The 123814-nt window shown below is 42.4% G+C and overlaps 2 protein-coding genes across 4 annotated transcripts; both read left to right on the top strand.

The window, feature by feature from the left end:
• The first annotated feature begins 23550 nt into the window (after positions 1-23550).
• On the top strand, positions 23551-95209 carry GFOD1 (Gfo/Idh/MocA-like oxidoreductase domain containing 1). 2 transcript variants are annotated; one of them, XM_054650613.2, is made up of 2 exons: positions 23551-24169; positions 87763-95209. In XM_054650613.2, the coding sequence occupies exons 1-2, from the start codon at positions 23917-23919 to the stop codon at positions 88680-88682; spliced, it is 1173 nt and encodes a 390-aa protein (XP_054506588.1). In that variant the 5' UTR covers positions 23551-23916; the 3' UTR covers positions 88683-95209. The 2 variants fall into 2 exon arrangements, with proteins under 2 accessions (XP_054506588.1, XP_054506662.1); XM_054650687.2 differs by lacking the exon at positions 23551-24169 and adding an exon at positions 34782-34798.
• A 10396-nt stretch (positions 95210-105605) lies between these two features.
• Positions 105606-123370, top strand: TBC1D7 (TBC1 domain family member 7). Of its 2 annotated transcripts, none has more exons than XM_054634385.2 (9): positions 105606-105789; positions 107091-107297; positions 107759-107882; positions 108552-108632; positions 111427-111614; positions 113229-113366; positions 114983-115128; positions 122187-122316; positions 123112-123370. In XM_054634385.2, exons 3-9 carry the CDS (start codon positions 107771-107773, stop codon positions 123196-123198), a joined length of 882 nt encoding a protein of 293 aa, XP_054490360.1. In that variant the 5' UTR covers positions 105606-105789; positions 107091-107297; positions 107759-107770; the 3' UTR covers positions 123199-123370. The 2 variants fall into 2 exon arrangements, with proteins under 2 accessions (XP_054490360.1, XP_077036884.1); XM_077180769.1 differs by having other exon boundaries at positions 107762-107882.
• Positions 123371-123814: the final 444 nt, after the last annotated feature.

The raw sequence follows: 123814 nt of genomic DNA on the forward strand, positions 1-123814 counted from the left end.
TTCAGTCCTGATTTTCTCCACCTCCTCCCTGCAGTGGCCCAGGTTGATTTGGAGTGGGGTTTGAGGTTAGTTCATCACACACTGACTCTGCTGCTCCCTCCTCCTCAGGAAGAGGACTCCTCACACTCATTCCCTGATCCAGTGTGGGTTCTCTCCCATGGGAGATGGACCTCCATGAATTTCTGCTAAGTGAGTCCTTCCCATGGGCTGTAGCTCTTCATGAACTCCTCCAGTAGGGGTTCCTTCCACAGGGTGCAGTCCTTTAGGAACAGACTGCTCCAGTGTGGGTCCCCCATGGGGTCACAGGTCCTGCCAGCAAACCTGCCCGAGGGTGTCTCTCTCCACAGGTCCCTAGGTCTTGACAGGAGCTGGCTCCAGCACAGACTTCCCAAAGGGTCACAGGCTTCTTCAGGCACATCCACCTGGTCTTTCATGGGCCGGAGGTGGATCTCTGCTCCACGGTGGACCTCTATGGACTGCTGGGGAACAACTGCTTTACCATGCTCTGCAGGGAAATCTGGTCTCCAGCACCTGGAGCACGTCCCTCATCTCCTTCTTCACTGACCTGGCTGTCTGCAGGGCTGTTTCTCTCACATGTTCTCACTCCTCTCTCCAGCTGCAGCTGCTCCTGTGCAGTAGTAACTTATTTCCCCTTCTTATATGCATTATCTAGAGGTGCTACTGCTGTCTCTGATGGGCTCGACCTGACAGTTGAGCAAACAGGGCATTGTTTGAGTTCTTTTACCCCATTCCAGGCAGATCATCCTGCTATGCATTCTACCCAATCTTTTGTTTGTTTCCTTAACTGTTTCCCTCCTCATTCACGTCCTTGCAATGCATGTGAGCAGAAGATATATTTAAGATGAAATTTTCCTTTATACTTCTGAAAGACAATATCTAGTGATTGTATCAATAAGTAAAATAATTGCTTCCTGTCTGGAGTGAATCTTTATAAATTATTAAATGCTCTAGAAAATATGACTTCAGATAGAAATCCCGACCCTTCATTATTCCTCACCTCAAATGACTTTCTCTTATAAGCCTTCAACAAAGTGCACAAATGCCAGCAATCTGTCTCTGGTAATAAAAGAAATTCAGGTGAAAAATCAAATATAATTTATTTCTTCAGAATCATAAAATGATATGGTTGGTGCAGCATGGTAGAGCCATGGTAATACACTATAAGCTTAAAACAACAGATGATATGGTAAGAGCAGTAAAGATGACTTTTTGGGGGTTATGGACTCAATGACACCCAAATACCAATAACCTTGGTTTTGCCAGCTGTATTGGTTTTGTATGGCCTGGATTTGGAAGCAGGGGTGTCTACAGGGGTGGCTTCTGTGACAAACTGCTAGAAGCTTCCATCATATCCAGCAGAGCCAATCCCTGGTGGCTCCACAGATGGATGTGCTGCTGGCCAAGGCTGGGCCAATTAGGATGGGTGATAATGCCTCTGTGATAACACATTTAAGAAGAAATCAAAACAAATGTGGTGCAGTTGTAATTTCAACCAGAGAAGAGCAGAGTGAGACCATGTGAGAAGAACAACTCTGCAGACACCAAGGTCCATATAAAGGAGGGCAGGAGGTGCTCCAGGTGCCAGAGCTGAGATTCCTCTGCAGGCTGTGGTGAGACCATGGTGAAGCAGCTGTGCCCCTGCAGCCCATGGGGATCCACAGGGCATGCAGAGATCCACCCACAGCCCATGGGGGAGCTGCCCATGCCAGAGCAGGTGGATGCTTGAGAGGAAGTTGTGACCCCATGGAACATCTGTGGAGAGAGGGACCCTGCTCCCAGGCTGGAGCAGCCTGTCCTTGGAGGACTGCAGTCCATGGAAGAATGACCCAGGCTGCAGCAGTTTGAGGGGACTGTTGCCCATGGGATTGACTCACATTGCAGCAGTTCACAGGGAACTGTGAGGTCGACTCATTGAAGAAGCTCATGGAGAACTGTCTCCTGCAGGAGAGACCACACAGTGCATAAGGGGAACAACTCCCTGAGCACTGGGAGAAGCCATGGGTGATGAAGTGACCATAACCCCTATTCCCTGTCTCCCTGCACCACTGGGGTAGGAGGTAGAGCTGGAAGGAGAGAAGGGTGGGGGGAAGGTGTTTTTAAGGGCTTGTTTTACTTCTTATTATCCTGATCTGATTTTGTTAATAATAAATTCACTTAATATCTCTAAGCTGAGCCTGTTTTGCCTACGATGGTAATTGATGAGAGCTCTCTCCTGTAGTGGGATAGAATATAAGAAAATAAAGATAGTGTAGAAAGTAATCTTACCCCTAAGGAGTTGCAGCTGGGCCAGCTATCAAAGAATAGGAGCAGGCCTGACTTTAACAGGCCACAACTGTAACCCATGAGAAGAAGAGTGCTATACAAGAGTGGGGTGGCTGGCTGAGAACTGGAGTCAGTTGGCAGCTTTGTGAAGAAGAAAGAGTCAGTGCTCTGAGGAGTTGCCCATGAGAAACACCAAGAAGGTGTGAAACTCTTGTGATAAGGAGACAACAGTATGGAATCCCTGCAATAAGATGTCAACACTCTCCCAGTCCTTATCTCAACTCATGAACCCTTTGTTAAATTTTCTCTTTACTGCAAAGGGGAGTGAGTGAGGACCTTTGGTGGATGCCTGGCATCTGGCCAGCATCAATCCCCAATGCCAGATTTGATCACATTTTAGATTTCGAGCTGAGTTGCTCTATATACATTACCAAGACTGTGCCTGACTCCAAATGTTAACCCAGTACAGCTAAAGTGGAATCTGGCTGGTGGGCAGAACGGGCTGGATTAGGAAATGAAGAGGGCAACTAATTTTTTCCCATTCCTGCTACCCTCCCTTAAGTTATTGCTGCCATTGTTTAGGTGGACAGGCCTCTATCCCAAAGAAGCAGCAATGTGATAGCTTGCAGAGAACTCTCATGCTCTCCAAACAGTTGTGTTTCCCTTATGTAGTCTCTCATATCTGTAGTTTGGTGTCTTTGGCTGCCCAGACACATAACCAGGACTGCCCATGTGTGTAAGATTGTGCCCAGCTGGAGCCCTGCCAAGTAAAAAGCCAGGTAAAGGCCCCCCTCTCATGGAAACGTGGGAGGGGCCGTGTGAGCTTGCACTCAAATGCCTGAGCAGGGCACTGAGTGATGGAGAGGAGGAGCTGCAGAGGCAAAGCTCAGTCCCCAAATGTAAGTCTCGTGGAGCACCCATTGATTCCTGCACACTGTGACTGAAAACCCACAATGGTGGGCAGTTGCTGCTCCAGAGGAAACATCAGCCCTAAAAGCATCCCAGGGCAGCAATAGATGGGGGCTTGCTGGGTGAGTACCCCTGGACACCTTCATCGTGCTGCTTGCTGGGGGGTGCCACCAACCCTGGTGTCACCCTGGCCGCTTCAGTCACCCCTGCTCAAGACAATGGATATCTTTGGTCCCTCTTCAGAGCAAACATTGTGGATTTAACCCCTCACAGGGAGGAGGTAGAGCTGACAGCAGCCTGTTCTCTCCAGAGTAATTGACCAAAATGAATTAAATGAATACACATCAATTAGCATTGCCATCTTCCTGAAACCAGCTGTTGTGTGACCTACCCATGGCTGGGATGTTCTCCATTTCCCTTGGGAAAATAGTGCATTTCTCCTCCAGAGTGACCTGATGTGTTTATTAGGTGAGAGGAAGGGGATTATTTGAAGGAGGCCAGTGCTTAGGTTAAATCGCTCTGGTAGGCCACATTAAGAACTCTAAAGCACCCAGTCCTGAAGCAAAGTGAATTTCCTGCCGTGCTTCTGGCAGCAAACAGGTTGTTAAATGCTCCCGGGTGTCACCCCTCATTATTTTTGTCATCAGTGTGAATGTGCTTTGCTTGTGCAGTGTCGGAACCCAGGAAATTCCTCTGGCTGCCCTGGAGGACTCAAGCCCCTGCCCTCAGAGCCCAAGACCCCTGCGCCTTTGATTTAGCCCTTGGAAAAAACAATTACCAACCTTTATATGAAGAATTACAAGCCACGGCAGTTTAAGTAGAATGATACTGAATTTGTCACAGAGTCAAAAATAGATTTTTGGGGTTTTTAGAATGGGGGTTCAGGGGGCAAGATGGAGTAATCTGGGCGTGTCCAGCCTTTCTCCTTCTTCTTCTTGGCTTCCATCTTCTGCTGTGACGGTAGCACTTTTAGATTGGTTTAGAGTAGAAGCTCACTGTTGTTATAAATTATCAGATCGAGAGCCAAATTTATAAGAAAATTTAGCAATGATTTATTAAATTGTCAGCGAAATAGAATTTCGATTGGCAAAAGCACCCACCACAGCCAAGGGCAGCGTCAAACCCGGGATCGGTGCTGGGTGAACACACGGGTCTGACACCCGAATGTCGGAGTCTCCCCCTGTTCACCCCGGCTGCTTTGTGCAGCGAGTTCTTATACAATTTATTCCGCCTGAGGCAGAGATGACCGAAAGTTCTTTTGTGTCCCTTCACATGCAGAACCGGGGCCATACATGTGCAGGGATAGACAAAAGTCCAGTCCAGGTGTCTAGATGTTGTCAGAGCACTCCGGAGAAGTCGGCATTCACATGTAACAGGGTGGCGCCGGTGATCACCCTAGTAGATGCAATCTTCGAGGTGCGAAATCATTCTTGAGTGGTCCTGGCATTCCAGGGAAGTCAGTGCTCAGGAAGGTTCCATTCTTACGTTAAAAGACCTGATATTATCTTAACGTAGTCTGGGAACTGGTTGAATAAGAATAAGACTCTGCTCCCGGCTGGGGTAGTCAAAAGACATAGCTTGGATCTTACAATATTTTATACATTAATAGCATGAATTATCTCTACCATATACTGCACTGTCTAACATAGGTGATAGGTATTGGAAAGTAATTGTAAATATTGTACACCTCGTGTTTAGTATAAAAGGGTAACACTGCCCTGGGGGCAGGCAGAGTGCCTCTGTCTGTCCTGCTGAGTGGATCTCGGCAGGATAGGAGAAAGAATTTTATAGATAAGATACAATAAACAACCTTGAGACCGAGAAATGAAGAGCTCTGACTCCTCCTTCGACCACCAGGCTGAGAAAAGAGACTTTCTAACGCATTTTGGGGTCACTCTGACCAGCGAGAGACCCTGAGAGTGCAGGGCAAGGATTTGTCCATCACCTGTGCAGTTGAAGGCAGCACAGGGGTGAGGCAGGGGAGAGCTGTGCACAGCCAGGAGGGGCTGATGGTTGGCTCCAGGCTGGGGCTGGCTGTGTCACACCCTCCAGGCTGGTGAGGGTGGCTGCCATGGGACACCTGACCCATGAGGGAGCAGCAGGTGGACCTCAGTGACTGCAGAGTGTGGCACCTGCTTGTGGTGCAGGTGGCTTCCTGCCCTGCCAGTGGGCTGGTCACTGCCAGCTCCACTTGTGGCCTTGAAGTGTTTTGCCACTGTTCCTCGCAGGCAGCAAACCCACAATTTCATAAAAATGGCAGGAAGGGAGATAAGGGACAAAACCCACCCTGGCTGGTTCTCGGTAGAGACCTGCCCTGAAAAAGGAACCAGCTAAACCCAGCCAATCAAAATTGTGAAATTCTAAGTCCAGGCTAAGTTGCTTTTCAGTGTTTGCTGGGATGCTAGAGGGGAGGGGAACAAAGAGAGATCCTGGAGCTACCGCTGTCTGGCTCTCAGAGGAAAATACTGATCTAAGCTTATTCAATGTAGTTTGTATTTTCCCTAATGTGACTGTATTATATACACTATATTTTAAGAAAACATATCTCTGAGGAGAATTTAAAAAGCATTTACTTAACAAATCATGTTTGTTTCTCAAGTAAGTCTCTGATCTAAGGCAAGGAACCATACATATTTAAACTTGGAAGCTGTTTTTCTATGTATGATTAACACTGATTTCTAATGTATGTGGTGTCACTTCTCCAGCTTGCTGCAATCTGCTTCATAACTTACAAGGGAAATTTCAGTGCTCTCTACTGGGCTGTGACAGAGACAAAGGAAATTTTAGAGGACAAATGAAGGATGCTCTTGAAAACCAGGGCTGTTAATTGGTACTCTGCTCTGTATTGATCTCTTTCCTCTGCTCCTGAATTTGACTGAGATTCTGTAACCCCAGCTCAGGCAGATTGCCATTAAAGAGTTTTTTCCAGCAATATTAAACCCTCAGAGGTTCTCATATCCACCTTCTGAAACACCAGAGATGTCCATCCAACAGACTTGCTTTCATTCCATTCCCAGCCATAAAAACTTAGGAATTTGCCCATCCAGCTGATCTATTAAAAATTAGCCAGCATTCCCTGAAAAAACCCACCCATATGGCTTGCAAAGCATCACTTAGTCTTTTTGCACTGTTGTGCTTCATTCTGCAGAATTGCTGATGGTGTTGTAGCTTCAAGTTTCTCCACATTAATTGCAATGATATTTTTCAGTCTTTTCCTGCCAACCAAGCTGCTGGCTTTTTATCACACGTGTTCCAGAAAGAAGCAGAGGATTGCTGTCAGCTGGCTCCCATCTGTTTTGCCATGGAGGGAAGGGTGAGGTGCACAACACAGGACTTCTGCAACTGAAGAGAGAAAAAGTATGAGATACATGGGTTACATAAAAGTAAGGGGTATGTAGGAGCTTAAAACCCCACTAACCAAACCCAGGAGCCTCTTTTTGTACAATATTGAATGGAGTAGAAATTGTTTCTATCCCTGGATTCACAGCTGGGCTGAGACTGACTCTAGACTTCCACCTTCCTGTGCCTCAAAGGTGAATCAGAGATAAAAATGCCAGACTCCTATATAAAGTGCTTTGGAACCTGCTGATGAAAAACATCCTTTGTGGATGTGCCCTATGGGTACACAAAAATTATTTCCGTGGAGTGAAAAGGCACTAATATATACGTAACAAATAGGTGAAGTTGCAGTCAGAGATAAGCAAAGGTCCACAGAGCTCCCACTATCTTGGCTAAAAAGAGGTACCACAGGCAGCCTGTTGGAGCCCAGCCTGTACACAGATGAGTTATGGATGCAGGGGTGTCTTTTGACAGGGACACAGAAGCCTCTTGATATCCGCAGATAAAGGAAGATCCACGTTGACATCTGCAGATAAACATCTGCATGTCACGTTTCTCCCTAGGAGATTCTGGGTATGCAAATGCCCACATGTGTGACAAAATGCCTCCTTGGGAGCCCCCCAGTTTCTGGAAGGCCGTGGCTGTGTGCTGTACATGGTTTCGTGTGCAGGGCACGTGCAGGGCACCTGCAAATTCTGAACCTGTGGTGATGCTGTGCCCACACGTGAAAGGCTGTGTTTACTGGGCATCCAGTGGATGCCTGGTCTGCCAGACAACCAAGAAGATTATCCTGGATAAAAGTAAAAGCCTAAAAATCAGATGTTGACTTGGCATAGTGTCCATGCAAGGGCAACAGAAGATACCTAGGCACCTTATCTGTGGTTCCTCTTCTCCTGCACTTGGCTCTTGGTGCCTTCTGGGCTCACTTCTCCCCAAAGAAAGTTTTGTTATGTGTGTATGAGTTGCCCACCTGAAAAAAAAACCACACTATTTTGTACTTCACAGTCAAGGGAAGAGCTGCATGGCTAAACCTCTGCTGGGGGTTTGGAAGACTTCTGGGCTTCATGAGCTGCTCCTCAGATGGGTGGGCAGAAAGCATGGGCCATGGCTGTGTGGGCTCACAGCTGCCCCCAGGCAGGTGACCCAGCTCTCTCACAGCCCTTTGGCACCACTGCCAGGCCATCACCACTGGCACTCAACCTGCTCATGAAGGGCATGAACCCTGGTCCCCCCTTTGCCTCTCAGGAGCCTCTGTCATGGCAGAGTTGGGTTTTGATTTTGGGGGTAAGGGAGGAGAGCAATTATGAAGTGTGAGGTTATCTCCATCTCCTTTGCATGGAAGTGCTGTGGGGAGCTCCTTGCAGATCAAAGGAAGAGGGGGGCTCACCAAAATACTCTGCAGTCCAGCTCACTGGCAGCAAACATTGTACAAGCCTCTTTCCAGGAGAGTTGCAGGGAGTCCAGCTTTGTTTGGAAGGAAGGTTTGACAAGACTGGTGTGATGGATAGTGTGGAAAGTTCCCAGGGAGCAATTAAAAAGGGGTAAGGGCAGGCAGAGTCTTCTAGCATTTTTCCATTGCTATTTGGGTAACTGGAAGATCTACTTTTGAAACTCTGAAGCAACCATAAATTCCTGGAGAGAGACAAGATGCTCCAAACATTTTGTTCCTGACAAAAACTGTTCTAAGTTTTGCTCCCTGCAAACAAAAACTGAGCAAATGCCAAACCAGTCATCCAAGTAACTGTACAGTTCAGTGCTTGTTTTGTGCTGTCTCTTTTGGGCACCTCTTCTAAACAGAGGGGTTTTTTTTCAAATCCTGTTCTTTCCCTGTCTAGCTTGACATTTCTTTATAATATCTTCATATTCGCTTTGTAAGGCAACAAATTCTGCCTCTCTGTTCTATTTTGTCTCTCTCCTTCCCTTGTGTCTTCTGTGAAGAGCACAGAGAAATTTCTTCCACACATTAAGCAGATATTCCTGCACCAGTAATTTCTGTTTTGTCTCAGGCAATCCATCAATCTTGTGTGATTAAAAGGTAATGTCTGTATAAGGCTTGTATCTTTTTCTACTAAGATTTTTCTATACCAATATATTGAGCAAGGAAAAGTTCTTTCAGCCATTAATAGGAAATGAAGGTAAAAAATGTATCCATTTAAACCAGACTCCCAGAAGTCAGTTGAAGGAGCACTAAACGGTTACAGGCAGGACACTGCCAGGATCACTGTTTTGCAATGCAAGCTGAAATTTGATTAATTTGGCAGCTTTTTGACTAGAAATCAGAAGAGAGTTTTGAGAGTCATGAGAGGAAATCAGGGAATTTTTTGTTTTTAAAGCTCTTTAAAACTCAGTGGTGCTTCTCCTCCCCTGGAGGTTTATGAGCATGCAGCAACTTCTGTATTTAATAAAGAAAGCAAGCACAGCAGAAAGACTGAAAATCTTTTCCAGGGGCAGTGGGGCCCAATCTTCATGTGATAACAGACCAGAAAATGTGGTTTCTGGAAATAAAGGCTTCAGCATCTTGGTTTGGATAGTCCAAATCCACCATCATGTATCTTGCTTTATCCAGTGCTGAGGTCTAATTTAGAAGCACTCCACAATGTCAAGCATTGAACGTGGCCTGACTGACACCTCTGGAGATCTCCTTGACCTCCCATGAGAGGGATCTCTCTGGAGGTTGGACAGCCTGCCCAGAATGAGTTTAAGTTCCCTCCAGTGGTAGGAAGGTAGCCAATGCATATGAACAATGTGGAAGAGAAGGTTGCATGGTATGAATAATCTACTTCCCCTGGTGGAAACAGGGTGGTTCTAATCAACATGTTACAAAAAACCAGAGAAATGTCTTTCTTGAAAATGATCAACGTATGCCATCTGTGTGACAAGTCTAACTCAAGAGCAGTAAATTGGGAGTCAGTCAGAAGTGTTACGGATGCCTTGGAAGCTTCTTTGTGTTAATGAAGGTTTCACTGGGAATTAAGGTTTTAAAACTGTGCTTTTCTACCAGGTGTGGAAATGCAAAATTAATGCAGATGCAGTAACCATGGCTCAGCGGAGAGGCTGTGGGCTGAAACTCAGAAGATCTGGTTTCTGTTTTGGGATGTGTTGATTGTGACATGGAAAAATACTTTATGCTAGATTTAGGAAAGTTTAATATTTTTGGCAGTCACAAATCCAGTTTTATCCTTCTGTGCTCCCAACCTTTCAGTGCAGTTAGTTTTCCAATTGTTGAATCTCCAGGGTCAAAGCTTTTTACCCTCCAGTCTGGAAGCTACTAACAGTCTGCAAGATATCAGAAGGCAATTTGTGGGAAGTGCCATAGTTTAAAAACAAAATTAAAATATTGCCAAAGGCATCTTGAACAGTCAGAATGGGGAAAATACAAATACTGAACATCCTGGGTTGTATTTGGCTGTAAAAGAGAAGCTGTTGTGATAGTGTCTGCACAGAACAGCCTCTTGATTTGTTTCCTAAAAGATGTAAGTTGCTCTGGGTTTGAGGAGCATCATTTTCAGAGCATGCCTTTGTCACCATCATGCCCAAACTTGTATTTCTCAACCTGTTCTGCATTCGGAGGCAAAGTTCATCTCATCTCCTCTGACAGCAAATCTGAAGGTGACAGTGTGTTCCCTTTTATGCATGAACTCTGTAGTTAAGGCTTTAGTTACAGTTGTAGAAGAACCAAATTCAAACCCCCCATCTGCCCTGAGGGAATGTGAAATCCCATCTCTGACCTTTTGAAAAGTTGTCCTTGCATTCAGGCTCCCAGCAGCTCTCAGCCTCTCCCTCCCCCTTCCTAGGGAGTATTTCCATCCCTCCTAAGCCAGGTATGACCTTGCAGCTCACAAGAGAAGGACCTTGCTTGTGAGGAGGTGGCCACACCCGAGGCTCAGTGTTTGCTCAAATTAAAAGCTCAGCATTTCAGTACTGTTTGCTAACAAGGCTCTAAAGAAAGGCTGAGCATGGAAATGGGGAGCCAAGGCATGAAGTGAACTGGGACAACCACTTATGGAAGTGATAAAGAAACATTCTTCACTTGGAGCCTTTATTGCAAGTGGAGAAAGCATATTTCCTCTATTTCAGTTTCTTCATTTCAGCTTGGTCAACAACTTGTTTATTAGAACTGAGGAATTAATTATAGTTTAAAAGATCTGTGAATTTATTTTTCCTACCCACCAGTCTCAACTGAGACATCAGGACTACTAGAGACCTACTCATTCCAGGCTGTTTAAGCACTAGTCAGCAGTTATTTCATAAGCATCAGTTTTCCTTGTATGATAATACAGTCAATTTTAAATACAAAACATGTTTTGACATTTTCTTCTTTCATATTCAAATCATTTGATATGGCTTTATTTGATAATGGAAAGCAATGCTGCCTTTTGGTATGTTATTACAGCCTAATTTCTATCCAAAGGCAATTCAGCATAACTATTAAGAAAAAAAACTTGAATTGCCTAGTAAGTACAAAATATAATTTACCCTATTCTAATACAATAAAAGGTAAACATGAAACATTTTAAATGTAAAAACATAAGCATTTGAATAAAAATGTCATTGGTTTCAGTATTTGAACATATATATATATATATATATATATATATATATCACATTTTGAGTTAGCAAAAAGTATGAAATACAAGAAACAAGAAACAAAGTACAAATAACAAAGAAACAAGTACAAATAACAAGAAAGTATGAAATACAGCAAAAGTCTTCAGGTGCTATGGAAGAAATCTCAGAGGATCACCAACTACTAAGCATCAACTGCTCTTTGGAAAAATGATGAAATACAAATTCAAAACAGGAACAAAACCTGATAACATTAGCTGAGTTCACTTGCTTTCTCCTTTAAGTGACAGTTAAAATAGATTGTTTAAGTCCCACACGCATGAATCACTCCACCCAAGCTCATTTTTCACAACAGGAGGCAGTGAGTTTTCGTGCCTCTGCGGTCGGGGAGGAGGAGGAGGAGGAAGGTAGCAGGCTGCTAACCGTGTCACTGCTGGCTGCTGCTTTGCTTCCCCTCCTCTCCCTCCCAGCCCTCCCTCACAAACAGCTTCCAGAAAATGCACTTGTCTCACCTTGCTCTCTATTGCCTTTCCCAGGAGCAAGGCACTTGTGTTTTCCGCCTGGCCTTTCACCTCTCCAAACACACATCTCCCTGCCCTTGTCCTGTTTATGCTTCCCGCAGATCTCTGGTGATGGAGAGGTACCTCTGGAACCAGCAGACCTGGTTCTGACCACAAATGCTTGAAGGAACCTGAGATTTCCAGGGAGAGGCAAGTTGCAACAGGTCAGACTTGGACATGCAGGAAATTGGGACCTACTGCATCTGAAAGGAGAAAACCAGAGAGATGGGGTTTGGCATCCTGGGAAGTGAGGAGATGAAAAGTAAAGCAGCCTTGATACATTGGTTCACCCCAGGACAAGAGGCTGTTTACTATGCTGCTATTTACCTGGGATTTATCCACTTCTTTCTTCCCTCCCTTCTGTCTGACTCTCAGAGTCACTCCATCATTGCACATCCTGCCCACATTTTGTACTAAACCAGCCCAGCCCAAATGCAGCACAACTCCCCTGGATGCCTGTGGGAGAGTTTCAAAATGCCACCAAACCACTCACTGCAATTATACCTCCTTCCAGGAATAGGAAGTGACCTCTGGGGCATTTCCAAGGGCAGCCACGTCCTTCTGCTGCTATGTTGCTGTGCATGCAGGTTACCAAATTCCCTGTGTCAGCTGCTGCCTCTGAATTATTCCAAGGCTGTTTGCCATTCCTTTTGGGTTGTGTTGTTTTGTTTTGGTTTTGTGTTGTTTTTGTTTGTTTTTGAAAAATAAACATTCTGAGTGTAGCGTGCTGGCAGCCATCAATATTCAGATCAAATACCACTGTGTGATGTGCTGCCTGGGGGATAAAGAGAAACAGGAGATGACATTGGGTGCTGCTAAAACTTGTTATCTACTGCTCAGCTCCACTGCAAGTCTGATGGCAGAGAACTAACTCAAGGCAGGTCTGTCTGCCTTGCCTTGACTGAAAGGCATAACTGCAGGATTCTAAAGCCTTGTGACCATGCATATTTTGGGAGTTTAATGCAGAGAAGAGCAGGATTTGCACCCACGTGAAACTGCTTTGAATCTAGGCTTAGGGCATTTTCTGTGAGAAAAGAGTTGATATTTCCTCCTCCTTAATTGTCATGAAAATGAGTCACAACTTAATTCTGGACCATTTTCTATGCCAGATGAACAGCACAGCGATTCTTTGTTCAGATATCTGAAATGATAAAAACAATGCAAGGATGAGAACATCAAATTTCAGTGCTTAAATCACAGAGATTCTCCTTCCCTCAGTTGGTATCTGAAATGTCTGCATTTTTTCAAGTGTGAAATTAATGAAAGAAAATGTGAGCATCTCTCCTTTTGAGATAAGCATGATTTCATTGCAAGTGCTTCATGCATATTTTTTACTTGCCTTTGAGCCTTGACCAATCACAAAGTTCACTACAATGGAAACTATTTCTCTGTGCAATCAAACCTGGTTAGGTCTAAAGTCTGAGGGAAAAGGCTCTAACCTGGATTTTTAAAATGATTTGCAAATGTGATTAAAACCAGCCTAGCTTTTCATGGTAAATTATAAAAATTATGCATCTGACAGAGATATTAACCTGAGCTCTGCCAGTGATTGCATTGCTGTATTCAGCACTCTCCTTTGTCTTTTGTCAGAACAATAGGAGCACAGTCACACATTTGACAGTGTCCCACATAGGGTTTATGTGGGACACAGCCCAGTGTGTACTGCACTGGATTTTGATTCCATACTGTCCTTAATAAAGCTGCCCTACTTTCCTTGTGTCTGTGATTTTCTAATATTAGAAGTGCTGAGTGCTATCATGTAGCCTTATTAATATTAAAAAAAAATATTCTCCTATTACTGAGAGATCTTCATTCATCCACTTTTGGTCATTTGTCCTGCACTGAAAGGTGTTGTGTCCTTAAGCATTAGAAGACATGTACACAGCTGGAACATTATCCTGTGCACTATAGGTGAGACATGGCACAACTGGAAGTTCCCTGCCATAGCCTTCACTTGGATGAGAAATGATGAAGTCCTTTCATGAGGGTTTATTTAATAAACCACAGTTGCTGCACCAGTTTCTAAAATGCTTAGTATCCATTTTATTCCTAATGATTAATGCTTGAAGCATGATGACGATATATATACTTATCTGAGGTATTAAAATACTTTTGAAGAAACATTCTTCTATTAAATAAAGTTCCTTTGAAGGATGTATTTTAATTGCAAGATGAAGATTAAGCCCTGCTTAAATATTAACAGGGAATTCTGGTGTGGAAATTTTATCTGTTTGTCTTGAATTGGGAGTCAGTCTTTAGCAGTTGTGATTTCAAAGACCATCTCAAAAGTATAACCTCATTAAAATAGGTGCCTGGTTGCCTGTCTCAGTTTGCAGATTTCATGAGAGTCACTCTCTCCTATTCATTTTGACGTTGGTGACTCAGGCCTGGATACCAGAAATCATTTAACCATTGTGATCATTTGGGCACACAAGGGCAGGACCTGTTCTGAACGAGGCAGACACAGGGCAAGGCAGAAAGAGGAAGAGGAAGCAATTAAGCCTGATTTCAAGAAGGAAGTCTCCAGCTTCGAAAAAGCTAAGAAATACCTTTGGCTCTTACAAGAGTGAGAATAGAAAAGCCATCTGATGGTTTCTTTGTTATCAGGAAACCAGTGCTTCAAGTTTCTGATCCCCTGAAACACTTGACAGCGTGCTGTCCTCACCCCATTGTGGATGGGGACCCGAGGGACCCCAGGAATGGATAGGCTTTCCTCCCCTGACCAGCAGACATTGCTGCTTTCCTGAGAATGACAACACTCAGCTTCTTCACTGCAGACATTGCAAAGGTTCAGTATTTGCCTGGATTGAAGAAAGAACCTCCAGAAATAACACAAAATAATGGATTTACTATTGCAGATAAAGGAGAAATAGCAGAGAGCCAGGAGCCTAGAAACTGGACTAAATTTACCCTTTGTGTAATTAAACAAGACATGATTGACCATTATTGATTTAATGAAGCAAGGTCACAGAGCAGGTAATGCAGCCCAGATTTCAACACAATAACATCAGTACATTTGGCAAATCTAAGGCCTGAAATTTAACAGTTTTACAGTCTTAAAGAGCATGATTTTAAGGGAGCAATAGCTGTGCAGAGGCACACCAATATCTGAAAATGTCTGAAAGCAAACTGCACTAATCTTGCTTGTGCTACAGTGCTAGCATGAACCTAGCTAATGGATTTTCTCTATTTTATTTTCTCAATGCATAAAAAAGAAAGTTAATGAACTTGCTTTTTTTTCAGATAAAAAATAATCCCAGTACCAATCCACAGATCTGATTCCTTGTGCCATAAATTGAAAATTGAAATGGAAACAAATGAGGAAGGCTGCCTAGGATCATACTTCAGGCTGGCAGGGAGCTCAGTAGACAATGCAGTAAATACCATTGCCTCAGTACATTTCCCTTGCTAGCAGGGAAAGAGAAGGCTGGCATTTCATTGTGTCCAGGAAGCCAACAAATCCAGACCTTTGGACAGATTATAGGAAAAATACAAGTTTCAGTACTGAATATCATTAAAATATATATATGTAAAGACCAGAAGCAGGACACAAGCTTTCATTAGATGAGACCACTCTCCAGAGGCAATTAGCTGAGTTAATCTGTTTCCAAGAAAGAAATTGGGATTCAATACCAGCACCTGGGATGCAGTATCTTTCTATTAAGCACAGGACATGGGTTTGTTTCAGCAGGTAGACAGACATTCCTTCCTACTCTGCCTGAATAGCAGAGCTTTTGTTAAACAGCAGCAGGTTTTCCATTGTGAAATGGAACTGATTTGCAGCACCCTGGAAGGCTGTACAAGTCTGCAGTATTTAGCATACCTGACAATTAAAAATTATTCATGCAACAGTTTAAAACCTGTTCCATTGCTCTTTCCATTAAGGTTTCTTGCAAGTCACAATGAAATCCCAACTACTTTCTGAGACAGGACAGTTGAAGAGGGAGGCAACAGATTCCAGCATGGAGGAGTCTTGAGTTACACTCCTTGGTCACTTAGAGCACAAGAGCTCTTTATCCCAGTGTGTAGGAAATTGAGCAAGGCAGGATGGAAAATGGCCTGGCTGAGCACAGATCTGCTTCTCACACTGAGGAGTAAGAAAGAAATGCACAGGCAGTGGAAGCATTGGCAGGTGACCTGGTGGAACAGTACAGGGATATGGTTTGGATGTGTAGGGATGGGGTCAGGAAAGCCAAGGCAAAGCTGGAACAGGATTTTGCAAGGGATGTGAAGGATAAGGAGAAGGGATTCAATAAGTACTTAGGTCAGAAAATAAAGGCTGAGAAGAGTGTGCCCCCCCTAGGAGCAAGGGGGGTGAGCTGGTGGCAAGTGATATGGAGAAGGCTGAGGTACTCAATGAATTCTTTACTTCAGTGGCAGTCAGGCTTCCTGATCCTCTGGGTGGGTGTGGAGGAAGTGGAGTCCCTTCCACTATAAGCAAAGAGCAGATTCAGGATCACTTGATGAAGCTGAATAATCACAAGTCTGTGGGATTGGATGAAATGCATTCCAGGGTCCTGAGGGAACTGATTGCTGTCACTCTCCATCACATCTGAAAGGTCACAGCAGTCAGATGAAGTTCCTGGTAACTGGATAAAGGGAAAGATCACTCCAATTTTTAAAAAGGTGAGAAAGGAGGATCTAGAAAACAACAGAGTGGTGACCCTCACCCCTGTGCATTGGAAGATCAAGGAGTGGATTCTACCAGAAGACGTGCTAAGGCGTATGGTGTGGGTCCAGAGTATATTATAAAGATAATGAGAGGGCTGGAGCACCTCTCCTTGTCTTCAGACAAGACTCAGACAGCTGGAGCACCTCTCCTTGTCTTCAGACAAGACTCAGAGAGCTGGAGTTGATCAGCCTGGAGAAGAGAAGCTCCAGTGAGACCTCTTTGTGGCCTTCTGTTGCATTAAGGGGGTTTATAAAAAAGAGGGAGAGGGACTTTTTGCATGGGTAGATGGTGACAGAAAAAGGAGCAATGGTTTTAAATTTAAAGAGGGCAGGTTTAGATTAGGTATCAGGAAGAAATTCTTTACTATTAGGCTGGTGAAGCATTGGAACAGGAGGTTACCCAGGGAAGCTGTGGCTGCCCCATCCCTGGAAGTGTTTGAGGTTAAGTTGGATGGGGCTTTGAGCAACCTGATCTAGTGGAAGGTGTCTCTGCCCATGGTAGGGGTGTTGGAACTAGATGCCCTTTAAGGTGCCTTCCAAGCCAAACCATTTTATGATTCCATGACTTAAGGATAAAAGAGGGCTTTCTGAGAAACTGAACTCTTTCAAATCCCACCCTGCATGGCCAGTCTTAGACATCTAGAAATCACAACACATGCTTGCTTTCATCCACTCCTGCATAAGTTATAAAGTGATGATTCTCTGCTATTTTCATCCCAAAGTAACATCTCAGATGTCCTGCAAGCAATGTGCAATACAGTATTGCTAAAGTAGTAACCATTTTGGCTGCATATTACAGCTATTTGCACAGCACTTAACAAGTGTGATATGACAAAAACGACTGCTTAGGCTCCAAAGCGCTTTTCAGAATTAAGAATTTCTATATGACTCATTCCCACTGTTGTTTTTTCCCCAGTTAAATACTAATATGACAATCCCCTTCTCTGTGGATCTACTTATATAGTTCAACAACCACAGATTTGCTAAGGTGGCTTAGGGAGCTTTAGCTGTTGCTGCCCAGTCCTTGGAATTTATCCAGGGTTTTTGGAGGCCTGCAAGAAGCCCAGGCAGGGCAGTAAACAGACCAGGCACATAAAGTTAAATTTCTTGTGTGCAGGAATCATGCCTCATCTGCAGGCCAGTACCTGATGCTGTGCTCTAGGTCTGTCTCAGGAGTGGCTGGTTTGCTGAAGGTGTGTCAGGGATTTCATATGCAGGTACAAAGCATGCAACACATCTGATGATGCAGTGCTTGCACCTTTGCTGGCTCCTGCATCTGCCCATGTTTCTGTCAAGAGGGAATGACTGATGTGAGCTTTAAGCACCAATTACACCATCATGGATCCTGGCTGCACCCATGTTCTCACAGTCATATTTTCTGAAAAATCCCTTTGCCCAGGATTTTCTCCTGGGAAGCTGAGAAGCCTCAGAGAAAAAGGAAACTAAATTCTTATTTCATTTGCTTCTCCTGTGTTGTGCTCACATGGTGAATGTGTTTGGAGATTGCTTACCAACAGGTGGTTGTTTCATTGGTCTCGTGAATTGTTTTGACTCACTGGCCAATCAGGGTCAAGCTGTGTTGAGACTCTGGAACGAGTCACGAGTTTTTATTATTATCTATTTAGCCTTCTGTAAGTATCCTTTTGTATAGCTTAGTTTAGTATTATTTAATATAATATAGTATCATAAAATAATAAATTGGCCTTCTGAGAACATGGCGTCAGATTCATCATTCCTTCCTGCCACGGGGCACCCCACAAATATAATACCATGTAGCTGTGTGTCTACTCCCTGCTTTCATCAGGTGATCCCATGTACATCTCTGCCTATAGGTTCTCCACCTGCTTCCCCATGTTATTGAACTGTGATAGAAAGGAGCTTAGGAAAGCCAGCCAGGCCAGAACTGTAAATGTGTACCAGCTAAGTGTCCCATTTTGGATGCTTAGCTGTCCTCAAGCACCCAAAAATACCCAAAAGAGCACAGCAGAGAACATTGCACTCATTTTCTCTGAGCCTTAATTTCTCCACAAGTGAAGTGAGAATACACTCTTGTCTTCATAGGATGTCACAGGTCATCAAAGAGTTCAAATTGTGCTTGTTTAGGTCCTGCTCTGTGCCTTAGTGAACAGAGCAGCAATGCATTCACAACTATCTTGTTATAATGATGTGGTTTCTTGAAGCTTTGGTGTCTTCCTCACAGCCCAACCACACCTGGCATACACATCTTCTAAAGAAAGGCTCTGGAAAGTGGGAAGGAATAAATGTAAAAATCATACTAAAAAGGCTCAGAGACCCCAGGCATGGTCACAATTCTCACTGATCAGAACAGAAGAGGGCTGAATGTATTATGAACCCTTTGCTAGCAATGTGGTCTACTCTAGTTTTTTCTGTTGCATGTTAGACCATTTAATACTACAAATGTTAAAGCAATTTCTGCCTTCAGAACTCAGAGTGGGAACTTTTGTGGATTCTCAGTGGAAATGCATTCAAAGAGACACTAAAACAAACTTGCTCTTCACAAGAACAAATTCCTGTCAGCTTGGGAAACTGCCAGTTGTGTTGCATTAGATGTAAAAGAAGACTTGAGCAACTCATCTCAGACATCCTTTCTCATGTTGCACATTAAAGCTGTGGATGAGTCAGTACAGCTGAGTAGGAGAACCAGACAGGTTTGAATCACCACTTTTCCCCATCTCTGAAGCAATACTGTTTCCATGCAAATAATTTCAACCTCAGAGTAATAAAAGGAGCCCAGTAGTGGTGATCACTAACCTCATCCCCCGAAGGAATTGACTGTTTAATGAAAATTCACAGCTGTTTCATGTTTAAAGACACTGATCTATGTAAAAGGAAATGAGCTAATTAATGTTAAAATCCTGGAAATTGACAAGTATATGAAGAGACAGCAAGCTCTGTTTCAGGGTTTCTCTGAAGCTATGTCTTATTCAGCTCTTTCCTTTCTTGTTCAGATGGATGTATGAGAGGTTTGGGAAACACAGCTGAGAAATCTGACTGGATAAATGTTTAAAAACTTGAAAAAGAACAGATTCTTAAGTATAGAGCAGTAAAAAAGAAGCAGTGTGGGTTCCTGGTACTCCATCAGGTGGATCTTATATTTGTCTTGAGTTGAGCAGACTCTGGAGTTGAAAGCTCTGCAATACTTGGGAAGATATGTTCACACATTTGGAAAGTAAATTGAGAATGTTTATTGACTGATATCTGTATGTGTGAGTCCACTAACTTTCTGCATTTCACTTATGCTAAAAGACAATGCTTATTTAATGCTTGATTGATTTTTATACCTTTTATTTATGCTCTTTCTGCTAGTAGTTTCAACCTTAAAGTACCTTAATAATAAAAAAACCCCTAAATACAAAAGCTAAATAAAATATTTGTTTAGGTAGTTAAGCAGAACAGTTTTGAATTTTTGCAAACAGCTGTAGGAGAATTCTCTAAAAGTGCAATTGAGCTGGGATTTCTCACGAAAAGTTGATAATATACCTATTACAGCCATTGTACAGTATAGTGACCTGGAGCCACAAAACTCAGCTGAAATAAGTAAAAGAAATAGAATTATGACTGCCACATTTTATTAGTTTCCTGCAGGATTCATTACAGAACTTAGAAACAGAAAAAGGATGCATGAGACTTTCATGGTTTTGTTTCTTTTTCTATGTGGAACTTTCTTCTAATAACTTACTTCTGTTTCCAGAAGAAAAATCAAGAATCGACAAATTCCCTGTCTCTGTGTGAGAAATCTCTGGGAGTGTGTTTTCATTGAAGGAAGCTTTAGCAAACTTTAAGAACAAAATGCTGGCACTCTTGCCAAGATTGACATGTTTAGAAGAGTGAAGGTATGATATATGGAATACGAGAGGCTTTGTAGTTCAGTACATTCAACCCAGGGAGCCTTGGTCCTGGTTGGACAGAACCTTCAACTGAGGCACTTAGTTGCGGTCTTAATCTTTTTTGTTTTGCACACAAAAAGTCTTGCCCAGATTTCTGATTTCAAGTCAGAAGTAAGTGGCAGCATCAGTGGTGTGGATTTGAGCAAAGATTCTGCTTTCACTCATGTTTGCAGTTGCCTACAGCATAGTGAGGACATGGTCTGTATTCTGAAAGGCCAATTGTCCTTCACTGCCTTCCCTCAGTCCTTCTGGGTGCTCATGAGGACAGGCAAGCGTGGCAATGGGTGGGCCTATTTCACACAATTAATTGAGAAAGATTTGACCCTGCTCAATACAATCAGTCTGCAATATGGCCCCAAATGTCCCTGCAAAAAATGAGGGGGAACACGGGGCTGCTGCAGGTGTGATAATTCAGGTTCTCACAGGTTGACTTGGCTGCTGGAGTGCTGAGGGCTAGGTGCCATCTGCATCTACCCAGTTTAACACTTCAAAGTTATGTTAACTTAAATGGAGAAAAGAAATTAAAAATTAAATCAAGGAAAAATTCTTTCTAGGGAAATAGTGTGTGGGTGAGGATCCATAGTGGTACAGAGTCCCCAGGCAGGTGCAAAGGAGAGCTGCTTTATTGCAAAAACCAGGCCTTTTTAAGCAGTCAGGCCTTTATCAGTTACATAGCTTTAAAGCATAACAAACATAATTCAACCAACCACCATATGATGTGAACACACAATGGTTATACAACTTGTTTTTCTACCCCTACTTCAGCTGAGTTTCTTTCCCATAGTCCTTTTCTACTTAGCCAAAGTAACTGGCCTGAGCCATGATCTTTCAAGGCCTTGCTTTTGTAAAGTCTTACTTATTGCTAACAACAGTGAACATAGCAGAATGTAATAATTTAATTGCCTAATGTAATAATTTCATTGCCTAGTCCTCAATTCCCAGTTTGAATGTGTTACTGAATATTTCCCAAAACAAGGACCTTACATAGAACTTCATAAAGTGCCTGGTGCCTGCCAAAATAAAAGATATATATTGACTAAATAGGCACATAGCATCTACTTCTCTTCAACCATCACATATTTGGCCTGTTCCTGTAGCCTAGCTACTTTTCCAGGTTTTTTTATTATGCACAGACAAGTAATTAAGACAGATATTCCAAATTCTCATCCTATCCTAGGGAACAATCCCTATCAGCAGGTTTGAATGTTGGATGGAGAGCCCAAAAGCAGTCTTTGTATTTTAAAGAAAGGTAATATCCCTGTCTTTCTCTGACAAATAGATCTGGATTGTATTTCAATTGTCAGAAGCCAAAGAGTATCCACCTCCTTCACTTCAGTGCTAATAGGGCATGGAAAGCAAAACATGTTTAACTTGCATCAAGCCTCTCAGTGTCTGCTTTTTGTAATAAAGAAGTGCTTGCTGTGAGATGGTGGCAGGAAAAAAAACCACCCCACCTCTTTACAGAGTATGAGAGTGTTGCCTTCCAAGCCTAGTTTTTTTGAACATGTGTGGATTATATTTCCAACATTGTCCCTGGCACATTTCTAGGAGTCTCATATAGGAAAGATTTTTAATTTCTTTCATCTTACTTTCCTTTTCCCTTTACTTTCTTCTCATTCCTTCCTCCCTTTTCTTCCTTCCCCTTCTCTTCCTTTCTCCTAGGAATGGGTAAAGAAGACAATATGTGGAAAAAAGTCTTTATTCTTATCCTCTAATTGGAAGCAGGATATTCTGTAGTTTTTCTGTTAAAACAGTCAGATAGGCAGCGAGGTAACTGTGTGGCACTCACGGGAGCTGCTCTGCTCTCACCTGGCTGATCTGTGCGCAGAGCAGGGCAGAGATTCACCTCTGAGGGAACGAGGTCTGCACAGACCTGCGTGAGGCCAATGGCCCCACAGTCCTCTCCTGCTCCCAGGCCCACCTGGCAGCCTCCAGGTTGGCAGGAGGGTGGCTCTGGAGGCCCAGCATTCAGCCCAGACAGGGATGAGCAGGAGCTGGCACGGGGCACCATGCCAGTGGTGCTGGAAGCTTTCCTCTTCTGGAAAGAGTGTTTTTACAAGGGCATGTTGTCATAGGACAAGGGACAATGGTTTTAAATTGAGAGAAGGTGGGTTTAGATTTGACATTAGGAAGAAATTCTGTACTATGAGAGAGATGAGGCACTGGAACAGGTTGCCCAGAGAAGTTGTGGCTGTCCCCTCTCTGGAGGTGTTCAAGGCCAGGTTGGACGGGGCTTTGAGCAACCTGAGGTAGTGGAAGCTATCCCTGCCCATGCCAGGGAGGCTGAACGAGATGCCCTTTAAGGTCTTTTCCAACTGAAGCCATTCTATGATTTTATGATTCTATGATTTGATGTGTTGCAAGCTTTGTACCTGCTTATGAAATCCCTGACACACCTTCAGCAAACCTGGCATTCCTGAGACAGACCTAGAGTACAGCACCAAGTATTGGGTCTGCAAAGGAGGCATGATTCCTGCCCACAAGAAATTTAACTTTATGTGCCTGGTCTGTTTACTGCCCTGCCTGGGCTTCTTGCAGGCCTCCAGAGACTCTGGACAAATGCTGTGGACTGTGCAACAGAAGCTAAAGCTTCCTAAGCCGCCTTAGCAAATTCATGGTTGTTGAGCTATGTAAGTAGACCCATGGAGAAGGGGATTGTCATATTGATGCTTTGCTAGGAAAAAAAAAAAAGAGAACCGATGCCCCAGTAAAGCTGAAGAGCCTTGATATTTCTAAGGGAAATTAATGAACAGCAGTCCAGTGTGGGATGGGTGGTGGAGATATTGGCTGGGCATCCCGGGCGAGTGGATGTGGTGGGATGCACAGGTGATGGAGCTGGAATCCGACCCCGTGCACGGCACTTTTAGGGGTTCAGGGCAGCTCCCCTCGTGCTCTGGGACATCTCCGTTCTGGAGGACCGTCCCAGGAGGAGACAGACCACAGGGCGATGGGCACGACCAGCTCACACCAGTCTGCCGCTGTTGCTCTCCCAGCTCTCCTGTACCTTCACAGGGCCGTGACTCGGACGACTCCCCATCGCCACGACCCCTCAGAGGCTCTCCCGTGGGGGAAGAGGTGGGGGAAGGAGGGAAGTCTCCGGAGATGCCCCGATACCGACCCGCCAGGCGGACGGCAAGCCCCGGTGGTGCCGCGGAGCGCACCTGTGGGCGATGTCTGCACCGCGTCCCCGCATCTCCGCATCCCGAGCCGCTCTGCTCCGCTCCCGCCGCTGCCAGGGCGCGCCCGCGGCGCCCGTGCCGGCAGCGGGGCGGTGCCGGGGCGGGCGGCCGCCAATGGTGCGGCGGGGGCGGTGCGGGCGGTGCAGGAACACCCGGGAGGTGACAGCGACGCACCGCCCTCCCGGCGGCGAGCGGGCGCCGGCGAACATGGCAGAGGAGCGGCGCTGAGCCCGCGCCGCCGCCCGGGGAAGGGTGGTCGCCCCAGCGCGCCCCGCATCCGCCGAAGGGAGCGCAGCGCCGGCGCCGCCGCGGGGCTCTGTGTGATGGTGGGGGCATGGCGGGGCAGCCGGCGGCCGCGGCGCTGCTGAGGCGGGGGGCGGCTGGTCCCGGCCCCGGCGGCGGCAGCAGCAGCAGCGGTATCGAGCGGGGGCTGCCTCCCTCTCCCCGCTGAGAGAAGGAGGGAGCGCCTCGCCTCGCCGTGCCAGCCGCCTCGCCGCCGCCATGCTGCCCGGGGTGGGGGTGTTCGGCACCGGGCTGACGGCGCGGGTGATCGTGCCGCTGCTGAAGGCGGAGGGCTTCGCCGTGAAAGCGCTGTGGGGCCGCACGCCCGAGGAGGCGGAGGAGCTGGCCAAGGAGATGAGCGTCCCCTTTTACACCAGCCGCATCGACGAGGTGTTGCTGCACCAGGACGTCGACCTGGTCTGCGTCAACCTGCCGCCGCCGCTCACCCGGCAGGTCGCCGTCAAGACTCTGGGTGAGTGCGGGCAGCCGGGGTGCGACCCCGCCTCGGGCTCGGGCTCGGGATTCGCGCTCGCCTCGGGCTGAATGGAATTGAACCTCCCCCCTCAGCGCGGAGTTTTGCCTTCGCTTTACTCTTCAGCCCTCCTCCCCATGCCCCGTGTCTCCGGAGAGGGGCTGGCCGAGCCGCGGGTGCAGGCCTAGGACCGGCGGGGCGCGGGGGATGCCGCTGCGGCAGCTCGGTGTGACATCCCGTATCCCGGTCCTCGCCGGCGAGGTCCCTGGGCACCGGGGACCCGCCCCTCCGCGATGCTCGGGCAAGCCTATGCAGGGCCGGGCCTGAAACCTGAGGGTGCGGGAGGAGGGAGCAGGTGTCACCCGTGTCGCGGTAAAAAAGAGAAAGTCGCGGTAAAAGGGAGGAAATAACCATCCCGCCCGCCGGTTCCCATCCGCGCCTGGCCCGGGAGCGGGGATCCGGGATCCGAGCATCCTGCCCGCGCTGCTCGGGGGGCGCGGGTGTCCGCGCTGTCCCCGGGACCCAGCTGCGAGCCAGAGGAGGCAGGAAGCGGTGACAGCAGAGGAAGCGCTAAGCGAAGCTCACGTACAAAGGGAAGGAGGGACTGAAAAAGTAGGCATGCACTGTGATGAGCTGCTCTGGTTTCAGGCGTGCGAAAGCGGGCCGCATCTCGCTTTCTCCTGTGTGAGCGCAAGTCTGGGCTTTACTCTGTCAGCTTCGGGATCTCTGATCCTCGGACACTGGCTTTCCCATGGATTTAAGTGGAAGCACCCTCTGCAGTAAAGGAATTTTACTTTGTCCCCTCAAATATAGGTGACAAAAGGTGAAAATGAGAGGAAAAAGCTCTGAGGTATCGTTGCAGAGAGCATGGAGGTTTATGAGCCAGGGTGATTGCTATCACTCTCAGCCTCATCAATGTGTGTGGTGTGTCGTAGTGTTAAATTGCTACTAGCATACTCATTAGAATTAGTCACCATTCAAATGCTGCTAATATTGCAGCCAGCTAGTGTTTTCAACATTTGAAATTACGCAATTAAGGAAATTAAGTCAGTACCTAAAGAAAAAATCCTGCCTCAAGTACAGCGTAGGCATTTGTCTGGAATCTTTGCTCCGTGTTACTTTCTGTACTTGGAAATGCTTGTTCTTTAAGTCAGAACATTTGCTTTTATTTTATAATACTCTTGACTTTTTCCTGAGGATGCTACACTTGCACCAGAAGCCTGACTTGCTTGCCAGAATGATATGTGATTGAATTTGCAATGGAGAAGTACATATCCCACAAAACACATATAAAGGACAGTATAAAGTAACAAAGTTCCACGTTTGACACACATTAATTTGGAGACAATTGTGTCAGTTTTCCTGTGACACACTCTTCCTGCAGGTGTTGCTCATGGAAGTGTCCAGGCTTGCCTTGTGCTCTTAGAGGTAGAGTCCCATGAGATTTCAGGCAGACACAAGGCACCTGTTAGAAAAACAACATTTCTGAAATAATAAAGAGGCACAATTGGTATGCTTTCTCTCAGAGGGCCAGTCACGTACCTAGCATAATAAAGGAATAATGCTTTGTCCTTCTCTGAATATTTGCAGATTGAAGAAGAAAAATAAGTATTTTCTCAAGCGTGAGTTGAATTTATGAATGAATTTAATGAATTGATGAATTGATCAATTTTATATATAAAATTGATGAATTTATCAATTTTATTTATATTCTATGAATTGATGTAGCTGAGATGTTAATGGTACCTTGCTGATGCAATCTGCTGGCAACAGACCAGGGCAGGAAAAAAGGTGTTTTCTCCCTGTTTATTAGAACATCACCATTCTTGGTTCCCGTTCACCTCTAGTTAAAGGGGTTCCTCCCTTTCCCCAACAGGCATTATTTGTATGTTGTAGGGGTAATAAAGTTTCTGTAAAAATGCATGGAATTGTCATTAAATAGGAACTAAACAGGTTACCAGATGATAATGTGCAACATCTGATATTTTTTTTAATAGTGTTTTACTTAAAAAGATTATTACAGAAATATGTCTTGGACTACAAGTAACTCCTCTCACAGTTTTCTCAGAGGTAAATTTTCTTAATTTTTTTTTTTATACAGACATTGGATCTATAACAATGAAAGTTCTTGTATATTCTTATAGGTGTGAACAGGGAGCCAGAGCAGCAGTTCCCAAGCTGCTGAGAGGAATATCTCTCTGCTGGCAGCTCTGTCTCCTGGTTCTGCTTGCCCTTCATGGCTTGGGAACTGCTGTTCCCTGGAGTGATTATTTTGCTTTAATCAATGGATTTTCTGGTTTGTGGGAGAGACTGCAATTAAATGGGAGGTTCAGAAATCTCTGGTAAACAGGGGCAGTGTTGTATAGACTGAGGAAAGCAAACGATGGAAAAACATTCCTTACTCTTGAAATTTCACACAAAAAATATTATGTAGCAGCTAGTGATAGGAATAGATGGGGATACCAGAGGCTTTGCAGATGGAGATTTCAGGAGGTCTAAACATGATGTCCTGCATTGCAGTAGAAGAGGTTGAGAAGTCATGAGTTGCTTTTTAATAACATGCATATCTGGCTTCTCTATTACAGAATGAATGTCTGGCCTGGGAAGAGACAAGGACCAACTTTTCTTTGCTACCCATGTTTTATTTTAAATGGTCTTATTTCCCAAAGCTGTGTTCTCATTCGGTGAAGTTTCATTATTAAAAAGTGAAAGCCCAAGTGAGCAGTTGGTTTCCATCACCCATCTAGAGCTGAGTTTACTCTGTGAATTTGCAGCACATTAAGTCCTAGCCTATTCCTGATGCAGACTCCAGAGGTGAAGGTGGGGTGAAACAGGTGTCCCCACAGCTGTGTTTAACTCTGGCCACTCGGCAGGAAGGACTCAGTTGTTTTGTTTTCACTGATGCACCTGACATGAAGATGTGTTGCTGCTTGAAATGTGTTTTTGGCACAGTGGCCCATCAACTTCTGTTCAAACAGAAACGTATGAATACATGCCCCAGCTGAGGAAGTCACTAAAAGGTGGCTTCCTGGCAGCTGTTGAGGGGAGAAAATGGGAGAAATAAAGCTTCAAACTAGCCCTGTTAGCTTTTCCTCTAAACCTCTGCTGCCCATCTGTATTGGAAACAGGCTCCTGAGCTGCATCTGACTCTTATGGTAGTTTTTTAGGAGTAGGATCAGTGTTGGGCAAGTCTTTGGAATCAACTGAGAAATAAAGAGAGAATTGGAAACCAGGCTGGTTTGAACGGTGACCAAAAGCACAAATAAAACCCATGGTGTTTTATGTGAAATACACTGATGACCTCTGTCAGTTCTGGACAAAAGGAATCAAATTCCTTGTTTGCTTCTACAAAATGGGCCTGATTGACCCTTTCCCTTTCTTGCCTCTCATCTGTCCTGCTCACTTAGGAGCTCTTTTTATTATTGCTTTATATTTGCTCCTTGGAGCATTATAAAAAACTGATGTCCTGACTGACTTGCTGCTTTGTGGTGAAGAAAGATCAGTGGGTGAATATTAAGGTAAGCATTGAGAATAATGCTGCTGTTGAATAGGGATGGTTTCCTTTCTCACTGAATTGAAACATTCAGTGTGTTTGCTAGAATTGTCCTCTTTTCCCCTCCCTTCAGTAGTACAGTTGTATCCCAAGCCTGATCAGGCAGGGGAGAGGTGTTTGCATAGAGGAATGAAATGTGTCACCTATTGAGTGCCTATTTGTGCCCAGCATCAGAAGAGCTGCTAGTACAGACAGTATGATATGAGCCTCCACCTAGTTCAAAACTGTCAGCACATGACTTTTCCCAGGGTAATCCCTCCTCAGTCAATTAGATATGACATTCTTCAGATCCTGACTGAAACACTTGCTTTGTGAGACTGAGTAGCTGCCACATCAGGTGATTTACTGTATGTGGTTCTGAGAAGACCTTGGTGACATTTCATCTTGAAGGCACAGATGTTTCTATGTGCCTGATCCTCTTGGTGTTTGCCTCAACTCAGCTTGGATAAAGAGAACTTATTCCTGAGCTCCACATGCAGTGTTTCTGGGGAGCAAATGTTTTGCTTTTGAGAAGACTCAAGTACCAGATGTTTAGCATATCTCTGGAGATGTTATCCTTGATTCTATTTACAGTTGTTTTGCTTACTCTTTCATCCCAAGTTAAGGACAGGAACACTGAGCCATGTGTTGAGTATTTACTGCATGTGTTTGCAGCCATGTCTATGTAGTATTAGTTTTTAAAATGTTTATGTTGTAGTAATGCATGGTAGGAGTCCATTCTGCCTGGGGACTACACAGAGTATGATTTTCCCAGCCCTCCAGAAGCTGCTCCTCTTAAGGAGCACTTAGAGTTTTTTGCTGATTGGTAGTTCTTCTATACTTGATCGTGGTCATGAGGGAGCATCTTTATTTAGAGAGGAACATAAATAGTACTGCTCAGATCCTTACCTTCCCAGCCCTTCACAGGAAGCACTGGCACCACACAGGCGTGGAGTATAGGCCTGCTGTCCAAAATGTGTGTGTGAGAACTCCTTGTTAAAGCACTGACAATATTATTGCTGCATCTGTCTCTGAGGTATCAAGCTGCAATGAAGTAGTTTACAGATCTGATGCAATCTCTAATGAATTTCTACACTCCTCTGCACCCATGCAAATCAGGCAGAAGTTAGGGTTGTAGCAGTGGATAAACTCAGTCCAGAGTTTATAAAGCATTAGGATTCTTGGGGAAGAGATGCCCTATTAAGGGAAAACATTATCATGACTGTTTATTATTAATAGCAATGTAATTTCTGTCCCGTAATATTGAGTTTAAATTTGACCTAACAGCAGTGACTTTCAGCAGAACAGCTCCTTTCAGCTCCTGTGCTTGGAAGGCAGATGACTTTGCGGCATATTAAATGTGAATTATGGTCATCTTAGTGCAAAAGAAGTCAGATGAAGTGCTGTCTATGTTTAATCAGCAGAGCCAGCAAAGGCCGTGATGCCTTTTTTTTACATTTATTGTAAAGGCAGTCCAAAGAGCCTGCTGGCAGTCGGCTGGATGTCATCTTTCTACTCAAGTGAGGAAGGTATACCACAGAAAATGGCATCTAACTCTTCCATTGACCTTTTCCTCTCAGTACAGCAGACCTTTAATGCCAGTATTATTCTTGTAAAATTCCTTCAGCGATATTCGGCATCTGAGACAGTTGAGGTAAAAAAAACCAGTGTTAAGGTTTAAAAACAAAACTAATAAAAATAATAATAAAAAAACAGAAAACCCCCCACCTCTTGTTTCCTTCATGACCTTCAAATCAAAGGTGTGTTTTAATTTTTTTCCCAATTGCTCTCTTCTGTGTGAAAGTAGCCATCAGTTCTATTATTACCCTGGTAAGTGGGTTGGGAGCCCAGAACAGACCAGACTTGGAATACTGGGGCACTGAGCTCATGCTGTGATGACACATTCAAATTTGCCTAGCCTAAAAACCAACCAGTTGTGATAGAAGAGGTTGTTTAAAACAGTGCTAGATGTGAAGATCCTACTGTGATCCTGTGTCCAGTCAGGTCAGTGTGTCTTGCTGCATTTTTTCCCTGTTTAAACAGAGTGCTTGGCCCTGGGGATCCCAGGATGCTGTTTCCAGACCAGTGTGGGCAACTGAAGTGGGTTGGGCTGAATCTCCTCAGGTTGCCTGCAGGTGTAGTCTTGGCCCATTCAGCTGGAGGAGGGCAGATGTGAAAAGCAGCATCTCTCAAATCTGTAGGTAGGTTACTGTCTGCTGTCAGATTTCACTGTGCACCGTAGGTGACTTGGTTGAAACAAATGGCAGCCAAGCCCTCAGCAGCCCCACTTCTCCCTGTGATTTAAATGGCAAAATGTGCCAGAGCACAGACACTCTTCTTCCATCTGCTTGACTGCTGGGGGCTTGGACCTTTGGCATGGTGAATGAAGAAACGAGAGCGATGCTGACCTCTGCCTGTGTTTGATTTGATCTGTCATGCTTTGTTAGGCAGAGCCCATAGTCAGGGGTGATACTTGGAAGAGAAATCTTCCTTTTAATGCATGTGTCCAGGCTGCTGCTGTCTGTTTTTCTTTTTTTTGGTAAATCTTTATGTAGGCAAGTCCTTATGACCTTTATCATTTCAGTGTGCTTTGAAGACTATTGTGCTACTCTGCTCTTACATTGTGTTAGCAATGGTGGTAAATGCAACTTTTTTTTTTTTCTTTACTGTCACTGGTGCTGGAAAAACTCATCTGTTCAAAGACTGGTACACATCAGGGCTATGTCCAGCACAGGTCCTCCCAGGGCACTCTTGGCAGTGCTAACAGTGACAAACCAGCATTAGCAGCACAATAATATCTTGATTTGGTGTTACAAACAGGTAAGAGGTAAGTATCTCTGTGGGGTGTGGCTTCTAGCATGGCTGAGGAAGACTTGACTAGTGTGAGTTAGGTAAAAAAGGGCTGGAAGTAGTAAAACATCTCCCATGAATGAAGCAGGTGTTGGTGCTGAAGGTGTAGACTGCGTGTCTAGCCCTTGTGGCTGTGCTTGTGAGGATCTCTCTGTTTTTCACTCGATGGCACAGTTTGTAGAGTGAATGTCATGTAGACAATATCTTGTGCAGCTGTTTTTTTAAATTTTTGTTAAGTGGCACATCTGTGCTGTTGCACAAACAGAAATGTGCTGCATAGCTTGATGCTATGAGAAGATGTGAGAAGGTATTGATAAAAGGTTTATTATACTGCTAGAGCTGCCCAGGCTAAATATTGTAATTATTTAAGTTGTAGAGTAAATTATTGCACTCAGCTAACATGGGAAACATCAGAAGACAGATTTTATTATTATTGTTGTTGTTGTTATTCTTTCTTGCATTGCTTTGTGCCTTCATTCTTGACAAGAGTGGCTGCTGTGGTAGCCTGCTGTGGTACTGAGCTGTCTGATCCCTCTATCACTTTGTCTTCTTGCTTGGTTTTAGGGACTTGAGTTGCTGAGTGGTCAGTGCTGCAGGCAGATAAAAGGAAGGACTTGCAAGCTACTTCTGTTCCAGATTTTGAAAGAATATTAAATAATAAATAAAGGAAGAATATGTAGGTAAATGCAGAGCAGGAAAAATATGTTGAACAAATAAAATGACTGGATTTTCAAGCTTCCCATAGTTGCCTCTTTTCTCTCTTTTGTTTGTTTTCTTTTTTTACTTAAAGCCCTCTCATGCCTGAGGTGACAGTTTTGCTGTATGCTCCAAACATGGATAGTTAAGCACAACCCCTGATGGAGGCAGAGTAAAAGCTCTTCAAGATACTAAACATGTTGTTCTATCTGCTTTTGTTTGAAAACTAGGTAAATTGTGTTAGAGCATATTGCAGATTACTGTCCTTTTCTTCATATGTGCAGTAGATTTTGCCCATTGTGCGGTAGTGGTGGCAGAGCACCAGGAGTGAAAATGGAGTTAAATTTCCAGGATGGCCAAGATGGGTGTTTTTCACAGGCCACTGCAGTGCAACAACCCCCTCCATTGTTAATATCTATTTGCCACAGCACTATTTCTAGTGGCTATGAATTGTTCTTGTTGCTTCAAACCACTGAAGCAGAAGCGCTTACCCTACTGCTTTTTGTTTATTTTCCATGTAACAAACTCTGAGCTCCTGAGATTGAGCTCAGTGACTTCATTTGCAAGGTCAGCATGCATGCAGGTAACAAAACCACACTCCTTAAAAAAAATTATTTCAGGTCTTAAGTCTTGATTTAAACAAATTTATTTAAGTGGCTATATAATTAAAGAGGGACAATCCCTTGTGTAGGTTTCCTAAACTGATTTAAGGCCTGGTCTGCACGTGGATTTTTGTACCAGTGTAATTTTGACTGCAAGGGGTATGATTTCTTTAATGCAGTAATTGCTGGGTGGTCATTAGAAGTCCAGCTGGTGTGACTTGGCATGAGCACTGTTCTGCCAGCACCGTGGCACCTGTCTGTGGTACAGGTTACTCCTGCTCCTGTGCAGTGGTCAGCTGCACACATCTTTTGAGTGTTCAGCTGGCACTGGTGTATCTGTGTTACAGGTATGGTCCAGCTCTAGGTGTGTGGGTATAACTGTGCTCCTCATAAAAAATGGGTCATGGACATGGTGAGGAATTCAGTTCAGCTTTTGGGTCACTGTGAGTTTGGAGAACAAAAGTCTCCAAAAGGTCTCCAAACTTCTGTGCTTGTTCAGGAGCTGGCTATGCTGAAAATGTGGTGAAGAGCAGAGGAGGATGAACCTTGCTGCCCTGCACAGCTGGCTGTGACCACCCGTGTCAGACAAGGCTCATCCACCTGGCAAGTGTAAGTGTAATTGTCCTTGGGTGCTGTGGGTGCCTGGAATAGCTGCACTTCCAGATGGTGGAACTGGCATCCAAGATATCATAAACACCAGATCTTATTTATACACAGGTTTGACTCACAGAGTAACAGGAGTTATAGGGAATTGTGGAGGCTGAGAGTTTACCCCCTTTCTCCTTTGGAAATAGACTGTAGCATGCTTTGTTTTAGCATAGCCAGGGCTAATGATAAAAGTTTGGTTTTTATCAGGCCTAACTCCTGGATATGAGCATGGTGAAGAGCACAGAAAATGAGAATATGGTGTGAGCAACTTGCTTGGTAGTAATGTAAGAGTAAACATAGTGATTTAACACTGGGAGTAAAATTGCTTCTGTCATTTGCTACTGTGCTAGAGTTTATCTCAGGGTGAAAACTGGTGCCTTCAATTCCATCACAGCAGCAGTCACAGCTTTAGTGAAGCAGATGGAAGTGAAAAAAAAGGCAGCACCTTTGTTTTGCATTCTGATGTTTCCATGGCTTTTATCAGCAATAAAGACCCTTGTTTTGGCACTTCCTTGCAGTGAATGTTTGGCTGTCTTCAGCTATTCCAACTGGCAATTTTTTGCCAGGAAATGCCCAGAAGGGAGGGCATGGTTGAATTAAATACTGTTTCTAGGGTACTGGGCTTCACATGGCTAATGAGAAGCTTTAATATAGAGAGCTTTTCAAAATCCAAATGGAGTCAAGCAAGGAGAGAGAACTATAAAACAGTAATTACCCTTGCTGTGCTGGAGTGATGTTGCTTAAAAATGTGAAACCAAGGGCTGGGCTCAGTACTCCAAATTCTTTCTCTTGGTGTCTGTACATATAGTTTCACATATGTAAAAAAATCTAAAAAAACCTGTTAAAGTGAAAAATATATATATTAAAAATTCCTGGAAGTCCCTCCCCTTCCTTCACTTCCTCAGCCCATAAAAGACAATGCAACTGTTAGTGTTTCATGTGGGGATAGGAAAGGGGAAAGAAAATAGCTGGGAGAACATCTGAAACAATTGCAGCTAAGCTTGTGTGCATCAAAATAAATTCCAGAAATGTGCCTGAAAGTTGTATGTAAAACCTTTGATTCTGATCGTGCTTGCTCCACTGTAAATGTAATTAAAGCTCTACTGGATCAAAGGAAATAGTTGAAATTTATGATGACATTATTGAGAGCACATTGTGGCCCAAAAGAAAAACCAAGTGTGCCTCAGGGAGAGGGGCTCGCCTTGCAGATCTGTGTCCTCTCAGCAAAGACATCTCTGTCAATTTAGGAAATGATTGGTGGGAGTCTTGGGACACAGTTCTGCAAACCTTTGATTACAAGTAGTCTTCTTGAAGATAAAAATCACTGATTCCTTCTAGAGAATATTTGTAAGGCACAGTAATTTATGTAGGTAGGAATTTGCTTGCAAACAGCTTTTGTACCAGTTTATCAAAAAAATCTGAAGATATAGCTACATCTCTGCAGTTCTATAACTCTATGTAGTTGTGTTTCTATAGCATATTATGGCAGCATGTCTGCAGAAATGAAAAATAAGATGGAAAATATTTGGAGCAGAGGTGCATAAATACCTTAGCCATAGCCTACAAAAATCTATCACTAGATTAGTGTGACAGAGCCTGCAGAACTCTTTTGTGACTTGCTGCTTGCCTTGAAGGAACTTGACAGTTTAGTGCTGGGAAGGATGCTTTGTGGTTAAACAGTATGAGATGCTTTGATAAAGACTTTCTTCTCAGGCAGAGTGCTGAGCAACACTCCCTGAGACTAGTTTGTGGATACAGTGTTATCCGAATGCATGAGAGGGTGTCCTGAATTTTAAATTCATGTTACTGAAGAATTCTGTTTAAAAATCTGTGTCATGAGATGCTTGTTTTGTAGGGGTGACATCTTTGCTAAACTAGCCAAAGTATGTGTGGACATGGCCTGTGACTATTGGTGTAGCTTGGGAGAACCATGGACCTGAAATGTAATTCTGAATATACTTTTTACTCTGCTACGTAGCCATTAGGAAAAAATACTTTGATGCACTGTGTGCCTGAAATGAGGAAATTCACAAGCCATCTTGCTTCTGTCTCATGAATGCTGTTCTGTTTGCTTGTGAGAGTTGATGCTGTCTAGCAGACTTATTTATGCCTTTGATTATAGTGCTGTCTCTCAGCTTGTCATACGAATTTAATTGTGATGGTACTGTGGTTGTTGTTGTTTGAAATTACAGACTTGTTCATGTAGGCGAAGGTGATCCTTCTCAAGGCCTGATGATGTACATGCTGAGACCACACCTGCTTCCACCTGTGTGCAGAGGGACCTGACCCTTTACATGTCAGGTGGGGATAAAACTGTTCCACGATACCCTTGTTGTGTGTTTGGTGAGGCTCCTGTTTGCTCTGAGCAAGAGTGGTCTGATGAGAATTAAGCCTCAGAATTGCTGTCCTGAGCTTCCATTCTCTGTAACACAGGTTTTGTGTTTGAATTAGATCACACTTACCTGCCTTCCTGAAGGTGGTTTCATCCTCCAGGATGCCCAAAACTACAGACCAGGGATGAGGGGGCATAGGGAAATGAAGAGACTGGCTGAAGGTTGTGTGGAAGCAGGTGGAAGGTGAGGCCTCTGAGGTCTGCTCTTCTCTTTCACTGTGGGACCTGCTGCAGCTGAATGCTGTTGAGAGGATGATCATCACAGGAAGCACATCTGAGCTCCTGGAGGAGGACCAGTCACTGTCACTCTGGCTGGGGCTGTTCCCTGGATGGTTGTGCAGGGACTTTAAAATCAGGGTGGGAAGAGAGGATTGGGGAGAGTGCAGAGTGACCTGGTTCACAGTGCAGATTAACCTCTACTGCTATTCTTGTTGGTGTCCATTTTTAATGTATACAGGGCAGCTTGTCAAGGAATTGCAAGGACTGTTTGAGGCACTGACTATTCTGTGGGTGTTAATGTCAGTAATCAGCTTTCTAGTGTTGGAGCTTTATGTAACAGGTGCTACAAAAAACCCAAATCTTAATAAGACAGCTTACTATGAGCAGTGATGGCTCAGCAGCTGGGAGACTTGTGTATTTATTTTTAATGAAGCATGGAATTTCTCTTTAGTATTAGTTATGTCTCTCTTCACACTGGGAAACTCCTTTCTTTAGCAAATAGGCAGGGCCTTTTTGGGTTGACTGGAACAACTGTTGTTTTGGAAGATAGAAGCATACCCATCTGTAATGTAGGTTGCAAATAGGTTCCAACCTGGAGCATCAGCTCAAGCTGATATGAGCAAGTTCAGATTTGCAGCTGCTGTTAGGAGTGCTTGAATGAAATATCAAAAAATATCTGTAATTTCATGTCTGGGGCATTTTTTCAACCTGCAGAGTGCTTGTGTATGGCCTCTTGCATTGTGCAGAATCATTTGATAGTGCTGGGTGAAAGTGAGTAGGGCTGGAGCTGCATGTACTATTGCCTATGGTTACAGGGCATTTGCACTAGATGGAATTGCACTGTACAGAATCATGAATGATGTCTTTCTAGTAGATATGAGTGTTAGTGCTTTTCAACAAGGTAGTAAATAAATAAATGAATAGGCATTAGAAAACATTTCCCTTCCTTGGTGCCTGACAGAAAACTGTGGGATGATGCTCTAACTGCTAAATCAGGTTTTGGCAAATAATTTAAGGCTTTCTTGAAGAGTCTTAAATGTAGTGCAACAAGTGAGTTATTAACTGGCCTTGTGTTCTCTTTGGGTTAATGACAAAGCACTGGATTTTGAGGCTTTTGCTTACTTTAGGGAGGAATTACTTTTACATTTCTTTATTGAAAAGGATGCATCAAAGAATTAACAGCAGAGAAGTACAGAAAACTGTTTTTTTACTCCTAGAGGATGCTAGTTTTACTTGCACTGCAGCTCTGGACCAGGATGATGGACACATCTAGGTTTTTATAATTGTCTTTCTGGTCTTAGTACATCAGCCTGCATTCCATGTGCGTTATGTGGTGCTTGCAGCTAGGAAGTCTGTAGGAAACAAGCAGATCATATGGACTATACTCTCATGATTGTAATGAGATATGTTCTTTGTCCCTGTATGAAAAATCTCTAGAACAAACTTCAGATGGGATTGTGCTGTAGCAATAGGCTTGTGAAATTGCTGCAGCTGTTGCTGCAGGAAAAAATGAGTGTGTCACATTCTTCCAGTCCTGCCAGCAAATAAAATATATTGATTTGTAAACTAGTATTGTTCCTGGAATACATATCTGTAGTAATAAGATCACCTTGGTGGCCTGTCTTTTTCTCAGTATCTGTTCTTTTATTCCCAGGCCGGTCTGGCACCATAAAGCCTGTCAGGGCCCGAAACTAGTTTTAGGGAAATTAGTGTGGGTAATTTTGCTGCTTCAGTTTTCTGGTAACAAACAGTGGGGGTAGTTTCTTAATTGGGAAAAAAAAATTTAAAATCTGGACAGAGAGGAAGAGAAGTCAGAAAATTAGTCTTGGACTGGGACAAACTCTCTAACTCTGGTAGGAGAATTGTGTAGCATGAGCCTCTGTTCTGTTTTAATGCAGCTGTACTGTCCCAGTCTCTAAACCTGTTATTTACAAGACTTTGAGAGATTAATTGATGTGGACAATAGTTAGGATATTAATTAAAATGCTGTGGAAGATGTGAGGAACATCTAGCCTTATGTGCTTTAATAGAGAAACTGGCAAATATATAATCCAAAATGCCTGTAATTTTCAGTCATTGATCTTGTTTCTTCTTCTTTTGGATGCTCAAGTAGCTGTAAATTGCTTCACAGGGCACAAGATAGTGAAAATTCAGGTATTTATGGTCAAATGTTCATTTTGGTAGGATTGAAGTGATTTCAACTGGCATGTTGCTTTTCAGACATGGTAACCAGAAAAAAAAGGCTGTGTGGAGCAATCTGAGATTTACCTCTACATTTCCGAGGGGAATTTCATCTTTTTTTCCATGCTCTTATCCCCCTGTGCTCATGTAACTCCAATTCTTCCCCACAAAAATATGGATGCGTTCTTTATTCCTCCTTGGGATTAGAGGTGGAGCAGGTGAAGAGCACTGGGCAGTTGGGGATGGGACTCCTGTGTGTCTCTGGTTTTCAGTTTTGCAAATCCTATAGCCTTTAACACATCTGTGGCATTCCTTTTTTCCTGTTCTTATTATCTCCCATGAGAAGTTTTACAATGATGGGAAAAGTCTCACCTCTGTTGGTAGCTGCAGGTGTTGGAGCCCATTCATCTGAAGCACACCAACAGCAGTGAGTGATCACAGGCAGAATAAGCTTGCAGAGCTCTTATTCCAGACTGCCTCACTACAGCAGTGGGTGTTTTGGGTTAAAGTGGGAGAAGGGGGTTATTCACCTGGGTTGGACCCCGGGCAGCTTGTCCCTCTCTCTGTTTTTGTAAAGCAGTGGAATAGATGCTGTTGTCCTCTAGGCAGCGGGTTTGTTAGGCATCAGTGCGGAGGTGGCTGTCACTCGTTGGGAGGCTAACTGTGAAAACTCAAGCAGGATTGCATTCAAGGTCAAATGCTAAAAGATTCATAGCCCTGAAGATCTCACTGTCTCTGAAATCTTTGGCAATTCAAAATCTTTCAGACTTTGCCCCCGGGAGCTTGATCAGGAGTGCATCAGGCGTGACCCTAATGGAACTTCCACATGCCTGAAGCCCAAAGACTTGAAAGCCTTCTGATCTGCTACTGGCAAAAAGTCATCTGTTTGAAGTCACTTTCTGTTTAGAAGTTGTTGTTTTGTCCAAAATTCCAAAGAAACTGGTCTTCTCCTGAAAGCAGCATTACAAGAGATGGAAAGCCAAACCCAGTTGCTTGCATTGTTTCAGCATTTCCGTGAGATTGAAAGTAGTGGCCAGACCAAGTTGTTTTTCTTTACAAACAAACACTTTTTTTTTCTGCTGCAGAGCTTGTTTTATGGCTGATGCTTTTTTGATGGATTTTATCTCAGAGAGTAAAAAGCTGTAAATACTGGGAGTGGGATAAAGAGAATGGAATTTGTGATGGAAATGTGCAGTGGGCCATAACTGGGCCATGCTGCCACTGCTATCTGCACAGCAGCAAATTTTAGTCAGATCAGAGAATATTGTATTTCTTTCTGCATGGCTGACTTTCTTACATTTGGTGGCCTGTGTTTGGCTGTTACCTTTGTTTGGAAACAGTGCCAAAAAAAGAAGAGACTTTCGAGAGGTGGGGAGTAGCATGGGGTGTTGAGGTTAAAGTCCTGTATTAGGAATAGAAACCACCCAAGTTTTCCTTCTGCCCCCTTTGCAGGAGACAGGCACTTGCTGCAGGTTCCCTGAATGTCACAGCAATGTGGCAAGCCGTGCCCACCCTTGTGAGAAGTGGTGAAAAGGCTTAGCAGTGTTCTTTGGCATTTCTTGTCTTTGAAAACGCACTGCTTGAAAACTTCAGATAACATTTGCCTGGGAGAGGAGGATGTGTTTCAGTCAAATGATAAGAGGGGAGGGGCTGCTCTCAGGGCAGAGTGTGAGACACCTCCCTTGTTAGAAACGGGAAAAATAGATGAAAACACAAAATGGAAAGGCACCCCGTCATGCTGACAAATTTGGCCTGAGGAAGCCAGCTGAATAAAGGCCAGCAGGGGAGGGGATGGGAGAGTCTTGGAGCAGGAGTGAACAAGTGTCAATGCAGCAAGCTGTGCTTCTGGGACTAGGCTTGCAAAAAATGGAAGGGGAAAGAGGGTGCAGCTCTTATTACTTTCAAATTCCCTTGTCTGCCCTCCCTCTTGGCTGGGAGCTGTTCCCTGTCTCCCTCCCTCCCACTACACTGTGGGCAGCTTGCCTGGGAAGGGCTATGCACCAGCTGCCCTTAGCATGTGCTGCAGGGGCTCAGGTGGTGGTGGTGCCCTGACAGTGAGATGCAGCTGGGAGGAGAGGGCTGGAGCAGGACCTGAAGTGAGGTCTGCATTCCTCTGGGAAAAGGTAAACTGAGAGGGAGGAAGACATCATTGACTTCAATGAGAACTGTCACACATCTCCAACACCAAGGTGCAATGAATTAATGAACCTTCCCTGGAAGTGGAAATGCTAGCCATATGCTTTGGTGGTGAAAGAGGTTAAACAAAGTGTGTTACCTTTAGTTTCTTTTCTTCAAATGTCTTGAACTTTCCAGGGAAAGACTCTGTAAAGGCTCTCTCCCTGTGGAGATGAACTTCAAAGATCAAGACTGCTGAGTGGAGGAATAAAGCAACCCATCTGGCACTGAAAACTCCCCACTGAGGTACCAAGAACTATTCTGGTCAGGCAGAAAATGCTTTGAGCACCAAGTGCAGCAGGTTACTGATAACATCATTGTGATGGTGAAGAATGGAAAGTTAGTCTTCCTTTAGAAGATTAGGAAGGCAAAGAGAAGTCAGGCACAGTTGGAAATTCTTGTTTATTAAACAGAGGTGATGAATAGGTATTTCAGCATCAATAAGCCATGAGACATTCGATAAGAACTTGTTGAGTAACTCCAGAAGTTTTTGCCAAACACTGTAAGGTCTGTTTGAAGTGACCTGGCATGTGTCTGTGTGTGCCACAGCCTCCCATACTTTCAGGTATACAAACTGTCCTCCCAAGATGATTGCTGAAATATGCTGTGGGCAGATGGCCAGTGTCACCTAGCCTGAATTCAGCCTGTGTGTAGAAAATGGGTTAAAAAGTCTGTAAAAATTTCAACTTTGATTTTTTTTTTTCTTTTTTTTTTTTTTGAGGAGGGCCTCCAGATCAATGCTTTTCTTCATGTTCTGGAAAGGGAGCAGCACTGGTCCAAGCTCCATCAGAGCTTGCTCTTGGTTGTTACTTTTAGCTCTGTGTCACAACCCTGCCATCTGCCTTGTTTTGTTGAAGCCACCCAGCTCCTCATATCGAGGGCCTATAAAGATCTGTGTGTTAGCCTGGCCTGTGCTATGATGCTGCTGATTTGGCAGTGGTTCCCATGCAGTGTATTTCAGGTGTGCAGCAAGCATTGCAGTTAGGTGGGCTCAAGCTTACTTGCTGTTGTTTGAATAGAGTTAAATGCCCAATGATGCTGTTACCCCTGCAGCCTTCTTCACTGAAACACTTTCCTAGTGCATGCAGTACTTGAGTATTCTCCAGGCAGCTCCAACCAGTGGCTTGTAGGCAAGAAATTGCTTGTGGGTGTCTGCAGACTGATCAGTGACTCAGTCACGCCCAGTGAAGAGGGAGAGCAAACAAAGTGTTGTCCCTTTCTCACTAGGTTCACAGCCTGTAGTGGCACATTTTTAAACACAGGGCTTGGAAGGGGAAGCTAAAGGAGCTGTTACTGTGACTTGGTTGATTTGGCCCTGTGAACAACTCAGCCTTTTCCTAACATGGTTATGTCTACAGTATGCATGACTTCGTATAGTTGAGCTATGTTTTTCTCCTCCTGGTCCTCTTTATGCAAGTTTTTCTCATGTGAAATATTTTGGATTAGATGAGGTTTACAAGGAGGAGTTGACATTACATTTCAAGGTTTGCCTCTGCTATTGCACTGGCATACTGACATCATATCCCCTGGGGTCAGACCTCTGGGATGAGAGCCAGTATTTAAAAAGATTTTTTTGCAGGGTGGAGGAATATCTTGTAGTTTCACCCCCTATGAGTTCAACCTCTCCCTCTTATGCTGCTTGTTCATTATTTCAGATTCCACCTCTACAACAAGTAAGAAAAGGGTTTGTTAGCCCTTTCTGTGATAATTCATGCTTAACCATCTGCTTAGGAGGCACTGATGATACTGCATGCAGCTTGATCTCCTCCTGACTCATGTCTGAATTGCTGGTACATCCCTGTATGCTGTTAAGCCATCTTTGAAGCTTGCTGTGTCACAGCAGCATACATGAGGGGTAAATCTACTGAAGTCAGCCAAGTGGTACCAGCGTGAAACTGGAGTGACTAGAAAATCACGTCTCCTTTCTTCTGGATTATGTATAGCAGAGAGGGGTGAAAGCTTCAAGTGAGCAGAGAAAATTTTGAAAGCAGCTTTTTGATTTCCCTACCAAAGAGTCTGGCCAAGTATGCTGAAAGTAATTCTGGAGACCACAGGCTGATTTGAAGTGGATCCCTGGAGCTGCATAAACAGACAGTGCATTATTCATGAGGTAACTGAGCCTTTGCCCTGCTCCAGCAGCCTGGGACAAGCAGAAATGTGCTTGCTTCCTTCACCTGGTTGACTGGCCCTCTGGGAAGGCTCTTTGCAGAGCGGAGTGGAGAGCAGAGAAGGCTGCTGATACAATTAGGCTGATTTGCACTGTGACTTAGGAGCAGTTATGGGAAACCCATATGAATTCACTTCCTACTTGTTAGTACTGTGTTTGTCAGACAGCAGTCAGTGGGGATCCGAAGTCTGGGGTGCACAAAATGATGCAAGAGGGAAAGATTGCCTAGGTACCAGTGTACCTGTGTGCTAGCCCCATGAGCTCAAGCACATCCCATCTTTTTTCCTCCTACACTCATTTGCAGAAAGCAAAAATAACAGTAATGTTCATTAGAATTAGAAGCTGTTGAACGCGGCCTCCTTCAGTGTATTTCGGAATCATAATCTTGTAGAAAGCATACCTCACCCAGCAGGAATTCAGCAAATCCAATAACAGGCTTATGATGCTGGATCTGGTATGAGAGGTTTTGGCTCAGCTGACCATAAACTGACTGGAGAACAGAAAGGGCTGCCCTTGTTTGTGCCCATAGCTATGATGTTCATATGGGATATGTTTGTGGGAGAACTGAGTGTTGTGTGTGGTTTCTCCTTGAAGCATCTTGTCTTAGGGAAGCTAAGCAGACATAGAAACATGGACTTGGAGCAGTTGAAGTGGCCACAGAAAAAGGAATCTGATCAGTGGCTATTGCCCTTTTCCTTCATGCTATGTTTGTCAGTCTTGCAAGTTCCACATCTGACTACTAAGGTAATAGCTTCTCTCCTGTCTGATTTTATTCTAGGAACAATGCTAAAATGACGTTTTGGTCCTCTCCCATCCTCCACTCCTTACTTTGCCATCTAAGCGCTGGTCTCCAAGAGTTGTAACGTTAATGTGCCATGAGCAAAACCTGCTAAAATACTGTGATCTGACAGGGAGCAGATGAATGTTGTCATTTGAATGTATTCTGCCAAGTTTTACTTAGTGTTATGTGTGTAGAGGTGGATATTTTAGCTGGTACAGATGTGCAATAATGTTCTTAGTCCCAGGACTGCACTGTTGTGTTATAGTCACAGGTCATTGGAAGAAACAGGTGTTCAGAGAGAGGGCTGGCATAATTGTGCCATTCCATAATCATACTGGAAGAACAGGTCTTATGTTTTTGGAATAAGCTGCTGTGGATTCATTATGAAAACAACCACTTAGGTTTGGGTTTGTCTCTGACAGACCAGCTCTCTTACTGTTCATATATAAACATATATACTGTTCATATATGTACATACTGTATGTTCATAGCCATTTGACACAGGAAAAACTGTTGAGGTCACCTAACTAATCTCCTGGACAGAGAAGAGTTTTCTCTACAGCATATTTTTGTGATATATCTGATCTTAAATATTTTTCTTTATGGAGATTCCATCACAGTGATCTCTCCGCTGAAGGAGGTACTTTGTAGTCAGGCTATACTGGCCTTTATTAATTCAATCACATTATTTCCATGTGACTCAGTTTTTAATACCTTAATGAGTTCTCTTCAATCCTTGTTGTTCCATTCTTTGAATTCACATGTACCTGTACTTCTACATTGATGTTGTATTGTGTGTTGGTGTGATTGAGGAAATTAACTCAGTTAACTAATGCCTCACATAATCTACAGAACTGCATTCAGATGCCATTAAAATGGGTTGGGGGTTAGACCACTGTGACAGAAAAGGTTGGAACTAAATAATCCCCCAGATCGGTTTCCAGATGAAACCATATCCCAGTGGTGTAGTAAAAAGCAAAAATAATGCTGTGGTCACAGTCCATCTTCTGGTGTGTGGTCAGATGACCCCTGAGAGCATCTAAACTATTTAAGGCCTGCAGAATCAATGCTGAATGTGTAAGCAGTCACTACTGCAGAGCTGTCTGGATCAGAGAAGCATGCGCAAGAAAAGCATGCACTTGTGTTTTCCCAGACCTTTTGCAATGGCTGTTACCATGGCTTGTGTTTTGCCTCTGTACCCCTACGAGTGGTGTGCAGGATGTGGTTGGTGTGCTTTCACTGCTCTGCTCTCTGTGAAGGCAGGCTGCACAAGGTGTTGGGTCTGATGTGCCTGTCGATCATGGCTGAGTCAGATAGGTGGGTAGACAGTGACTGTGATTTTTCTTTTTCAGCTCTTCAGTGAGCAGCTCAGGCTATTCATTGCAAGCCTGCCAGCAGCTCTTGCCATTCAAGTGGGTGATGTTCTAGCAGCATCTCAGAGCTGGCAGAAAAGAGTGATGATCAGATGCAGCCAGTTAAAAAAACTAAGCATATGCTTTACAGGAACATTTGTTCTGTATGTCTGAGCTGAAGATGGAATTTCACAGCGTCAAGGCAGAACAGTCTCACAGAGAAAATAGTGGCCTTTTGGGAAGCTTACTTAAATATTAGATGGACTGAGATGACATGTCAGCTCTGCATTAAGAAGGTCAAGGATTTTGCTGCATCAGGAAACCCAGAGGTGGACACAGCCTGCTGAGCACAGAGGTCTTGTTAGTGCTGTGGGTGTTACAGAAGAATAGCTAGAATGGATGGTATTACATTAAACATTAATATGGTAGTATTAGACCCTGGGGATTTGTAGGTTTACTCCCCAGATTGTATCAACACATTATAAAATATATGTAAAGTTGTAGCTGCGGTGATACCTCGTGATGGGAGAGGTTCCCTGAAACAAGTTCCTCCTTGCATGCTGAGTTTTGAGGGACAGTTTCTTCTGTCTCTTTCAGGTGCTATGGGAGACCAGTCTCATAACATCATGAAGTTAGGTTACCCACCCCAACTCAATGCCCTCAGTCATCTTCTCAGAAGAATGGCTGAGAGCTGCATGATGATGGAAGCTGAAACCCCCATTCTCTTGGGCATTTGACCCTTCTAGGTTGGATGCACTGGTATGAATGCTGTGGAAGAAATCATAGTTGCTCTTCTGTTCAGGAGCACATACAAGTCTCTGGAGATGTCAGTCTCATGCTTCCACCAGCTTTAAATTCACAGAATGATAAAATGCGGTTGTTGTATTAAGAGACCCAGCTGTAATACATGAAGAATGTGTGGCACATTAAACCTGTCTGGTTCATACAGAACTCATGTATAATTCACAGTTTTTGTAAATATGTCAGTTTAATGCTTCTCTGCACCTGTCAGCAAAGCTCTGTCTCCCATGGGTTAGTCAGACCTGACAGCTTTTGAAACTGGACCCTGAATTGTGTGACAAATGGTGCTGAACTCTGAATATTGCTGAATAACAACTAACTTCAAATTCAGAAAAAAAGAATCCTACAGTCAAACCCATTTATTGAAGTTCCTCATTGTCTCCTTAGGGCAATTTTAAGACTTCATCCTTCTTATGATGGAGGAACCCTTTACTCTCTTAGTAGAGCAAGATTGTACCAGCACTAATCAAGCTTTGATTATTCTTTCTTGGACACATTCCACCAGCATCAAGAAATGTAACATAATGCAGTTGTTGGTCATCTTAGAGTTCTTCCAGATACTTATTTGTAGTTTAATTCATACAATATTTTCTTGTAGACTGTAGCTCCTGAATAAGAGTCACTTCTGTCACACCTGTGACAGAAATGTGCCAAGTCACAAGGCTCTTGGTGACTGTTGTGGTGTGTGCCTACTTCTTATTAACTGAATTGCCTGTATTCCATGGATAGATTCAGTTGTGCTTTTGTAAAGTCTGTGAGAATGCATGATTTTTTGTGTTTGGTGCTTGCAAGCCTTCCTTGACAGCAGTGGTCTCTTAGGTAGTCCATAGTAGGTAACAGCTTGGTTTAGTCTCTGCTCCTCGGAAAACAATCCGAAATGCATTGTATGCACTATGAAAATAATGTTAAATAACGTGTTGTATTGTGGCTCAGTCAGAGATGCTGAGAATTATAAGAGCTGTTGCATGGTAAATTGTTAAAACACATTGCTCTGCAGGATGCTAATGTAGCCTGGGCTGAAGCCAAAGTCTGTACAAATCTAAATGAGTTAGTTGTCCAGGGAATTAGCCTGCTTTGGACTGGGTCCTTTGGATGGGATCTTCAGAAGCAGTCAGCAGTGCTCAACTCCATGACCTTAACTTCAGTGGGAGTGGAGAGCCCAATGCTGAGTTTTCCTGCTGTTAAATCCTACTGGATTTAACATCATCTTTGAGTGAGTCAAAGGCACTGAAGGGAGGAAAAATAATCTGCATTTTCAAGTCAGATACAGTATAAATTCTCTCAAGAGCTGGTTTTACAAGTGACTGTACAAGTTACAAAGTTCGCTTTACCACATGGTCAATATGAGTTATTTTCCTGCACACAGATGAGTCAAACCTGGGGCAGTGAAAGGTGTGAGTCTGCATTGCTAAACAGCTTTTTGGTGGGAACTGGGACCCCTCTTTGGGAAATTGAATGTGTATCCATGTGAAGGGAGCTAGAGCAAGAGGCTTTAACATCTGGAAACCCTCCCAGGGCACAAAGTTATGTTTTCCTGAGCTCTGGTTTCTTATCCAGTTTCATGCTGTCAGTTATCACATTCTAACAGCTAGTGGAAATTGTGTGGCTACCTTCCTACTCTGCTGAAGGGTGTCATGGTAATTCTTTATTCTTTCTTGAATTACTGTAATCCCTCTCTTTGGGAAACAAAACAAAACCTATCTATAATAAAAACAAGAGCAAGTCTTCCTGCAAATACAACAGCACAAAAGCTGGCTGCTCTTTCCCACTGAGGCTATCTGACCCAAGCAGCCTTTCCCCTATCACTTTCAAAGCCCTTCATTTAAGGGAAGGGAGTGATTACTGAGTCATTAAGGATAATGGCTATTTACTTTTAGAAACAATGGACTTGATGAACCACAAAAAATAGCCTGATTTTTAGAAGTGCGTTTGTCTTAGAGAAGACTAGTTGGGTTTTGGGGTGGAAGTACGTACATTTTAATGAGGAGGTGGTAAAAAGTGACCTTTTGTTCTGAGGTAAACCAGTTTTTTTTTTTGTTTTTTTTTTTTTTTTTTTTAAATCTTGAGGACTGACATTCTCAACCACGGACCTAAGCTCGGAAATGTCAGGCTGAAAAACAATGCTAACATTTAAAGTAAAGAGAACAGAATTTAGAACTTTACAGTGAGTATAAGTTGTCAGAGTTACCTGACACCTTGCTAGGAGTTCCTGGTTTTACCTTGTATGTTTTTACCTCTGCATGTTAACATACAAATTTGCTCTTTCTGCAGTAGGATTTTGCCATGTAATCATCAACATGTGGAAAACTGTTCCTATTTGGTAGAATCACAGAATGCTATGGGTTGGAATGGACATTTAAATCTCAGCTAGTCCAACCCTCCTGCCATGGCAGGGACACATTCCACTATATCAGTTCACTCAAAACACCTACCTGGCCTCAAACACTTCCACTGATGGCATACCCACATTTAGGTATTTAGTCACGTCTGCTTAGGTTACAGTGTAATGAAAATGTGCTGAGGCAAGGGTAATAGAGAGGGTATTACTGGGTTAATTAGCATATTACTGTAAAATAAGGGATACTGCTGGATTTGCTTTGTGAGCTGGGTTGAATTACAAACTGGAGGTAGTGGTGGTGGGATAGCAGAATTATTTTCCTTCCAATTTTTCTCATAGTCCTTCCAGTTCATGTGACTCTGGAGCTTGAAAGATGTGTGTGTGTTACCTACAGCCTGGGCTGAAACAGTGACTTCTGCTCTGTTGTAAGTAATTTTGGCATTTATATAGATTTATTTCTCAGGGTGTGTAGTCTTAGATTCACTCCTGACTTGAGAGTGGGAATAAATGCTGCTGCAGACACAGCTGAAGAAAGTCTTTGGCCTTTCAGAAGAGATCCTGACAGGGTACTTGACAGTGGTACAGATGTGCATGGTAGAGACTTTTAGTGCAGGATCCTGCTGCTGTTTATGATGATTGCTGTAAAATAATCACTAACATCTGCATGTTAACCTAATGTAACTAATAACAGACTGCCCACTGGTAAGGAGATAAATAACACAGGAAGATCAAAACTGGGAGAAAAAACCTAACAGAGTTTTTGAGCTTATGTAGATGGTTCTTCATAGACAAGTGAATTGGGAAAAGTCTTGGGTGAAGGTGCCCTGAAAGTGTAGGTAATCAGAGTAACCCAGGTCATATGTGCATTTGATAAATGGTATTGGCTGTATACCTTTGACTTTGGCAACTGAGGTTTGCAGGTCTAAACCCTTTGCATTCTATGAAACCCTAAGCAACCTTTTGATGCCCATGCTTGCTTTCTTCCTGTGGAGAGCTCCGGGAGCATTTCTTGTCAGGGACAGACAGATGTGCTATCATTGCCTTCTGCTGAGCCTCTACTGGAGTACACAAGCCCTAGAAAATGATAAAATGTGAAATTTGTGATCAGTATTGAAGACAAAGTCTCCACCAGTCCCAGTACTCTGTAGGGCAGCTTGTAATTTGATTTTTTTACTATTAGACTCCTTGCTTATTCAAAGTTTTTGCATAAAATAGCCAATGATTTCACTGGTAGAATATAAGGATATGAATCTTATTTATGCTACTGCATTTCCTCCTATGGTAAAAATACTTTGAAATCCTCCTGTAATAAGTATATAAATATTTTAAAGTGGTTTTAAACTTAAGGGAATGTAGTGAAGTGGCCTCTGTGCTCTTAAGAATCAGACTCTGTTATGTCTGACGGGGATTGTTCTACTGGCATCTGATAATATGCTCCAATTTATAGGGAATCTGTTTTTCAGTGAGCATTGCAGGCTTAACTCTGTCAGCTGGCTGAACTTTTGGTATAGGGACAAGGTCATCATTCAGTGCTTGTAGCCTGAACAAGTAAAGCTTCCTCACTTCTGCTGCTGTCTTTGCCCTCCAGGAGACACATGAAAGACTTTGGCAGAGCCTCTTTTTAATTTTTTTTTCAGTTCAATTTTAGATCATTTCAGCATTTATTGCCCTTTCTGCTATTGCTTAGATCAAGTGGCATTATGTGATCCAGCTTGTCTTTGTACAGTGGGTGAACTTCTGTCACATCTGTGGTGTCTCCCACATTCTAATGACCTTCAGCAAATAAATGCTTATTATTTCCTGGTTAAACACAAGAACTAGATGCTTAATAACATATATATTGGCAGTTTCATTTTGCACATAGGTTCCTAAGGGCTTCATGCTAAACCAAAGGAGTGATTCTAAAGTACATAATGGCTAATTTGGCTCACAAAAAAAGCATTTTTATAACGCAGTAGTAACTTCGTGATCTTTCTTTAAAAAGTACAGATAAGTATGTGTATATAAAAAGGAGGAGCATCACCCTTTAAGAATTGCTTGCAGCTTTTGGGTAAATTTTAAGCTGTTTTACTACAAATGCTTTGTTTTATTGGCAGTGTGCAGCCATGGTGCTTAAAGGTGATTTAAGGTATATAGAAAGGTACAATATCTTTTATCTGATGGACTGATGAAGTTTGGGAAAAACTCCAAGCTTTCAAAAAACATTTGCATTGTGGGTTGAGATTTTTGTTGTTGGTTTTGTGTTTTGTAGGGTTTTGAGTGTTACAGGAGCCTTAGTGAGTGAGACAGACATGCTAAACTTCAGCAGACTTTCTGTTCTTTAGTTTAATTTTGCGTTCTGGCAGTGAACCGTGCTAAAGCTCTTTCCACTTCACTGGTGCACACCACAAAAGTGTAACTAAGAGCTTATGTAGTTTTGAGCAGACACTGCAGTAAAATTCCCTTCTGACCCTTTTTGCCTTTCAGGCTTTTGCCAATCCTGCCAAGTCACCTAAAATGCTGGATTAAAAATATCCCGCGCAGTCAGAGCTGGTTAATCTGTGCTTGGTTTGTATGTCTGGGCAAGCAAAAGGTTCTCATTGGTGATTTGGATTTTTGCCATTGCCTCATTTTAGGGCCTTCTTGTACCATAGATTGAGCCCATATGAGTGTGGTTCCATCCCTTCAACACATACAGAAGACAAGATTTTTTTCAGGCAGGAGACATGGCTTTCCATCTCAAGCATTCCAGACCACAGCACCTGAGGGTGCAGGCTTTCAAGTAAGGAACATGGAAGCACAACAAGAACAAGAGCAAAACCAGGGTGAGAGTTGTATTTTCCTGCCCTGGCAACTGAAAACTGTCCCAGATACAAAGATGTCTAGTTGGTGCCCTGCATGCCCTGACCAAGCCAGGCTGATGATTGAAGCTGCAGTAGCACAGACATCAGCGCACCCTGTGCAAAGTCACCAGGCATCCTGTGGTCTGTGAAACTCCCTGCTGCTGTGGTTTCACTGCTTTAGCTGCTAGAGAAAAACTCACTCCAGTGTGTCAGCACGTGCAGCAGTCATACTGTGCTGGCAGTGTAGACATGAGCTCGGAGAGCAGTGTCTGATGCTGTCTCCACTGGTGGAAGGGAAACACCAAGCATGACTCCCATGACTTGGAGGGGGACTTTTTACATGGGCATGTAGTGACAGAACAAGGGGTAGTGCTTTAAACTGAAAGAGGATGTGTTATTATTAAAAGGAAATTCTTTACTCTGAGGGTGATGAGGTACTGGAACAGGTTACCCAGAGAAGTTGTGGATTCCCCATCCCTTGGAGTGTTCAAGGGCCAGACTGGATGGGGCTTTGAGCAACCTGATGTAGTGGAAGGTGTCCCTGCCCATGGCAGAGAGGTTGGAGCTAGATGGTCTTTAAGAACCTCTGCAACCCAAATTGTTCTATGGTTCTATGACTCCAGAATGTGTTACAACAGCAGACCTTCAAAATGGGGATATAACTTATAATAAGGTAGATTAAAGGTAGGAATATCCATGTAGGCTTTCTTGATTGTTCTCATTCAGGATGGTGATTCCATATGACGATATTGTATAGGAGTTTATGACTGACTGAATGGGCTAAACTCAGGCTTGGCTTTCACTTGTTAAGCTATGCTGAAATAGTTACAGGAACAGAAAGCTGTTTAGTTATAAGGGTGATACAGCAGTGTAGTTTCTTCCTTTAAGAAGAGTGGAATAAGCTATCCTAAAATAAAGCATGATGCAGATAATACTGTTTCTACAACAGACAACCTAGAGAATCTGTGAGTACTTGGGAAACATTTTAAGAATTAGTTAAGGATTTAGACCAATTGTTTCCCAATTCTGTGGGTGGCTGCTAAACTAAAATAGTACTTCTCCTCTAAAATATTTATCTTACTTTAAAATTCCAGATTTACATTTGAATAGCAAAAGTAGTGGTGTGTTTTGTTCACTCACTTCTATCACTTCACTGTTTTGGTACACAGAGTACTTGTATCCAGAACAAGTGAAGATGCATGTGGCCATATATTAGATTTGCACATGGAACATACATACAAGGTATTGTCATTTTACATGTTATAAAAGCATAGGCCATATTTGGCAGATGAGCAAGACTGTACTGTGCTAGGCATTGTATCAACACAGAGCAGAAAGCTCTGTCTGATGTGCTTTCCATCTTTACAGAAATCAATATAGATGGTACATAGGGGAGTGCAGAGAAGGCAAGGGCATGATATTTTTCTGAAGCCAGATTTTTTCTGTCAGTTCTGACACAGAAAAGTTAACACAGAAAATAAAATGCAGGAGAGAAGCAGTAGCAATGGGAAAGGCAGGATGAAGGAAAGCATGAAAAGATTTGTTGGAAAACCAGATATTTGGGTGATAGCAGAAGCCTTCAGAGAGTGATCGAAAGCAGGAATCAAAGGCTCAGCAGTGGGAATGAAAGAAAGGATGAGGGTAAGAGATGGGAAGGTTTGAAGCCAAACATAAATTTGATGCAAGAATGCATTCTGAGAGAGAGTTGATGATAATGACAGGTTTGGGCTGTTATATTTGCCAAAGCCATTTGGGTGGAAGAGAGCAAGCTTCTCCTTATCAGGACTGGAGGAGATGATGTTGGAGTTGCTGAGATGTTCGGTACCGGCTGCTGAGAAAGGAAGAACTGTACAAACACTGTGTAAAAAATACATTCAGGAGGTGCTGTCTACCCCTCTGTGTTAATACTGGCGAAAATAATATGGGAATTTAAAGTGAGTTTTCTGTTACTAACTACTCTGCTTGCAGGTAGCTCTGTTTGGGAGCAACAGATCCATTTTTCCATTTAGCTTAACCTTTTTCAAGTGAAACTGCAAAAGTTTCCTCCTGCAGAGAACTGAGGAAATCAGGAGAGGCTATTAGGATAAGCTCTGTCTCAGCAAGAGCTTCAGCATAATCCAGATCTGTAGACATAAATGCAGTGCATATCCGACCTGACAGCTAATGGTACAGGGATGAGCTGTGTTGTCCTTAGGCAAGAGGAGGCAAAATAAGCATTCCCTTTTACTATGTTGTACTTGAGCTGAAGGCTAGATATTGTGGATGTGCTGTCCAAAAGGCAGGCCAAGCATTTACTGAGTGCTTAAAGGGAGTAGCCTGGAAGTAGTCATACATTAGTGTGTCATCAGTTTGGATACAGTTGAAACTGTAGATAAAATTTTCCAGGGATAAGATGCAGAGATAGAAAAGAAAATCCAGTCAGAGCATTGTATGTAACAGAACCACAGAACGTGGGAGAGAGTGTTGAGGAGAGCATGAGTAAAGCAGGAGAAATAAGGTTTGGACAGAGTCATAAAATTATGGCTTTTACATGTTCTGAGAGACAACATGAGCAATTGTATTAGTACTGTTGCAGTATTGTAAGGTCACATTAATGATACCGAATGCTATATTGTTAATACTGCTGTAATGTTTGTGTGATAAGGAATATCAGCAATCAGTAGTTATATTAGCAGTCTAATCTTGGCAAACAATTGAATTAACATCGTGTGTGAGAGTAATGAGACAAGAACCTTAAGCAGTGATTGATTGCTCAGTGCCTGTAGTACTGCTCAGTTAGGGAAAAGTGCAGGGTTTTTTTTCTGATTCTGTGAAAGATTTCAGCTGTAATCAATGGGAATTTCTGCCCTCAAGAACCAAGCAATTTAGCACTCTTTTGTTATGCTGTGATTGCATTAAATATTAAACTTTCCAAGAAATGAACAATCTGTTAGTCAAATATAAACTATAAACATGGCATGAATTCACTATCCTGTTGGTCTGTTTCATTTGAAGCAGGTGTAAAGCTCCTGCCATTTTGGTGGGATAGCAGTTTGTGCTCTGCTTCACCTCTGTGTTGGTACACACAGCAGCTCAGTGTTTGGTGTAATCCAGGTTGTTACAGATATGGTTGAGTTGCAGAAGAAAAGGCTGGAGCAGAAACAGAGGATGACCAAGGAGATTATCATCTTAGATGAACCTGTGTTTTCTACTGGTTTTGCCTTGACTTTGCAAGAGTGATCAAGATCTGTAGAATACCCAGTGAGGAATGCTAGTGCCAGGTTGCCTTACTGCTGTTTCTAATGGGTTTGGTGTGATCCAGTGCAATCACTGGCACTTGGAAGGTATGACAATTTCATTCTTATTTTCCTTCCTATTTTAATAACTTTTGCCCTGTTCTTCCTCAGCCTGCTATGTCAGATTGGTTGTAGTCATAGGGCTTCTGGCTATGTTCTCCCACCAAGCTGTGTTCTAGTTCAGTTTTTAAAGGTAAAAAGAAAGACATTCAACCACTTCCCTTTCTCTTTAATGGAGAAGTGTTCTCATTTCTGAGCAGAAAGGTTTGTGGTGCTTTCTGGAAACATTCAGACTGAGTTTACAAGACTTGCTTCTGGGAGCTTCTTCAGCAGCTGGATCTCCTGTGCCTTTGTAAATCTTACAGAAAATATTTCTAATCAACTGCTTATCACAGAAATTTCTGAGCTGTCAAGAAGCAGAAGCAATTGGCTTTGGGAAAGCAGTTATTGATCCAGAAAAGCACAATAATTGCAACAAGCAGTAATTAGCAAAATCAGATTTCACTCTACATTAACTGTCCTTGCATATTTTTACACTGAAGTTGTTGGCTCTTTCCCACATATTTATGTCACTGATCTCCCATTAATAAAGAAGTTTTAAATCCATTGGTAACAAACTGGTCAAGTCCTTAAATTTCAGTATCCATTCCTCAGTCTTGCTTTGCAGAGCTGTGGTAACTCGCTGTTAGTTTGTTTTGCCAAAGCTTTTGCAAAACTTTGGCAGTGGTTCCCACAGACCATGGCAGTGGCACCGTGCTACATCCCAAGATTTTCTGAGTCATGTTAAGATTCAGGAAACAACCATATAAATAGAGCTCTCCAAATAGTACCTTTACATCATCATCATGTGTTTCCAGTCGGAGGATAAATACTTCCTCATTCCAGTGGTGATATCACTTTTCCAGACCCTCTCTAAAACTAAATATAGTCATAGAAAGTGTCTCTGCACTTACCAGCTTAAGTGGTTGAGTCATTTAGGACCCTGGAGAATCAGAGAGGATGTGCTGTGTCATCTATTACTGACAGTAATACAGGGTGGCTTCAGTGTCATTAGTGAAAAAGGGAGGTGTGGTCTTGATTCCAAAACCTAAGTCTGAAGGTCAGTAGTTCATTATGTAGAGACTGGCTTTGCACAGTGATTCTGTTTGTCCATCCACTTGATCTTAAACTTACTAAATGCTGCCCATCAATGGGACATCTGGGTACCTGACACCTGGAGAAAGTTGCAGATCCCCAGGCAGCTTCTTGGCACTTCTGGTAATCCAAAAAAAGATAAGGTTACATGCTAAGCTCCTCTGTCAGTAGCATTGCCTTTGAAGGGACTAGTGAGGAAGAAGAGGCATCCTTTGGGACTGATTTTGAGGATGGTGAGCCCCAGTAGTCATTTCATCACTCAAAACTCCTGAAGCAACTGTGCTGCAGGATGCTGTGGTCAACTCTCAAAATCAGAATCATCAAAATTGGTGGCCAGTCCTGAAAGTGTTGACTTCAGATGTTCTCTTTCACTTAAAAAGAGACATTGGGTAAACGGTATTACAGACAGAATGAAATAAAATCTGATCAGAATTTAGGCCCTATGCAAAATCAGTAGCTTTAATTAGGTCAAAAGAACTAATGAAGAGTCATGTCAATGAGCAAATCTCCTAACACCTAACTCTTCCAGGGTTATAACTGCTCATTCCCCTGCCTTACATCTTCTTGTCTTACTGACTATGGCTACAAGCTGTTCTTGTAGTGCAGTTCAACATCAGAAGGCAAGCAGTAATCACTCTACATAGACATCACTTCAGGCCGAAGGGATGGTTCCCTTCCAATTTTTGGATGTAGAAATACAGAGAGAACAGGATTGTTCAGGCCTGCCATTTGCCAGATGGCCAAGAGAGCTGATAATCTGGAGAGATCAGAGCCCTGCAAGACTGACAGCACTGCCACCAAAGCCTGGGGAGGAAGGCCATGCTCTGCACTGGACTTTTAATTGAGAAACAGTGTGAGGACAGTTTTTTCACTCTGAACAGGAGGAGAGGGTTAAAAAGGACTTAAAATTTGGGCACAAAATCATCAGGCTAAACTAATCAGCATGCTTGGTTTTGTGTTGATATCCGGAATGCTTTTCTGCTCTGCTGCCTTTTCACAAAAATACTGCTGTTGGAGGCACTAGGAAAAGAAAGGCATGCCAGGTGAGCAAAGAGCATGTTTCCTTGTCATATGCTTTCCAAATGGGAATGCCAAGATCTCTCTTTATATCTGCCTTTCCACAGATTTCTAAATGGTACTTAACTGCAATATTTTTGGCTGTTATTTTGAGAGAATTAAATCCTTCCCTAAAAAGGAAGAAGTCGAATGAAGCTTCAAGAAGAGACCTGGGAGAAAAGTACAGTTCTAAACCCACCTGTAAGCCTCAAAAGGAGCACCTTTTCACACTAGCATGCCTTGCAGTCCTTTGAGACAGTGGATTCCAAATGAAGGCAGAGGCCCCAGATGTGTCTGGGAGGAGTGGTTATCTGGGAGCCTAGCTGACATTTGGTACAGTGAGCTTGGCAGAGTGTGATATATTATCAAATATAAGTCTTCTAATAAGAAGAATTGGAGAAACCCACTGCCCTGAGGCTTTCTTTTAATGTCAAGGGCTTGTATTCTTTTAATCATATGGTCATATAATCTGAATGTACAGAAATGGAAGGCTGCTTGTGTAGTTTTGCACCTTAGCTTGCAAGGACAAATACTTGTGGGACAGACAACTTGCAGGTGCTGCTTAAGTCTTCAGAATCATGGAATAGTTTAGTTTGGAAAAGATGTTTCAAGATCGTTGAGCCCAACCATTAACTAAGGACTGCCAATTCCACCACTAAACTGTGTCCCTAAGTGCCATGTCTACAGTTCTTAAAAACCTCCAGGGATGGTGACTCAACCACATCTGTGGGCAGCCTGTCCCAGTGCTTTAAACCCTTTTGGTGAAGAAATTTTGTCCTAATTTCCAATCTAAACCTACCCTGAGGCAATTTGAGGCCATTTCCTCATGTCCTTTCTAGCAAGAACCAAATGCACCCTGCAGTTACAATTTGTTCTTTGGTGATTTCCATCCAATTTGAATCCCTGTCATAATTCATTTGGATCTGGCAAATACATGTAAGGTAAAGCATATGTTCTGATTTATCATGGCATTTCTGATCTCTGATTATTTTTTTTCCACACACAGTGGGGGCTCAATCACCAATTTTCTAAATGTTTTGGCTTTTCAGTGCTGAAAGGTGCCTCTTTGTCAAGCAGCACAAAGGAGTGCTGCCCGTGCTAGCTGAGTCAAGGGAGGGAGTTGTACTCTTGCTGTCATTATGAGGAAGTTTGTAGGTGGTAATTTTCCAAAGCAGAATTTGGCACCATAAAACTAATATATTTTTTCTCTGGAACAAAAAGACTATAGCTGTTACTGGGCATAGTGATTTGCTCTCTCTGAGACCCAGCAGGAAGCAAGTTGGGGAAAAGCAAACAGCACCAGTGTTTGTGTGTTATCTTGGTATTGCAGGGAGAGTGTTCTTCTCCCCAGCCTTCAGGTTACTCTCCCTCTATCAGTAACCAGCCAGTCCTTGTGCTGCATGAAGAGATTGCTGTGTGTGAGGCATCAGCTCAACACTTCAGGCACAGAGAGGCTGGAAAAGCTTCTTGTGAATTGCCAAGAAATACTCTGCTATAGGAACAACAGAGGGAAGTTAATGTTAGTGTAAATTCAGCATTGATGTGTTCAGCTCAGTCTCTCAGGGAAGAAATGTTTATTGTTTCCTTGCTGTGCCCTTGCCCTCTGACCCAGGGAACGCTGTAACTGAGGGATGCTCTGCGTTGATGACTGATCTGTGTGCAGAAGGGATTCAAGGAGGATGGCATTAATTTCTTCTATCTCATTAAGCTAAATCAGGCTGTGCCTACAGCTTTTGCATTTCAGCACGTGGCATTCCCCTGGTATGTACCTTCTCTGTTTCCAAGACACCCCTCATAAAAGGAGACAGCATCTGGCATGAGCTCAGGGAACATGAATATATAAGATTCTTATAGTTTGCCCTGTTTATTTTGGTGTTCTTTGGAGGCTTTTGTAGGATACAGGGACTGGCAGGATGTGGAAGCATATGATGTAGTCAGCCCTGGATTATGCTATCTTTTGTAAAGTGTTTTAGCCTTGAGTGACATTAATTCTCTTGCCTCTACGGGCTGTAAGGAGCAGGGAGTTTTGCCACAGACCAGACCAGATTCAGATCAATGATCTAAAAAAGAGTGTTACTTATTTTTCTGTAGCATCCATGGGCACATTTCAAGGCCAAAACAAGGATATTTGAAGGGTGTAGACACACACACACAAACACACACACACATATGTATATGCATATGAAATTGTGAGTTAAACAAAATTGCTTAAATTTTAACAAGGAAACACATATCCTGATGCTGGAAGAAGGAAATATCAGGAAACTTCCCAGCCATTTTTGTGGCAGAGTTTTCTTACGGGAGCATTTTTGGGGCAGCACATTTGAGAGACTCTATGGAGTGGAGCAGTACTAAACTGCTTACCACCTGATATCCATGCAAACAGTTTGTGCTAAATCATCAGGAAATATCTTCTTCCTGTATTTCCAACTGGAGCAGTGTCAGCATGAGCCCTGCATGTTTCCAGCAAGAGACTGCTGCAAGCAAACCACAGAAGAAAGCATCTAGAGAGCCCCTTTCTCCTTGCAGTTTTTGGGGAAAATCTTTGTTTAGACAAAGGGAACAGCCATTAGTGCCTGAAAGGATTAAGGCTTCCTGCTGAGATGTAAATCACGTTTGATTCTGTTTGGAAGATACATTCTGGGAACAGAAATAAAGACCGAAGAAGCTGTAGGATGGGAAGAGTAATTGGTGACAGCCTTTACCTGGTATAGGAGAGTAGTAGTCTGAAGGGAAGCAGTTTCTTGTCCTGTTTCTGAAGGAATGTGATCTCATTGCACTTAAGTTGGAAAAAAAAAGGAAAAGCCTTGCCCTTGGCTGGCATTTTTTGGGTTGCCAACTATTACACATGCACTGTGTTAGCACATAGGAGTCCAGCGTGAACTCAGTGTACCCTGTAAATATGGAACAAGAGAGTAGCTCCCTTGTCAGCTGGTTCACAGCCTTATTTGTCATGTTTCTGTGTTGTTTTAAAATTACTTTCTTGCCAGTGGTGTTGTATGAAAATCCTGTGCAAGCGTTGGGGAGACACACGTGCAGTGGGCTGAGATGCAGAAACAGCAAATGGGAGGAGCAATGAGGGGGTAAAATTTTCTATTTTTTTCTTGCTTTCTTTTCCTCCTATCTCAAGCAGAGCACAGAATGTTTCAGCTATGGATGATGATGATGACAGTCATCTACTTCTTCAGGCAGTTGTGGGAACTTCCCATATGGAATTTCTAAAAGGAGCTATTCTGCCAGGGGTCCGTTGGTGGCAGAAGCTGCCACTTGGGGCAGGGTATTTTTGGTAAGCACGAGCACGTGTGGTGCTGGTTCCCTGGACGGGCTGGGCTGATGCTGCATGGCTGGTGGGTGCCTCCCTCTCGGGTTTCTGTGGTTGAGATGACCCCCAAGGTATTAGAAAGCCTTTTTTTTTTTTTCCCAGCCCAGTGACTGAAGAAGTCGAGATTCATCAGTTCCGCTTTTCAAAGTTGTTTATTTTTTCTTATCTATTACATTCTTTCTCTGACCTGCTGAGATCTCTCCAGCAGGTTGGGTTGTGGCACAGCATCCACCCTTGAGGTGGTGTTAACTTTTTATACTAAGAACTACGTGTACTTTATTTACAATAATTTTCCAATACCTATCACCTATGTAAGGCAGTCTGTCTCTACTCTAAACCAGTCAAAAAGTGTCACCATCCCAGCAGAAGATGGAGGACAAGAAGAAGAAGGACAGGACACGCCCAGATTCCTCCATCTTGCTTCTTGAACCCCCATTATAAAACCCCAAAATTCTACTTTTTCACCCTGTGACAAATTAACTGTCATTCTATTTAAACTCCTGTGGCTTGTAAATCTTCACACAAAGTTGGCAGTTTTTCCCATGGACTAAAATCAAAGGCACAGGTGGTTTTGATTCCATGCCAAGGTCTCTGAGCCCCTTGCCAGGGTCTGGAATCACCCAGGGCAGCCAGAGGTATGTCCTGGGTCCCGACACCTCCCTAATCCTTAATGTAGTCAGTGCAGGTGGTGACATCAGTAAAGTCAGGGTAGCAAGGGTTTATTCCTATATTTTGGAAACCCTAATGTTTTTCTGCCTAGAGCAGAGTAAAAAAGCCTTTGAAATGTAAACATATGCCTTGTCCCTGCTTTTCACTTTATTCTCTTGTAAATCAGGAGTAATACCAAGGAAGTTGGTGGCAGTTTCCTGGTGTCTAAGGATTCTAAGGGTGTTTGTATATTAAATTGCTCTTGAAGGGAATGGCCTAATTTTTGTCACCTTTTGCCAGGGAAGGTGCAGTTGTGTGACCAAGGAGACAGTAAAGGAAGGGGACTAGATCTTGGATTTGTACTGTGAGTGCCAGACTTCTTGAAACATCAGTGCTTTACAAAAAAATCTTACTGTCTTTAGAAGTGGAATTGAGCTGCCTGAGGGATGTTTTAGCTATGTAGCAAGTTACAAACTTTCCGAACTTCAGGGCAGGACTCTTGTCCTGGTTTTAGGAATGTTCCCACACAACAGCTGCTGTTTAAATAACCACTTTAAATAACCTTCTCTATTCCCTAAAATGAGATGTTCCTTTATTCATTTTTATCACAATCCATGAAAAAAGCTGCAAGCCAGTAAACTGCGGAGGTTTAAGATGCTTCAGACTTGGGATGAATCAGAATTTTCAAGTTTCGTAGATCATGCTCTTTCCACTGACTCAGAAGTCTGTCTCATCCTTTCCTGAGGCTCAGGCTCTTGCTGGATTTGGCAGTAAAGTTTGTCATTGTGATCAGTGTTTCACATGAATGTTCATGTGACCAAATGATGTGGAGCTGAAGTTTCAAGATCAAAAACAAAGAAGACTCAAAGTAATTTCCCCCTCCCCCCAATATTTAACTTGACTTGGTCTTTTGCAGTCAACTGGAGTCTTGCTGACCTATTTCTGTGCCCCTAACAGTGTGCTAAAAGATTAGATGCAGGAGAGAGAATAAGAGAAGAGCCAATTAAATTCTTTCTGCCACTGGTGTCAGTCATCACTAGATAACCACTAAACATAAAGTAGTTCCTTTAAAGGATGGAAAATGCTGGGTTCTTACAGCGCATGTACAGAGGCCTTGCATGACAGATAATCATTACAATAGAAAAGCAACAGTGATGGAGCAAGGGAGCTATCCCTCCCCATCCTCTGACATCTGCTGAAGTCCCGTCTCAGTGCCCTTCTGCTCTTTTTGTTCAGAGCATGTGAGCTCCAGGCCTGGCAGGCATGTTTGTAATTAATGTTTCCAGCATCACCCTGATGCTGGTTGCTGTGCCATGGAGAATGTGTGCTCCCATGGAGCTGGGCTGCCATGTGGGCTGCTCAAGGGTAGTGCTGGACTTTCACCAGGCTCCTGCATTATAAGCTGGTCTCTGTGCAGAGTAATAAAACCAAGCCTTGCTAGAGAAATGGATGAGCTGGAATTTCCAAGGTAAAAGCAGGTTTGAAGAGGGAAGGGCACCGGCCTGCTAGGTTGATCCATGAAGGGAGTTACCAGGATTCTTAATACTGTGAAAAGTGAAATAACTGCAAATATATGGTTCTATAAAATAGTGCTTATGTGCCAGAGAAGTAATTCCCCTGGGACAGGGTAAAGGAAGAAAATGTGTACAGCCTTCCTATTTAGTAGGCTTCATGAATTTTGGCTGCTGCCTCTTTTGGATACCCATTCATTACCAGAGCCTGTTAGAGCACTCAGAGCTTCAAGTGAGGCAATGGACTCTGTGGGAAACAATCCCAAGTCCCTGAAACTAGCAGTCACCTAGCAATCAGGCATAAAAGGATGAGGGACATACCCATTGGGTCACACCAATGTTCATATCTGGCCCTGGATTCTTCTTCATCAGTACCCAGAAGACGTGCTGATCAGGTAGAGCATGGGAGCCTGGCCCATATCTGCAGTCTGCTCCCTTGCACATTCCTGCATCCACCATTCTTGTATTGGGGATGTTAGGAGAAGCATTATTGCCTGTTCCCTGTACTGTTTGTTTATGGACCTATTGTCCCTGGATTTGTCTAATCCCTTTTTGAACCTGCTGATACTGTCTGCCTGTGGCAGATGTTCCAGGTCATTGCTGTGGCAACAAATTCCAGAAATTCACTACTGTCTCACTAAAAACATATCTTCTTTTGTTAATTTTAAATTATTTCCTGCTCATTTCAGTGAGTGCCTCCCACAGCTAATAATACTGAATTTAGTTTAAAACAGTTCTATAAGTACCTTGCCCACAGACTTAATAATTTTGTAAATGTTGATCATATTTCCCATCAGACTTTTTAAGCTAAAGACTCATGGACTTTCCAGTCCCTCTCGGTAAAGCAGCTCCTCTGTCCCGTTAAGCATTTCAGTTGCTTGTGTATGTACCTTTTCCATGTGCACTTTGTCCTTTAAATGCAGAAACCAGAAATGCCCCCAGTGCTCAGGATGCCTTTGTGCAGATTGAACTTGGGAGATGGAGCCATAGACCTGCAGCATTCACTGCACACAAGAACTATTACAGATGTCAGTTTGAAAATTCACTGTGCATAGAGATGGGAAACATGTTTGTAAAACGCCATTACAAACTACTGTTATTATTTTATTTTTGGTGTTAAGTACTGTGAATATTCATGGCACTTCTCAGGAAGACAGAGGTAGGGTGGGTCAGAATAACACAGCACTACACCATGCTTTGTGAACAGAATGGTTTTCCACATGGTCCCAGCCCTGCACACATTTCCAGCTGTAGTGCTGCCAAGAACAATCACATGAATTTGCAGGAACTGTTCATGGCAGCTAGCAGCACTGTGGCCTCTGAACCCATGGTGCCTAGGTGTGTAGGTACATACATATGTGCATGTATAGGCAAGGGCCTTTTTTAAGCCTTGTTTTATTTTTCCAATATAAATGTCAGTGCCTTTAAAAACTCAGAATGAAGGTTGGCTGAATTGTATAGAATGACTACAGGAATTTCCCCTTTGTCTACATAACTGATAGCTGACTGAGGTAATATTTTACACAGTCTAAGCTTAGTAATGGATCTGAAGGTCCCTAAAAATCCTTTCCTGTGACAGTGTTCACAGGGGTTTTCAGGATGAGGGAAGAGATGAGGATTTGATTCTATATTTCAGAAGGCTTGATTTATTATTTTATGATATATATATTACATTATAACTATACTAAAGAATAGAAGGAAAAGTCTCATCTCTCGTCTCATCTCAGAAGGCTAGCTAAGCTAAGAACAGAATAGAAAAGAGTGCTAACAAAGGCAGCTGGCTGGGACAGAGAGAGAGCCAGCTCTGCTGTGACTGGTCACTAAATCCAAACATCCACACGAGACCAATCATGGATCCACCTGTTGCATTCCACAGCAGCAGATAACCATTGTTTACATTTTGTTCCTGGAGCCTCTCAGCTTCTCAAGAAGAAAAAATCCTAAGAAAGGATTTTCATAAAAAGATGTCTGCGACACTTTCCCATATGGTCAAGCTTAAATCTGGTGATCTGTTTTGTAGTGATTTTTTTTTTTGCCAAGCTTTGTTGTGTGGTTGTTGTCTGCAGATGGAGGGTTAACCCTGAGGAGGTGACTGTTTAGTAAGAACGAGTGCATTTCTTGGCATTGCCCACTGCAACAGTGAAGGAATATCCCATGTTCTTGCTGTGTTTTCAGCTTCATGTGATTTTTAACCACTTTATACTCTAAATGTCGTTTTTATGCTTTCAGCCTGGTTAGTTGTATCTTGATGTTGGTAGATGCTTTTTTAAAAGCTTTAAGGACTACTGCTCTTGTCAGAGATCAGCTGAGAAGTTTTACCTTATTGGTCCATGCTCCAAGGATATTCATGGGTATATTAGGTTTGATTTACTAATGGGCAGGGAGAAAATTGAAAGAAGCATTACTTGTTGGCTTTCACAGTCCTTTGTGCATAAGGTGAAATGACAATATATGTAAATTTGAATTTCATTTTCTGTGATGGTAACAGGAAAACTAATTTACAGGCAGCATTTTGTCCAAAAGCTTTGTCTTAGGAATCTGATTTCCAGTGTTTTAAAAAAAAACCCAAACATTTTCTAGTATAAATATGGTTTACTTTGGCATCTCTTTCCTTCATTTTTCTGCCTTTTCCCATTTCATTATGAATTATAATCCATCCAAAAAGCTAGAATGGCTTTATGGTACAGCTGTACTTTGCATATAAGCAGTTTGGCTGCCTTCCCAAAATGGCACATTTCAACCATGACTGCCATAAAAGCTGCTACCAAGGATTCTAACCATACTGATGTGTTTCAGTCAGCTTCATTATATTTTTAAGTCTGGTCACATTCAAGAATATTCCTGGCCCTTGGCTACACAGTACAGTAACACTTTGAAATTTCATCTCTTGGGACATCAGCTGTCATTTTTGAGTCATTGAGAAATGTGTTTGATGGTACCTACCCAGTCCTTGGTGAAACATTTGCTCCTAGGACCATCTGCCCCTTTAATAGAGTTGTTATTTCAGCATCGCTTCAATCTCTGCAGCAGCTGCCCACTGATAATAAGTCAGATGCGGGGATGTCACAGAGGAGAACAGCAGAGCCTGACTGCAGTGCTGTTGTTGCCTTCAGCTCACTCTGTCAGAATATCATTTCTCCAATTAATGAAATCCCCATTGCATGTTCTGCCTGATCATCCTTCAGGTTCCTTCTTGATCAGTCTCCAGGCAGAGAGGCAAGTGATGTGGTAGCTCACACCAGATGCCTTTTTCATGGCCTCCACTTGCAGTGAGCATCTTTCGGTGCCTGCTGAGTTGTGTTTTTAGCTTGGCTCGGCTAACTCAAATTAAAACATTGGCAAAGATACGGGAATTTGCTGTTTCACATGGATTAGCATTTTTAAGTTCTTTTTTTAGGCTTGAGCTTGAACTGATAATCTCTATTTATTCTTAGACTTGCCAGACATCTGCTTTCCAGCTGTCCAAATGAGCATTCTACTGAAGCCCTGCAAATCTGATCTGTCCAGTTTGTGGCACCCCAACACTACGGGGCCCTGCAGTGGCTCCCAGAGGGCATGAGGGACTGGCACTAATGCTGTGTGCTTTCTGACACAGGCATCTTGTTCAGCCTGAGTGAAAAACCTGTGCTTTTAAAAACAGGCCCAGTGTGAGTGACTTTCCAAAAGTGTTTCTCTTACAAGTGTCCTCTGTTAGCAGGGACAAATGTGCCAAATGAGCTGTTAGGAAATAATGGGTGTAGGAAGGGTCATTCCAATAGTTTGCCCATTACTCTGAGATCTGGGAGAAGCAAATTAACTTTTCTGTTTTGCTACTGATTTTCTGCCTCCTTTTTTAGTGGAGGCCTGTCTTAATTGATTAACTTTAGACAGTCTCTGTTTAGATGTCTGGTCTAAAAGTTACTTACCTAGTGTTGGCTGGTTACCAAGATGCTCTGTAAATGGTAGAAAGACAGGCACCATCTTAAAATATGTGCCTAAGTTAGTTAAGTAAATATAGCCTTGTGGTGATGTGTATTTATGTCTGTTTGTAAGTCCCAGATTATATTTTAGACTAGATGCTTGATTTTGTGATGATACAAAGGAGCAGAAATGAATCCAGGGCTTGTAGTCTCTCTGTGCCTCTTTTCACAGGCTGTAGAAGTCATTAATGATTATCTGGTGTTTCACAGGATGTTGTGGTTGGAAAGATGAAAGTGCCCAGAGATTTTGTAAGTAACTAAGTTACGCAAAAGGGAAACGTGCCCCTGTGTAGGCAGAGGTGACCTAAATGAAGTGACAGTGGCTTCTTTTGAATGGGAAATAAAAAAAGAAGATTTTTATCCTCTTCCTAAATTGCTAGCCTTATGAAATTTATAAAGCCAAAAGCATAAGCAGCTTTTGTGGCAATCTTGGATCCATTTTCTGCTCCTCTATACTTGAAGTCTTTCATAGATGTACATATTTCTGTACATACACTGTTCACAAATCCTCTGCCTTCACTTAGGTGTTGGGAGCAAATGAATTCCTTCTTTTTTCTTTCTTTTTTCTTCTTCTGTTTTTTCCCTCCTCTGCTGTGAGTGCTGGTTTTGCTGACTAAGAAGATAAATTTCAACAGCAGAGTCTCTTGATTCTCTGATGGGTGATTTAGTTGCAGACAGACTCCAGATACCACTTTCTTTGATTTCTCTCTTTATTTCTATTCTTGTGTACAGGCATGTGGAAGGCTCTGAGGAGCCCTGTGCACATTGTTGGGTTGCTTTACCCAGGACTTCTGTCTGCTCTTTTGGCCTTTGGCTCATCTTCCAGGCAGAAAAAGGTTAGCAATTGGTTTTATGGTTGGACAAATCATTGTGTATCAATAGAATAGACTGCCAGGCAGAAGTGCCACATTCTTCTGACCCTTTTGGCATTGCAATAACCCTTCCTGTGAGAGAATCCCACAACCTGGTCCTCTGGAGTTTGTGAAAAAGACACTGTTGTCTGTCTTTCTTGTGGGAGCATGGTCAAGTTCATTGTGCCCAGCTGTCAGGGGAGTCTCCCTGGCTGGAGCTGGCCACATGAGCAGAAGATGAGTTGCCCCATGGAGCACTTGGTGCATTCTGCACAGTGGTGGGAGTTGTGAGGCTCTCAGGCTTTGTGTTTGGTGTCCCTCAGCCCACCAGGTGGGCAATGAAGGTGGTTTAGCTGAGTACCCACCACTGAAAGGAGTACAAGGCATTACAGCATTGCCTCATGGGTTTTGGCTATGTGTTTCATGCCACCTGGAAAGGCTTCAAGGTAGTTGCAGTCCATGATGCCTCACATGCCAGGTAAGACCTGCTTGGTTACAATGCCTTATGTTTCCTTCTAGATCAGATTCAAGTTGGTTTAGCACAAACCGACCCCCTAGAGCCAGATGCTGTATTCATTAACACCTCTGAGGGACTGTTTGAAAAGAAATTCACCAGTCTATTTCTTTTAGTGTGAGATACAGTGTGTAAATGATGAATAGGTTTTTGCTCACATAATTCACTTTCATCACAAAAATTATTTTGTTAAAAATTTTCTGGTTGGCTATAGAAGCCACCAAACACTTTGGAAGACACACAAAGGCTTGTGTATTTGCACAGCTCTAACCCCAGCAAGACATGATTCATGGCTAATAGAAACTGCTGAAAACATTTTCCCACTCCTTTGTGCCTGCACTTAGTGAGGAAATTGGGGAATGGAGTAAAGACTTAAATACTTTTCCCTAGAAACCTGCTCTGCTGGCTTTCAGTTGTGATACAAGTACATCACTTCCCACCAGGCAGCTTGCACATGGTGCTGTCCTTGATCCCCTCAGCAGTACTGCCTTCCTCATGGTGAGCAGGAGATGTAGCACTCCTGGTGGCACATTCCCACCATGTGCTGTGTGTTGGGAAGTGCCTTTTGAAGAGCCTTTTCCCTTGTAGGTGCACATTGTGCTGGTGTTGTAAGAGCTGCCTTCAGGGAGGATGGCAGATGTTGTGACACTCGCACAGCTAGGGTTGTTTTGAATTGTGAGCAGTGCATGTGAGACCTTTGTGGGTGTCTGGCTGTTCGGTGTTTTGAACTTTGTCTTCCTCTAGGGAGCTGCCCCTTGCTAAACAAAGCCCTGTGGCATGCCTGGTGAGTTGACAGTCTGGTGTGAGTTGAAAAAAGCCCAATATTTTTTAACTTGTTCCCCTTTGCATCTCGCTCAGACCCACACACAAATGTACATTAAGGCACACTTTGAGCTCCTTTTGTCATTAAAGTTGCAGATTATGACCTGGTCTGATCTGAGACTGTGTGCCTGCACCTCCACAATGTTTACCCGTTTTGCTCCATTTCCTTACAGCAGGGCTGAGTCTTTATCTGGGGCATGGAACTGGTGAATGTGGACTCTGAGCCCTGAGATATGCTCCCATTTCTCTGACTGAATGCTCACAGATCTCACATTTTGGCATCTGTCCACAGATTGAAACCCTGTCTGGCCTGCTGTTACCCTGTAATTGCATAAATCAGCCCTAGCATTTGGCTTCTGATCGTTAATTTTTGTGTTATTGTGTATTGTATTCCTAAAACTGTGATGTGTAAGGAGACAGAGTTCCTGAAAGAGGATTTAGGCCAAGGCCAAGCTGAAAAAAATGGATGTTAAATAACGTGGGGTTTTTTTGTTTGTGTGGGGGTTTTTTGGTTTTTTTTTTTTTCTTTTTTTTAAGGACTCTTTTTGAAGTCCTTCTTTAAATATGTAGTGACACTTTTTCTTTAGCTCAAGGGTCAGTGTCTCATGTCAGATGATGGTGTGGGTTCCCTTGCCAGCCTACAGAGGTTGCTAATTGTTTCTTTTCATCCTGCTAGGGTTGGCTTTCAACTGTGTCTGTAAGCAGGGCTTGACTATTGTATCCAGATGATGGTCGAGCTCCCTGCAGCTAGACACTGCTCACTGACTTCCTCTAACAAGCTCTGCTGGCTGGGATACTCTTAAGCCCTTCTTGCATTACTCAGGATGGGTCAGGGAAAGGCCATATGTTGGCACAGTTTTTGGGTTCCTGCTTATATATCTTCTCTGCTCATTACCTTGTGTATTGCTCAGCTTCTCTGCAATCTGAATTTAAATCCCTTCCTGGTCAGAATAACTGCATTTTCTAAAAAAGAGTGTCTTAGGGGGAAAAAATACAGAGAATTGAACCTCTGAAGTTTTCTCCTGCTGAAACTAGTTGTTCACAAGCTGTTATGAAATGGGAGCTTTATCACCCCTCCTGTGCTATTCTGTTAGTTTCCTTAGTTCCTGATTCATGTTTTCAATGGCTAAACCTTAGAGATTTGAATTAATGAAACTTTACTAAAAACTCTACCATATAACTCAATAGTAGACTCAGAAATGTTTTATCCTAAATATTCTCAATAGGATTGGCCAAAAACCCAAAACAACAAAAATCAACAAAACACTCCAAAATAAACAAACCTACCTTCCCCACCACCCCCCCAAAAAAATTAGGAAAAAACCACTCCAAAATCTTATATGAGATACTGTAAACTTATTTAATTGTAAGTTGAAATTATTTTTAGGATCTATGCTTTCAAGATGTTTTGTTCTGTCTCCAGTGTCAGTCACAGAAGTGGAATACAGCTTTTGCTGTAGACACCAGCCTCACTGGTTTTAAGGGTCCAACATGAAAAATGGCCCAGTGTAATGATTTATTATGAGATTTGGGTTCCATGTAGTTAAAACCCAGCATGATATCAGTGGTAATTTATTGCATGCCAAGACAGGATTTAATTGCATGCATTGACAGGATCTGGCTTCCAAGACAAACCAGTATTCGAAGCACCTTCTCAAGGTGGGCCAGGCACACTTGGGTGCTCCTCGGGAGTCTCCCTCACCTGTCTCCTCTGGGATTCTTAGACATTCAGGTGGCAGAGAGTCAAGCTGCCCTTTCTCAGTGCTTTGCTCACTAATGCAGGGGAAAAGCTTTGTGCCCTTTCTACAGCCACTTCCATTTGCATGCACTGAAGTGGTCAGTGAAGGCTTTAGCCCGTCTCAACTGGCTGCACAGGAGCTGTGCACAGCCAAAATTCACATTTGTATGCGTCGGGTTTCTCCTTACTGTCACTTCTTTTGATCCCACTGTGAAGTGACAGTAGAGAGGGGCAAATGGGGACAAGCAGTTCTTGCAGAGGGAACTGAAGAAGCTGGGAGTGATTTTGTGTGGAAAATTAAATTAAGCCCTAGTGAGGCAAGTGGAGCAGGGTCTTTTCCAAGGTGGAGGAAGGCATCCCCTCCTGCTCCCCCTGCTTCTGTGACACTTGGGAATCATGTTCTTTCCCAAGGACATTTTGAGCATGTTATGCAGGGGTGATCTTCCTTGTGAGCTTCAGTGGAAATGTCAGATGAGTTGCAGTGGGAAATGAATGGCCACAGAGGAGAGAGGGGCTGCCCGGCTCCCTTTGCTAAAACTGCCTGATCCTATTGAAATATTTTATAGGGAGACAAAGCCCAGCCTGACAGACAGGACTTAATTGCATAATTCCTTTGGGGAAAACAAGAAGCGCTTCCAGTGCAGGTCCACTCCCCTGAAGGGACTGCAGATTAATGGCTGAGAAGCCTTAGCTGAACTCAGCCAGTAGGAAGTCATCTCTGGTTGTTCAGGGGGGCAGTCAAAGTCATTTCAGTTTTAATTGGATATGGCAATTCCTCTTCCTTTCCTAGGCAGCAGCAGGGGCTCCTGCTCTTGCAGCCTGGCTGTGTTGGTGTTTTATGGTTGACACAGATACCTGGCACTCAGACCCAGTGTCATCATCAGTGTGTGTGGAAGCATTCCTGCAGCAAAGCCCTGCCAGGCTGCCTGTGCCTGCCTTACTAATGTGGTCACCCTTTTGTAATCCAGGTGTACCCCATGCTCCTCCTGCTGCTCTCTGGTGAGGTCTTTTCCAGCCAGTCACAGCAACTGGAGGTGAATTTCTGTCCTGCATAGGCCCTTCACAAAAGAGTTGGAGGTTTGTTTGCTGCCTTTGCTGTTTTGGCTCAGGAGACAGTGGAGTTCAGTCTCTTGCTGGTGTCACCAGCTGTGACGTCCCCCTGCACACTTCCACACCTGAGTGAACGGGGTTTTCTTGGCAGAGGGGGAGAGGTCTGGGATGAAGAGTGCTGGCAGTATGCGGTGGAGGTACCTGCAGCTGCCCCCTTGGACAGTCAAAGGCATGCTCTGCACTCTGGAGTTCTGACATCCTCCTGGGAGTAGTGGGGTGTGCTGGACTCACACCTATTAGATACCTGACCAGGAAAGCTTGTCCTGTTGTACTTCTGAAGAGGAAGGATAGCAGTGCCTTCACCTGTGCACAAGAGCATCTCTGTAAAAAGCTGGCTGGAGATGGGGAGGACACAGTCCTTGCAGAGACCTTTTCTGTAATCACAATCAATAAAATTAAATTTTTTTTTAGGCAGAAACCACCAACGTACATTTTTAAATATTCATTGTAGAGAAAGCAGTAACATTCTGATCTACTATTTTAGCTGGAGGGAATAAACCAGTCTGTCTAGCAATTAGAAAAGAAAGCTGAAAGATTCTGTGTTTTCATACTGTTACAGGGGAGCATTGGACAGCAGAGCTCTGTGCTTTTCATTCCTGCAGCCACTCTCTGTCCTCTGTATGGGATTTCCTCCAAAAACCCTGCGCTTGGCAGGACAGCACAAACAAGTAGATTAAAAAATCACATAACTTTAAAATTTTGCCAAGCTAAGGTAGCATCAACTTGGCTGTTTACATATCTGCATGGGAGTAGTCACTAATCACAGTGTGCATGAGGTTCATTTGTTTCCTCCTAGGGAGGGCTGTTTTCACACTAATAATTGCTTCCATATGTGAGCTGGAGGTGTGTTGCTCTGCTCTTGTCACTGCCAAAGGATGTGCTGGAAAGCTGAGCCTGTGGTGGATACTTGCTGTGAATTACTTGGGTAGATCTTGCTTGCATCCTTTTAGCTTTTTTCAGTGACTAGTGAAAATGTCCAAGGCTTTCTGGGAGAAAAAAAAATCCTTTTAGGTTATAGGTGTTAATAAACTTCTACTTCTCTCTAGTCAATCCTTTCTTCACTTTCTCTATTCTGTGTAGTATTGTCACTTTTTTTCCTAGCTTCATACAATAATGCCAGAAATCAGAAAGCCAACTTCTTTCTTGCCTTCTTCCCTTCTCTGAAAGGAATGTTTCATTGCCTACCCTCAGATGTTCTGGGCAGCTGACTCAACTAAGGACCAGATGTGGATGAATGAAGGCGTGTTGCAGCCCGATACTTTGTGTGGATGTGTTCACTGTTTGTGGTGCCCTACGGGGTTATCTGCATGGCAGTGAGAACTCCTCAGTAACACAGGGAACATGCACACTGGGAATGTTGGCTTTCTGGAAATGAAGGGGTGCACTAGAGTCTTTTCTGACATAGAAGCAAAAGAGCTAGAGATGAGCTGGGATATGGCATTGCTTCCCCTCAGCACAATATTGTGAACAGGTGACCAGATTTCTGTGTTTTGTCAATTCTCTCTGTGCAAAGGACAACTTTAGATGAGCTAAACCAAAGATGACAACAACAGAAGCTATGAACCATACAGTTGGAGAACAAAATACACTCTGTAGACTTAGAAGGGCTAGTTTTGTTGCAAACAAACACCACGAATTTTTTCAAAAGGATAATCCAACTGGATGTGACTCAGAAGGGAGCCATCCAAATTTCTGTGAAGCCCAGTTCCTTTCTGGTGTCACTGAGCCAACTGAAACCTGCTGTATTGTGAAAACACTGGCATCAGCATAAGTGTGTGCTTTGTTCACCCTGGAATAGTGTAGCATTAAAAATAATTTTTTAAAGGAAAGCCACACCTATAGCATAACAGTATTGTTAAGGCTTGTCCAAGGTAAAACACTTTGTATTGCTGTGATGACATTCCCTACAACTGGAAAACTCTGTCAAATGTGCTGCTGTAGTGCAAAACAGCTTGCAAGCAGAGAGGCTGTTCCAGCATGTTGCCACATTTTATGTCCTGTCAAGCCTCAAGGACAAATACAAGCTGCACAGTTTAAAAAAAGCATTTTTGAAGCTAAACACATTTGCAGTGAACAAAAACCTCACTTAAGGAATATAAATATGCAGGCAGCTTACAAAATTCATGCAGGATTTTTGCAGCACATACAAGAAATCTTTAAAGACTGAGCAATATGTTGTCTCCTGGTACTCTGGAGTTTCTGGAGATGTGAGCAGTTTGCTACAGCCTCTGCTGCAGCACTCCCCAGCCCTGGCAGCAGGACACTCTCAGATCCAGTAAGTCATGTCTCTCCCAAGGTAGCAGTGCTGTGCCAAGGTACGTCAGCTGTATTTCCCTGTGGCAAAGACTTGTCCAGCTACAGATAGACCACAAGGTCTGTCTGACCTTGCCCATACATTCATCCTTAAGAAAATAGGAGGCATGTGTGCAGATGCTTCCTCAAAGAAAGGGAAGGAAGGGGTACATTCATTCTGTGTACATCTTGTGCCGACATGCCCTTGGAAGGTAAGGATGTGTTCAGTAAAACAGCTGAGGTGTCCATGCCATGGGAAACTAACTTTGACTTGTTTGGGCACTTCCCTTGCCTTTTGCCTCAGGGCAAATCCAGCTGTTGTAATGTCCCTGACAGAAACACATGGAGTGTGGGACAATGCAGCGTTTGGAAGGACATGCTTAATGCTGCAATAGGAACACCTCTTCAGCACATGCTGCTACTTGTAAAAAGCTTATAGGCTGAATAAACCTGGGAAACTAAAATACTCGTGATGAAGATAGCCTCTGGTGCAGGGTATGGTGATGTGAGCATCCAGCATGTGCCTGGAGTTTGAGGCTGGCTGCTGGCCTCTGCTTTTGCCCCGGCCATCCTGCTGGAAGGGCCCTGAGGGGACTCAGTGGTCTTGTCAAGAATGGTTCTGGTGACAGTGACGCTTCATGACTGGCATCTGGAGGCAAGGTGAGCCTCTCATTTCACCCAGGCCCTCACCTTTTTGTCAGGCCTAACACATGCAGTTGGCCATTACTGAGATGAATTTGGGCTTGGAGGAGGAGCACATTACTGCAGCAGTTCCTCTGAGCCACCGAGTGCCCTGCGGTGCTGCAGTCAGACCCGGCTTTCCTCCCAAGAAATCACAAATAGTTGTTTTGGCATCCCCCTCTTGCTGCACTGACTCATGGGGGTGAGTCTCTGCAGGCAGTGAGTTGTCTATGGAGAAATGATCCTTTCCCAGATTTGGCACTCTGTTCATTTCTAGTTAGGTGGGGTAAATATTAACCCTTAGCTTAGCTCTCTGCGGGGCTTGTATGACTGAATGGCATCTTTCCATGTGGGCCTATTGCTGCTGATGGGTATAACCACAGCCAGGTGCTGTTCCTGCCATGGTTTTAGGGAGTGCTTTTGTCTTATCACCCTTCTTGTTTTTCTCTATGTGTTGGAAAATCCCCAGGGGTGAATCTAGCCTAAAGCTGGTATTTTGCCCTGCCTGCAAGGTACCCATTGTCAAGTGTGTGAAAGCAGGAAAACAAGAGCCTGGCAGTTTTGCTACACAAAAAACCTCTGCCCTGAGATAGTCCAACCAACACTCCTACAGCTGAGGTTTGGTCTTTTCACTTTCAGCTGAAGTTGAGATATTCCAACAATCTTCGAAGAGCAGATATGGTGCTTTATTTAAAGAAAAGAGTAAATCATGACAAAATTGGATGGAAAAGCTAAAAGGATGGTGTAATTTCTGCAGATGCAGAAAGGATACTAGTGAGGAAGGGGTTAGGTAGATAGATAAGATTACTTCTTTGGCCACTTTGGTAATATCTGTACCAGGAGAAATCATCAAGCTTCTTGACTTCTCTGTCTTTGCAGTGTGAGGGTAATACCTGCTTGGCTTTGTTGAGTGCTTTGAGATCTGTGAGTGAACCACAAGTGACCGGTGGCAACTTTCAATAATACTGTGATTACCTGTTAGTTATCCTTGTTCCTCCAAAGGGATAATCTGACTCTCAGTGTTTTCTGTGCTGGGTGCAGGTACAAACTCACAGTTTAGTTGAAAGGAGGTAATGACACTGAAGCGTCAAAAAGCTTATCTTCCAAATTCTTCCTAGGGAGTGGTTTTTCTTGGGATGTGGGGATTCCCAGTTCAAGTTTAAATAGACTGGTGTCATAAATGAAAGGGAAAATAAGAGAGTGGTTTTAATAAATTTCCCCCCCCATCATTCCTAAGCAGCAACAAGCAGATGGATTTGGAATCAACCCCCAGACATGCGTGGCACCCTTCTGAGGCTGTCCAGGAGGATACTCTCCTGTGGCCCATGAGTGTGTGATCCTTGGCTAGAGTCCAGAGCAAGGCTCTTGTCCAAATCCACCCACACACACTCGTGTTCAGGTTTCTGACTGGAAACTTCATCCAGACTGAAGCACATGACAAATAATGCAGAGCTCCCAATGAACTGTCTGTCCTGCCTGGAAATTAGCCCTGGTGTAAGATGTGGGACATGATATTTTAAATAGAGAGTTGTAGTAGTGTGGCTTCCCATGTGGCTGGTTATACTGGAATAATGATGACCTATTGAAATGAACCAAAAAAACCTGTAACATGCTTTTAATCAGGAAAACCACATGTGTACTTGGGGGTGGGGATGGTAAATTTCTTAATGAATGGTTATGAAATAATAATGAACTCTGTGTAGATGGGGCATAAAAACCCAGAGAATTCCAGGATAACTTTTGGTCTGTACTTATTGAAGTGTCTTTTGGGCTATTAAAACCCTGGGCTATATTAAATTATTTTAAATATACAAGCTTGTTACCGTGAAGCCGCTTGAGATATTGTACAATGTGACTGCAGATATATGCAAATTAGCATAATTTCCATTTGACATATGCACTGTAATTATTGAAAGCTTTTTTCCAAATTTATTTTTCATGTCTGCTGTAGTTAATTCACTATCTCCTTTTAACACTGGCAATTATAATTATTTGCCAAGAGCAAATCCTTGCTAACAAAACTCCAGTTTTCTTTAGCCTGCAGCTTTTCCTTTGAATTCATTATGAGATACTGTTAATCAGAAGAACCAGTGCTGGCCTCTGAGTATCCAGCAGGGCAAGAAAACACTGCAGTCAGAAAAAGAAATGCAATTAATTAGCCTAAGCTTCTTTCTGGCATCCCAACCCAGCACCTCCTGGGTTGCCATGTTTGAGTGAAGAGGTGCTCTGTGAGATCAGAGTTAGCATCTCAATAGAACTTAAATTGAAAACTGTCTGTGCCCACTGTGAAATTTCTCCTCACAAGTTCTTGCTCATTCTTCTCTTGTAGGGGCTACAGGTAGAAAATAGCATATATTTGGGGAAAACAGTGTTATTGGGTTGAAAACTAAGCTTTCTAGGGTTGTTTTGCATTGGAATCTGAGCCAAATCTGTGACTGAAAAATGGAGCAGTTGAAGAGCTTTGGGATTCTAGCTGCATACTGCTGTTCAGAAATAAAGTAATTCTTATTCCCTTGAAAATGCCTCATCCTTTGTGCCCTCCTTTCCCTTGGAGATCAGTGTGTTATGCAGCTTCTGAAAGGAAGCACAAGTGCAAGTGCTGTCTAAGAATTGCTGACCTACTTTACAGGTGTTTTATTCTTCATGGAATCAGATATGTACCCGCAACAGTATAGGTGGATAAAAATTACATTTCTTTCACCCACTGTGGCACAGGTCAAGTGCAGGAGAGCTCTACCCTTGAAATTTCTACCCCTGGAATATTACTTTAGGTTCTCCTGGGGCTTCAAAGGGATGAGGTCCGAACACAGCTTTGCAGTGAGCTCAGACCAGCATAAGGTAAGGCAGCCTGGGCTGCACTTCTGCCACAGCAGTAGGTGGGCACAGTGAGAGGAACTGCCCATGTTGACCCGTCTTTCCAGCCCAGGTATCCAGGGTGCAGATGATAAAACAAAGCCTGCTGTGAATAGGGGCTCGTTTTCCATTGCACGCTTGTGGAACACCTGGCACAAGAGAGTCCTGGGATTACAATATAAATGCAACAAAATCAGGCATTGGGGCTGATGAAGAACACAGCAGATTGGGCTGCCATAATTAACTATATCCAGCCTGATGAGCATAATGGGGAAATGTTTCAGAGTTGATCTCTTTTCCAGCAGTTTTTCAGTGGTGGGGAAAGATTCCCAGTGTCCTTCAGAGCAAGTGGAAAAGCATAATAAAATATGACTTCAGCTGCTACTGTACCCTAGCTGCACCTTGTCTGGTGCACACTTAGCCAGTGTGAGTGTGAATGGCATTTTCCAAAAACCATTTTGGGAGGGTTAGTTTGCAGATTGACTGCAGGCAGGACAATCTGGCATCCAGGCAGATTGCACCCGATGAGTTACTGCTCTCTTGAGTCAGCTGGTTGGGCTGCTGCTGAGTCCTTGGCTCTTGTGTGAGCTCTGCAGCCTGGGGAGTAATTAATCAGACCTCCATCGTTCTTATGGACCCAGGGTTGGAGCCAGGGAAGCATGATGTCAGCGTCTCACATAGTCAGAATTGCTGATTCATTTGATTCATTCTTGCTGCTGCTTTTCAGAATGGGTTTATGGCTCCTCTTTAGCGGCACTTAGCGCTCACTGACAGGAATATAAAATACTACCCAAGAAAGTACACCAATTCTAAGATGACTGCTTTGAGGGGAGCACTTAATAATTTATTTAGAAGTTTCTCTAAGGACCTGAGAATCATAAAATACTGTTGGATGAGAAGTTAACAAAAGTACAGTTAGTTTAAATCCTCATTTGCTTGTCATCTGTTCACTGTTCTATTCACCATGTTGCTTGAAGAGCCAGACCAATGGCTAGTGTGACTGGTTTAATTCATGGGATTACAGCTGAAGTTGGCAAAGGCCTGATGCCAGCTCTCTGGAAAACTCTGTTACCAGAATTCTCACTTCAAAATGGGAGTGGGGCTGGACTGAAGGAACCCAGTTTGGTTATGGGAAGGGTAGAACTGCACTACTCAACACCGACTCAGAGAAGTGGGGGTCCTCTATAAGAATGCCTTTTATTTTGAAAGGATCCCAACAAAGGGATTTCATTTTGATCAGGATTTTCATTTAGCTGGCTTGATTTTTCTTGCATAGGCAAAGCTACTTTATTTTCTTAGCCTGTGTGTTCTGTGGTCCTGATCTTTGATGTTGTTGGCAAGACAGAAAAACCATCTCTGGTTTGGGCAGAGGACTAAGACTGTGAAGAAGAAATGAGAAGCCATGAAGAATCCATGCCATGGGCTCACCAATGAATAAGCTTAGGCACACTCTAATGAGCTAGGCAGGTGGGGGAATATTTGTCCTGCAGATCCACAGTTTTGTGTATGGTTTTGTAGTCTCTCGGTTGTGGGGTAGGGGCACACCAGAAATGTACAGATGGGAAAGGCAGCCTTGAGCCCTCTGGGGGAGGTTGGACCAACTGCCTGGTTTCATCGTGACACCTTTTGTGGCACAGCTTTTCCTCTCTGCAGCCTTTCCTGAGGGCTCAGTCATGCCAGCCTCTCCAGCTCTGCTGTTGCCGCCCCTCAGTGAGCAGAGAGGGGACCTGCTGACACAAGGAGTAGGAAACCACTGACAGAACATTCTCTCCAAGATGCATTGTGAAGCCAGAGTTTGTCCATTCCTGCCTTACGTGCTGGAAAATCCAATTCCACTGCCTTACGGGCTCTAGTAGGGTTTGCCTAGTGATTATAAATAGATGTTTTCAACTTTTGCAGCTGTGTATGTGAAAGAGAAAATGTGACCACAGGGTGCACACAGGGACACACAGGGTGTTTGTGCACTCACTACTGAATGAAAGGAATGGCACTGCTCACCTCCACCTGCCATGTACTTGTCTGTGTGTGAGTGTGTGAAAGGGACTCTCCTGCTCCTTGGCATGTGTCTGTGTCTATGTGCTTCTGTACTGAAGTCAAAATTTTGTTTGTGGGCACAGTCTTCAAATGAGCTCAGTTTTGTTAGTGTGTCCCTGTGCATAGCTGGGTGCTTTGGCATCTGTAGTCAATTCAGTATTTGGGAACATGAGTAATGATCTTAGAATTTATTTTAACCACTCATATCAGAAAATTAGGTCAAGTGCATGCTCCATTCATCCAGCACTGCAGGGGTGACACACATTTTCTTCAGCACAGCAGTCCTTCAGACTTCACTGGGCAGGAAAAGAAGTAGAAATACCCCAGCTGAAAATATTGCAGAGAGATAAGATTAGGAAAAACATTTGCAGTAGGGTCTGGGCTAAGTGGGTAGTGAAGCTGATGCTTCATACAGTCATCACATAGAAGGGGTCATACTGGAAACTTCAGTGCTTCTCCTGCAAAGAGATTGTGTGGCTGGATGTTTATTGAAGAAAATCCTGAAGTATAAAGTGCAGAGGGAGTACTGGTGCTGCTCTGCATAGTAGTGATGACATGGGAGATGCAGATAGGGATCTGACACTGCTACTTGTAGGGCCAGTGGTTTTTTTTTTTTTTCCACTGTCCCTGTCACTTGGCTGGTGAGATGTAATTTTTCAGTGTTTGTAAAGCTTCATGAATCCTGTACAAATGAGTGCATTACCTACTCACCAGCTGTAGTCTGATGTTTATCTTTTGTCAGTTTTTTATTTAGTACCAGATTACAGCTTGCTAGTTTTAATGGGGTAGAAAGGGTAGGCAAGAGAAATATAAAGAAAATTAACTCTAATTAACAGTCATAAATTTCTCTGACTCAGGAAGCGTAAACAATTCTGTGATGGAAAAGCAAGCTGAAAGAAAATTGAGCTGCCTGATTTCCTAATCCTCCCAAAGCCTTTACAACAGCTGGGCATTTAGTTGTCAGCCAACACAAAAAGAAACATATTTAAATACAGATAACAATTCCTCAGGAGAATAGAGATTGATCATAGACTGTGATTGCTCTGTGACTTCTTTTCTGAGGAAGAGAAAGGTATTATAATATACTGGACTGATGACATGCATTTTGCACTAGAAGTTGAATAAAGGAAATGAGAGTAGTTGGGAGAAATAAATGACCAAACACAGAGATTGACACTGAGTCCTAAATTCAATTTAGTCCTAAAACAATTAAAATTCCCTTGAAATCAATGAGTGTTTGCTTGAATAAGGTCTAAGTAGATTGTCTGGGGGATTTTTTTTCTCAGCCTATCTGAATACTTAGTGCAGGTCTTTTTCCTGTGTGGGGAAGTACTCAGCAGGGATATGATCATGCTGTTTTGATGGGGATTCAAAGATAAAAAAATCAAATAGAAATTTGGGAAAGCCAGCATGGTTTGTCCCATATACTTTTTCCCAAGCACATATGAGAGCGTGGAAAGCATCCAACTCGGGCTCAGGGAATGTAAGTCTGAGCATGTTTCAGATGCTTGAGCAGATAATCTCAAGCTGAGACCCCTGAAGCATTTCCCTGTGGTGTGCACAAGTAGCTGGTTTGTCAAGGTGTATTTGCACCTTCTCGAGATTTCCCAGCAGTTAAAGGTTTCAAGTAGTTAAAAAATTACTAAGTGCTTCATTTATTTCAGGCTCCAGTGCTGTTATTTGCATAAGGGCCTACATAGAAGAGATGAGAATGACATGCCAGGTGGGCTATGAACAAGGAATCAAGCTCTACCCTGTGTTAGGAAAGGGTTAGAGAATTTTTCTTTGCCTTGCAAAGTGTGCTGGCATCCACAGGAATGCAGGTCTTGCTTGCTTGGCTTGCTCTTAAGCACATTGCCCATGGATTGAGTGATGCAGAAACTTTATAGTGCCAAATCAAAGGCCCCAACTGGCCAAAGTAACAGAATAAACACTCAGAAATTTATAAGGACGTACTAGGAAAGTTACTTTCAAGTCAGCACATGTGGTCTTTGCAGAAGAGGTTCTATATCATGGAATCTTAGAATATCTCTAAGTTGAAAGGGACTTAAGGAACATTGAGTTCAAATCCCTGCTCCTTGCAGGACTACCTGAAGCTTTCCTATGAAGCAAATGTGAATCCAGTGTCAAGCATGGAATAAATGCATCTATTTCAAATGTCATGAACACTGCTACAGCAACATTTATGTCTGCTGTAATATATGCACAGACATGGCCCCAGTCCATAAACCCTAATGACTACCTCTGTGCAAATAAAATTAATATTAGTACATAATGAAAATTGATATCATCATTACAGTCTTCTCACATTCTGATGAACTGTCCTGGTTCTGCTTAGGTGGCACTTGCTTACCTGCAGGCATCATTATAATCCTTTTGGAGTCAGCAGGGCTGTTTTCCCAGCCTAGGCACCATACCTCAGGAGCTCTGTAGAAAAGAGCCCAGCATTGCTTTTTTTTCTTTTTTATTTTTTTTTTCCAAGACAAAGCAGTTCCTTGTTTTTCTGTTTGTTGGAAGGTGTTACAGACCACTAGCCCTGCTGCAGTCACTGGTGTGAGCTCCCAGCTCATGGTAACCCTCTTACCTCTTGAGCCTGATTGCAGCTGTGGTCCTGCACGTGTGAGCTGCGTGTGTCTCCTTAGTGAGTGACACCTAAACTGTCGCTGGAGATGATGCTCATGTGTCACCAGCAGCAAGGTGCCTTGCAGGTTTTTGTCTCATCATGCATACAGTTGCTTAAGTGAAGTTTGGTTTAGCCTATGACTACAGGGCAGCCAAGGCAGAGACCCCCTAAACTGCTTTTCTTCCCCAGTGTGTTTGAATGTTTAAGTTTTGTTTTCAAAGGAATTGTGTGAAAAATAAGTTCTATCAGTAAGGATACACCAACCTAAAAACTGGAATCAGTGTGATGGACCAGAGCCATAAATGAACTGAGGCCCTGGCTTTAGGAGTGTACAGTTCAGGTAGTGTGTTTTTACTGTAGAGATATTTCCCATCTAATAGTTGTGAAGTGCAATTTGTCCCAGTTGACTATAGAATTTAACAGTGCATATGTTCTTTACCTTGACAGTATTTTGATCCAAAGGAAGGGGTGTAGTAGGGTTTGTAAAATCTCTGTAAGCCATTGGTTTGCTGGGGCCAAATGAGCTGTTGCTCATCAGCAGGGCAGTGTATCACTGCCTGTGTGCATTTGCTGTCTGTTCCAGTCACAAAGGAAAACACATTCCTCCAGTCACTGTTATTTTCCTTCACACTTAGAGCTGACTAGGAATACACACATGGCCTGTTAATACAAATCAGATCATGAGCTGTGACTCACTATGTTGTAGTAACTTGATTTTTTGCAACAGATATGCATATCTGTGATTAACAAAGATTGTCTTGGCCAATGTTAGAGTGGTGACTAAAGCCAATCTTGTTAGGCATTCATCATCCTGATTTATTTCCTTGTCAAAAGGTTTCTTAAATAAGGTTTCTTCGAAGAAACATTGTCATGCTATCAATTTTTCCTGGCAGATGTACTGATTGAAATAAATGTATTTTTTCATGCCACTCAAGAACTGAATGACAGATCATGCACCAAATACAATAAATGTAACTATTGTTTTTATTGTTACTATGATCATTACTATATCATAAGATGGATGGCAGCAGCATCTCATAAGAGCAGAGACATATCTACATACTAATAAAAATCCTACTCCCATGTGAAAAGGTTTTCAAATCACCTGAGTGATTGTTTTTTTGAGATGGCCCAGACATCATTCCTCATTTCCCAGAACAGAGCAGCCTTCTATCCAGTTTTCCACTCTTCCTGCATATCTATTATTTTGTGAGGGATTCAAAAGCTTTTATCCACTGTGCAGTATATATGATAAGTGATTCACGTATCTCCACATGTAATGCATCACAAAATAATATCGGCCCCATAGAATAGCCTGTCCCAGTATTGCATTGCTCTAGGCTAATGTACTGTTGGGCAACAGCTTAATTCTTACACATATCAAACTTTAACACAGATACTTTTTCTTAATTGTCCCTTCTTCCTGTCCAGTCTTTGGGTAGAGAAGGGTGCTAATTTTCTCTGAAATCTATTTCTTTCTCCTCCATTATTTCTTTCTTTTGCAGAAAAGATGCTAGCAGGGCATACAAAAAATTGGACTCAGGGTGATCCTTTCAGGATGAGCCTCCAAACAGTGGGGATGTTACCCTTAGGGCTGGCTGTGCAGCTCCTGGAGTGGCAGGAGCCACCTTTGGGTTTTTGCACCAGCCCCTTGCAGTGCCTTTCTTTCCACCTTGGTGGTGTTTTTACTTCCAGCTCTCTCTCCTTTCCATTTCTTCATTTACTCAGCCACCTTCCTGCTTTTCTCTGCTGGATTTCTGCTGATGCTCGCTCATCTGGAGTGAATCCAGTGGCTGCCTTGGATTCCCTAGGGAGCCCCAGGAGGGAAGAAGGACTATGGACTTCACCTGGGTCCTCCTGATGCTCATTTTGCCAGTCCCTTTCCAATGCTCCAACATGCAGATGAGCTCTCTGTCAATGAGCACAATATCCCTCCTGTCCTTAGAGCAGTTCTGTGTCAACAGAGCCACATGAAGACACTTTTGAAACAGAAGAAATAATATCACTTTCTTTTAGGTGCGTGTCTCCTTTGTAATCAATGGTTTAGTATGGTTGCAACTCAGATCTCTTAAATAGTCTTCTGGGTTTTCCAGGGAGTGATGAACTTGGAAAGAAAAGAGAACTGTATTACCAGCCTCTGATTTTCTTCAGACTGTTTAAATATTGGACTGAGTTGATAAGATAACTGAGAAAGTTTTTTACAGGTCCTGGCAAAATTAAGCCTCCAAATGTTGTATTTTTTGCAAATGGTTCAAATAACTGTGAGGATTTCCAAGATCATTGTTAGGTAAAATACTCAGCTCTCTCTACTGATACACAGTTTGTGTCAAAGATCAGTTTAGCTGTAGGGAACCACAGACTGGCTCCAGGTGCCTTACTTAATTTCTAAGATGGTTTCTGTGCACAGCCCCGGAGTTGACAATGTGTGTACATGTGTGCAGAAGAACAAACTGCTGGGTATCTATTATTTAAATGAGAAGTAGTGTATTTTGGTTCAGACCATTTATTTTGACCATGGTTTTTGATAAACTCCCAGGGAAAGGTCTTCCTCTGATTGTGCATAGGATCCAAAGGCAGCAAGAGCAGCTGCAATGGTGAAAATCTGAGAAGAGAAACTTGCCTGTATTTCTTTATTGTATGCTTATTAATGATAATGTGGATTGTTACCATTTGGAATATAGTTTTGTATTAGTTTCTTTTTTTAAAAAAAAAGTGTTTTAAAAACATACTATAATAAGTTTAAGTCATCCATTTGAAATAACCTGGTAAGCATGCTCTTTTCACCACTCCAGTATTTTCTGAAACCCTCAGACTGTCCTTTGAAAGTTGACAGTTCCTCTTTGCTTTTAGAAAGATTTTATCTTTTTTTTTTTTTTCTGGTGACAAATTTAGCTCAGCTCACCAAAACCTTATTTTTTATTTCTCTCTCTCTCTCCCCCCCATCCTGACAAAGAGCAATAGGTAGCAATTGCTAACTAATGAATCTTTCTGGTGCCAGTGAAGGATTTGATTATATGCTCAGACTCCAAATAGAGCCCTTTTTTATTTTCTTGTGAATAGGAAGAAGAGAAAATATTGTATTGGGGCCTCATGTTTTAAGCAGAACATATAGAGGACTAGTCTTACTTCAGTTCAGAGACAGACACTTGTTTTTTAAATTAGTTGGAGTTTTTAAATGTGAAAATATTTGTCTCCTTGTTTGAAACAATCAGAGCAGATGGGGAGAAAAAGCTGATGTTGAAGGTTTCAGAATTGATGACGCCTGAGCTGGTTGCAGCCATTCTACCTTTCCTGTGCTGTGAGTTCTGCTCATTTTCAGCTGTGCAGCACAGGGATGATACAGGGACAAAGAAACTTGGGCTGCTGGTAGCCAAGGAGCTTGAAAGGAGCTTCATCTGTAAAATGAAGAGATGCAAATTCCAGGAACTGCAGAGTCAGTAGTTAAATTCTTACTGTAGCTCCTCACTCTTTCCCTGCACTTACATGGAAAAAAATGTAAATAGGACTACCCTGGACTGTATCTACTTGCCACTCACTTCTGGGCTTATCTCCAATTCACAAGGACTTCCCTTTTTTAAAATGAAGACTGAGCATTGCAAATAACTCACATGGCTTCCTGACAGAATTAAATACTCTTAGGTGGGTGACAAGCCATTAGAGCATGGTTATGATTTGACTTTCCAACATAAAGATCTCTAGAGAGATGGTAGAGAGATGGTAGCACAGACAATTTTTTTCTAATTGCTCAGCTGCTTCTATAGAGTTGGTTAGACATCTGCTTCTTCAGAGAAGATCAGTGTTCTTCAATAACCTTGTTAAAAAAAGGCAGACTGGTACCAAAGTTGTTAAGGTTTGGCTTGGGGGATGCACCTTATGAGCCTTGCTAGGAGATGTGTTCCCCACCTTCAGCTTTGGACTTGGGCTGGCCAGGAGTGAGCCTTCCCCAATGCTGGCACCACTCTCTAGAGAAGAGCCAAGCTGGGAGGCCGGGGTGAAAACTGTGTGGAGCCCTCAAAAGATTGACATATATTTAAAATGTTTGTCATTTTACCTGAGAAGTCAAGAAATCAATGCTCATTAGTTGCCTGGTTAAGAATTGTATACTGTATACCTAAAAGAAAGTGATATTATTTCTTCTGTTTCAAAAGTGTCTTCATTTGGCTCTGTTGACACAGAACTGCTGTAAGGACAGGAGGGATATTGTGCTCATTGATAGAGAGCTCATCTGCATGTTGGAGCATTGGAAAGGGACTGGCAAAATGAGCATCAGGAGGACTCAGGTGAAGTCCTTAGTCCTTCTTCCCTCCTGGGGCTCCCTAGGGAATCCAAGGCAGCCACTTGATGCAGGTGGAAGGGGTGTGTATTCTTTCATAAGATGAGATGTATTCAACTGTACTGCTTATCAGCATGGACAGATATATTTCACTTTTTTGCTGAAGCAAGCTGGCTGCATTTCCCTGCTTTTATGTAATTAATGATGTTTTTGCTGTCTGTTGTGGTGCGATTTTCAAAGACATGTGAAACAGCAAAACATGCTGGTAGAATGACAAACAGTAACAATTCATCCTTTCTTAGAGTCTTGTCCAAAAGTGGAGAGGATTAGACCACAGCCCCAGACTAGAGAAGAAGGGGCTCAGTTCCCAGAGAAGTCCCCCGCAGCACCTGCAATCAGAGCACGCCATTCCATGAGATTTAGTGTTGGGAAGGGAGACTTTCCTTGCACTCTGCTCTCTATTCTGCCTGATCCTGCTATAGAGAATGGCTCAAAGGGAAGGTCCCTTTTCTTCCTTCTCCTTTTGAGAAGGGAGCGGAGGGAAGAGAGCAGAAAAATGGTGTTTTGATCTGCCTTTTTCTCATTCTGGTGGCATAAACACACCAGAGTATTTCTCTAAATTAAATTAAGCAAACCTTTTATATTCTCTCCCTACTTCCAGAAAGCTAATGTGGCTGCTTGCAGATTTGCAGCTACAGAGGAGACAAAGATCTGTAGTGCACACAGACCCAAGTGCTGAGCAGTGTTATGCTGAAAGAACTGCACAAGCTTTAATAGCATATAAAAGCTTTCTGGGCATCAAGCAAAAAGCTGTTTAAATCCCTGACAGGGATGAGAGAATAGCACGTATTATCAGCATATGCACAGAGACAGAAAGTCTCTCATCACACTTCCATTTTGGATTTGCTGAAATTACGAGGTTTCAACCTTTCCACAAAGGTTGAAATGGTGGAAGAAGTAATTTTAAGGCTTCAATTTCTCCCTGTCCCCTTATAAATATTTAGGGCTCTTCCCTTTCCTCTTCACATGTGCCTGAGTTACACTGATCCCACTGGCAAATTTTCTCAAATGTATGGAATGTAAAAATCCATAGGCTTCTCTTTCATATTAATAATCATAATTTCCTACTCAGATGTTGACAATCCCAAGTATTCCTTGCCCCACATGGCAGAGGACTAACCCCCACCATGCATGGCATGGAACACTCAGCAAAAAGATTGTCCCCAGGCTGCCATTCCTCATGAACACAGATCCTTTTCCTAGCAAGCACCTGTGTGGATATCTTGAGACACAGTGCCTGGACAGACCTCAGATAAAATGTGGCAGGTGTCTGTGAGGCAGAATGATGCAAGCTGAACTGGAGCAGAACGTGATGCTTTTGTGGTTTAGTGGTGAGCAGGTCAGATAATGAGTAATATATATTGGTTCTTTGGGGAAAAATTGCTATATCAGGAAGGTTTGACTCTGGGGATGTTTTGTCTGAGATTTCCCTTATTTTGCTAACTAATTTGCCAGACTGAAATCTCTCTGCAAAGAGTCTGTGTAACTCAAGGATTATTACATTTGTGATTTGTATCAAGTGGCATAGCTGGAGCTACCAGTTAGAGGATATAGGGCAGGTGGATGAATGCTTTCTCCAATATCAAACAGATGCAGCAAAAAATTATTCAGGGGCAGGAAAAGAGGTGCTATTAGTTGACATTATTGAAAATGTCAACTTGGTCACCAATAGCCATCTGTAAAGATGAGAGAGAAAAGTAAGAAGAGAAGACGACCATGGGCACTGAATAGAAGATTCTTGGCTAATTTAAGAGGAAAAATGAGTATGTCTCTACTTATCTGATTAAGGAGAAGGTAAATAGTAGTAGCAAGTTGAAGAAAGATCTTTCCCTTCTTGTCTGGTAACTGGATGTGACTGCCACTTCAATAATGACAGCCCTCCCTCCCTCCAGTTTCAGCTACTCAAATAGCAGCAGACAAAGACTGGGAATAGGCAGTGTGGATAAGCTGGTTTTTGAATGTTTGGACTGTGACCCCCTTCTTCCTCCAGTCAGGCTGTTAAATATTCATGTAAGTGGGTTCTGATACATCCCTGCCATCTGTCTATACTTATATGACTTCATCCAAAGAGCTCTAAAACATGTAAAATTTTATACTCTGAACAGCTCTTAAAAGAAGAAGAGATTTTTTAAATTACCTGAAGGGAACAGGAATGAAAATACAATGTGATTTAGCAAGTAAATTTATTCATCTGGACTCCATCGGCAAGGACCCAAATTCAGCTCTTTTTAAGTGCCAGGCCCAGCCATAGCCCAAGGCTCTCCAGGTAAAGGTCATTTTTAGTGTCATAGTTTATATCCAAAGTGTTCCACAGCTTACCTAATATTGATCATTAAGCATAATAAGTCTCTGTATGCAACTAAGAAGGAAACTGGAGATTCTGTCACTGTATGTGTGTGTGAGTACAGAATGGAAGTATTTGAGGAGGAGAAATCAGTAATAAGCCCATTATTTAGCCTTCACTGCATTCAGTTGCACACCTTGATGACCAGATAAAAGGGGACTGTCATGCAAGCTTCAGTAAACAGTGTGCCATATGGACAATTCCACGAGGAAACAGATTGTCACAGCTACATTTGACCTGTTTTAAAGCAATCCTTACTCTCCCTTGGCACCATGGATGCACTGCTGACATTTCAGCAGAACTGCTTCAAAAAACACTTGAGTGCCATTGTCAGAATAGTGGGGCATTTTATGAGTGAGAAGCAATTTCTTCATTTTAAATTAAGCAGCAAGCCCAGTACTTCTCAGAGCCTCTTAAAACAGTCTGAGCAGGAAAGAGGGAGAGACAAGAGTACTGAGAAGACAAAGCCAGGCTTTTCAGTGTACCTGTGTTAAGTTACTGAATACATGCACTTGTGTCATTCATACCCTTCAGGGATTTGAGTCTGAACCTCAGATTCAGCTCACAGAAACTCCTGCATGGGCAGGTTGTCACAGAAGAGATGTCTATGAGATGGCTGAGGTGGGTGATTGGTTTTATACCTGCTCCCAGAAGGGAGCTTACTTTTTTCTGTTCAGGCCCTCATCTTTGAGCTCTTTTTAGACAGGAAGGCTTTTTGAAAATAAAAAGGATCACATTTTCACTGTGGTGCTTAAAAAATTCTTACATGTATTTTGGAAGCATGCCAGAGTGGGTCTTTATGCCTTGAAAACATTTCAATATGGTGTTATTCTTTTAAGGTCTTTCTCCTTGGCTTAGTCTTTAGGAATAGCCTTGAGGCTTTCAGCTTACTGTATTGATAAAACTTTATTGATGATTTTTTTTCTCACCATTTCAGGCATTGGGAAGAACGTCATCTGTGACCGAACGGCAACTCCCCTGGATGCCTTTAGGATGATGACTGCGGCTCATTACTATCCAAAGCTCATGAGCATCATGGGGAACGTTCTGCGCTTCCTGCCTGCTTTCGTGAAGATGAAGCAGCTGATCCAGGAGGGTTACGTGGGGGAGCTGCTGGTGTGTGAGGTGCAGGTGCACAGTGGGAGCCTGCTGGGCAAGAAGTACAACTGGAGCTGCGATGACCTGATGGGAGGCGGGGGCTTGCACTCGGTGGGCACCTACATCATCGACCTGCTGACCTTCCTCACCAGCCAGAAGGCCGTGAAGGTGCACGGGTTGCTCAAGACCTTTGTGAAGCAGACAGACCACATCAAGGGCATCCGGCAGATCACCAGCGATGACTTCTGCACCTTTCAGATGGTCCTGGAAGGGGGTGTGTGCTGCACTGTGACGCTCAACTTCAACATCCCAGGGGAGTTCAAACAGGACATCATTGTGGTGGGCTCAGCAGGACGGCTCACTGTGATAGGCACCGACCTCTATGGACAGAGCAACAGCTCTCCTCAGCGGGAGCTCCTGCTGAAGGACTCCACACCAGTCAGCAACTCCTTGCTTCCGGAGAAAGCCTTCAGTGACATCCCATCCCCCTACCTGCGGGGCACCATTAAGATGGTCCAGGCTGTCCGGCAGGCCTTTGAGGACCAGGACGACAGGAGGACCTGGGACGGGAGGCCCCTTACGATGGCTGCCACTTTTGACGACTGTCTCTACGCTCTGTGTGTGGTGGACACCATTAAAAAGTCAAACCAGCTGGGGGAGTGGCAGAACATTTCAATCATGACTGAGGAGCCAGAACTGAGCCCGGCATACTTGATCAGCGAAGCCATGCGGAAGAGCAGGATGTCTCTGTACTGCTAGCTCCTCTGAGCTCTTAGGAATGAATAGGAACCAGACAGCTCTTGAAGGAGATGGTAATTCAGCCCCTTTGAAGGGCTTGGGTGTCTTAGCTGAGGATTGCAGGAGAAGGAAATACAGTGTCTGGATCAATTAATCTGTTGGCAGCTAAATGCCAAATTGATGTGGTCCTTCGAAATGCCCAGGACAGACAGGAGACGTAAGAGCTGATAAACTTAACTGTTTTAATAACAGTATTGGCTGGCTGATTGCAAAGATATATCATGGACTCATCCCCTGCTTGCAGGTGCTTTAGATTATCCAATTGTGTTTACTGTGAAAGGTTGGGAAGATCCTTTTAGATTTTCCTCACCTACCAGAGGGCTGTGAAGGTACTGTCATGTCGTTAAATTTTCTGTAGTGTCTGACATGAATGTTTCCTACCATGACAGCTGACACCACAATGTTGTATTACTACACCTCCAGCCAACACACAGAATAACAGGACATGATGTGAAAGTGTTGCAGGATTCAGAAAATCTTGGCAGTTCACTTTTCATACAGTCTGTTAGGAGCTTCTCTGTGTTGGTTTAGTAGTTGTTTTTTGTTTTGTTTGGTTTTGATTTTTTGTTTTGTTGGGGTTTTTTTTTAAAGCACAATTAAATAGGAAAATGTGAGGCTTTTAAAACAAAGCAGTCCTCAACCACAGTGCATATGCCCGGGTATTTGGTGAGGGAGGCTCTTCTGTGAGCTCCTGGTAAGAGTCAGTGTTATGGGTTTTCCGATTAAAATGGGTGATGGAAAACCTTCATGGATGGCAGGTGGCACGACCCAGTAATGATAATGGGGTTTATTATGCAGCGGAACTCAGGCTAGTCTTACAAAGATTTGCACAAAATTTCCTGTGTTTGGGACTGACTTTTGAGTGAATTCATCATGCATTTTGGTTTTAGGTGGGAAACAGTAGGAATATAACCCAAAACCATACGATGTTTGGTTGCATACACAAGCGGTGTTCTTTCAAACCACTGTGAACTCACACTTGAAAGATGCACACCAACAAGTAATTTCACATCCCTCAACCCAGAAGTGCTCATCTCCCCCAAGTTCTAAGTGTGGGTGAAAAACAAAAGGGATGAGAAAATTTCCCATGTATTTACGAGGAAAATAAATTACATAGGACCCCCAGCCTTCTCACTTCCTTAAAGTGGCCAGCTACTGGTACTGTATTAATCATTCCCTGTCACGAGTGCAGGGGTGGACAAACTCTTTTGCTATGTTTGTCCTGTTCTTCTTTGTAATATTTTAGATTGCAGTTTTGAAATAATTATTCTTTTGAGAATATCTTCTTGAAAGAATATAGTGAAAGGCACATGTTTTATCCCAGTAAATAGGGATACTGTTTTTCTGAGTAAAGCTGCTCCAGTGCTGATGTGTTTACAGCTCTAGGTCTTGAGATAGTAAAAAAGTAGAACACAAGCATATAGCACTAAATAGTTTTAAACTTGAGAAAAACCTTTTCAGGGTTTTTTGTTAATTTTGACTAGGGGAAGTAAGAGAACACTGGGGTGAGCAGTAAATATAAAGAGAAAATATGTTTTTGAGCAGGAGGGCATCAATAGTGTTGTTCATCTTATCTGACTATAGTCAGCTCAGTTGGATGTCTTGTCCTGATCAGCAAGAACACTGCAGTCAATACAGAGAGAGCTCTCCAAAGGCTGACTCAGTTCACCCTAGCATTAATATAGAAAGAGGTGCCCACTGGAAATGCCTGTCTTCCTCCTTTGCAGAGAATTTTGGCTTCTAAATTTTGGTGTGGCTGAAGTTAGGAAACTTGACTCCCGGCCCAAAATTGATTCATATGTGCTTAATATTTCAAGAGCATATATATGACCTTTTGTTAAATAGTCCCCAATGTGTGGTAGCGTGACTGATGAAGGAATAATGTAATACTGCAAAACCACACCCAAGGGGAGAATTGTTTCTATCCATGCTGTTCTGCCAGTTCTAGCAACTCTCTCTGGGGCTGTTTTGGCTAAAACCTCGGGCAAGGCTTCATCATTCCTTCTTGGAAGCAGCCCTTGACAAGTTTGGTTGTTTTCTTTTTTAAATGGGTTTCTCTGAGAATTCCAGAGGTAGTATCTGTGCCAATAGGAATCTCCCAGTGCAACTGTCATGGTATATACCATGCTATCCACTTCTTGCCCTGAAAAATAAGTAACACAGAAGAGAGGATTTGATCAAGAAATCACCTGTCTCCTGAAAAATAGAATTACCCTCAAGGGGATCAAGAGAGTTTTCATACAGTGAAGCAAAACCCATTTACTGAAAAGAGTGGCTAGTTCAAGTCATGAATGCAAGCCTGGTGGATAATTAACCATGTCTAGTTAAACATCATCCAAAAGTGGAACCAAACATGGACCAAAATGTTTGTGAATCTTGCTTCTCAGTTTGGCGATTGTGTTGGAGTTGCTGTTCATGTCTTTGCCCTTCTTTATGGTTCACAAATGTTGGTGTGTTTCCTCTGTGTGTTTTCTTCTTTTCCCTGTCTTTCTGGGTTTTGTGATGCCAGTTAGAATCCTTTCCCCTGCCCCTGCAGTGAACAGGTGAGACACAGTGAGTAAGGATAGTACTACTGAGCTCAAACTTTCTGCCCCAGACACAAAGGTTTGGGTGACAGGCATCATCCATCCTCTGTGCAGACCTACTGTTGATGCAGCAGAAAGAAAATCCAATGCTTTGGTTACACAGACATCTGATGCTGCTGTCTGTACTGGCTTGCAAATGGGTCAAATCTTGCACAGCTCCTTGTGCTGACCCAGAGAGAGCAGGGCAGGGTGGGACCTCTTCTTCTAATGGTAGCAGAGATGCTACATTTATGTTACCTAACTGGGATTGCAGCAGGAGCTGCATACATTCAGGATTGTATGGCAGTTTTTCCATTCTCTGGGAGGTGAAGGTGCTGCAGTGTCAAGTGTAAACATACTAAACTTCCACCTGGCTTGGAGGAGGAAAGAATTAGTGTATTTATTGAATGCGTATTGCTATTCTGACGAATAGTTTATTTATAGTCTGGAATTTTTTCTTGGCAGCATCCAGCCCTCTGTTCCTTTGGTGCAGTTGAAAGTACATTGAATTTGCCCTAAGTAGCCCCTGGAGTTCAAGTTGGATTTAGGAATTTGGGGAGCAGATAGCAGAGATGTATTTGATTGAACTCAGATGCAGTACCATCCCAGGAAACATGTATTTGGAATTGCACTCTTAATGCTGTGCCACAAGGTTTGAGATGAATGCTGCTAAATTGGTGCAGGCCTAGGAGCCAAACTGCAGCTACTGCTGGAATTTACAGTAGCCCCCAAACGAACTTGTTCATACACTAGATAAGAAATTTCATTCCTCTTTCCCAGGGCTGCTATTGGAGAGGCTCTTTCCTTTGCCATCAGCCTGTGCACATAGGATACTGATCCTTATGGTCTGTTGCCAAAGACAGAAAGAGCCAAAGGGTGAGCTTTGCTGTTCTGCAGGGCTCTGTTCCAGTGCTGGGACAGTCAGCTGAGAGAGGGTGTCTTATTTCCCATTAGAATTGCATTGGGATTCACACCAGGGGTACGGCAGCCCTGCACTGACAGCAGGGCACAACTGAACTCCTTAAATGTGCCCAGAGAGAGGGTGATGATTGCAGCAGGGAGCAGCAGGAAGGTGTCTGCAGGCTGGTACCTCTGTGCCTGCCCTGCAGGGAGGATATGCTGCTGCTGTGGAGGCTGAGGGCTGCACTTCCTGAGGGTGACAGCAGCAGCCTTGCTCCAACTCTGTGTGTGGGAGCCCAGGAAGGGACCCTGCCCTTGGGGAAGCAGAATCTGTCCCATACTCCTGCTGGATAGGCACATCCTCATTGCTGATCTCAGTGGAGTCCTACATGGAAGTGTAAGAACTCTGCAGGAGCTTGGGCTTTCCTACATCCAGTACCATGCATGTGGTAAATCCATAGTACTTCAGCTGTAAAGTGAGAAAATACCCAGTAGAGACATGGGGAGACATGGAGACCTTACCCATGCAGCCAACACGGCAGAGAATTGGGCCATGCCTTGATGGGTTTTGGCTCAGGAAGGCCTGCTCTGGAGCTCATCCTTTGCTTTGGCTGAAGCAAATCAGCCAAATTTGATTGAAATCCCTGCCCAGCCAGCATTGGGCAATCAGAGGCACTATCCACTTTGTACTAAGTTTTCCCTTCTTTTCCATAACTTTCCAAAAAGTGACTGAACAAGCGAACAGCTGTTCTGGTAGTTCAGCCATTCTAAAAAAGGAGGCTTTTCTGCTGCATGTGGTCACAGCACAATGACAATTCAATTCCTTTTTTAGTTTTGTGTCCATACAGATCTGGAATAGACCCAGACAATTTAAAATTACTCACTGTTCTACCAAGAAAAGGCATATTTTATTTAGATAAAGGTAAACATAGTATCTTGATGTTTTTGCAGAGAATCAGAAAGGAGTGATGACAAAACTTCTTGTTGCTGGGAATTTTTGTATTTGACTTTTATTTATGTCCTTCAGCATAAAATATCACTCATTATGCAGTCTGTTCACTAATAGTTGCTAAGTTCTGTATTTACAAGCCAGAGTTGTGGCTTTGTGCAGATACTCCACACTGGTTTGGTGTTCCAGTGGCCCAGTGATGTACCCTTAGTATGTATGAAATGCAACACTGGACTTTTGACCTGTGCAGTGATCTCTGGGTATCTGGAGCTAATTGTGAAATGGCAGGATTAATCAGGACAGCAGTTTGTTTTTGTTGTTATTGAAGTTGTTACTTGTGGGGAGCAAAGTTTGTAAATTTTAGAGATGAAGTGTGACTGAATAATATTTGGTAGTCTTATCTGCTTTAAAATTTCCTCTTTTTTGAGCTGCTGGGTGAAGTCTGTCCAATAAAAATAATTTCCCCTTAACTGCCCACTCCCATTTGCTCATGAAAAGAAGAAATTTTAAAGTAAATGGGACTACACATAATGCTACATTCATGCACTGATGTCAAAACCTCATGACTTAATGAGTGTATGAAGCCACAGTCCAAACAAGTAATGTCTTTTTTGAAGCTGCCAGATCGAGGCCTTGGGGTTGCGGAAAGAAGGTTATCAGCACAGGTCAAACTGAAACAGCTTCTATTCAGCATTTTGAATAAATTGAATAAACAGAATGGCTATGGTCAATCCAAAACTGAACACATGTTTGTATAAGGGTATTTTTTTACATTTTTTAAATTTTGGGATTAAGTTCCATTTTTGCAGAATGCTGTTTCGAAATTAAAGGTTTATGTTTTGGCATGTGTGAAATAAATTGGTTGGGGCTGGCTTATGCGGGGGGGGTTGTTTTTTGTTTTTTGGGTTTTTTTTAATCCGTACTTTAAAAATCTCATCCATTCGGTTAAAGGATGTTCAGTGAATTCAGCTGCCCTTGGGCAGGTTCAGCTCTGAACCTGGACCCTCACAGTATCTTACAGTGACCCCATTTTTAACATCTGAATTTGGGCTTCTGAGTTTCCTTTGTGTCTTGTGCCAGTAGGAAAACTGATTCATTCCATGGAGTTGGCAACAGATCATCAAGACAATTTTTGCAGCAATGCCAGCCATTGTCTTTAAAAGCACTTAACTCTATTGACTTGTTTACCTTGGTTATTTATGACCTTCCAGCCATCCAGTTCATTATTTGTTTTCCTTTTTTTATATCAGCCTTTGGACTCACTTCCCTGCCCTCTCTGTTTCTCATTCCATTGCAAACCTGGAGGCGAGCCTCCCTTGTTATCCCCTGAGCTCCTGCTCAGATTATGTTACACATGGCATACAGGGTGGCTAACTACAACTTGAAGTGACTTTTAATGCATTACAGGATAGGTGAGCACCACAACTGCTCAAGTGTGGGGCATTCCGAGTGCCCAGCCAGGGCAGGAATCAAAGCTCCCTGCTGTGCTGTGCTTGACGAGCAACACTCACTGTTTCTCTTCCACTGGTTTGCTTTTATTTGATTTTGAAAATGAGAAAATGTTCAGTTTTTTGCTGTGTCAATATTAAGTATATATTTATTGTTTTTCAGACATACATACATATATATAAATGCTATATATATATAATGTCAACGCATGGACATATGTACAGTAGATATTTTAAAGAGCTATTTATCAAGAAAAGTAAGTGTTATAAGTAAACAGAGTTTATATTTTCTATATTATGTAGATAGCAAAAAAAAAAGTGGTTAAATTATACTAGGACTTTTGGGGGGGGGTTGGAGAAATGGGCAAGGACTGGTTCTAGCATTTTAACAGCCAAACTACTTTGTACGGAAGCTGCCTGCTGTGCCTCTCGGCTGCAACATCTGTTTGTTTCTTCTTTTAGAAGATGATGTGCATTGTTACTTTTACATTGCTTGGGGAATGTAGTTAGTTTATTCTCAGCCAACTGGTATGTGCTGCTTAAAACATGGTTTCCTGCTGTTCTGCATACTTGCATTGATGGAATAAAAGGATCTTAACTGGCAAATAAAGATGTAAAAGGTTGTGATCCCAGCTGTCTCTGGTCTTTCCCCCACACTTGTATTTTGGGGGGTATGTGTGTGTGTAATAACCATCACCTCTGCCTGGTTTCTTGCCTGTTAAGTTCAACAAACAGAGTAAAATACATGGGCTTTGTGCTTGGAGGTGAGGATTTTGATGGAGGGAGAGGAAGAATGAAGTTTAACACTCATTTAACACTCATTGAAGATTTTATGTATTGGCAAAGAATGAGCTAGTGCCTAGGGGGTGGTTGTGTCTCAAGGGGACAGCTGCTTTTGTTGTCAAAGGATGCAAGTAAGTCCAATGTCACTGCAAAATTGGGATATCCCCTCCCTGCCACCTGGAGATCCTTCCTCCTGGATTTTCTTTCTTCTGGATCCTTTAATTCCTTCTTTTTCCACCACAGCCTGGAGATCCTCTTCTTACCTGACCACTGGTACTGTGGAATGTTTTTGCCTTCCCAGTCCCCAGCTGCCTCCAGTGACTTGCCCATGCTTACCTCCATCCTTGCTCCCATCTGCCAGGAGCTGTCTGCTTGTCTGGTGCTCCTTTTCTCCCCTCTGTGTGGGAGTATCTGAAGTCTCATAAGGATCTTCTTATTCCAGCCCCTCTGTTGCTGAATAAAACCTCATTTGGGTATGAAGGAGAAGAAATTCTGAGGTCTGAGGGAAGATTTAGTGCCTCTGTGACTGATGTGTAAAAAGGATAGAGGATTTCCTGCATTGCCTTTTAGAGCAGAGCGCACAGAAAGATGCTGAATTCTACTTGTATCAGTGCACACTCCATTCCCAAGCACTATGAGAGTGTGTAAATCCGAGGCACAAATCTGTGAAGGGATGGGAAATCATCATCACTTAGAATGCACACTACCCTCAGACCACATAATCTTGTAAACTGTATATTTCTCATATATTAAAAAAAATTACAGAGTTGGTATATTTTTTATAAAATTTACAGTGTGGTTTCATCACAGAAATGTAACATGTTAGCAACTTCTGTTACTACCACTGCAATTATCAATACTGTAAAGATGTACTGATATTTATATGCACATAAAGTACTATTTTATCAGTTTTAATACACATCATTTTCTTAGTCTGAAGAGAAGAAAAGCACAAGACAAGGCAGCATCAGTGCCCAGGTCTTCAGGAATTACAGTTTAATGTTTGCCTTGTCCTCATGCGTAAATGCAGTATAACCTTGCTCAGGTTTGCAGATCACCATCCCCAACAATCAGGCACTGAATTAGAATACAGCCAAATTTCACAGTATATCCTTTCCCATCAACTTCAGAGTAAAACAAGGCCTACTTGTTTTTAAAAGGCTAAAACGTAGAAATCTCTAGGAAACAGCACCCGGGGGAGCAATTACTGTGAAACAGTGTTGGAGGTACAGTGGGGTTATTAGTACAGCATTCCAGTGCACGGTATATAACTGTACAGGTAAGTGAAAATGCAAGAGCAAGTATAAACATTCCACACTAATGAGGCTGCACAAGTGCTAAGATAAACATTTCCAAACCTGTGTCAGCACACTGAGACACTTAAGTGCAGATTTATGAACCCAAGTGAAACTTCCGCTTTTAAAACAAACTGCAAAACCGTAGGTGAGGGGGAAGACCTCTTGCCATTTTCCCTAGTTTTTGAAGAACCACAGTTTACCCTGGCTTGTCCTGCTGTTTTCTGGAGCCCCTATTGATTACCAGCTATGCAGTAAAAACAATGGGTGGCTTGTAGCCATAAATATTAATCAGAAGAATGTTAAATGCATTGCATTGTTCTCTTTGGCAATGAAGAGTTTGCTGGGGCAGGGGTTATTAAAACATGCTGCTGTGCCAAAGAGAAGACGCACTTAATGCTTTTGCTATTTATTCCTCTTGGGCAGTGGAAAGCTGTGGAGGTCTTTTGTGAGGCCAGTGGAAAGCCTGTGTTTCAGAGCTGACACAGGTGATACCCAGTACAACAGGGCTTTACCCCACCACAGCTCCAACGGGCTGACACAGCACAGCTCTTCCTAGGACAGCCTTTCCTGGTTTGGAGGCTGGGAGAAGGTGCCTCTCTGCTCAGTCTGCTGGGGCCCATGTGCCTGTGCTGGTCACAGCTGCAGTTGCCATGTTCAACATGGAAGGAGGAAATTTCCACCAGGCATCCCTAGCAGGCTGCCCTTGGAGTCAGCAGACTTTCACCTGTCCCACAGCACTGGCCTAGTCCAAGCCAAAACTCATGTCATGCACATAATGCCTTTTCTAATATATTTTCCCCTCGGGAGTGCTCCAACTACTGCATTTAGCACCACAAACCTTGGTGTGCACCACATCTTTGCTTTAAAATTAATCATTGCAGCTCCACAAACAGTTCCTGAGGGATGAGCCAGGGCTGCTGCCAAGCCCAGGGCACCAGTCCTGCTTGTTCCTGCTCAGGGCACCACTCCTGCTTGTTCCTGCCTTCCCTGGGTACAGGCACTGGGGAAAATGTGTGCGGCCACCTGGTTAACACAGTCATGGATTTAGCTGAAAACTAACATTGTGAGGTTTTTATTAGGTTAGTTTTCAGGCAGAACAATTCCCTGGGCTGAGTCACTGTCAACAGAAATTTATGCCAAATCACTCTAACAGCAGAATGTAAATAGAAACCAGTTTTGCTGACTGCCAGAAATGTGCTTTTTTCATCAGATCAAAGAGTTGGTAGAGTAACTACAGAATAATAAACATGTCCAAAAGAAAAGCTAATAGAGGAAAACAATTTTAAGTTCTGCATGTCCCTACAAAAGGATTTACATACAAGCAAGTGTTTCTGCAGTGGCCCCTCCTCCAGACATGGAAGTGGTGTGTATACAGATTCTAGAGAACTGTTTCACATCCTTCTCCAGTCTGTTTTAATAACTCTGCCTTTCACAGTTAATCACATCTTGCAGACTAAAGGCTTTTGCAGATTATCAGATCCCATCAGGCAATGACAACAGCCTCTGAATGCAACCAGTGTTGTCACTTGTGAAAGTAAAGTTTTACATGCTGTTGCAGCCAAACCTGGAAAAGCTAGGACCCACTTTTCAGACTTTGAGAAGGCAAAGATAGTTGGAAATGGAAATGGTGCTTGACAGGCTTCTTTACTTTCCCAATGCTATCCCTAAATTGCTAGATTTTATATTTTAACACTCCTTTTCAGTGGTGCTAGCTATGCATCTTATGGAAGTACCTGTGATGAAAAATGCCTTCCACTACTAGTTGTGACAAGCTCTCCAGCTCAAGAAGGAAGGTAGTCAGAATGTCAGATAAGGTAATCAGGATCAGGGTAAAAAGCAGATGCAGAAGAAACCAGAACTTTCCTGGGTTCTGATGATTGACTCTATTCTGTTAATTATTAGAAACATCCCAAGCATGATTTCTGGCTTAGATCAACTTATATTTGTCTAGATCCTTTCCTGGCACTTTTAGGAAGTTAGCACACAGCAGACATGATTCCCACTAAGCAAACTGCTTGAAACCACCCTCTTTTTTGGTGATTATGAAATTAATAATGGGCATTCTGTGCCAAGAGGCCTTAGTGGCACAGGGTGGGCCTCGGTGCTTCCTCTGCTGCTATGGGTGCAGCTGAGTGTTTAGGATTGATTGGCAGAATGCAAGGATGTTGGGATTACAAAACTTGTGTGTTAAGAAATTGCTCTGTCTCTGCACTGTGTTGCAGTGTGAGGAAATGGAGGTATAAACTGTGCTCTTTCAGCACAACATTTTTTGTTAAAATTGATTATTTTTTCCATTCACTTTTCTATGCCTTTTGCATGCAGTTCCATGGACAGCATAAACAACTTTCTGGGAGATGTCCTGCCCTTTTGGCTTACAGACCTTGATACCTGGAATTAATTCCTGTGTAGGCCTACTGTGGAACCAGGGCCTCTTGGGAGAAGAAAGGGCTAAGTCACTTGCTGAATTGACAAAGCTCCCAGCTATCCACTCATGTTTGGCAAATTTTGTCTGTACTGCTTCACACATATGAAGTGTCTTATTAACAAATCCCCTTAAAATGAGCTGTTGTGATTATTCCCATTTTGCAGCTGGCAAAGTGAAGACAGAATTGAAATTGGTGAGATCACTCTCTCATGAATTTCTTTTTCTTTCTTTTTTTTTTTGACTTGTAGCTTCTAATCTGTTTTTAAGGCAGATTTTGGTAGAATTTTCCTCCTTTTATGGATGAAGTGGTCAGAACTATTTAGCTCTATAAAATAATTTTTATATTCTTTTTCTTTACTGTGATGCTGGTGAGACTGGCACAGATTGCCCAGAGAAGTTGTGGATGCCCCATCCCTTTCACTATGCAAGGCTAGATTGGATGGGATATGGAGCAACCTGTTCTAGTGTAAGGTGTCCTTGCCCATGGCAGGGAGTTGGAATTAGATGATCTTTAAGGTCCCTTCCAACCCAAACCATTCTATGATTCTATGATTTTAATACTAGTACTGGAAGATTTGAAATTACAGTTAATATTTCTATTTATAACAGGATCTCATTGGCTTCACAAAGAAGATAGATACCATTACCCTCATCTTGTCTTTTGAAAATTAGAGATGAATGGCAACCCATGTTGCTCAAGGCCATGCAGAACAAGTCTATGACAGCCAGATCCACATCCTGCTGCTTTAATTTCTAGTTCCCTTTAAATAGTTCTCAACCTTAATATAATTCTAATTCATTATAATTAATATAATAAGTAATATATAATTAATGCCTAATATGCTGTTGCAGTTTGTGAATACCAAATAAGCTGGGGTTGGCTGCACAGTCTGTGTTCAAATTACTCTATTTAGAACAGTGCTAGCAGCACCAAAGCCTACACCAGCAGCTTCACAGCTATGTGAATACACGTTGTGTAGTTCCATCTATGGAGAGGAAGGTGAGATTGCACTCTCCATGAATTGATTTTAAAACCAAACTGATAAAATCAGCCAGCACCAGATCCATCTGCTGATGAGAAAACCACTAAAATTACTGATCAGGTAGCACAAAGCTGCACTTTCTATTGTGAGTTTTGAGGAAGGATGTTAGAGGGGTGTATCTGCCTGCACCCTAAAGCTCACAATGCTCAGCTTGACAAGGATTTCTGGCCTCAAATGCTTCAGGAACATTGCTTTCAGTTCCAAACAGAAAGTTCTCAATGATAATGGCTGCAAATCATTGTTTGTAGAGGCAGATGACAATCATCCTGGTGTAATTCAGAAATTGGTGGGGTTAATTGTCCTGTGATTTTTACAACTTTGCATTAAAGCCAGACACTGACAGTACCTCTAAAAAGCACAGGAATGCAGGCCTAGAAGGCTGACAGAAAGTCACCATCAGCAGAGACGAGAGACATCTTTGTCCTGTCACAAAAAAACCAGCCGTTCACCATTCCAGCTTTACAGCTTGTCTTCATATATTAAAACAAGCCTGCAAACCATGACTGATAAAATTTCGAGTCATTAATTAGTTGCTGCTCAATCCTTTATGAATGCTCTAGCAAAGCTCTCTGAGCTCCACTGAGATCAAAAGCCAGCTTGTGCACAGGGCTGCCCTCCCCCTGGGCAGGCAGGCCTCCTGAAAGAGAACGATTAAGTGACAAATTATTCTGTGGAGGTACAAGTGCTGTGTCTGCTGGGTTGGATTTGGTTGGATCCAATCTTTTCACCCTTCCATCAGTGGTCCCAGTGAAACTGCTGGGTTGGGCTCCTGCCTTTGAGCCAAGGCAGCAGAGTGGAGCTAGGAATTCGTTTCCGTGGCCAAACGTGCCGGCAGCTACTTGGGTGCTGTTCTCAGCACAGGTTGTGGCCAGGGAGGGTAGGAATGGGGTGCAAAGCTTAATCATAAAATAGTTTGGGTTGGAAGGGCTGTAAAGCTCATCTAGACCAATTCTCCCACAAAGAGCAGGGACACCTCCAACTAGATCAGCTAATTCAGTGCCCCATCCAACCTGACAATCAGTGTTTTCAGGGATGGGGCATCCACTGTAATCAGGGATACTTGGTTAAGTGAGGAAAACAGAGTCTAATTACCACATGCAGCTTGTGACCTTGAATTGGCTTCTGGGCACATTTGTGGCTTTGGTACAAAGAGAAAAATTGCAAAGACTGAAACCCATTCCTATTGGTTTTGCATTTTGCCTTGCCTCTAATCATATATAGGGATCATAATAACTATACCTCATCCAAACACCACAACTCTTGATTAGGCTGCTCAAGCTGTCTTATTTAATTTTCCCACTGTCTTTAAACTGACCAACCTTTGTCTCATTGTCACCTACTTCATTGTCCGTTCTCAATGAAAGAGTAACAAACCCAAGATGATGTTATTTGAAACTGTTTATTAGTTACTGTGTAGTGCCCCAAATGTGCCATGCTCAGTCACAGCACAAAGCATGTGTTTGGTGCTATTTAAAAACTTGCAAGCCTTTTTCAGACAAAAATGTCAATCTTAACACAGCTACTAATCAGGTTGGTAGAAAAATAATTAGGACACAGCTGATGTTACACAACAAATCAAAGTTATGACTAGAATCCAGAAGACATCATCCTAAAAAAAAATCTCTAACATAATCCTAAAAAAACCCTTTACGTTTGGAGCAAGCAGCAGCAGTTGGTTATTTCCTTCCTAATTGTCTTGCAGTTTCTGCATATCTTTGCAGACAAAACCATGTCACCTCTGAAGAACACTCTTTTTTTAGCAGGATGAGAAAACACAGAAGTAGGACACATTTGAACTCAGATTTCCAAGTTCAGCCACTCCTCTTGCTATTTTCAGCCCCGTAAGCCTTTTCCTTGCTGTCATGTGGGGATGCCTGCTCATGATTACAGGGACAGTGTTTGGTCTGCTCAGAGACAGACTTGCCTGTTGTGCCTCCATGCCAAAATGAAAGCCTGAATTCCCCTTTGATGCTAAACAGCTTTCTATTTTTTTTACCTTGGAGTGTTATATTTTTTCCATCTGACTTCAAAAAGGAATTAAGTTGTGAACATTAATAGAGCCAACATTTGCATTCTTCTCTCAGGTAGAATGTAAACAGCAGGGTGATGCTGTTTTGGCCAGGAAATGGGGCCAAGCTTTTTCACATCTGCTGATCTTCATAATGAAAAGGTTATGTGATTGTATAAGTAAATTGTCCTTCCCATTAACACAGCCCCACTCTCCATCTGGAAATATTCATGCTTCTGAGAAAACATAAGATGATATCTTAGAAAAAGCTGATATGACCCAACTTGTTACTTCTTTCCTGAGCATCAATCATTTCCTATTATGACAGGAACAAGGGATGGTGCATTAGCAAGCTGGAATCACTGAATCTGATACACTGTGAAGATATTATCAGACAAGTGTCTTTTTTTTTTTTAAGTACATCTTCCATCAGTTTAGAGCAAATGAAACCCACATGAAAACTTCACTTATTCTCTGTACGTTGCATCCTTGTGTCATAATGCCATACAAATATGGACCTCCATGCTGTGTGAAATTGACATTTCATTGCTTTGCATTTTCCCCTTTTTTTGAGAAATTCACATAACGAGGCATGCTTCTGATTTGTAATTCTGATCCACTAATAGGCCAGTCACACAGGACAGACTGAACTGACTTTCCAAGAGCAGCACATGGTTCACAGAAAATTAGTGCAGCTTTAACAGCAAAAGCATTCATGAAGAAACACAGGCACAACACAGTTCATATTTTGCAATAAAATACGTTAACAATGCCTGTTTGGCTTCCTTCTCCTGTGACCCTTTATGTCAGTGAGTAATTCACTTGAGCAATATAAAGATATTAGTACAAAATGCAAGCACAGTGATACTCATAGTCACAGATAAAAGCAAGAGATGCAGTATGCTAACAGGGTACTAATTCATTCGGCTCTGCTGTCTCAGATAATCCCAAACCAGTTCCAAACCTGCTTCCCTTTTATCTGTTATGTGTGCTACCTTTTCTGATGTTATTACAGTTTAAAAGAATTAAATGTTCAGGTTATCATGGTTTGGATAAATGCCTAGTTATGTATTATTGATTAATGATCTATTAATCAATTTTATTATAGGCACAGTCCTCCACTTGGCTGACTGACACTAGCAGCTATAAATGATTAAATTCTGCTTGCATTTTCAGTGGCAAGAAAGAGATTCTGTCAATAGGACTGAAGATACTTTATGTCCCTAGACAAGGGAAAATAAGGTTATTATTCAGTTTATGAAAATATAAAATGTTTTAAATTAAATATTTAAGTCATGAGTCACTTGTGTGTTTTACAACACTGAGTTACAGCATATAGACTCACTTGGCAAGTGCAGGTGGATGTAGAAGGGCAGTTAAAAGATAAAAAGGCTGTTAGAGTAGGAAAGTCCAAGTAAAAAAATGGGTTAGTCATCTTTGGTTTGCTGTTTCACCACATAATAATTGTTGTAGTCAACCTACTCTTGCTCAACCTATGCTTTTAATTTCATTTGCATTTTGAAAAATCTCAAATTAAATTCTTTAATTTGTTTCCCACTGACCTAAATATTTATGTAATATTTACAGCTGATCTCACTATAACCTATTATGTTAGAAACAAGCACCATTAAGAAAATCTCTGTGTATAAGAAGCTTTCTATATATGGGGTTTAGAAACTTTATATATGGGGAAGAACATTCATTTTATTGTTTTTCAGAACAGGTGTTGATTTTATGCTGTATTTTTATGCAGCTAAATCTTTCAGAACCTAATTTTGTTTAGGCACTTTTAGCAATGGCATACCATTCTGTTAACATTCTGGATCTCCTGTACTATAAATTGGTGCTAAAATAAATTGTGTTAGCTTCAGGCTTCTTCAGAGCACCACTATAGCTATGTAATAAGTCTTGACAAGGGCACGAATGCATGATTGAAAATTACACGAGATTTAATTTCGGTAGTTGTTTCCTGAACCGTGTGATACTGGTCAGCTCCCAACACCACCGAACAGCTCTCATCCCGAGACAGGTGCCATCTATCGAGAAAAGATGCATTTGAGTTGAGGCAGCCCCAAGTGACCAAAAATGAAACCAGCCTGCCATCTGCTGCTGAGAGGAATTATTCCAAGATTTGCTAGGATTTGTACACACCCAACAAAAAACATACTCCTTCGTGAGCTGGGTTTGACAAAAGCCTTGCCCATTCTGCAAGAGTGTGCTTTCTCCATGGCTACTTTGAAAGTGTGAGGCAAGATTAAAATAATGGGATATCCTGTGCATTTGGAAATAGGACCCATAACCTCAGCAGCTGCCTTGTCTTCTCTCTCTGGCACTGGGGAGGCCACAGCTCTTGTTCTGTGCTCAGTCCTGGGATCTCAATTCAAGAATAATGCTGAGGTGCTGGAACAGGTCCAGAGAAGGGCAACGAAGCTGGGGAAGGCACAAGTCCTGTCAGGAGCAGCTGAGAGATCTGGGGGTGTTGAGCCTGGAGAAATGGAGGCTCAGGAGGGACCTGATTGCTCTCTACAACTGCCTGCAAGGAGGCTGTGGCCTCCTAGAAGGGGGTCAGCCTCCTCTCCCGAGTTTCAGGTTGGACGTAAAGAAGAATTTCTTCACGGAAAGGGTGTCTAAACATTGGAATGAGCTGCCCAGAGAGGTGGTGGAGTCACTGTCCCTGGAAGTGTTTAAGGAAAGGCTGAACGTGGCACTCTGGTACGCTGACAAGGTGGTGTTTGGTCAAAGGTTGGACTTGATGATCTCAAAGGTCTTTTCCAACCTAATTGACTTTGTGATTCTAGCACTTCAAAATCTTGCTGCAGCTAACTCAGGCACTCGATGGCCTCGTTCAAGTTTCTGCTCCTGGAAAGGGGCTCCGAGCTGGAAACTCCATTCCTGGGGCGAGCAGCTGTCCAGTGTTTGCAATAGCACAGAGGGGCTGGCAAGGTCCCACACATAAACATCACCAATAACTACAGAAGCACCCTAACCCCGAATCAAAATCACACTACTAGTTTGATGTCCCCTAGTTTTGGCTACACAGGTTGATTTTTGAGACTTTCAGCAGTGAGATGTAGGTCCTTTATCTGTTCTGAGGGGCGGGATATTTAGCACCCAGTACTTTGATCACAAGCGCTTAGTAAATCTCGGTTTTGCGAAATGCACTTCGCTTGCCAGAGGTGTCTCTAAGTAACGCGTCCTTGGAGTCACCGCGGATGGGGGCAAAAACCATCATTACAGCAAACAACGCGGTGCAGCCCTCAGCGCACCCGCGCCAGGCGGGCAGCCGGCTCTGAGAGACGGATGCCCTCTGAGGGCAGAGGGACGGAGCTGAGGGGTGGCGGGGACCACAGGCGGGGTACAGGATGAACCGAGTGACCCCGAGAGGCTGCGCGACGCCCACAGCAGAAACCGCGACCCCGGAGCGTCCGCATCACGGCAGCCCCAGCGCTCCGCCCGCCGCCGGGGCGGGACGGGCCCGCGCATGCGCCACAGCCGTGCCGCGCTCGGGCCGCGCCCGCCTGCCCGAGGTGCCGGGGGGCGGCGGGGGGAGGCCGGCGCGGCCCGAATTCCTGGGGCGCATTGATCCCGTGCCCAAATGTGCCCTTGTTTTCCTCTGGGACTGTGACGGAGGCCGGGAATTGAGCCCCGAGGTACGGCCGGGTGGGGGGAGCCTCCGGCAGGGCCTGCGAGGGAAGAGTGCTCGGTTGGGGGCAGAGCGCGGTGGCTCCGCAGCCCGGGCCTGTGCGGCGCTGCTGCCCCCCAGGAGTGACACTTAATGATACCGGGAAAGCCACTGTTGAGCTCGAAAATGCTGTAATTGAGGATAGGACGAGTTAATTGCACACTTCTGTACAGCACACTTCTAATGAGCTGGCTAAGGATTTGTTTTCCCCCTTTCTTTTCCCAGTTTATTGAAGACAGGTGTAAAGATTGGAATACTGGTCATTTGTAGAACATGGAATTACAAATCCTAAGTTGTGAGGGAGGAAACAAACTATCTTCCTCCTTTTACCACTGAATAAATAAAATGTACTGCTGTTATAGTGCTAGTTTAAAATTATTAAAATGGTATTTCTGGCTAATAGGTCCTGCCGTTATTTATCAAAGTTCTGTGTCTTTCTTTTCATTTTTCCATGAGTGGTATGGGCTAGATGTGTTTTGGTTTTGTTTTTGGTGGGTTTTTTTTAGCTATTTCTCTAAATAACACTGTAATAAATTCAGCTTTTAAGAATTTGAAAATGTAAATGAAAATCTGAAAATTTTCAAAAGTAGTTGACTGTCTGTCATATCTGAAGTCTGCTTTTAGACACGGCTGTAATGTAAACAGTGGGCACTCTGATCAGCGGACCCTTAAATGCACCATACATGAATATCACAGGCATTTTCTTTAGGATAGTGCAGGACTGGAATGTGTTGCAAGTAATATTTATTTCTTTTTTCTCTGATTTTAAAATAATATTTGGCCTATCTCAGCACTAATTCAGTCATTTGCTAGTTTGTATTTTGCTGTTTGGTCTTGGCCCTGATCCTGCAAAGCACTAAAACCAGGCATAATTTGAAACATAAATAGGCCTTCTGGATATACAAATTTAAATGTGTGCACTCTCTATAAAACTGTGGCCTTTGTTTATATCTGTAAGTGCTTTGCTCCTGATGTGTACTTTGGTTCTGCAAGGAAAAGAAGAATTTAACTACAAAAGCTTCTCAATACATCATTCACTGCTCTTTAGTCAAAATAAATTATTTTTCTTGAAGTATTGCTGCTGTCACTGGATGTAAACGTTAAGATTGTTCTTAGTCCTTGGAGTTAGGAGGCAGAACTTTCTCATGTTTGCAAGCCTGCAGAGGAGAGAGAATTGATAGTTAGAGGGTTGAGCTGAATTGAAATGTCATTTACAGTTGTTCTGATACACGGAACATTCACTGAAATTTACCTTTGTTTCCACTACAGGGGAAACAAATGAGACATTTGTTTGATTTTAGTGCTGGAATAACAAGCTCAAGGCTGTGGCTGTTACAGCAGCTGGTAACAACATGAGCATTTAATTCGTATCTGCAACTTAAGAAGAAACTTACACACCCAGCCTTATTCTTCCCTGTCCCCTCTGTGCCACTGAGGCCAACTCTGGCTTGTCCTTGCTTCTGATTACCTTGGCTGGTGAGTAAGAAACCTAATTTTACTTATGTGGGCAATAGTTCTATTTGAGTAGGGGTTTTGTATTCAAAATTTTGTCAGACTTGTAACTGTACTTTTTAATGTTGGTTTTGAAGTACAGGGCATGGCATAAAATATTTTAAGTCTTTCTCCAGCAGTTTTTTAAAAAACTTTTTGGAATTTAGCATAATACACTATGCGCATAATTTTAAAAAATCCCTTAATTTTGTTTGTAAAGTTGGCATCTTTAGATCTTGTTTAGAATAAATTACGTTTATAATTGTTTATGTAAATATGTGTAAGTATGTGACAAAAAGCATCTTGGAAGATTTAATATTCTGTAGGGTTTATTAATACTATAGAGATGTAGGCAGTAAATTTATATCAGTGTGCAAAATTACTTGACCTTCAAGCAATGGGAATGTATGTTTGTAAGTCTTCAGTGGAATTCATTGTTTCTTCAGGAGGAATCAGCCATGGCTGATGACTCTCAGAGAAACTTCCGCTCAGTGTATTATGAAAAGGTGGGATTTCGTGGAGTTGAAGAAAAGAAGTCGCTGGAAATTCTGCTGAAGGATGATCGTTTGGGCAAGTTGATTTCACTGTTTGCTCTATTTCTTGGTGATTAGGGGCTGGGGAGGGAGTAATAGATAATGCCTACCTGCTGTGCTTAATACTTTTTTCAGTTTTGCATCTTTCACCAATAATTCCTCAGTCAGTGCTAGCTGACCTTTGATTTTCAAAGACCTGAAAATCTGATTTTTAAAACTTTTAAAGATTTGTGACCTTGTTTGTTTCTTCTTTTTTCCTTCTTTCATTCTCTGTGCCCAAGAAACTTAAAGATTTTTAGGGAAAGCAATTTTAATCTGAGAATGCATCATCTCATGCTGTCAATTCCATCTAACTTCAAAGCAATGAAGATGTTATTGCTGTTGATCCCAGAGATGCCACATCTCTGGCAGAACAGAAAGATAAATGTTGTCCCTTTAAAAAAGTCCTTAATTATTTTGACAGTGACATGCTTTACAAAATGCCTATAAAAATGGTCCAGTCTCCTCCTTATGAAACCTGGAGTAGTTTTACTGTAAGTTAGGCCAATGTGAAAGCAGTGAAAGCATTTGTTGATAATATGTGGTCAAATAGGGAATTTCAATCTGCAACTAAAGTTTGTCATACTTAGCTGGGTCAGAGATGCAAACCTATTTATAACCATATTTAAATTTGTCCTGAAATTATTTTCTTTTAATTTCTTTACAGATATTGAGAAGCTTTGCACATTTAGTCAAAGGTTTCCTCTTCCATCCATGTATCGTATACTGGTGTGGAAAGTGCTTCTAGGTATGAATGGAATATAGAATGTATATTCTATATGTATCTGTATAACATGGAATATAGAATGTAGGAAGATGCAATGTTTTCTTTTTTTTTTTTTTTGTCTTTGAAGAAGTAATGACAGGATTATTCTGTATTACCTTGCCTACTGATGCATATTTAGCCTACTTTTGTATCCACCTTGGATGCCCAATGGCAATTATAAAGCAAGTTTTTGAGAACTTTGCTGAAATGTGCCTAGGAGAGTATGTTTCTGTATTTAACTTTGTAACACTATCCAAGTACATTTATGAAATGAATTTGAAATGTGGATTATAAGAAGTTACCTATATCTGATAAGATACTCAGTTGTGCTCCTGAAATAACAGACAATGAAGTTAAAGTAAAATTGTGATTCATTTTAAATGGGTGAAGCTTGGAATACATGTTTATTCTAAAGAGAAGTTCATGTTCTGCAGAATATTGGTTTCTTATGGTTTTGCTGCTGGCTTTGAATTATATTTGCCATTGAAGAAGATACAAGGCTGAAGACAAGTTAATGGTATCCCCAGAAACTGTAAAAACCATAGATAGAGTATATTTTTCTAGAAGTGCACTAGTCAGGTGACTAATTCAGAAGTACTAATGGCTTTGCACTGGTCAAGTACATTCATTGACTAGATGTGAGATAATGTCCACTTGGAGACAGGAGTGGTTTAAAAAAATCTTGATTTTTAAATTCATTTTTTCCCCTTCTAGTTTTTTACATTTTGAAAGGTTTCGCTTCATATTCCTGATTATGTGGAATATAATTTTTATTCCTGTTTTTTTTGGCAAAAGTACTAAATGAACAGTGCACAGAGGGGCAAGATCTAACTACAAAGCTTGAAGTTCTTGGTGTTGAACTTACAGAGTAGTCCTACTTGATAAAAGGCTCTGCCATTAACAATATTATTGTATTCTGGGCAGTAGTCAGCATCCTTTAAAATATTAGTAGTGGGAAATACAGCATAGGAGTTTTGGACAAGCAACTCAGTACAGAATCCTTCAGCCAGCATTATAATAGCAAAATACGTCTCTTTGCAAAATTGTGGCTCACTGCAGAGCCAGGTCTTGGGCTGTTTTAGATAAAAGATCTGTGAATCATATGATAACACAAAACACCTTCTGAATCAACTGCATGGAGAATTGTACTGGTTCTAAAAAGTATTTTGTATTTTAAACCCAGAGTGATTCATTTCACAGCATGAAGTTGTTTCAGGGGAGGTTTGGGTTGGATATCAGAATAAGGGGTGGTTTGGCACTGGAGCAGGCTCCCCAGGGAAGTGGGCACCAAGCCTGACAGAGTTCAAGAAGTGAGCTCTGCTCTCAGGCAGTGTGATTTTTTGGAGTAGTCTTGTGAAAGGCCAGGAGAGGGACTCAGTGGTCTTTGTGGGTCCCTTCAAACTCGCGATATTCTGATTTCAAGTATTTGTACTGTCATTCTGTGACATCTTTGGGTGAACAGGTTCAGGGACTTTCCTGCATTTCAGTGTTAGCAGTAGTTAGAAAAGCTGGTATTGAGAAGGACAGTGCAAAATATCTCCCCCTAAATGGCTGGAACCACAGCCCAGTCCATTTCTGGTGGGAGATGTTATGTGACTTCTAAATAATGTTAATAATTTAAGAAAAGGGAGTGTGTCCTGTCAACAAAACCCTCTCAGACATGTGCCAAGGCTTGTTGATGTCCCAGGTGACATGGTGTGTCAGCAGTGCCCCTGTTACCTTCCTGTTCGAGGATGACTCACGATGGTTTCCAGGCACCCCTCTGTTGTGTCAGTTTTGCCTGCCTAAGGTTGTTCTCTGTGTTTGAGGAGAGCAGTTGGCAGTATGTACATACAGTTATGGTGTTGACTCTTTTGGCATATTGTGAAAAATGTCTTGCTTTCTTCCAGCTTTTGAAATGCAGACAGGTTTGCAGCTGGAAAAGAAAAGATAATTTTCTGTCTGATGTGCTTGTTCCTCAACCCAGCCATTTCATGGTGTAACACTTGGCAGGAATATTTCTTTTCTTTAAATGAGAGGTAAAAGGAGCAGGTAGCTTGTTTCAGAACTGACTTTAGAAGAATACTTTGTTCTCATGGGTTTCTACACTGGGAAAAATTCTGCTCCACTAGTGATAGGGAAATGGCATTTTTTGCCTAGGTGTATGTATGTTTTTATTTCTGTTGAAGACTGTGACAGTTTTGTTGTGAACATCAGTGCATAGCAAGACTTAGTAGGGGGAAGGACTGAGTGAACTGGTAAGTATCTCTGCTGGAGATGCTGTGTAATTTTCTTTGCCTTTTTACTTAGATACTTCTTAAAATTTTTTTTTCTCCCAGAAAACTAGAAAAGATATTTGTGTTCTGCTAAGAAAATAACAAATAGTACTTTACAAGTGATTATGTGGCATTTTAAGTTCTAATCTTTAATTGATTCAACTGATTGATTTTGGTTTTTGAATGTCATTTTAGGGAGAATTAATCTCTGGTACAATGAGTAAAGACTTTTTTGTCAGTAAAGTAATTATTGCTGCAGTGAACAGTATCTTTGCATTAGTTAGTTGCATGTATATATTCACTGTCATATCAGACAAAGTGTAGAATTTGAGAAAATGAACAGCTAATGTATATAAAAATCATTCTACAGTGACTTTGTTTTCAAAATAAATGGAAGCTGGGCACAAATATACAACTAATACTGTACTGAAAACTAGATATATAAAAAGTAGGATTCCTCCTTATAATTGCTTATATTTTTTTTCTTTAATTTTTAAAATTTAATTTAATTTTTTTTTTAGGAATTATTCCTCCTCACCACGAATCTCATGCTTTGGTGATGAAGTACCGGAAGGAGCAGTACTGGGATATTCACCATGCTCTCCGTGTGATTCGCTTTATTAATGATTCTACCCCACAGGTTGATGTTTTCCTCCGCATACATCAACTGGAATCAGGAAAACTGCCTCGAAATGTAGCTTTTCCCTTGGTCAGTGGTGATTTTAACAGTCTTTTAAATACAGTACTTTATTGAACTTGAAACTATAAACCAGTGAGAAACTGAACTGCAGGTCACCCCAGAAATGCTTGTAGATAGACCAAGTAAGGTGAATGGAAAACAGAGAAGTACTGGTATAAAATAAAGAATTTTAGTAAAAGTGCTTTTCTCTTTTCCTTCCCCTAAGTACTTATGTAAGATTTTATGCCTTAAAATCTCTTTTGTGCATTTTTCCTGCTAGGTTTCAAGCCTTTTGTACTCCAGGGCACTTCAGTTTCTATATAGCACTGAAATGAAAATGACATCACCTCATTGTACTCATAGGTTCTTACGTTCCTGAAACACGGGTAATTCAGAGCCTGTACAAACAGTGATTTAATACAAGTTGCAACAAATACTTAAATTATTTGTTTTTAAATCTAGACTTCAGTGTATGGTCCTCCTTTTTTTTCTTAGTCTGAACTGACCTGGGCTTCTGTCAGGTAATGCACATACTCTGCTGTTCACAGTGTACACCCATATGGTTAAACAAGGCTGTGTTGTGATGGTGAATTAGTAATGTGATGATAAAAACAATGTGTGGTTCTTTCTTTTCTCCATGAAATAGGAGATGAGGAAAGGAGCCACAGAGCTTTCTAAGTGGATTTCGTAGTTAATTTATCTGTATTCACTCTAGCCCAGCTTAATTTGTAATTTTTCATCTGTAATCACAAATTTTGACATAAGTACTTAAAGAAAAGTTCAAAATGAAAAAAAAGGTTCAAGTTAATATGGAAAATTCAGTAATATTTAAAACCGGGAGGATTACCTGCAGCATCCTCTTGTCTGAGGAGGGAATGTTTTCATACCCTTACTATTTCCTAGGAATTTGGCCATCCTATCCTGCAAATTTCCAGTAAAGAAATTTCCTTGATTTTGGCATGTGATGCAGTGGGCTGAAAATTGCTCCCTTCTAGAGCAGTATTGTCTTCTGAGGAAGCGTTTTGTCAATGCATCCCAGAGTTGCTGTCAGGACTGTGGTGAGGTTTCATGGTGATGATGTTTAGCAGAGCCTCAGTCATTAGTCCTGTAACTCAGGTTTGTTTTGCTGCTGCAGAAAGCATTTGTTCTCTTTTCAGTGCAGTCACTGTCCCCTTAAACTTACGAGAGGTTGCTTTTGATGGTAATGCAGGTGTTTTATTGTAGAGGCAGAGGGAGATAAAGAGATGTCAGATTGATCTAAATATTTTGAAATGTTTGAGTAACAAACGGAAGTCTGCTGAGTGTTTTGTGCTTTTGAATGCAGAGAGTTCAAGTAAGGATGTGTGTGTATTGGAGCAGTCTGTGTGGCAGAGACATAAACCCAGTAGTATTTAGGACTATACACTGAAGCGTGTTTTGATTTTAAAAGCAAGACAAGTCTTTCTTGCTCTGTTTTAATAGATACCTGTCATCATCGTGCAGCTGCTGCCCGATGTCTTGTTTAGGAACATCAGAACAGCTTTTTGTGTATGTTGATTTCTGTTTTTTTTTCCCTGAATAGCAGAGAAAAGGAATATAAGAATAATTTAAATCAGAATAGTCCACTATTTCTCTGTAGATCACTTTTTTTGCTTTGTTTTTCAGGAACCTGAAGATGAAGTGTTTCTTGCTATTGCTAAAGCAATGGAGGAAATGGTAGAGGATCCTATAGAATGCTATTGGCTTGTCAGTTGTTTTGTGAATCAGCTGAACAGCAAGCACAAAGATTCATTACAACAGCTGGTGAGGAAAAAGGAATTTTTTTTTTTCTTTTTGCAAGGAGAAGCAGTCATAGAAAGCATTAACACAGGGAGACAACTGGAGAATCAGAACTGACACCCTTGGATTCTGTTCCACCAGCTACTTTGAAAATAGGGGAGGAGTGCTTTTTGCATTGTGATTGTGCTGCCCTGATTAATGTAACATTAGAAATAGGTTTTGTTTGGTGTGTGGTAATTTTCAATTAACTTTTTTCTCTAAAGGTTACATTGTATCCAGTTGAATTATATTTCTCACAAATTGGTCACTTAAAATTTTTCTTTGACCAATTAAAATGTCAAAAGTGAAGAACATCTTGATGTATGTCTGCTACTTTTTAGGCTGCATCTCTGGCATTCACATGCTGCTCATTGGATGATAGACAAAGCACAGTTTTGCTTTATAAATGGAGCAGAGTACTCCATCTTCAGAAAAACAGTATGTTGTAGATCAAGTTATAATAAAAAGTGGAGTAGATTTTTGTAGCACTGACAATTTAAACACTATCACAGAATATTAATTTTGAATGTCTGTCTTCCTGATTTATAAAATGAAAATTTGATTTTAATATGTACTTACCAAAATGATGAAAGTTCTTGTAATTCATCAAAAAGCCATAACAGATAAGGAGCTTTTAGTTAACAATATTCTAAAAAGTAAAAATATCGAGTACATGTGCACCAGCAATTGCTGAATAGAAATTTTCTGTGGAAAATAATGCCTGCCCTTGTTAGTTCTTTTGGATCTAAGAAATAATTTTTAAACCTACCTCCTGTTTCTGTGTGTGATGCATTCAACTATACCAGTTCAAAGAAGAAAAGAATATTTTCAAAGTGTGTGTTCATACGATGTGACGTAAAGTGTGCAAAGTGTCTCCCTCCCTAATTTTTTTTTTGTAACACAGTCAATGTGCCAAGACTCAGTAGGTGAGAATATTGGCAAAGGAAGTGTTTTCTGCCTTTGACAGTTGAAGTCCTTAACAGTTTGCCTAACTATGACAAAACATAAAGGTAGTCAAGAATTTATGAAAGTGTGTATTGTGTTACATTAAAATTTAAACAAGCTGAAAAAATTATCCACATGTTTATGCCTTAAATACTTAGGGTTTTTAAACAATAAATCAATGTCCAGCTTTTAATGGGTTGCACAGGGATTTGCTCTCAAAATTGATTTTTTGGGTTTTGCTGCATTGTGCGTAGATATTTTTGATGTGTGCTAAGGCGATTAGGTTTGAGGTGAATGAAACTTGATTTTACTTGTGAAGGTAGCAGTAATTAGTGCACATTTAATCTCTGCATTGCTTGAAGCTCTGAAGCACATCCTTGCACTAGGGAATACTGCATATCTTGGAAGTTCTGCTAGTGGTCAGCAATTTCAGGAAGCTGAGGTTGTTTTTTGGTTAAATACATAATTAGTTGATTGCAAAAGTTGGTAACATCTGTATTTTGTAACAACTAAAACAATGAAAGTACATTATTTTAATGTGTTACATTGATCCATTACATTAATTGAATTGTTAAGACAGTGCTTGTCTTACAGTGTGCATTAACTATTAAGATATTCTGATGTGAGTTACCTAAAATTTTCTAATCATTTCTCAGCCAAAAATTCTGGAGCAGTATTTGAACATTGAAGATAACAGACTACTGATGCATCTGAAGGCATGTTCTGCAATGAGCAAACTCCCCTATGATCTTTGGTTTAAAAAGTGTTTTGCAGGATGTTTACCTGAGTCCAGTTTACAGAGGCAAGTTCTTTTTCTTTCTGTGTGTAACTGCATAGTCATTTCAGCTTTCTGTCATCACTAGCAGGCAAAGAACTTTCCATACTTTATCTGTAAGATTATGGTGTTAGCTTTATTGCTAACTTGGAAATTATAAAATTGGATTTAATTCCCCTTGTTATTGATGCAAGATAATCAATATCTCTGTGATTGTTTCACCTACTGAAAATAAAAAGAATGGAGCTAAGTATACCAGCTGATTCTGTTGGACAATTAGTGCCTTCTAGGATGCAGAACTCCAAACCCTCTGTCAGTGTTACACAGCTGAATTGTAGTCAGTTTTTGGGCTTTTTGACAAAAGTCTTTGCTTAGGGAGTGATTGTAATATTGCATTAGTGTTAGATGAAAAAGATTTTGGGAATGTGTACGGGTTTTGGCTGGGATAGAGTTTAGTTCCTGCAGAGCAGTGCTTACACTGCATCATTCTGCTCCTCACGAGCAAGGAGGCTGGGGGTGCACAAGAACATGGCTGGGAGGGGACACAGCCAGGGCAGCTGACTCCAGCTGACCCAAGGAATATCCCTTTCCATGTGGAGTCATGCTCAGCAGTTAAGCTGAGGAGGAGCTTGGCAGGTGGGAGCATTTGCCTGGGGACTCGCTGGCCATCAGTCAGGGTGGTGGGCAACTGTTCTCAGTGGCATCACTTATCTCAGGTTTTATTTTTCGTTCTTTGTTATGCTTTTCTTCTCTTCCTTACAGTTTTTTTGGAAATTATTACTTCTTTTTAATTATGAAACTTTTTTCTCCACCCACAAATTTGTTTCTTACTTCTATCCTTCCAATTTTTGCCCCATCCCACTGGTGGAGGTAGTAAATGAGTGGCTGTCTGCTGCTCAGTTGCTGGCTGGGGTTAAACCATGACAGAATTTTATTTTAAAAAGTACTAGGGCAAGTTGAATATTACAAAGTTAATGAAATTGTGGATTATATCAGGATTCTGCAGTTACAAATAAGTTTTTGAGCTTTTAAAAGGGAAAAATTCTAGTGTGTGACACTTCACTGAAGGGCTTTTGAAATGAAGCTTGTATGATTTCTCTAATTCTGCTGCCTGAGAACTCTTGGAAAGCAGGAAATTCAAGCTCAATGTAGAGAAACATCTTTCTGCATTAACAAGAGTTGCTGATAGCTGAACAGGATGTGGCACAGAGAAAACAATGGTGTCATTTGCATCTGTCTAAAAACTTTGTGAAGTAACCATGTTCAAGAGAAACTTTACTTTGAGGTAATCGCAGGACTTCAGTGGCTAGAATAGGAACCTAGCATGGAAACAGTGCTTTGTAAATTGCTTTGTAGAAAATGCTTTTATGGTGGTAAAGTTGGTAATAATCTGAATAGTGGATGCAGTGTTTGTTTATCTGGTACTTCATGTTCTGTGGTGGAAAGTGGAAAATGGCTGTTCTTAACAATGTTTTATTTACCCTTATAAGAATAAGAAGATTTTAGGGAACAAGCTGTAAGATTTGAAATCACGCTTTCTGCTCTTGTTGGACCATGGTCTTTGGGGTTCTGTAGGTTTTATTATTCTCAAGGATAATGTTGGAGGAGGAGGGAAAAAAACATTTTGTGAAGGATTGAGACCTTTAGGTGCAACACAGTTATTGTTACATGGCAAGTTCTTCTCATCGAGCACCTATAAGTCTCCAAAATAGTCTTGTCTGCTTAGTGATTGTGTGATGTGGTGATGGAAAGCTTTTACTACTTCTGTGACTGCAGAAATTATGTAAGCATGCATAGTATAGGGTGTTTCTTAAGTTTAGAGCTCATGTGATTCAGTGTTGCTACTGGATCTTATGGCTGTGGACAAGAGCTGAGGGAGGAATTTTATCAGAGCAGATTTGCTCTCGCAAGATGAAGGGTTTTTGTTTACATTTCTGTTGAAAATTGAAGCTTTTATGGAGCTTTGTCATCCTGATGGTGTAAAAGGAGAAATCTAGATGAAGAATTTTGATTTTGTATTTCATCTAGCAAGAATATTTGGCTTCAAATGTCTATCATTTTGAATTAGTTTTATTTACATGAAATATTTTGTCTAATCAGTATGCATCTTCAACATTTCCATATGCTGTTTTACCTTACTGAAATAGAATATTTTGATTACCTGAAAATTTTTAATACTTTTTTTCCCCTGGAAAAGGTTAAAGTACTGGCTTTTTCTATCACTCTGGAATAAAAACATATTTCAGTGTTGGTATTTCTGACGCAGAACAATCCCTCATCCCTACAGTTCTTGTGGGAACATGATGAAAGTGCACTTTTTTTTGGCAGCTTAGGTTTGTGAATTATTCAGTTGTAATCATAATGGCCTTATTCGCTGAGGAAATAACATACTTCATGGGTAGTGTGTGACAGATGAACTTAATTAATGCTTGGAGATTCAGTTTGGATTAGGATCTAGAAGCCCCAGTGCTTATCTGAAATGCATCCAGATGTCAGTGTTGAAACTGCTGAGGTTTGAAGGTCTCCAGTTCTCCTGTGAATTTTACGTACTTTCTTGTCAAGGGAGAGATTATCTGAGCACAGTCTTTTATGATTTATTTTCACTTATGATTTAGCACTGCATTTCTTAGAGTGGCTGCTTACTTTCTATGAACTGTAGTCTTCTCTGTCAAGCAGATAAATCTAAAATTCATTGTTTTTTTTGTTTGTTTGGTTTTCTCTAAGGTGTACAAAACTTGTACATGCTGTGCATACCTGGTAATGGTGAGGTGAAGTTGCACAATACCAGTACCTGACAGGCACTGCCACTCAGTATAAATACTGTTTTATGGCACACTTCAAGTTACACCATGGGTAAAATTTATGTATCAGTTTAATTTTAGTGGGCTTGGACAATACATACGGACAGCTTTCACGTGGAAACTTTTGCTTTGAGCTTATGCAGTGTCTAATACACTTGGCATATTACGTGATGAGCTTCTTAACAAACTTCTTAAAGGTGTCACATTGGTGAAAGGGAGGAGCAGACCATTCCAAAGACTCTGTATCTCATCTGGAATATAGACAGGGTGCTTTCTGGAATATGAACCAGCCTGTAGCAGATGTTTGAGAGACACAGAAAGGTCTGTTTCTTTCTGAGACAGAGAACTGGATCGCACCTTTGTTTTCATACTCATCATTGCCCTGTTTGATTTGTGCAGCAGCATATTTGCTCATCTGTTTGGTAAGCCCATGTGTGGAAAGCTTTCCAGTGGTGCCATGAGGGCCCTCAGCTGGAGATCCCTGCTCTTAAACCTTGGGGTCCTGTTTGTGGCTTCATCTCAACAGGAAAGATGTCACTTTGACTCCCAGTTTAATGTGGCACTGTCAGCCCAGATGATCCAGCACAAGCAGTGCAGCTTTGCAATTGTAATTGTGATTGAGGCATTTTTTATGGCCTAATGTTGCCACTCATGTATCAGGCCCCTGCCTAATGTTGTTTGTACTCTGCACTGAAGGCTTGGCATTGGCTAGCTATTAGTCTATGGCAACTTGCTAGTGGCAAAGTATTTCATCATTCTCCTGAAATCTCATGACTTTCAAACTGGCACTACCTCATGTAACATAATTCTGTAGTTTTACATCTGTGATCTCCATGCCCAGCATAAATTACATTTAGTTGTAAAAATGTAAGTAATTTGTTAATAGAAACAACAGAAATATGGAAAATGCCTTAAATTTACTGTGGAGCAGGAGGGCATAAGAATGTGCACGTGGGCTGCTACTACAGAGAAACTTAATTCAGTTTGCCTTTGTCTCACTGAGCTGCTTCCCAGGTTTGCAAATGAATGGGCACAAGATCATGATAGATCAGGGTGAGATTTGTGTGAGCCTCATCATGTTCCTCCATGCCCAGTTACCTCTGGAAGGACACCCAGAAGTGCAGGCAGAGGAGAAAGCATTTGTTCTTTTTAGATGTCTCTTGTTTGGATGGCTGGAGGAGCAGAACCAGGAAGTAAGGTTGCGTGTGTTTACCGTGCATTGTAGGGAAAAACTGTGAGGCTCATGGTAATGTATCAGAAAAAGAGAGAGCAGCAGTGCTGTGATGCCTCCTGTGTATTACTGCACTGTAGTGCTGCAGGAACCTCAGAGAGTGCCTGGAGAATGGTATCCCTTCACACACAGGTGCACACAGAGTGTCCTATCTTGTCTATAGAAGAGGCTCAGTTAAAGTAAATTGTTTCATTTGCATAATCCTTGGCATGCTCTTTGCCTTTATAGCTTCCCATTTCTTTTTATTTTCGCTTGTGGTTGTCAATACTGCTTTGCTGTTCAAGAAACACCTGCAAGAGTGTTGTGGTTAATTGAACAGTTGTATTTTACAGAGGATGATAGTCACACGAAACATAGTGAATTTCATTCAGAATATATATTTCTTTTTCTGCATTCCTGTGTAGGGCTGTAGGCACAGTTGCATGATGCTTCCCTTATACTTTCCCCCTCTCCAGGAGCATCAAAGAGCAGGTAAAAAGTTGCAGTAAAGTTGACCTTAAATGATTGCTACTAAAAAAGTGAAAGCAGGACACCTGTATATACACGATGTATAAAGATTGCTGTATTAGAATGCGATCATCAGAAAATATATTTCCTTGAAATTGGTGTGGTTTTTTTCCACTTGTGACAGTTAATGTTGTTGTTCCTGGCTCTGCTGGTACAGACAAGGTGCTGACTGTTGATCACAGTGTTGCACAATCATTCCCGATTACTGTTACTGGTGGAGTTGTACTGAGTGTAACAATAGTTGGAAATGTTAAGGAAAAATACTGCAGCAGACACAGCTGGTTAGCACTGACATCTCACTCACTTTGCTGTGCATCATCTTCCAAAATTTGTAAAGACACTGGTGATTTAGATACTGCATCTGTTTTGTCATTGTTAAAACATTTGTTCTGGAATCAGACTAAATAATGCAGGAAAACAATAGAGTGTTTTCTGAGCATAGCATGTAACCTAATGTAATTATGGAGACTGAAGTCAGAAGAATTGGAAGCAAAATAATGAAAGAAGAGTGGATATTTTATAATAGGATTAGTAAGTTTGTTTTCAAATTAGCATGAGCTTTGATATGAACTTTAAAAATTATTTTCTGTTTTTGAGATCTGCTAGTCTCTGTAATTGTCACTCGTAATTACAGTTCTGATGCACATGGAACACATGGGGAAGTTTTTCTTGTGTTCTAAACAGATGTGTTTGTGAAGGAGAATGCTGTAGAAGTAAATAGGAGTGACCTGTACAGTGTGGAACAGAGCTGTTGTCTCAGTTTTCTCATGGTGACCTTGGCTTAAAGCTTCCAAGACCTGACTTCAACAGCAAAGTAATATTTGCAGTGATCATTTGTCCTGGGATGCTTCACCCACAAATGAAGCAGTAAGATTTTGATCTTGAATTGTGTGTTGTTCCTGTACCTGTGGGGATTATACTAATTGTTAAATCATAGCAAAACAGGGAATTAAAACTAAATTGCAAAGGGGAAAGAAATTGGCTGTGCTTTTCACACACCCCCATCTGTCCTTGTGGGGTTTTTTGTTTCCTTCTACTTTGAGAATAGTCCTGAGGATCTACACATTTGTTTTTCTCCCTTCTTTGTTATGAGTTAAAATCTAGTCCTGTGTTTGAGTTTGTGCCTGTTGCCTCAGATCCCTTCACTGGGCATGATTGGAAAGTGCCTGGCTCCACCCTTTTTGTGCTCTCTCTTCCAGTTTACATTGATGAGATTCCCCAGATCCCTCTCTTCTACAAGCTGAGCAGTCCAAGCTCTCTCACCTTTCCTCTCCCTTCATCACCTTAATTGCTCTTGACTGGGCTCTCCCCTCTTAATTCCTTGTGTAAAATTGTGATCCTACACTTCAGTTCAGCTGTCAGAGTTCATGTCATGCCTGTGTTGTGCTCTCCTGGCACTCTGGGCTGAAGGGCAAATTCTTCTAAGAGAGGTCATACAAAAATGGAGTTGTCCCTGGAAGGAGCACACCCATAGATCCAAATCTGTAGATGGGCTGCAGAACATGTTTTTCAGTTGGTGTTACTATATTCAGAAATTACGGAGGAGAGTGTGTGGTCTTTGTTCCCCCATGTTTTTATTTGGAAGGAGAAATACTTTGAACAAGTGCCCAGAAGGAGCAAGAACTGTAATCCTCAGAAACTCTTTCTGACACAGCTTTTAAAATTGAAGAACTAAAAATAATGTGAGCCCATAAAAGCTGCCATCTGACAGATGGTTTCACACTGTTTTGTGTAATCTTTTATCCTGAGACTCTTGAGCTGGGCCTGAGAGAGAGCTGCTGGATGAAGGATGATTTCAAATTGTTGCAGGCTAATAGTAGGTTTTGGTAGTGATGATCCATTTTAATATTCATCCAAGTTCTGTTGCTGAAGCCTTTGGACACCTGCCCAAGGAGGTCCAGATATGATTTCACACGAGAGGTTGGAGTGCCTAGGTATTTCTGAGAGTGTCTGTGTGCAGTGGGATGGATTAGAAGATTTAATAGTTGTTCCTTGTGCCTAATTTAAACATCATGGACTATATCCTGCTAATAGATCATATTTGTATCTCACACAGTAATGACCTGCTTGAGATGTAGTAGTTTGCTATTACACCTCTTTGAATTTTTAGCAACGTAGCTGATTGAAAAGTAGCGTTATTAGGCATGCTAATGAAGTCAATTTCTTTTTTTTTTTTTTGCACTAGGAAAAATTCTCATCTTTACCACACACTCTGGTAGCTCTGTAGTCCAGTAGAGAAGTTGTTACAGTCCAGGCTACTAAGCCAAGGTTTACTTTTTGTACTTGAGCTTGTAAACAGTTCAATCTCTAAACAGCAACACACCATATCAGTGCATTCCAATTACTGCTTGCCATCCCTCTGCTCTGTATAGATTGAGGAGTTGATAAAATGTCTTCTATTTATCCTGACCCAAATAATTTAGTATGTTGCTGTTGTTCAGAAAAATATTCTGGATAGAGATGGTTGTACAAAGGCTGTTCTAGAAGAGAAATAAGCAAATAAACACTGCAATAATGTTTAGTTATTCCTTTTCACTTTCTTGTAGAGTCTGGGACAAAGTTATAAGTGGATCCTGCAAGATTCTTGTGTTTGTTGCTGTGGAGATATTATTAACCTTTAAAATGAAGATAATAGCACTGAATTCTGCAGAAAAGATCACACAGTTTTTGGAAAATGTAAGTACTCTAATTATGCTTTGCATTACCTTTTATAGCTTATAACTGTTTCAGCCTGAATTGCTTGCCTGCTGCAGATGTACCAAAAGTTATTATTACATTACTGAGAACAGTGTAGCAGCACCAAGGTGAAGGGAGAATGCTCAGCAATGAGAATAATACCTTTTTCTATCAGGAGTTAAGGCTTCCATAGAATTAAGTGATTTTTAGGCTTGGGGTATGTATTGTCTCTGTTTGTACAGAATTAACAATTCTTGTGATACTAAAGGGTTTTTCTGTGAAAGTAAGAGCAGGTCAGGTTAGGTTAATTTTTCTGGAGGCTTCTTAGAAGGGCTGGTTTCTGGCACCTTTTTTTTATGTCTTACCTGAGTGCAAATCTGTAGAATCAATGTGTGTTTTCTGTTGATGTGAGGATGGGATCATGAACCTGACCCTGAATAGTAATGAGGCATCTCAGCAGGGCTGTAGGATCCCAGTGTAACCCAGGTGAGTTATGTGTGACAGTTTGTGGTCATGGATAGGCAGTGTGAGCCATGCTGGTGTCAGGGATGTGCGAGGTGCCTGCCTGCTTGTCAGCATTTTGGAAATACAAGCTGTTTGTCCAAAACCTGGATGTAATATGGTTTCTGCAGGACAGAGGGATGGTGGGATGCCAGGACAGGGAGATGGGATTCTAGTTTTGTTTTCTTTTTAATAAAGAGATAAAATCTGAACTGGAAATTCAAAGTCTTTATTTTAAACAAAGCAGTCTGAATGGAGTGCTCTGAGCAGGCACCTTGCCCTGGTCTTTTGCAGATTCCTCAGGACAACACGGACGCCATTGTCAGCAAAGCTGTGGATCTGTGGCGCACTCACTGCGGCACTCCGGCACACTCAGTCTGAGAACTCTCATGGCTTGTGACAGCTTGGGAAAAAACCTGACTTTCCAAAAGACATTTTACCACCCTTCCCCCATCCTAGTGTGATGTTCTTCATTAACCCTTTTGTGTAAAGATGCTGTTAAAGCATGGTGACCAATATGTAAATATTTTTCAATAAATACAGATGGAATGAAGATACTTAGTGGTGGAGTGATGACATCTGAAGTGTTATGTGTTCATCCAGCTACAGCATTTTGATTGCACAGTGTGCTCTCTTGCTTTTGCAGAAGTAAAACTAACTCTTGAAGCAAGGTAAATAGATTTACTTGTAATTTAAAAATGTTTCAGTATGCCATCTTAGACTTGATGTAACTAGTTACTACTTGGAGGTATTTGTACAGTGAATTTACTGAATGTCAGCCTGCTGGGTGGTGAACAAGCATGCTTTTGCTCGGAATGTAATTGTACTATTTTAACACTGTAAATTTTCAGATAAGTGTAACTTCCCAAATCTGAGGTACAGGACATCACAATGACCAGGGGTGAAATCCTTTTCTGAGTATTTTAAAATACTCTTTATATGTCAGAAGCTCTCTATGGCTGTATCTCCTTTGTTCTTCATGGAAGATGTTCTAGAG

The sequence above is a fragment of the Agelaius phoeniceus genome, chromosome 1 (genome assembly GCF_051311805.1).
Source record: "Agelaius phoeniceus isolate bAgePho1 chromosome 1, bAgePho1.hap1, whole genome shotgun sequence".
In the NCBI taxonomy this organism is placed as follows: domain Eukaryota; kingdom Metazoa; phylum Chordata; class Aves; order Passeriformes; family Icteridae; genus Agelaius; species Agelaius phoeniceus.

Excerpts from the sequence above, each read along its gene's own strand:
- TBC1D7 (XM_054634385.2), top strand. The coding sequence starts at position 107,771 with ATGGCTGATGACTCTCAGAGAAACTTCCGCTCAGTGTATTATGAAAAG. Across the intron at positions 111,615-113,228 it reads GAAATGTAGCTTTTCCCTTG|GAACCTGAAGATGAAGTGTT; the intron begins GTCAGTGGTGAT and ends TTTGTTTTTCAG. Across the intron at positions 113,367-114,982 it reads AAGATTCATTACAACAGCTG|CCAAAAATTCTGGAGCAGTA; the intron begins GTGAGGAAAAAG and ends ATCATTTCTCAG.
- GFOD1 (XM_054650613.2), top strand. The coding sequence starts at position 23,917 with ATGCTGCCCGGGGTGGGGGTGTTCGGCACCGGGCTGACGGCGCGGGTG. Across the intron at positions 24,170-87,762 it reads GGTCGCCGTCAAGACTCTGG|GCATTGGGAAGAACGTCATC; the intron begins GTGAGTGCGGGC and ends TCACCATTTCAG.